The sequence below is a fragment of the Archocentrus centrarchus genome, chromosome 24 (assembly GCF_007364275.1).
Source record: "Archocentrus centrarchus isolate MPI-CPG fArcCen1 chromosome 24, fArcCen1, whole genome shotgun sequence".
NCBI lineage: Eukaryota > Metazoa > Chordata > Actinopteri > Cichliformes > Cichlidae > Archocentrus > Archocentrus centrarchus.
Window position 1 is genome coordinate 23082460 of NC_044369.1, and position 144179 is coordinate 23226638.

A 144179-nucleotide genomic window follows, 5' to 3' on the forward strand; every position below is an offset into this window, starting at 1 on the left:
GTTTACTAAACCTGGCTATAAAAGTGCGCTGTGTGTGAGTCCCCTGTCAGCCTATACAGACTCCCTGCGCTATGGTGGCCGAGCCAAGGCCAGCGACTGGTAGATCCACTGGGAGTGTAATAACAGATTAATGTGGCGTGCCAGGCCCCATGACCAGACGTGTTTGACGCTAATGCTCCACTGTATATTATCCAGCTTGCAGAAATGTTGAATGTGAGCGATGGGATCCAAGGACAGGGATGTTTAGGTACTAATTACCAAACAGCAAGGCACAAGTCTCGCTCCATATTTCCTTACTCCTGTGGAAACACTAGGCAGGCTCCATTTATTTTCTTTGACTGTTGTTTCTGGCAAGGCTGCGTCTCAGTAAACACCACTCGCCCACCATTGTAAATCCGACAGGCGCAGATCTTTCAAGTTAGACTCCTTTGAGGAAAAATGGAGACAGATCGGATGGCGGCGCTCGGGTTTTCCGTCTTAATGAGAGAGTGGAGAAGAGGGATGGCGTTTGATCCCTGGCATGGAAGCCTCTATTTAAGTCTGTCAACGGTCATCACTCTCTCTCCCCCCCCCTTCTTTCTTTCTCTGTTATGGATAGAGAAACAGACCTGCACCACTGGATTTGATCAACTCAGTACTGCACACTTAACCCTTTTCAGAACCAGGATCTAGTCTCCCTCCAGCACCTTCACTATCACCCAGAGAGACTGCTCAGCCTTCCCCTTCCTGACAACCTGCAAGTGTAGATGTTGATTGATCACCTTAGCTGGAAAAGAAAAGAAAAGGCAGAAGCAGATCTGTGAAAATATTATTTTATTTGTAGAGCTTTGCAATGAGAAAGCCTCTCAGTCATCATGCTCCAGTTTCATATCATGTGTTTGTCCAAACCGCACAAGAGCCTTATGGTTCTTCAAGGAAGTCGTGCTATAGTTGCAGACCGACACCAAGCCAAAGACGATAAGTCCCAAGACTAATTTTTGTCCTCTGCGTGGACAATGAAACTTTTGAACTTTAACTCCTAGGCTGCGGATGTTGACGGAGTCCTCGGAGAGGAGGAAATGTCTTTCTGATGAAGGGCTGGAGGGCAGGGCTCCTGACCATCGTGGACCTGGCCTGGAAGATGCTTTTCATCGCAGCACTAATGGCTCTAGCTAATCAGGCCTGATTGGAGCTGCTAAATAAATACTCTCTCCATTTATAATATCATGCGTAACTTAAGACAAAATCAATACTCTAGACTGAACACTAATAGCTCGAGGCAAAACAAACGTCCTAGCTCTGGCTGCAATACATTTTTCAGAATGAGTCCATCAGTGACATTGGCATGGATTTCTCATACTTCCAAATAAAGGCACATATCTGTGGAGTTTTCATCTTTCCAAAGGTTCTGAATTGGTTTCAAACATTTAACAGTTTAAAGCATTCATGCATGCAAGCAGTTCAGAAGCAAGCTTTGTTCTAAGCTTCTAATGCCCTTATTAGGTACATTTGTTCCTTTGATTGAGCATATATTTATTATTTAAAACTGCTTTTTTTTTTTGTCTTTACATCAAATTTTCAGAAGCAGGAGTGACGCTTATGCATTAGGAAGCAAAATAAAAAAGTAATGAACTGAAAATGAAACTGCAGATTGGAACAGTCATATTCAGCAAACAATTAACATCAGTCATCAATCATAGATGAATCAAGGTGTCTACCCAGGAGCCAGAGCTCGATAATAAACACTGGAGTCAGACTAGACTTATGTGGGCTCAGGAATAAATAAAGTGAATGACCTTGACATCAGCAGCTAGTAAAATGTTTGGCCATGTGGTAGAGTAGGTATGAAAGAGAGCTTTGTGTTATGAGGAATAAATACAGACAGACACAATCACATTTGAGCGAAAAGAGTTATGTCAGAAGTCTCACAGCAGCAACGTTGGAACCTGGCTTTGAAATGTGAATCAGGTTAAACGTGTTTGATTTATCTTCTGCTCCACTTCTGCTCTGCCGTGTCTGCTGAGGTGATTGAAATACCACATTCACTGTGTACCGAATAGCTAAAATCGGCCACATCTGGAGCGGAAACAAAGACATCGGACTTGTTTATTATGACAGACAAGGATCTCAGGAAGAAGACTTGAAAGGACAGCCATGTGCATGCTCATGAGGGATGTTTTCTTTATGATGCGTGTTGCTAGTTTATTTTGCTCGCGCTCAGGTGAGGTTACTTGGCCAGTCTCCTCGCCACGTCTTTGTAGGCGGTCTCGATCTCAGCGTCAGCAGCGCAGGTGTTGGTGAACTCATCACGTGCGGAGGCGCTGTTCAGATAGCGCCACACCCCCGTCATTTCCAACGGGATGTCGTAGTTACGGTATTTCTTAGCAACAACCTAGGACAGAAGGCAAGGTGATGACTGCATGACCTAACCCAACCCCACTCATTTAAACTTGAGCTGATGTCTGGTGTTTTCTGATGAGGTGTTCCAGTTTGGCATTTTGAAACCCGCAATCCCCCAACCTGTACCGTTTATACTTTTTCAGCTCATAAATTTAAGAATAAATGCCTTTCAACAACACCCCTGTGAATCTTCTGTGCTCCACATTCAACAGGTAAGTTATAAACACTCACACTGCAAAACTACTGAAGCTTTACATAAGTCAGCACTAGAGGAACAGAACAGCATGGCGGTACAGCATTTAGACATGCAGGTTAGATCCATTAGCTACTCCTTATTTCCTCCAGTGGTGAATGATTGTCTGCCTGCTACATTTACCCACTTTGTTTAGCACCTGCTCTTTTGACTAGTTACAGTTTTAATTAAAAAATAATTTTTTTTTGAGGGATGTTGTGTTGATTACATTTTGCAGATTTCTTCTCAGACTAAGAAATGTGATTTATCAGTTTAAACAACAACTTAGTTCCCAGTTAGTATTCATGAGGGAAAAATGAAGATGTATAACAATACAAATGCAACACTTTTGTGAAGGCAGATGACGCACGGTGATTTTCTAAAGTCAAACAAGCCATTTGACAACTTTTGTGAGGCTTAATGTAGATTGGAAAACATTTTTGGCCTGTGAAAATGTATGAAACTTTTTAATAAAATCCAATATGAGAGAAAACTCAATATGGAATCCAATATGGCAGAAACTGATCTCATATGGTGGTTTGCACTTGGATAAACTGGCACATGCTTTAAAGGTTTATTGCAAACACACACTTCTGACTTCAGTGGAACTGAATTTCTCAAGGCACTGATATGAAACTCAAGAGAAGAATCTCAGCTGAGAAGAATAAGGGGCCTGTAAAGAATGAGTGTTGATGGAGCAGCACAAATGTAGAAACGCTACCACCAGTTATTGCCCCCCAAAATTTTCCTCACATGCACTCCTTCTTTACCTTGACTATGTACAGTTTGGGCAGGAGGTTGCAGTCTGCTAGAGTGAGCTCATTCCCATCCAGGAAGCATCGGTTGGAGGCCTTCTCCTCCTCCATACTGTTTGCATCAATCTCATCTGGCAAGGGGCTGTTAAGGTAGTCATCCAGCTTCTTCAGAGCTCTGGTTAAACCTTTCTCTAGAGCTAAAAAAACAAAAAAACAAACAAACAAACAAACAAAAAAAGCACATACAGCACTGTTAAAAGGTGGCAAAACATGTGTGGCGGTAACCTCACTAGGTGGCAGCAAAGCAAAGTACATGACTTGAGCCCTAAATACTGGACTCTGCTACTACCTAGTGGAGGATGATATGAATCACTCTCATGTGTTTTAATCTTGTTCTGTTGTGCATGTACATGCATGAATTGCATGAATGTAAATGGTGAAATGAGCAGCCCACCCGCGTTGGTTTCTGGTTTGGTGTTCTTGATGTAGGCTGAGAACTTGGCAAAGATGTCATTTCCAGCTGTATTGGACTCTCTGTGCTTGGCAGCAAGTCTGGGATACCTGAGCGGACAGGGGGGAACGGGGCAGGAGACGCAGTCAGGGACCCAGTCGGACCAAACCATCTGGATAGCATTAACACCTGGGCTAAAACTCAGCTCAGACTCCAAACATGTTACACACTCACACCAAGCTGGCTACTCGCCCCTTAAGCTTCTCACACTAAGGTCCGTTTATAATGTAAAAAACTTTACAGGCAATAAAAGAAAGACTCAGTTAATCTGACATATTTCTCTGCAAATGCTCACATGCTGACGCTGGTCTTTTTACTGGGATAACAACAACGAGAAACCTCTTAAACTCTTTTACTAAAATGATACAAAAACTGCCGCTTTTGTTAATAAAGTTTTGGATTTAGAGTTTTAAAGTTTTTGTTTTTTAGGAATTAAATGTGCCAAAAAAAGATCTGGGGCACATATATTATATTGTATATCAATTCAAAATAGATTTGCAGAAGCCGTAAACAACAAACAGTAATCTCTGTTAACGTCAGCCTCCATCAAATCCAGCACTCTTTTACTGGACTAAAGCGTTTCCTGTTCTTTCAGCAGTGCTGCTCAAGTGAAATAAATCCAGCCAAACCAGGATGTGTGTAGTCGGTGGTATAATCTGATACCCTGTTGTAAAACTCTCTAGTTGACTTACTTTGGAGGACAGAGTGTCTCCTCAAGAAACTCTTCAATCTTGTTGATGTCTGTCTTGACCTCTCCGTCGAAGGTCAGGAAAGGAGGGTGCGTCCCTGGAGCCAGGTTGTGCAGATCTGCCGGCTTCCTGCAGGGGACACACAGAAAGCAGAACACCGTGAGGAACAAAGTTAGCACATTTTTGCGTTTGCAAGCTTGCCTCTCTGTACCCTCACCTCTTGAGGTCGACGGTCGTGACGTTGAACACGACTCCTTTGAGCCAAAGGATCATGAAGAGGCGCTGGGAGAAAGGACAGTTGCCGATGCTTTCTCCATCGCTGCCCGCCTGTACGCAAACAAAAGATATAAAAGCTTATGACTTGGAACATACTGTGAAAAAACCATAAGAAGCCACACACAAGCAGCAGTGGGTTTCTCAGCATTATAATTAACCTTTTTTACTAGTATGTTTGTAACGTTTACTGCAAAGCTGCGGGACCGCAGTAAAGTAAATGTCTTGCTCCACATGAGGGGTTTGACTAGAAGGACACACCTCCTACCTGTTACTAGATCTTGCTGCCAAACACTCAGTGGCTACTGCTTTGCAACCTTGCTACTAACAATATATATTAGGATAAGTCACCTGTTATCTGAAGCGATAAGTGTTAACTTGCAATTTACCTGATATGAGCATTCAAATAAGTGACATAGAATAGGTCATTGTGACAGATTGATAAGGTCAGAGTTAAACCAAGTCTACAGTCTGTCCACATAATCATAATCTGGTATGATGTGCATACTTACACTGAACGATGAAGGAAACATCCAGTTCTTTTTGTTTTATTATTGCATGACGGCTATCAGATATAAATGCAACCACTTAGCAGAAAAGTGACCAGTGCTAATTTTCAATAATTATGCAATGCATCATTGGCTCATTATTCCCAGTGCACTAAAGTTTAAATAACCTAATACTGTTGTAGCTGGCAGAGGATTTTTAGAGTTGTTCAGTAACATCTGTGTTTACAGACTGAGTGCTATAAGGATAGTATTTGCCTCCTAATGTACAAGCTGGATCTCTTCTCCTCTCTTTCTGTCCATGCATTTATTACAGGCCATTAACACCGTGTCTTGTCTCTATTGCAGTCTATGTTCTGTCTCCCTTCACATTTCTGCACATGCCTCAGGTTTCTGAACCTGCATTTTCCCGCTGAGTATTTCTCATTGGATTGTCTGTTGTGTTGTTGCTCTCTTTCTCTGTCTATGATTTTTTCTCATCCTAACTATTCATGGCAGGCGGTATGAAGTGCATACATATGCCTCAGGCCCTCCCTGAGTCTGGTTAAGTCAGAGGTTTCTTCCTCCCCACTGTCACCAGGTACTTCCTGACAGGGGATTGTTGGGTTTCTCTCACTAATATCTCTAATGATAGGGTCTTGAGATGACCATTGATGTGAAATGGTACTATATAAATAGATGAGAAATGAATTGGATTAATTAGATGGATGTAAAGTTTTTCTCAAATGATTTTGACAGTACAGTTGTGCTGTGATCAAAAAGCTCTGAGTTGGGTCCTTAAAAGTAAAAAGCCTTGCCTGATTTACTTTTGGCCATTCTCGTGTTCAAGGTCATTTTCTCAGCCATGTATGCTATTTGCTATTTTTAGTTTGCTTCCTGGAAATCCTCTTCTGACCACTTAAACTACGTGCTCTGCAATTTTGCCACGGGACTCAAATTAACTTCTGTTGCAAACTGCCGTAAATTTCAGATGGAGGATGAACTGCGGTGTGTGTCAGCATGCTATCTCGTGCCTGTTCAAAGTGCATTGCAAGTAGAGGAAGGTTTCTGTCCATGGCAACACAATTTTCTTTACTACCTGGATGACTCACCAGATTGGGCTCCCTATAGCTTTGTTCCCTTCCTGTAAATGAAAATCAAGTTGAACGATCAGGCCCTGCGACAGGCTGGCGACCTGTACAGGGTGTACCCTGCCTCTTGCCCTATGTCTGCTGGGATAGGCTCCAGCCCCTATTTTGACACACTAGAGGAGATGCAAGGGGACATAACAGGACTTCCACTGAAAGATCTAAAAATAGCGGGTCGTGTTGAAAATGGTCCAGGCCTAGGAGAAAATATGACCTTGAACGTGACCAGGCCAAACCTCTTCACTGAAACTTTTGATCAGTCTGAAGATTTTTGTTGTTGTTGTTGTTGCCAGGAGGAAATTAAAAATGTATGAAATGCAGATTAACAGATTAAAAAGTGGAGTATCTGCCTATTCGCTGTAGTAGATTAGAAATGTAAAGCAGAAGCTTATAACAGTAACAGTATAACTTCTTATGCTTTGTAGTGCCCATGCAGTTTTTGTTATATAACAGGAACAGCACAGTCTTGCTGTCAGATAAAGTAATTTTACCAAATGTCTTCTGATGACAAAGCTGCATAGAATCACTTCCTTCTTATCACACACTTACATACATGCAGTGATATTACGTGTCGGCATGCATGGATACGCAGAGGAGCACCAGCAGTGACATCTGATCCACTGAACTTTCTGAATTATACATGGTGATTCTAATCGGCTGGTTCATTGACCCCTCAGGCACAGAGTGCAGCATTAGACCTGCACTCACACAGAACACATGGGAAATATATGAGTACAATGACCTCCCGGTCATTAGGATGAGAAGTGACAAGTGGAGTCATTCACCATCTTAAGTCTATTAGAAGAGTAGATGAATTTCATTACATGCACAAAATCTTTAGATAGCCAGTGTAACAAATAATTAGATGCACCATCAATCACTTCAAAACAAAAGTTACTACAAATATGTGAAAAATATTTTGCCATTCACCACACAGTAAACAGCTTCCAGTAAAGACCAGAAAAAAAAGGGCCGTCAGGCTGAAAGTAGCTGAGCCAACTGTATGGACGCCAGCCATTGATGCTCTCATTGCTGTAATGTTGCCTGTATGCATGTGATGCTTCTGTCTGTGTATTGTTATGGCCAGGCTCAATCTCGTGGCAGTAACACAATACACAGGCCTCAGATAATAGCCAATCAACATCTAGAACACAGAGGACAAAAGCCGTCACACACAAGCTAGGCCAGTAGACCTGAGGAACGCGAGTGTATTGAGCTGCTGAGTGATCAGATGATGACGAGTGTGTGTGAGTGTGTGTGTGTGTGTGTGTGTGGGGGGGGGGGGGGGGGGGGGGGGGTTCACGTCATATGATCCATCGCATACTGTTATGCTATAACTGGGTGGGTTTTGGTGGCCTTAGTTTGTCTAAGCGTGCATTTTAACAAACAAAACTATAACTAATCATTTAATACTGATCAATTTAAACATTTACATCTCAGCTTGTCTTTGCAGTTTATTGGAATGCAAACCTTTGGCTTGATTTAAATAAATTATACATTATTGCATGTAAGTAACAGGGGCAATATATGCTGTTGAGGTTGAAAGACTTATATTAGAGAAAACTAATAACAATTTTAAAAAATCCTCTAAATCCTGAGATCCATAAATAGGGTTCTGATATATATACTGACACCATCTGTCACATTGCTACTACATTCATTCAGAACACAATGCTCTAATTTCTAGAGGAGACTGAAGATTAAAACTGCTAAGATTCAGTCCGCCCTGCTGTGCACGGAAGACTTCAAAAACTCCCAGATAGTCACACTTCATAGCCTAATTTTTTTGTATGCGGAGGGTAGAAGATGACAGTTCTCTGATATTTCTAGATGGCAGCATGAAGAATAAACTAATATTAGGATTGCAATCTCTCTCTATATATAGAGCTCCAAGAGGGAGCTTAATTTCATTAAGAATAACATTTGTTGAAAAAAAAAAGGGCAGCTTAGAAACTAAATCAAAGACCTTAAAATTAACTACCTGACCTCAGAGGTGCCTGTAGAAAGTCAGACTTCACACCAGCTAATTGGGACTGTGCATCCGGACTGCACATTCGCTTTTCCACCTACCTCAGGTATATTCATCTGCCTCTGTGATTCCTCAGGGGACCTGATGCAAACCTTTTTATAGAGAACAAAACACCTTTGCTGTGTCCACTGAAGCTGCTGCTTTCAACCTGTTCTTTTATTTCTTTATTTTTTTACATTCTCATTACCTGCTTCAAAATCAGTGTCCTTCATTTCCAAGATTATTTTCCCTACATGTGATCCAATATAAAAACACCTTTCTAGAAAGGTCCTTCAACAAGCAAGTCTCATCACTTGGTAGCGATTTTTATTTGCTTCCAGGCACCTGTCTGGGCAGTTATCTAACTGCTTTAAAGGTTACAGGTTATAGAAAGTTTTTACCCCCTGGGAGTTTTGCTTCTACCAACATCTTTGCTTTCGATTCAATTCAGGATTCTATGAGCACCGTGTCTTTTATGCAACGTCACTGATTCTACATCAGCAGCATTAGACAGATTCGTGTCGCTGATTGCATAATTCAGTCCTTACTGAAAAAGCGTGGACTGAAGTAACTACCACTGCATGGCCTGATGTGAGCTCACCCTCAACAAGCAGCTTCAGTATCACTGTCACAACCATCCTGGCTCAGTGTAGAGCACGCTGTGCCGGTGCTGCTGTAACTCTACCTCCGCTATTGGGTTACTCAAGTGCTCCATAACACACAGCAATGCTCATTTGAGAATTCAGGTGATACTTAGTCTCTAATTTTATCAAAACCTTACTGCAATTGTAGTTTTGTGTCCATCTTACCTTTACAAAAAGTTCAATATCAGGTTCTCTGTCTTCATCAGACATGATTCCTTTTCCTGGCTGTTAAATCTACTCTTTTATTTATTTATTTTTTTTTTTAAAAACTGCTGTCCTTTCTTGTCCTTGGAGCTCTACATCTTCAGGGGAAAAAAAGGAGGAGAAACTTTATCTTCTCTGAGATTATCCTCTTGGCACACCTGAGCAAATTCTGTTCCCTTCACCTTCACCACTGTTTGCAGCTGTAAAGGCAGTTTTATCCTTTGTTTGTGTCTTCCGGGTGAGGTTGACGGTCGGTCCAAGTGATAGTTAGAGCCCTGTGCTCTGATTTAGACACAGATGGAGAGCAGAGTTAGATCTCACTGACACAAAGTGGGAAACAGGTGTCAGTCTTTACCAGGGGGTGGAGTCCCATCTTTCTCTTCCCACCACTGCAACCAAACCAGCCATCAAAATCGCATCACTGCCAGCACATGCTCCCTTATCTGTCTGTCCCAAACCTCATGCATTTACTTTTCAATATTTTCCACAATTGCATGTTGTCTATTTCTTTTTTTTTTTTTTTTTGCCAAATTGATGAAACTGATGAGGCCTTTCCAGAACGCCCAAACCATCAATAATATATACTCCCATCTTACAGCATTGCCAAAAATGGGACACTATTTGTGTCACTTTGAGATTCTGCGGCTGTCGCTCCATCAGTTTCGGAGTAGTTGTGCAGCAGCATTTATATTTAATTCATGTTCACATGTGTTTGACTCTGGCAGGTTATATTTGATCACCAGCAGCAGACCGGAGAAGATTCCTCTCTAAATTATTGATGCATGGCTGTGGTTTTAAGGCAAAAATTAGCATTTGTTTACAGAAAGAGGGTACAAAAACAAATGAAGCAGGCACATTTGGCACACGGCGAGGAAACCGGGTGGTACTTTTTGTGGCTCATGAGCGATAGATCCAAGAAAGAAAGTTACAGTAGATGAAAACAGCAAAGGAGAGACAGATGGGTCGGCTGGAGGAAAACATTTTAACTGTTTCTATTTATAGAGCAGCTCCCTCTCCTGGCTGACATTGCAACATGCAACACAAACCTGCTTAATTAAGCAGAGCTGCAGAGGAAGAAGGTGTTCATTATCAGAGTTCAGGATGAAAAATCTTGAGCAGTTTCTTAAAGTGTTATTTTAGGGTTGCAAACTTACAGACTGAACGGCACCCAGATGAGGATAATAATGAGCTGAAGTAAACTGCATTTACTTTCATTGTTAAAAAAGATTCATATTGTAGCATAAAATAGCATAAAACACATTTAGTTTGACATATATATATATATATATATATATATATATATATATATATATATATATATATATATATATATAAACATTCTGGTACATAATTAGTTTTTTCCGTGGTTTTATAATTTATTTCTTTTGTTTCCACCACCTAGATCTTTATCCACCTGTAGCTTGTAATTCTTCCCATAAACTAGTTTAAAAACTGGATTAAGGAAGTAAAACCTGTTCATTAATAGACTTAAGAGGTGGATTTTGTTCAGACACAGAATCAGACTACCTGTTGTTTCCCAGCCTTACATTTAGTGTACAACCACAGAAACTGCATTTTTCTTTTCATCTAACTTTTGCTAAAACAGTGAGTAAATGTAGTCCCCAAAATGTCTTTTCTTGTCATGGATTTCTGAACCAACAATCTAAATCAATAGTAATGGAAACATTCGTGCTTTCTAAGATATGGCTTTGGCGTTTTGATCCTTGTGAGACAAAGGGAAGCTCAAATCACTGACTTGCCGGGCTAATCATTCACCACCAGCATCAAACTGTAACAGAAAATTGTGTCTTTCCAGAATTAAGGTGAAGGAGAGTGTTTGAACGTTGCTCGTGTGCTGGCACACACTGGCCAAATGTGTTTATCAAGCTGTTTGTTTTAGTTGTCTTACCTTCAGAGACTGCTGAAGAGTCTTGTACAGTTCGTGTTATCACTAAACAGAGCTCATCGCACAGTTTCAAAAACAGTGAGCTGGTAAAAATGTGCATTAGTGATAGCATTGATAGCCTGTAGCAGCCCACTTTAATTTTCATCACATGAAGCATGAGCTCATAACTCGCCTTCCTGCTTTTATGGCAGAGCTTGTGTTAAGTTTATGGCCATTGTTGATGATTAAACAGTTATGACACGAACCCACGGAAAGACAGATAAAGGAGGGTGGGGCGGTTTTTCTTTAAGGGCTGAGGGTGTTATCACTTCTGTGGTCTTCCATACTGAACTATGCTCCATGTTTATCATAATTGTGATATAATGACAAAAATATAGCATGTGGCTATGTGCAAAATGTGTAGCTTTGTACAGGTGAGCTTTCAGTGCTCTTCCAGCTCACTACGCAGACAAAAACTGCGCACCCTAAACTAGACAGGAAACTGCAATTGGTTGTTTTTTACTTAACTTTTTTTGTTTTTGTTTTTGTTTTTTTTTTGTTGAAGCTTACAACAAAGGAGATTTTGGGTTTATGGTGGAGTAAATAGTGAAAAGGCAGAAATATGTGGGGGAGGAAGATTATGATATGCTACACAGCTGGAAACTCAAACTCATCTCATCTGTTGATAGCAGGCTATTCACCATCTTACCCAACAATGGTTCATACTAGAACACATGGCAATTTTAAGATTAAATAAAAACAGCCGTCATTACCCTTTTCGTAGCTTTCATTGACTTAATGTCAGCAGCCTAATCAGCAAAGTGACCCCTGCAGTAGCTGATAGTACACTCAGCAAAGCAGCTCTCACAAAAAGTAAGAAAACACGCAGACAGATTTGCTCAGGCGTAGAGTTCACCCAAAGTGAACAAGTTAATTATTACATCAGAGCGCCTCTGGATTAAAGTCACACACAAAGGTCTAAATACAAAGAAATCACTGCCTAGGCATTGTTTTTTACACACATGCTTATTACTGCTTAGTAACTCTTATACTGAAATATAAATACCCCTATGATTATTTAGACTTAACCAGTAACCATACAGAGGCCTAAAGAGGTTGATTACATAGTTACACCCTTTATCATTATATTATATTTGTATGCACAAGAGCAAATGATGAGAGCCTGTTTTATTGCCATAGAACTCCTCCTTGCTGCCGACTGGTTGAGAGATGTTTCTTCAACAGGACGTGGCCCCAGAGACTTTTTTTCCCCTTCATCAACAAGTGAAATTCCACCCACCTGAAGGCTCATGCTGAACACTGAGTTTAAGGCGTATTTTCATGCATGACCCGTGTCAACCCTGCAGAGCCTTTTCTCGTTTTTCTCTGTTAGTATATTTCTTACCTTAATGTACAAGGCGACGTTAGGCTGGTTGGGATCAGCCGGCGCGGAGCTGGTTTCATCCAAAGTGACATTGTCCAGAGTTTTAAGAGTGTAGTCGACAGACTCCTGCGGCTCCGGGTCAATTTTAGGGTGGCTGTAAGCCATCAGCATCCCATCCTCGGCGTTATCCTCTTCGGCGGAGGATTCTGAGGAGGAGGATGAGCGCCTGGATCCGTTGTGCGCCTCGCCGCTCACCTCGAGCACCTGTGCCTCCACCACCACTTTTTTCTCTCTCGATTTACCTTCCTCATCGTCGCTGGATGAAGACGAGGAGTCGCTGTGTTTGCCCCCGTCCCTGATTTTCATGTAGTCGGGTGAGTTGCGCTCCTCACTTGAGTTCTCCGAGCTGTCAACTCGATCACGGCGTCCTGCATCTTTGTGATCTGCTGTTTCGTAGAGGTCGTCCATGCCTGCCGGGGTTTTGAACGTGAAGGAGCAGCGCTGGAGCGGTCAGTGTTGTCGCACTGTGCGCCTGCCTCTGACTCACTGAGCGAGCGCACCGGGAGCAAATTCCAGCGATAACTCATAAAAGACCTTTGATCCTGCAAGTTAACAAGTGAATAGCGTAAAAGCTGCCCTTTCAAGGACATTCCGGTGTTAAATATGATGCCTTGTAAACGCAGAAAGCAGCACATAAAACTGATAAGCTTTATTCTGAAAAATGTTCACAACTTGAAATCAGACTATTTTAACTTAATTTAAATTAAATCTTGAAAAATGTGGCCAGTCATTCATTTATTTTTTTCACTCTTTTTTGGTTGAACAAATTTTCCTGGAAAATTGCAGCAAAATACTTTCAATTGTTTGACTGTACTTTTTCAGTGTTCAATCATTTAATTGTTTTATTATTGTATTATACCGTAAGAAGCTACTATTTGAAAGAAAGAACACACACAAGATGATAACCCCTGACAATTACTGTCAGTGGCTCAGGTAATAAATACAACATTAAAACCAGCCTTGTATAAAACTCATTCAGTAACTTTGAATCTTCTAGGCCCGGTGGTGCCTTTTGCCAGGTTGATAAGCCGTAGAGCCCTTCTGCATTTTCTAGACTGTCTCAAGTATTATCTGTGCAGGTTTCCTCTACCCTTTGTCTGGCAGTAAGCTAGAAAAGAGGGGCATGGTGGGGATTGCATTGATTACAAGATGAAACAAACAAACCAAAAGTAGGCTATTACTGTTTGAACATAAGGTTCTCTATCTGCCTGTACCTTCTCCATGTACTGAAAAACACTAAGTTGTCTGAATTTTCTTGAGTTGTAACATAACTGTGTACATTTAAAAAAAAAAAAATCAATTCAGATTCCCCCTTACATGTTCTTATGTGCTGTTTAGATATTACATGTTGTCTATACCAACTGGAAGCCAAGCTCCACAACAAACATGCAGGTAACTGAAACAGCACTCACAATAATAGCAGGGACTTCACTGGCCCAAAGCCTGCCTTTGGGCATACTGAGGTGAACTGTTCAGGACATTTGGAACTTTTCTGTTGGTAAGTGCTGCAGTTTTTGCCACTGTTAGCCAGCGTTACTGAAACTGTCTTTGAAGGAGATGCGACTTTGTTGGACTCTGACACTTAGTGAATAAACTCTCGCGTAATGTGAGAATGCAATCCAAGTGTTTATCAGAGGGAAATAGTAAGTTTTAGGATACCGGAGCCTAACATTAGCTGGCATAATATTAGCTTATAACCAGCTGTTGTTCTTTAGCCAGTTCACTGTCAACTGTCCAGAGGGAGGCATGTCTAATCTGCTGACAATAAGTAATTGCAATAATAAATAAAATCAATAAGCATATTTAGGCACGTTCTTATGTGTTAGAGTCTGACTTCAGCTCAGGAGATGAGGACTGAGGTGAGGAGGAAGAGGATGACATGATATTAAGATGCTGGTCGCATTGTCTCTTTGCTTCATGCTTTTTGTTTCTTTCTATGACCATAGAATAGATATAATATAATATAATATAATATAATATAATATAATAAGATAGAGAGATAGATTTAGGCATTTAGGCATGAATTTAGATGTCACTCCACAGCAGGCTAATGCCTACATCTCCTCTTCCACCTTTGGCGTGCTACGTATGTGGCTGGTCTCAAGCCACGTACATAAAACGTGATTAGTTGGAAGGGAGATGTTCTTCCCGGCCACTGTATTCAAATTTAGTGGTGCAACATGGCGGCTTCCACAAACTGGCGTCCTACATATTAAAAATTATTACAATTACATAACTGTCCTTATCACATTTTATTTTTCAAAGAATTTACAAAGCAGGAGTGCTCACATTCACACTCAGACTCGAGTCTGACTTAACTGAAGAAGAAATACTAAGTTAAAAAGACTTTTCACATTTTACCAACTGTATAACTGTACCAACTGCTGCCTCTTTGTGGACTAGCAGAAAAGTTGTCTAAGGTGCCGTTTACACGAAGCCGTTTTCACTGGAAACGGTGTCGTTTTGATGCGTTTCAGCCTTTCGTTTACACGATGGCGTTTCAGAAACGATCCGCGTTTACACGAGGACATGTGAAACGATGAAAACGATGTAGTTCTCATGCCAGGCCACAAGTTGGCGTTGGTTTTCTCTTTGCAAAGTTTGTTTATGCAAGACGCGCATGCGTGGAGTGACACAGTAGGTAGTGCGGCAAATTGTTCATTACTTACAAAACGGCCAATGTGAGAGGTTTTGTGTGGACCGATGATGAGGTTGGATCGCTGCTGCACACAACGCTGAATTACAAAACGGTAAAAACACAGGAAAAGCATAAGAAGCACTCGTGAATCCGCGAGTACTGTTTATCAGTTTGCGCGTGCGCGAAAAACTGTGGCCGTCGCAACCATAGTGCGCATGTGCGAGTCGAGCGTTTTCAAATCATCCCGGTTTCAAGTGTTTACACGAAAACGCAAGCCGGTGCGTTTCTGAAACGCTCCACTCTGGACCCCGTTTCTGAAACACATCGTTTTCACTCTGTTGTCGTGTAAACAGAAGGGCGAAACGCATCAAAACGACACCGTTGTCGTGTAAACGCAAGGCCGAAACGCATCAAAACGACACCGTTTCAAAATGAAAACGGTCTCGTGTAAACGGCACCTAAGATCCTGGCCTGCTACACAAGGGTTAAAAAAACAGTCATTTTCACATTAGTCCCTTTATTTCCAGAAGACTCATTAATTGCATCAACATGGCAAAGATAGTTAATTTGTAAATTATATTAAACATTCGCATTTTAAATCCAAGGTATTCATTATTTTCTTAAAAACTTCAAATAAATCATTTTTGGAATATCGTACAGATATATTTCACTTCTCTGTCTACAAGTTAGGGGAAAATTATCAGACAACACTTTTCTGTCATAAAACAATACAATTCTCAGAAAATTAACAATTTCCATATAAATGCTCTTAATTTATGAATTTAAATTTTGTAAAAAGTACATATCACAGTGATGTCTGTCATTTGGGGGCACAGGTACAAGTCAATGCATCCAAAAGCAAAAGGAGAAAATTGAACCAATTCTTTCTTAAGAGATGCTGAAAAAAAATATTTGAGTAATTCATCTGCAGATTTGAATCCTACTCTTCTACCTCTCTCTACGATTATGCTACTTTAAAACGCTTTTAGGCAAGAGGCACCTATCTTCTTCTATCGTTTCAAACGGCAGCTACAAACCAGAAGTGCAAATAAAGCATGACCTAAAAAGCTTTCAGCTACTGCCCCTTCATTCAGTTTCATTTCAATCCTATAGTGCAAATTATGGGAACAGCTCTCGCAAGTCATGCTCGAAATAGTCTTCTCAACCAATCAAAACCCTTAAAATCCCTAACACAAATACTGACCAATAGCAATTGCACTTCACATTTCACCAACAAATGGCCATGGCAATGACAGTGGACATATGAAGGGAAGGGCACTACACAGTCATCTACTCAACAACAACAACAAAAAAGCCCTCCCAACACAAACGCTAAAAAAAAAAAAAAAGACACACACAAACAACTGCACACCTTTAGAGAGATGTTCTCTGTTAAGTTCAAAGGCAAATGGTAACTGACTACTGAAGAGCGAGGTCGTGACGTGATCAGCTCATGGAATGACCTACACGGATGAGCAGTAGCTTGGCATGAAGAGTGAGACTTTAGTGGTTCTGGTTAACATTCAAACTAAGAGAGTTTGGAATACTTTAGATTAATCACAGCATTTATAGCTCAAAGTAACATCTCATTCAGTGCTCAGACCACAAGCAGAACAAGTGGTGGAAAAACAATCTCACAAGATCCCTCCGTCTTCACTTTATGACATACAAATCTGCACAGATTTGAAAATGTCAACGTAAACTGACTCGGGACCACTCTTGCGGTCAGGATGGGGAGGTGTCCGTATGCTGCAAAGGAAGAGTTTTTCTAAAATTTGCCCTTCTCTCCTCACGACGCTGTTTTCCAACATACTATAATGAGTGCAACGCCATGAATGCGATTAGGTAAGATTGTCTGAAGGTATGCGCCGTTATCAACATTGCTTCTCTCTGTGGTTACAAGGTTTACGCCCCACCTTGGAATGTGATTGTAAAGAACAGCTTCAGCTTAGTTTGATTGGAGCATACTGACACCTCGGTATCATACAGGTCACAGGTTCAGCCACCAAAAGCTCCCCCTTTTAGAATCACAGGCTAAAACGTCACATTTATCTTTGCATCTTTACTTTATAAAGTGACAATGAAAATGTTAGATGCTATTAGGTAGAAGTCACAATCAAAGCAAAACCACTAAAAAGCTCATTATTTTGATTAAACCCAAACCAGAAGCACGCCCAAGACATTTCCCTTACACCTGATGTACCCCTACATATGAGTGGGAGGGTAAATTCCCTCGATCTTCAATGAATAAAAAGAGCAGCACAATTGCACTTAGTGGTGTAAGGGAGGCATTCGGGGGGTGCTTCTGGATGTGGGAATACCTTGGGGAGGAATACCTCCTCTTCTTTTATGTCTGCATTCCTTTCCATTTCTTGAGCTACAGGTGCAAGTCCTCTTGCAGTAAAGGTTGCGACATCTCCCAGCTCCTGTGTTTTCTCGAGGGCCGCTGTTTGAGCGTCACTAGTATGATGTAGACCACTAGGAAGCCCAGCACCAAAACCACACCGAGGAACGAACCCACGATGGGAGCATATGAGTACCCGGTGACCTTGGGAGCGATGGGACGGTGAGGCGGGATTGGTGTGGATGCAGTTGGCTGGATGGACAGGAGGTCCTGAACATTTGAGAGGGAGCCGTTGTTTGGCAGAGGGCGGATGGACAGGATATGGCACATGAGAGGGTAAAGGTCAACGGAGCGCATCGTGGATTTGACGTAATTCTCGCGAAAGGCTGGCCCACGAGCCACGAACACAGGCTGCATGTTACGCAAGGTGTTGTTGTAGCCATGGTTTCCCACTGGAGAGAAAAAGACAATAAAACATTTGAATAAAGAGGTGCAATGCTTTGATGTAAATTATTCCTGCAGTGCTAATAGACATATATATATATATCTGGTTTTCACATCCCGTAAATCACAGATGGCTCTTTTTGTTTCCAGATTTATGAGATCTGGCACTGCAGCTCTACCTGATGATTTACTGCCAAAACTGCTTGCCTCGGCGGACCGGATAAGGCTAAATCAATCACAGCGTAGCCCAAACAAAATCTAAAATTAAATCACAAGACACAAGTACAAAGACCTTACATGAAAGCTTAGGCAGGCTAACTGCTGCTCCTAAAATTTATCAGTGCTATTACATTCTGAAGAACTGACATGATTCTCTTAGCGTGCTGCGAGTAAAATCAATACACTCTATCAGCGCTGCCTGTGACGGCAACATCAGCGGGTTTAACAGCCATTCCAGCAGGTCCAGGATCTCCCATAAATCTTGCCTTAAAGATACCTGCAGAGTTTTCTGATCACCAATATTGCTAAGACATTTTTTTCTATACTTTTTTTTGTAAACACGCACAAGTATATACACACACACACAAACACAAGAACATTAGCGATTCTACCAGTGCTGTAATGCTATTCCGCTGATCGATGTTGCAAGGAATGAGCACAGAAGTGCGGCAATCAGCCAGCGGAGGCAGGGAAGAAGAATGCTTCTAGCAAGTAAATGTGGATGTATAAATGTCTCCCACTGCAGTATCTAATAAAGGCAAATGCCAAATAAATAGAGATAGACATATAATGAATACTAAGAAACGCAGAGCAGATTTTCTTTCAAATTATGTAAACCAAGAAGAATGAGTGGATTTGCGATAACTGGATCTACAGTATTATTTATATTGCATTACTCTGTAGCTCCCTGTAATGCACTGAGAAACAGAAGGTGCCACTGCTAGACAGTAAGAGCAGAGTTTTAATCATGAATGCATATTGCTCTTTCAAAAACCTATTTTAATAGCAGGATAGCATCATACTACCCGTGTGTAGCTAAGCGATCACATGTCACTTAGTCCTGAGACGACTGAGAGTCTGCTAGTTTTCCTTCCAGCTGCAGGCTCCACCTGATCGTTTTCCTCATTAACAAGCCTTCAACCAGAGAGGAGGAATTAAGCGGTGACATTAGCTGGTGTAGAAACACTGTGCCTCTGCGACACACGGGTCTGAAATCTCTAATTTGAAGAGGGGACGCTCAATCTGTATTGTATTAGGAAAGATAATTGCACTTAAGAGTCAAAGCAATAAAAACCTCCACACACTCACACACAAACACACTCTTTCTGTTTCTAAGGGAAAGCATATCTGGCCTTCTTTGTTAATTACAGCTATAACACGAGCGCTGTTTCGGTGACTGAAATAAACCTTCAGTGAAGCTATTATTAGAACAGAAGAAAGCTGCTGCTTAAACAGACTGATAAAACCTGTCTGATGTGCACAGTAACAATGCCGGAGTGTTGTTTAAGCAGAGCTTTATGATGTGTGAAAACGTACACATGAAGGGCCCGGTCCTGTTCTGCATGATGGTCCACCCTTCCTTGGCCTCTATGAGGATGGGCATGATCCTGATGTTGTGCTGATAATGGTAGTGCTCGGGAATCTCTTCTTTCTTGTACACCACCATGTTTGGGTTTGCATCCAGCAGCAGATTATACACCTCATCAAGCTTCCCTGAAGGATACATAACAGAAAATGCTTACAGATACTAAAACTTATATTTCAGGATAGTCAGCTCATGAGGAACAAACTGAGCATTTTAGAGATTCAGCTTTTAGATAAGGAAAATAAGGGAAAAGCATCAACTGTATAATATAAAAGATGGACATAGCCAACAGGCACAGACAATATAAAAAATGAATGTAGCTTCCAGATCAGGCAAAATGAAGCCAGTGGGGAAAAGTGTTAAACCTGTCTTCTTTCTGAAGGCCACCAGATGTCGATAGCTGTGATTGTGAAAAGACTTCCGGTCCTATAGAAGAAGGGAAAATGGCTTTCTGTGTTGACCTCTGTAAATACTTTCCTGCTGAGATTATGGGCTCAGTCACTCATTTTGGGTCATATTGAATAAAAAATTTTAAAAAACCTGTTTTGAAAATCTTTGTCATTTCAAAACAGAGGACTGTCTGTGGTATGAAACCTCACTTGGCAATCACAAGTCGTTAGCTGGTGAGCGTACGGTTTCACAGTCAAACCCGCCCTTACTCTTCACATCCAGGTTTTTGCAACCAAGATGAAGACTGTGGAAACGCTCATCTCAAGGCTTCGAAATAGAACTTCATAAACCATCTGGTGACATCACGATAGCTACGTCCATCTTTTGTAATGTCTACTCATACAGGTCTGCAAAGAAAAGCCAGTGCACGAGGAACTTAAATATGCTTTCTTTCTAGTGGCCAGCAGGGGGCGACTCCTCTGCTTGCACAAAGAAGTCAGATTGTGTATAGAAAATTTGTAGTTCTACATCTTATTTTGTAAATTAGGGCTGCATTAGTAATAGAGCTTATAAATGCCCATGTGATGTCATAGTGATTGCATCCATCTTTTATATACAGTCTACTGAAAGTCTCTGAAGCTCCACATTCCTAAAAAATTCCATCCATGAGCAGTCTGTGCTTACTTTATTCTTTCATTATCCGTATTAAACGTTAACCCTCTTAAATGCTCAATCAATATTTCAGTAATAACCCTGTTTGGCTGAGGTTTAGATCAAAAAATAATTACCACTGTGGCCCTGTGCACAAAACAACAACATAACCTACCTAGGAAATTACTGCATCTGACCACTTAAGTATAAAACCCCAAACGCTCATTATTACATTCTAGCTTTGGTCCAAAGCAAATTAAATACATTGTATAAACTGTAATAGTAAGCTACAGAATTGTTGGTAGGTGGAGTTTATAGAATTTTAGCCAACCCTACATATCTGTTTTCCCTTGTTTGTCAGCCTAAAGCAGCTCATTTCTAGCTGTAGCTTCATATTTGATGCACGAACACAACGATGTATCAGTCTTCTCGTCTCAGTCTTAGCAGGAAAGAAACTGAATGTATTTTCAAAAACATTATTGTTTATACCTTCTTTGGGCATAATCCCCACCACTGGACTCTTATCCACCCAGGTGTACAGGTCTCTGCTCACATACTCATCCAGCTCTATGATCTTCTCAGGAGAAAGCTGAGCCATCCCGTGGTCACTGGTCACTATGAGGTTCACTTTGTCATACAGCTCGGCCTTCTTTAGCTCGTTTATAAGGAAGCCGAGCTTCTCATCAATGTCTGCGATGACTACGTCCATTAAGGGACTCTGAGGTCCCAGGTTGTGCCCGCTTTCATCGGGCTCCTCCCAGTACAGAACTCCAAAATCCACTGCTTCATCTTTAGGTGCGGAGAACCACTCGATAATCCGTTCCACTCTGGTTTCAAAGGAGACTGAGGCGTTGTACTGGAGGTACTGAGTAGGATACATGTTGTGGATTTTTACATCAGACCCTGGCCACATTGCTGCCCCGCTCCGCCCTCCAGCTTTCTGGATGGTAACCCAGAGAGGCACAGCCTCCTCCCACCACCGTGAATCATAAATACTGTCCGTCTCCATGGAGAAGGACTGGTTCAGAACAGGGTCGTACATCTCATTAGCCACAATGCCATGCCTCTCAGCATACAGCCCTGTCACTAAGCTGTAATGATTAGGTAAGGTTTTGGTAATATAAGCATTCTCCACAAACTCCACTTTCACCCCCGTGTCAGTGATGCTGAGGAAGTTAGGTGTCGGAACGCGGTCAATGTAGTCCCAACGGAAACCATCGAAGGACACAAGCAGCAGCTTGGGCCGCTCCTTCACAGTGAGGTCCCCACGTCCACGGTGGCTCACATGATGGAGGGACACCAGAGGCAGGAACAGGCCCCACAGGCAGACCAGAGGACTCCAGCCTCTTCGCAGCAAGTAGCACAGCATAATGTGGAGTATGATGAAACAGCCTAGAAAAACCAACACATAAATGACTACAGCTAAGCATTTAATCATTAAAAAAATAAATCATGGCATCCAGCTAGGGCTGCAAGTCATTTCATCATTTATAGATCAATTTTTTACTGAAATAACAGATAATTAATTGATCTGTACAAAGTTAGAAAATTCCATAGTTTGCCTTGCAGAAAGAACATCTGACTTCACTGCTCACAATGCTGTCACTGTCTGCAGCACATGTAGCAGCGTCACAGCTCAGCAGCAGGTGGTGCAGAGCTGAGTGGTGTCTTCATGTTAAGCCAACAACCAGTTTGCGAAATACACTGTTGAAAAAGTTCCTAAACAATGATGGCATCATTGTATCTTCCTTAACTGTAACAGACTGGATATGTTATTTATTAACGCTAAGGCAACATTTACTAATTACTATTAATTACTTACATTTGAATATATAGTTAAGACATAGGTCATGCAAAATAAATGCACATTTGCACATGTGATGACTGGCTGTTTTAATTTTCTGTTTCACATAATTAAATATCTCTGGGTTTTAAATACAACAAAGAGCTTAAAATGCCGCTTTGGAACTTGCTTCGCTTAATTATTAATCATAAAACTAATGGCTTGATTAAATCCATCCATTCTCTTCCGCTTATCCTGTTGGCTTGATTAAATAAATGCTGAAAATACATATTACAACTAGGCTGAATATGAAAATAAGGCAGAACTTAGTTGAGAAAATTGATTTAAATAATCATAAAATAATTACAATTACAGGTCAGAACAGCAAATGTGTGATTGGAAATGTATCGAGCTGAGGACAACAGCAACACATAAGAGAGCCACTTACTTCCAACTGAATGAAAGTGAAGCTTCCGACAGTCCGCTACACTGTAACACACTCCGTGTTTTAGCCTTTGTGCTGCATTGATTGCTAACAGCTAAAAACGCGCAGTTCTGACAATGACCACGCACAGCAGCAAGTGCAATTCTTAAGAGTGCAGCAGCGGGTGAAGCGACAACAAGGCAGACTGCACGCGCAAATTCAGAAACGCAACATACCCTGCTGCTGTCAACGAGCTTACCTTGTTATCAGATCCTTGCACTGGCTCGATCCCTGCGCTGCACAGCCAGATAAACAGCCAGACTCGTTGAGTTATGCCAGGAGGAAGTCCCGCCTATCAATCTGCTGCTTTTTTTTTTTTTCTTGTTTTTTTTTTTCTGGTTTATTTCCAGACAATAAACCAAATCCGGATCATATGTAGACAAAAGGCAGTCTGACCGGTGTTTCCTGCAGGCGCATGCTTCGCTTCATGATGAGCTGCAGCTTTCGGATTTCCCTGTGTGCAGACAGACTGTACGGGTCCCAATGACGTAATGCAGGAATGGGAATGAGTGATGGGTGGGAGGGAGGGCGATCCAGCTTTATAAATAGATATGTGGGTGTCAGAGAGGTTACATTTGTCTTGTTTTAAGAAGAACAGAAGAGAGACGTCCACGAACGTCTAAATGCGCCACATAAATAATAAAACACTGTGCTGGAAATAGTTATATTAAAACACATTGCTGCTTTAAAGCCCTCGGCAGTTTCCCCTGAATAATATAATAATGCCGAAACTAGTAATAACGCGGGAATGTCAAACATAAGGCCTCGGGGCCAGAACTGGCTTGACAAAAGGGTCCAATCCGGCCCACTGGATGGCTTTGCAAAATGAGATGAGGCATGAATCTTGGACTTTTCACTTCACCTGTTTTTGTTAAGAAAAGGTGAATGAATCACCTCTTGAAATGTTACTCTTATTTGAGCCAGAGGTCTGAACTTTGATCAGTTTCACCACCTTTCAGCACTCACGGTCTGCCATACTGCCATACTATGCCAAAGAAAGAGACAAAGCATTCAATAAAGAAAGAAAAAAATAAGTGATTATAACTGTGTTGGCCCTGCGACAGGCTGGCGACCTGTACAGGGTGTACCCTGCCTCTCGCCCTGTGTCAGCTGGAATAGGGTCCAAGGCCCAAGGAGCCATACAGTTACTACAGTAGCATTTCTTGCCTCCACGTGGAAAATGTGATACATATCATGTATGACATCTTAGGATAGCTTATTAAGTGAGAATGTTTTCAGAATGTACTTAAATGTCCTTACACTAGAAGAAATTGACAAAAAAATTAGGAGGTGTTTCTGTTTTATTTTTATAAAGGTTATTAGGAAAAGGTTTTACTGGTCCAGTGTATTTAAGATCAAACTGGGCTGTATGTGGTACACAAATTAAACTGAGTTTCAATCAGTAACAGAGTATTCATCTACAATAATCATGACAAAGACTGTCCACAAGGTGTCAGTCAGGTCCCATCTACATGCAGGTCTATTTGGGGCAGAGTCTGGCTTTCTTCACATTCTCTAAAACAAAATATGGCATCTCACTAATGTCACTTTGTGGTGAGAGTGAGACTATTTCTGACTTGCTGATGGGTGCTTCTGTGTTTGCAGAGACAGCCTCAACCCTTTACTGATGCTTACTGTTTCAGGGAGTCATTCGATTTCCCTCCCCATTTGCAAATAATACAATGAATGTGGAAACCCAAATATTAATCACACATGGACACTGTAATTTTAATCTGTCAGAGGAAGCCTGGACACAAATTTAAGCCATATTGTGTTCATTTGATAAAATGTACTTTTATTTGTACAATATGAACACATCAACCCTCTAAATGAGAGCGCATCATTAACTAATCAACCTGAAGCACAGTCCAGAGTAATGGGTATTTAACTTGCCCTACAAAAGGTGGACAAACTGCTGGTTATGATCATGAGGTATGATTAAATGCTTCAACAGGGACATTAAGTTGAAGAAAAGTTTTTGTTCAGTGTAGTTCTCAGGGGCAGTATGGTGTTGAAGTGGTTAGTACTGCTGCCTCACAATAAGGCCTTTCTGTGTGGAGTTTGCATGTTCGCTCTTTGCCTGCATGGATTCACTTGACATAAAAAAGCTTTCTTTTGTGATCCTAATTCAATTAGGGCTTAAACAAGAAGAAAAACAGGTGATAAATTAGAGGGAAAATACCAGTGTTTCTATATGAGGTTCACTGGCTGTTTAAATATTTACGTTGATTTATCATTTAACTTGAAAACTGTTTTAAATTAGAGAGTTTGTCAGCGAGCACAGAGAAGGTGATTATGAACACGGTGATAAACAGTCTTATGATCTAGACCCATGGAGCCAAACTAACATCTCTCCATCCATTTTTTAAATGCTTATCCAGCTCAGTGTCCTTATCACAGCTGTCGTAGGCAGGAGTTGAGGTACATCCTGAACAGGTTGCCAGGCTATCAGAGGGCTAAGACAGAGAGACAGACAATCATTCACGCCCACATTCACAGCTACAGTCAGTTTGGACTGTGGGAGGAAGCCACAGTACCCAGAGAGAACCTTCACAGGCACAGGAAAAACATGCAAACTCCACACAGAAAGGCCCCAGCCTGCATTCAAGCCTTCTTGCTATGAGGAAACAATGTTAACCACTGTTCCACTGTGCCACCCCATAAAATAAATAAATCAAGCTGAAAATGTCCTCTATTATAATTTAATAAAGCTTAATAAGAATGAGTTTGGTTCTGGTTGATTTAAAAGTACAAGGTACAACTTGATGTATTCTTGTGAACTTAAAAATACATAGGAGCGAGCGCTGGTTTGTGGAAGCTGCCATGTTGCGCCATCATATTTGAATACAGTGGCCAGGAAGGACTTCTCCCTTCCAACATATGTGGCTAGAGACAGGCCACATACATAGTACACCAAAGTCAGAGGAGAAGAGAACTCCGAGAAGGGGCATTTAAATTTGTGCTTAAGACTTAAGATATGAAGTATAATACCTGTATTTTATTGTTGGAGAAGGGGGCACCAAAGAAATGAAAATGGGAAAGAATGAGACACCTTAGCTAGCATCTTAATAAAATGTTATCCTCTTCCTTCTCACCTCATCTCTTGAACTAAAGTCAGAGCTCTAACACATGAAAACATGCATAAACATGCTTATTTATTCCTGATATTGTTGCAGTTACTTGCTGTCAGCAAATTAGACACGCAGCCCTCCCATTGCCGGACAGTTGTGAACTAGCTAAATACCAACAAACACTAGTTATAAGCTAACATTTTGGAGCTAAGGTTAAACTCAAGTATCCTAAAAATCAAATTTCCCTCTGATGAACAGTTTGATTACATTCTCATGTTGTATGACAGTTTATTCACCAAGCATCTGAGTTCAATAATGTTAGCTCCACTTCAAAGAGAGTTTCACTGACACCAGCTAACAGCAGCTAACAGACACTAACAGCGGCAAAAACAGCAGCGCTTACTGACAGAAATGTTCAGCATATCCTTGCTGTCATTGAACAGAAGTGAGTTTCACTGGCTCATTGACGCATAGTCAATGAGTCAGAGTTTTACAGCCTCCTCTAAAGTAAGTAAAGGCAGATTCTTCTCACTTGCCGTTGACAGCTGAGGTAAACAACGGAATGACAACCTAATCAGATGGGGGGAACCTCTGGGGCAGATCTATGTTGAGTGTTAAGTTTAGATTTTTTTCAAATATGTTAAAATATAGTGTGTACAAGTTTTTAAAATTTTTTTTATTTTTTACGCAAACAGTAGTACAAACACTGGCCATTATGGGGTACAGTCTAAATTTAATGTTTTGATCACTCTTGGCTAACTAAGACATGTTTGTCTTTTCGCAGCCACCGTAGCTAGGATTATGCACTTGAATTGGGAGGGCTGAAAAACAGAATTCAGTTGACTACAACCTGCAATCTACTGACATCTAGTGGTGAAATTTTTACACACTGTAACTTTAAATTAGAGCAACAGTAATATGACTTGTGTTTAACTCGTATACTAAATGCCAAACTTGCTCTCAACTGAGTAAACTTTTGATTGTCCATTACGTCATCTAGGGCCATTTTTACTTTTTAATTAGTCCAGCACTTTGGTCTACAATACAATAGCTCTGCAACTGTTGGGTGTGTTGCCATGACAGTTCCTGATGGCTTTCTTTCAAGCTTAGCTAGTAGGTTGATATTTGTGAAATATCTCAACCACCACTGCATGGACAGTTACAAATTCTTTCAGGATCAGCTGATAAGTAAATTTGATTGTCCACAATCTTTCTATCTAGCACGTCAGTATGTGTCCAGTTTGTTTTATGCAATTTAGTAGGATTCTACTTTCCCCCAGCAGCTCCTTGTAACTATTGCTAATTAGACACATGAAAATAAAAGATGAATATAACTTCTGGGTCTGAAAAGTGAAGCCAGTGTGTAAGTGACTTAAACCAGAATTCTTTCTAATGGCCAGTAGAGGCAAGTCGCATGGTTCCTAAAAGAAGTTCAGTTTTACAGAAATCTGTTGGCAAATGACCCACTGCTCCCATGAGCCATGACCTCAGTAAACAATTTTGCAATGAGTTTATGGTTTCAGCCGCTAGCTTAAAATCTTATCAAACAAAACAATGATGTTCATTTTGTACATTATGGTCTCCATCAGTGTAAGAATGGATGACAAAGCAGGGCTTTAGGGCTTTTCTTGTGATTGGTATATTGTATATTTACATATGGTAAATGATAAATGGACTAGTTCTTATATAGCACTTTTCTACTCTGAGCGCTCAAAGTGCTTATACAACACATTTACATTTACCCATTCACACCCATTTATACAAACACTTCCATATGTATCTAAGCTAAGTGCTTTTATTGTCTAACATTCACACACGTTCGTACTCCAACGCTTGCGTCGGAGAGCAACTTGGGGTTCAGTATCTTGCCCAAGGATACTTTGACATGTGGCCTGGAGCAGCCAGGAATCGAACCACCAACCGCCAACCTTCCGATTGGTAGGTGACATGAGCATATGAATGTACCCTGTCCTCAGTTTGTCAGTGAGATCCATACCTCTCTCAAGATGTCTGATTTCACAAAGCTAGGATGGCAATGGTCAAAATGCTCAGCCTGAGATTTCCAAATTGGGACTTTCAAACTAATGGATGATGCCATGTTGGCAATTTCCATCTTTTATATACAGACTATGTGTACACATTATGCTTGCATCAGCATATGAGGATTTTTTTTTTTTGCATTATTTTGCCATATTAATTTCTTTGACCAATCTGATGTTTGCATGCTCTAAATTCTTAAGCTTTTTGAATACAGCCTATTCATCCATTTTCTTCCATTTGTCCAATTCAGGGTCACAGGGGTCTGGAACCTATCCCAGCTGTCATAAGGTGAAAGGCAGGGTACACCCTGGACAGATCACCAGTCTGTCTTTGTGAGAAAACTGGAGAGAACCTGCAAACTCCACATAAAAACGCCCCAGCTGGTCGTGGATTCAAACCCAAGACTTTCTTGCTGTGAAGCAACAGTGCTAATGACTGCGCCACTGTGCTGCCTTAAACATGGTACACATGGTGTGCGGCTTACACATGGTATATTAAATTTCACACACCCATATGTGATGTAAATGATTTGGTGTATATGATGCATTTTCAAAAATTGAGCATGTACAGATTCATTTTTTCAAACAGAGGTCAATTAAGTCACCAGGAAGTGGCTGAATGAGAAAGAAAAACAAAGTAATATTGCTTGCCTCAATGGCTGTACATTTAAGCAAAAGTAAAACACAGTACTTTGCACAGTAAACAGTGTCCTGACACTTTAAAAGCTAAACTAATATATATTGTGTGAAGTCAACCAAACTCTCCAGTATGTACAAATCTCATGATCCACTGTCTGCATAAGTTAAGATGCTCATAGATGCCTGCATTCTCTCTCTTTTTATTAATGTACACAAACCTTGATAAAAACCCAGAAAGAACTGCATTTGATTGATTGATTTAAAACAGTGTATCCATTTTGCATCTTTCATGTTCAGATGGGTGACAAATTATTGGAAACACAGTTGAAATGGTGACTGTGTAGGCCATAGTGTATTGATGATTTGCATAATTTTCACACTTGTCTCATCATTCGCCCCGAGTACCTTGTGGGTTCAGGTTTTTCCTTTAATTTTTTTATCTGTCTGTATACAAGCATGTAGGTGTATATAGGCACATATAAGCTTGTTGTGGTTTTCTTTTCTTCCGTTGAGCTGACTCTGTGAATCTATGCAGGAACAGTGCAGTCGCCATCAAGCTAGTTCTGGGTCTACAGCAGTTGTGCATTCACACCAATGCAGAAAAGTGGGGTTTTGTTTGTCTGGGGCAGGAAAGCTCCATCTATTGTAAAAACTGGTTTCTCTCTCTGTATCTCTGTGTGTTTCTCTGTCCATTGTAATGCTGAACAAGAATGTGGAGGTCGCCTCTGTCGATTTCTGTGCTCTGTTTTAATGGCCATTGTATGTTAAAATGGTGCGATATGTGCCTGTGAATATTGTAGAATATGGTGAAAACAGCTGTGTTGTAAGTTCTGGATGTTCATTGTTCATAAGTTCAAATTTACTATGTCTACTCGTGGGGACACTAAACATTTAAACAGCTGTTTTAAATGAAAAACACGCTCCTTGTGGCAGCAGTAATTTAGAACATTTCAAAATTTTACCCAGATTTGGAGTAGAAAGAGTACATTTATGAAAAGTAAACTAACTGGCATCTTCTCTTGAGAATTTATCTTTCCTTGACAGTAAACTGCTTTTTTTTTCTTTTTTCTTTTTTTTTTAATTTGAGCTGTTTGAAGATACTTTCTCATCATTTAAATTCTCTAAAATGAAATTTGTAGTTGCTCTTTGTTAAAAATCAAAATCCAATGCAAACCCATCGTCAACAGGCCAGAGGTACCAAGAGAATGTCATGCACGCAGGCAAAACAAGTTCATTCCAGGTGGCACCTGTGAGTTATAGTGGTTTGTTTTATCCATAGCAAGAAAGTAAAAAAAAAGAAAAAAAAAAAAAAAAAGTGCCATGGCTCCTGGTGGTAAAAAAAAAATTAAATAAAATCAGAAAATCATCACCCAGAAAATAGTCTGACTACAATAAGCACAATCTAATGTAATCAAAGGTTCAAACATTTTTTAAGTAAGCTATTTGTCAGCAAACTAATAAATAGTATCTACACAATTATGAATTTTTTTCTCTATGTTAAGAAAATCATTGACAGGTCATAAAAAGTTAAATAACAATCAGCTGCAGCCCTTTTTAAGGACTATGGACAAATCCGCGTATCGTAGGACATGGGTGGTTTTCATAAGGGCCATCCATCCATCCTGATTTAGCAAAGGTGTATTTTTGAATATTCCTCCACTGTCAGTAGAACCGTTAAACCTCGGCCATGTGGCGTGATTGAAGGAGTAATTGTTATAAGCACAGATAGCTACTTTTAGCTCATTTTGTCCTTCAGGTCATAACTGAGTGGGTCATTTGGTTTACCAGGAGGGCAGTTTTAGGTCATCTGAGTTTGCCTGGGGCAACCAAGGCCAACCAGATGGACAGCTTGGATTACTAGAGGGGCCTTTGCCTGACTATAGGCTTCCTAAAACTTACCAAAAGGTAGTCAATCTTAAAGGTCAGCTGTGACAGTCTACTTAAAACAAAGCAAAAGAAGTCATCAGATGACCTTGTTGGTAACAAGCTTTTTGCTTCTTCTGTGCTCTTCGTGTCGGTGGTGGGAATGCTTTTAAGCGTGGAACAATGAGAGTGAATTTTTATCCTAGACATACATTTATGTATGTCTAGGATAAACATAAATAAATGTTTATCCTAGACATACATAAATGTATGTCTAGGATACATTTATGTTTGTCTTCAAAGGAAAAAATATTTTACTGTACACATGAAATATGCATATTTTTTAGTACTCTATAAGTTCATTTGATTCTGGCTTTTATTTCTTGGATACAAATACAGAAAAAAAACGCATTTGTGCACAAAATCTGTAGCCCTGTGTGACACGCTGAAATCCTACACCTTGATAAAAGGAGGTGAGTTTTTACCCTTATATACTGTGTTGTTTTACACAGCGTCATGTTCCTGAAGGGACGGTGATTGCCTTGTTTTGCAGAAATGTTGTGCGTGATTTCTCTAGTTCGTTGTAGCAGGGAGACCCCTACAAGACACAATGCCTTCCAGCTTTTCTGGATCTCGTCTATGGCCGACATTGTGCCATTGTGCCCGTTTTTCTGGTCCTTTGTATTTTATTTACAACATTCTCTCCATCTCATCCTACATTACCCAGATCCACCGGGAGGGATCTGCGCACAAAGAGCGCGTAGCCAATCGTAAGAGGACTCTGATAAATTTCGGCCAATGTCCGCGACCCTCTTATTTACATAGAGACCAGACGATCCAATCGGGAGTCAGCACATGAGTGGATTTTGACTTCTCTACCCAATGGCTGTGGGAGGTGTAGAGTTTTGGGGAGTGCATATAATCAACATAATATTGAAGGTGCTTAGATATTGATCCTGTATTTCGAGGTAGTTCAAATTCACCTATCTTGGCCCTTCGGCTTTGACCTTAATTTTGCTCGGTGGAGAATTATTGACGCGTAAAATGCCGAAGAGAAAGGTGAGTGTCGTTCCAGCCTTGCAGCACACTTCAGTGTAGTTTTTACCAGCTCATGCATTCGAGGAAAATAGGAATAATATTTCTGTGGCGACGTCGAGGCAGGTGAGGTGATGCCAAAGTTTGAGGAAGCGTCTTTTCGACCGCAGCCTTTCGCATGTAGGTGTTAAACACCCACTTGTTATTAAATGATATTTTATAGGCATCCTTTTGGGGCTTTTTGCACTATAAATCCCCTCGTGTTCATCCCAATGGCCGTTCTTGTGGTCGGGTTTTTTTTTTTTTTTCTGCCACTTCCCTGTCCACAGTGCGCACCGGTGAATGTTAGAGCCGCTGGATGGATGGACGCGTAAATCCCGCAGGAGACGTACGCGGTGATAATCTTCTGAGCGCGTTTCACTTATATTTGAGATTTATAGATTTCTAATAACGCATGATGTAATATTTTTTTTTAAAACGAAACAAATAAAAGATCACCACCTCCCTGTCTAATTTTGGTTCTCCGAAGGGGGGGTGATGAATATGGCAGGCGCCACGCAGAATGAACAAACCCTTATCCCCACGAAGAGAAAGGAATAAAGAAAAAAAGGATCAGGGACAATCGCCGCTGTGTTAAAAGAGGCCGCGACTCTATCTAAACGGCATTGCAGGACAGGCTCCTGTGCATTGTATCAACGCATACATGGAAAGTGGCTTTTCTGCCACCTAAAAACGGCTATTGTCCTCGCAGATTCGCCTTTGAGGGCAGGAGAATGGGGGGCCTCTAGGGGCGGAGGTCGCCCACATGCAAATGATGCAAATGATGCGAATGTCGACCTGCAGGCTAAACCAACATTTTTTTAATCTTTTCTTTTCTTTTTTTTTTTTTTTTTTTTTTCATGGTGGGAGTGGGCGCTCTCGTGCGCCGTCCCTGCCTACCTGGAGCCGGAGTATGCAGCGTCCATTAGGATCAACAAATGACGGCCGTGTTATTAGTTAATAAGCGCCCCCGAGTGAATGCATGTTTATGGTCCATCATTCTTTGGGGAGCTAAGGTTTTGGCACGTACGCAAGATGCCTCCATTAAAATGGAAATCACCGGAGAGCTTCTGGCATCATCATACATCATCGTCAGATAATGTAATTTGCGTCTATAGGGGATTTGGGTCTCATATGATGAATATTTGTTTTGATTATGTGAAACGGTGAACAGTGTTTTTTTTTTTTTTTTTTTTTTTTGAGACGATGAGACGACTGATTTTTAGGTAAATTTATTAATTTTCTTTAAAGAAAATTACATTTAATTATGATTACGTGTAAGATTTTACTATTTTTTTTTAAATCGTTTTGGCATTCTGCCTAAAATCTTTAACATAAGAATGAGAAAGCCCCCCCCCCCCCCCCAAAAAAAACAAAAAACAAACAAACAAACAAATGATGTAAATTATATATAAGGATTTCTTTGTTGTTAATAATCAATAATTGGACACTTGTTTCAGCTGTTATTACAAATTTGTTATAGTGTGATTAGTAAGTGGGATTTCTGTTAAGTCACCCTGGATCTCTCTGTTACCTCACAGAAAAGATAAGCTATGCAGAGCTGAAGACAACACCATAACAGCTAAAATTTAGTGAGGGTGGTTGAAGAAAACATTGAGAAAATTTACATTTGAACGATGTTTTTTTTTTTAATATGCAAATTTTATTTCCCGTAGTCCCCAGAGGCTCCTGAGGGCAAGGAGGCCCCCAAAGTCACAAAACAGGTAGATGCTTTGTGTGTGTTTGTGTGCTGTGTGGGGGCGAGCAGCTGTGTTTCTGCGTGCTGTGTGGTGTTACTCAGAGAGGATGTGTGCGAGTGGAAGAATATTCACATATCGAGTTAGTGATCAGGACGTGTGTAGCAGTCACCGAGTAGATCACCTCGAGAGCAGCTCACAGAGGGACAACTTATATCTCTCTCTCTCTCTGTCACTCTGTCTCTCCCTCTCTCTCCCTCTCCCTCTCCCTCGCACTCTCATTGATCATTCGTTGCTCCGGCAGCCCACCAGAAGGTCAGAGAGATTGTCAGCGGTAAGTTTCACTCTCCCCCTCCCTGTCTTCACCTCTGTCACTGTCCACTCTTTCCTCTCAGTGTCTCCCCTCATCCCACCGGGATAAAACATGTCACATTACCCAGGCTCAGAGTCAAAGTCCTCACCCACTTTATGGATTTCATCAGGGCAATCGCCATTTAAAAGAGCTCCATAAATGTGCTCCTAGAGGACTTGGTCTTGGCTTGGTATGCATGTCTTTTCTCTGTTGTCTTGGTGTCGTTTGTTGTACAACTTGTTGATGTTCAGGGCTGCGTGATTACCATCAGCATGGATATAAATTGTATCATCACGTACGTTAAGAATACAGTATTTTTCTTAACTAAGTTATTCTTAATTTGTATTAATCTGTTTATTGTGAATGGCAACCAAAACAGCATTTTGTCAGCATATCATTTTTATGTGGTCATGCAGCCCTGCCGTGGAGTCCATGTGTTTCTATGTGTGTCGTACTTTGCATGTTAAACCAGTCTGTGTTGGGTCCTTTTCCTTGTCCATTTGCATGTGCTGTTGAAAGAAGGGGTATCAAACCGGCGACGAACAGCCTCTTTAATTCTTTAATTTTAACAATGTCTCTTTACCACATTTAGTCAGTCTTTGATTACACATACAACACAATTTACAGACCACAGTGGATCTGCAAAGCCACAAAATCCTAAGCAGCAATAGTATTTCACTTCTTTCAAACAACCTGCCAAGATCTGGAAATACTTTTCATATTTCAAACATTTCCACTGCACCAGGAAGAGCAGCTTTATCGGAAAAAACACAAAAATTGGAATTATTAATGAATTCTCTGGTGCTTTCACACTTTGCAAAGCCATTCAGTACCCTTTGGATGGCTGATTCCTCTCTGTATGTTTGACACCCCTGATTTAAAGGAGTAGTTCGGCATTTTGAGCTGACATAATCCCTTCTTGCGAAGGGTTTCATGAGAAAATCTGTATCATTTTCATCTCTCATTTCTGTATGCTAGATATCAAGTAACAAGCTAGCAGGCAGTTTGGCTTAGCTTAGCATAAAGACTAGAAACTAAAGGGGAAAAAAGCTAGCTGGGCTTGTTCAAACTGGTGCCTATAAAGTTCCCAAATTCCACGCTGATGCTATATTTTCAGTGTTCAGTATGGGAGGGTGTCTGGTGTAAATTTTGTCATTAGAGGGTGTGTGTGAGACCGTGCCTGAGCACCCACGTGCTTGGTGTGACTGCACTGCCAGCTGTGCATGTAACAATCAAGCAGACTCCAAGTGGACTGTAGTTTAGTTACAGTTACAATGCCTTTTATCCCCCTTATTTTCAGCACTCGCTCACCTTTGTAAACAATTTCTGAGTTTTACTTTTAACACTGTCCAAAATCTAAAGCCACCCCTCATTTCTTCATATTTTGCTTCCAAGGAGCCAGACTTTCTTGTACTTTTTTAAAGTGGTCTTGAGCAGTAGTTCTCCAGGCTTTCTGAAGTTTGTCTTTGGACATTGGCTGATTTTTCACCCATTTTCAGTCCAGTCTTGGTACCTGACCAGTTTTAGGAATATGATTATAAATCATTCAACAAAAAAAAGGCTTCTAACTCAAGTGAGGAACCAGAATTTTGTCTGCATATAACAGACAAGTTAGCAAAGTACCAATTTTAAATTGTATCTTCAGGCACTTTGTTACTAGCAGCAAAATATGAAGAAATGAGGCGGCAGGGGCTCAAGACTTGTGCACAGAACTGCTGATACTTTTGTCTAACTCTCTGCAGAGTAGCTTTTAATATTTCCCAAAAAATGTCCAAATGTTCTGCTTTTAATGTGGCACTTTTCTGGAAACCATAGCTTTAAAATACTTTCGGTCCTATTTTATGAACACTTTCAGCAGTCGCCCCCTCTTTAATACAATTTGTCTCAATTTATGCCTTTTTATTTTAAGTCTCATGCGCTGTGTCAGCCATTTCTAAAGCAAAACAAAGATATTGTGAGAATAAATCACATGCTTTCACTTCATCACAGCAGTGTTATTGTAGCTTGTGGCTTCAGGGTAACATGGTCCACACGCAGCAGCCTGGAAAATGTCTGCAGCAAACTTGCTGGCACTGCGTGGCCAGAATTTTTGCTCCCATCTGATATAATCATTGCACAGTGGTCTGAGGTCAGCTCACATCTAGATGGTGCGGATATTTAAAACGCATGGGAATATGATGAAAGCCTGTGGCTCATGAAATATGGTACAAGTACTTAATCATTATTAATATTTGAGCTACAGTAAGATCAAGTGCAGACCTTTCAGTCAGCGAGCTTTGGGTTCATCCCCGTGAATTTGCTAAGTAACTCTATGCAGCAAAGTAGCTGAAATTACTCTCAAAGCTTGCAGAGAAGGGAGAGCTATAGATAATATAGATCAAAATAATGTTTCTTCATAAACTATAAACTGTGAAGCAATTCTGACAGTTTTTTTTTTTTTTTTGTTATTTGCAGAGACCTGCTCCACCCAAGCCCGAGGCCAAGCCTAAGAAGGCCATCGTCAAGGTAAAATAGGTTTCACACGCACAATATAATTAAAACTATAAGTAGGCTTAACTGTGAAGAGTTTGCATCCAATAACCAAGGCTGTTTTTCCATGCAAAAAAATGCATCTGCTATTATTCATTTTAAATATTCATTTAGAAGAGCATTACAGAAGTATTATTTGTAGTTTTGCAAACTACCTTCATATAGTTGAAAATAAATAATAAATGAGAGTCACATTGACCTATGAATCGCTGAAGCATTAAAAAAAGGGACACAATAGACATAACTGACAACTTAACAAAGAACCCATTTTAAACTGTATTTTAAGGCACTTTGTTTTTACCAGGAAAATATAAAGTGATGAGGGACTTCTGCACAGTACTGTACCCTCAGTTTTTATGGGATCACATCACTCCTGCTTTAACCTTTTTGACACTAGCTACTGGTATATTTTAAAAGATTATATTGGTTGCTTTACAGCCTTGCTTCTTGCTGACATCTTAGTACGCACCTTGAGATCCTTGGATAAAAGTTTTTTGTGCATTCCAGGGGCCTGGCTATTACCTGAAGGAGACAAAGCATTGATAGTCTGGGCCCCAAATTTTTTGACATTTTTAATACAGTTTATTGACTGTTTGTGAAGCCTTTGTGACATAGATTTATAAAAGTGCTCTATAAATAAATATTATTATAATTATCTTTACATGCACTATATGTTCTTCTCCTTTGCTCTGCACAGAAGGTGGCAGATGATAAGGGGGCAAAGGCAAAGAAAGGTGGCGCCAAGGGGAAGAAGGAAGACGGTCCTGCCCAAAATGGAGAGACCAAGGCCAATGAGGTACGGGGAAGGGGAAATTATAAAATAAATAAATTATATATATATATATATATATAAAGACAACATTTATATTCAGTCAGGAGAATAATGATCTTTATTCCCTTATTCTGTCAATTTGTGTACAAACAAACATGTCTATTCATGCATGACATCCATATTCCCACACAACCCGCTGCTCAATCACATCTCATTATTACCACGAATATGTCACACATCTGTCTCTGCCCGCATGTATATATGCTGGCACTCATAAACACACACACACACATGCACAAACAGATCTATGTGTCTCGTCCATCTGTCAGTGTGTCTTCCATCAGAAGCACGGCTCCCTCCTTGATGTCAGTGAGAGGACAGTGTGAGACAGTCAGAGTTAAGGGTATGGTTGAGTGTCTCTAATTCGTCTTTGTATGTGTGTTTGGACACTAACATGCCGCTAATACTGGATTCTGTGTTAGCAGGGCAAACATTTACTCAGCGTGCTTTGCAGTGTTGTGTTTATTAGCGTGTTTGGGAAACAGAATGAGGACGTAAGGATGTCCTGCTTGCTCTCGATGTGCAGTGAAGTGGGTCTGACACAACTTTTTCCATTAGCAGGAAGGTTTGCTGCCACTCACGGAGCTGTGATGTGAAATGCACTCTGGTTCATCAACAACTGGCTCCACTATTGACCAAAAGGGTGTAGTGGGAAGCGAGCTGAATGGGTTACCGAACTATGTTGAGCTTTAAGTCAGTCTTTTTTACCTGGCTAGATCACTGTGGTAGCTTTTGCTGAACACATAACCTGATCTGAACCAGATGATGTTCAGATTTTCCGTATGCTTTAAGTGCTCTATAGATTATCTGCTGGAGAAATATGTTTTGTATGCAACCTATTGAACAATGTCTTACTAACAGCTCAGCTTCAGCAGCCCAAACTGTGGATCTCATTGGAGTTGGAATTTGCATGCATTCAGTTTGAGGATGCAGAAAATATATCAATGTTTTTTTTAGTGGCTCTAATCTGCTGCTGAATTGCTTTTACACTGCTACTAGAACACAGATGAGTAAACGGATCGCTTACATTTGTAGGTTATTCATCACCAGTAGCTGTCAACCAATAAAATAAATTTCACTTTGATCTGATGACAAACTCAAGTGATTTCCACATCTTTAAGCACACAGAGTAACCTGTAGTGTTTAAATGTATCCATTTAAAAATGTCAAAGCTCCTACGCTGTCACATTACAAATAAACTGCAGCACAGAGAGTGCAGCGGATAGATTTAATTTACTGCTCTATGCACTAACGATGATCGTGAATTCCCCAAATTATCAATATTCTCAGTATTGCTGTGGAAGAAGAGGGTAGGATTTGTCAAGCCAGCTAACACAAAGAAAGCCTGGCTATGTTTAACTTACTTTGTAGCGTACCTCTCAGGCAGAAGAGACCACGACAAACTTCTGTCAGTATTCCAGGAATGTTTGGCCTAGCTGACGATGGAAGTGCTGAGTCAGAATGCCAGAAAAGCGAAAAGTGTGATCATAGCCTTCACTGCAAGATTTTAGCTTGAAAACCATCAAGCAATGATTTGAACTAGCAGCTCAAAGCTAGACTAATCTGCAAATTAAGCCATGTTTTAACTCGAAATTCATGAGCACCCACTTCCCCAACTTTGTGCACATCTTATTAAAGGGTCGCAGTACTGCTAGTTCTGCTTTTATTTACTGGGGTTTGAAAGATCTATAAATAAAAATCAGCCGCTGCTGGCAGTAAGTGAGTAAATGTGGCGTTTTATTGTGGAAGTGAATTGAGCTATTAAAGAAATAGCCTGACATTTGGATAAATAGGCTGTTTTTACCTCGTGGGAAAAAAAGTGATAGCACATCGTCTCTGTGTGTCTGTACAGCACAAATGAAGCCAGGAAGCTTAGCTTAGCATTTTACTCATGAGCTATGAGGAGAATCAGGCTGGAATATTTTCCATAGGTCTTCGTTCTCACATGCAAATCACAGCAGGAAACCATCAGCTTCAGACGCATTTACACTACTGGAAATACTCAGTGTGGTTTAAGGTGATGGAGTTGCCTGGATAGAACATGCAGGCTACATATATGTTGTCTGCTTGCTAGTGGCAATTGTCCCGGCCTATTACTCGAGCTATTCACAATTTTTGCACATCAAACACAATGTCTACCTGAGAGCTATGAAGATTGTGTCAGACATTTGCTTTCTCATATGCACCTCTGTTCGGAGATGTCAAGGAGGTCATGCGTGAAAAGCCCTTTTAAAAACAAACGTGTAGAAATATCTTGCTGGTGTGTTCAGGTGAATCTTGCCAAATTTGGATGGAGCCAGGCTAGTTTTATTTTTGTGTGTGGCCTTTATGCTAAGCTAAGCTGTCTCCTCACTGTAGTCCATGCACAGCCAACCACCTGCTATTTCTGGCTTCATATTCAGCATATAGGCATAAAAGTGGTATCAAGCTCATAGCTGGACTAGGTTCAAGTGCTGGAACAGACTGTTCACTAATCGTGAGGTTGGCAGATTGATCCCTGTTTCCTCCTGCCTGTATGTCAAAGTGTCCTTGGGCAAAATACTGACTGAACCCTGAATACTGATATGTATATGAATTGATTTATTTCCCTTTTAGAGCTTTTGAACAGCATAGTCACTGATGGGCTACATTTAAAAAATGTGGTCTGAGAAAACTGACATGTGATTACATGGTGGAAAAGGAGCTGGTTAAAAAGCTTGACTCAACAACATCTCACGTAGAAAATATTTCTCTGTTTTATTATGAGACAACATTGTACAGCTCCTGAAGAGTTATGAGGTTAACTTTAGTACTACTGTTGCACTGTAGTGCTGCAGCTGCCGGCACCTTGTTTCTATAGATTCACGCCTCAAATTAGGAAGTGTGTCTTCAGTGACAGCAGCTCATTGGAAAGGAAGGATGGAAAATGCCCTTCATTGACTTATACTTATAAATGTTGCTTACTGCAGGCATCAATAAAAAGTTGTTCAGTATTTTTTTTATACATCATCGAAATATCACAGATTTTCTTGAAATGTAGTCATATAATTTCGAGGCTATATCGCCCACTCTTAATATGTAGTTATTTATTTACCTGTTTCTATTCTACCCTGGACTGACTGTCACACCCAAGATCACCGTAACATGCAGACTGGAGAAGCTGGGGACTGAACCAATGACTTTCTGATAGGTGGCTAACTCTACCTGTAGCTCTGCCTCCTGATGCCCCTGATTTGAAAATGTGGTGCTCCTTATATCAGCCAAACATATATTGGTATCAACCAGTAATGACCTATTGACAAACAAGATGATATTTATTGATCCCGGTGACCGATGTTTATCTTTGTGCGGGACTTAATGTTTGAAGACAGTATGATGAAATACTAAAAGACTAAAATAGTGACTAATTAGTTGCCTCCCTAGCAGAAAACAGGGAAATGATACAACAAAATGAGCTAAATCAAGTGCTGGTTTAGCTCTGTGATTGAGCAGGCAGCCACATGCTGAAAGGCCAAATACAGCAACCTGGGTTTGATTGTGACACGAGGCCTTTTGGCGCGTGTCCTCTCTGTCTCCTCTTCACTGAAAACTACCCAGTGACGCTGTGAGAAGCCATGAAGTAAATCAACATTAACTCAAGGCTAAATTGTCTTTTTAAGCATTGTAATCAGCCCAGAATTTTACAAACAGTGCATCCCTGGTGCTGGTGTAGCTGTTTAGCAAAATCATGCAGATAACTCTTTTAACAAGTCTTTGGCTCTACAAACAGATTCATCAAGATAAACCAAAACAGTAAGTGATCTTTATGTGTTCCCTAACACACAGTTGCCTACTGAGCCTCAGCAGACCCAGCAGAGTGAAATTTGCTGGTTTATGGAAACAGAATGGAGGTTTCTGGCACAATGTCACCTACTTCCAAGGTGCATGGAGAAGAACAGGGGTCTAAAGAGGCTGAAACTCCAGCAAAACTTGTGGTATGAAGTACAGCTTTAGTACTTGATCAACGCATTTGGGCCTGAGGCCTTGTGGATGACCTTGATGAAGGCCACAGCCTTGGTCAAGTAATAAAGCTGTTCTACATACCCTGAGTGTTGCTGGAGCTTTAACCTTTTGAAATTTGCTGGTTGGAACTTCTAGGCTAGTTAATTCCCCTCTTAAATCTGCTGGGGTGAATAATTATACCACCTGCATCTGTGTTTTTCACCTCTTCTTCCCTCCAGGTAACTGAAGCAGCAGAAGAGGCGACCGAGGAGAAGGCATAAAGGCACGGGCGCGTTCACCGACTCGTCCCCTCTGACTCCATGGCAGCAAAGCATCTTTTTTTACTGACGATTTTGTACCATGCTGAATTTTTTTTAGACTTGTGATAGTAGAGATGGACAACCAGCAGCCCCGCCTCCCATATCTTCATACCCCCCCCTTTGTTTTTTGTTGCTCCATTCTCCTCCTCCCTCCATTCTGTATTTCTATACTGTATGCCTCTTAGAAGCAGAAAGGCAGAATGAAGTGGTTTCATCCGACAGCTGCAGATGTTCTTTGTTTTGCCTGACAGGCGGCCGTAAACGTGACTATTTTTGATCTTTAAGCCAGCTCTGCCTTTGTAGTTACTCTTCTCTATAAAACATCACTACTGGCACTCTGCTTGTAATGTACCATAATGTAACCCCTGATGGCTAAGGTGAGTGTTTGTGGATGCGTACCAACAGTTTGGATGCAGAGCTGCAAGAAGCCAGTTCCACAGTCACCGTGGAGAACATCTGCAGCTTTTTAAAACATCTTAGTTTTTAGTCGCCACCACTGTGTTTCACATAGCTCCTTTTGTATGTGTAAACTGGAGTGAATGTGTTTGTGAGTCTCTGTGCTTGATTTTGTTTCCTCCCCTTTCCTTTCCTTTCTTTCCTCTTTTTTTTTTTTCTCTCCCCTGAATGCCTTGTCCAGCAGCAGAGTGACATAGCAATAATGAGTGGTGCTTCTGTTCTAGACGGCTCTATTGGCTTTGGATCCTCTGGGCTTCTCTGAGTTTCATCCTGTTGGGAGAATATTTTGAAATAAAAGTAAAAGTTGATGTCTCGTGGGACTTTCTCTGGTTTTTGGTGTCTCTTCACTCATTGGTAAATAAAAAATGTGTGAAATATATTCTCAATTTGAACAGCAATACCATGTTTTTTGGGTTTTTTTTTTTGTTTATTTCCCAGAAACTAATGGGCTGCATTTAATTTGTATGCTTGTACGTGCAGTTTGTTTTTTTTACCCAACTCTCTGACACTGCACATGTGTGCATGCAGTATGTGTCCTGCTTGTGTTCAGGTTTACCAGTACTTTTTTTTTTTTTAAACCAACACAAAGCTGCCACTCTGTGTCTGCGTACACTTTTGTGTGCATGCGTGTGCGTGTGTGAGGTCACCAGGGGCACGTGGCTGTGTTAAATACAACTGCTGTGTCAGGAAGTGAAAGGTCAGCATTTGCCAGAGTGGTGGGACCAGTGAAAGCGTAGGGTCTCTTCATTGCAGGACAAGCTGTCACTCACACTTGTGGGCCAATACCAAGTTCCTTTTCTCTTTAGCATGCCGAGGTGGTAATGATGTCTGTGTGGGTACTGCCAGATACTGAGGAGACACATTAAAATGTACTGAGAGGAACAACATGATGCTTTTTAATATCATTCAGCAGTAGTGGTGCTGAAAAACATACATTTTGCTTTTATTCGTTTGTTTTAAGTGGTAAATCCTCCCCTAGGATCACTTGACCTTTTAACCCGGTGTCACCCCTATAGGTACTTTGGTGTACTGCAGTGGGTACTCCAGGTTTTTCTAAAGGTAAATTATAAAAAATATAAGTAATGCATAATATCTAATACAATTAGTTCAGTTAGGAAACACAAGTTCAGTGAAGCTCATCTTCATTGTCTTTTCAGTGCAGCAACTACTGCTGTAACCTGTTAACAGCAGGAAAAGAAGTGAAAGACACTTGCTGCAAGCAGGAGGACAGTTTCTGATATTTGTATGTTTCTTACAGACAAAATGTGGATTTAGGGTTGAAATGTAGCATCAAAGCAGACGAAAGACAGAAAGAAGCGATCCACGTGTTTGCGTGGGGCTCCCTTTTCTGTAATGATTCTGATGAAAACAAAGCAATGGAAAAAAAAAAAAAAAAAAAGACAGCCCAGAAAGAGTTTGATCGCCGCACTCACCTTCCTGCCCACAAAGAAATAATGAGCCGAGTGTATCAGGAAGTTCCAGTTCTGTACAATTATGTCCTCCTAACATCATCGCATGACAAAAAAATTGGTTTTGAATGCCGCATTTCGGTTACAAATTTGTTTAATAAATTGTTAAACAATTATATCCATTTTCTTAACCAGTGTCACGGGGCGTAAAGGCAGGGTCCTTCCAGGAGAGGTCTGCGGTCCATTGAAGGGCTGAGAGACAGACAACCATTCATTCTCACATTCACGACAGATATGCCCCCACCTGGCTGGCAGATTGGAACCACTGCACCACCATGGCACCCTTAGGGATGTTATAGTTTTGTATTTTCTAATTAAGGTTTCATTTTTATTTGATTTTTGTTTTTAATCCGTGTTTCAGTTAGCTTTCCGAGTGGGCGTGCGCTTCCAGTTTTAGTTTAGTTTTCACTTGTTTCAATGTTAGCTTCTGTCTCTTATTCAAATATGGGGGGAATTTGTCAGGGACACAATTTAAGAAACTCAGAATGGGAAGTGCAATAGAAACACTCTGTGAAGGCAGCTGAGTCACAGTCTTGTAGGCATAAGAGGTCTCAACAAAAGAAGTGACAATTTTTTTTTTTTTAACCAAACTGACAAAGACTTTTATTTCAGTTAACTCTGACAACCTTGATCATGAGTGTTGAAAAATGAGCCACAGCAGACCACTAAACCTGGAGTAGAGCTGCATGGCTATGAGGATACTGACGATTAAAATCCCACGGGAACTTCAGCAGCTACAGAAACCCAAAGATATAAATGTTTGCAGGATCTGGGAAAAGGCTACGTGGCTGCAAAAGCACTTTACTGTGAGCTGTAACTTCTATCTCAACAAGTGAAGACATCAGAGTCTTGATGGTCTTAACTGTGGCTTTCCTGAATTATTAGCACACAGAGAAGGAGTGTTGAATCCAAGTAATTCTCCACACCTTTGAGCCATGTGGCAAAGTTTGGTAAAGGGTGTGGATTTATTTGGTCAAAGATCTTTGCAGTACACTATAAACAAGAATCACATGGTCAACTGTTGTCAATAAAACCTCAAAGCCTTTCAGTAGATGTTTGTTTTTTGTTTTTTTACTGTGATCGGTGCTTTTCAGTGACCTCCAATTTATAGCAAATGAAACTGTCTTTTCATAACCTTTGACTCCTCTTTGGCCCACAGCTTAGTGACGCAGGGTGAGGTTGCCTCCTTGTGGCGATGTCAGCCCACACAATAACACTTACACTTGAGGGTTCAGGACAACTCGTAAAACAGACATTAATGAATAGGTGGAAAAACTCATACCCGATAATCTAAATATTATAAGCACTGCCTTCTTTTTCTGTGTTGTAAAAAACGAAAAGGAGCTTGCTGGTCAAATTACACCACCATCATTCACGCCCAAGGATGGACGAGATTAATCCAGCCCGATGTGATGCGCAACATTTGGAAGAAAAGATCTAAAACTGCATCAGTGGTGGGTCAGAATACTAAAGTGGATTTTGAAAAGCTCAAATATTGCTTGTTCCTCTCAGAGTAATCGTCCACCCACCTATCTGCCAGAACGCTTTTGACATGGAATAATGGTAGGTGGTGTAGCCACTGGTGATGAGAACACTCTCTGTTGAGTTCCTGTCCATCTGCCAGGCTATAAATTTTGTATTATTTGTGTTTAACATTGACAAAATGAATGCACAATTGCTAAACAGTGCAAAGCAAACAATGCATTTGTGGAAAGTGTCTATACTTCCCTTGCAAAACAGATGCAGACAGAATGTGTGTATATTGCATTTGATTTTATTTGATGAGTTACACCTTGTTAGTTTTACAAATAAAAGTGTTGCTCTGTTTAGTATTATGTATGCCTCTTCTAATAGGCACACATACGAGGCACAAACTTGTTTAGTGATGCCTCTTCTTGAGATTTTAAATGGACATAAAGAAGACGATACAGATGTTAGTGTTTTCGACACTAGTGTTTAGAACGTAAAATAATGCAGTTAGACTGAATTATACACAACTGCGGGCTATAGTTATGAGTGAAAAGAAAACAGAAATATGTGACGAAGATATTATAATAAAGGAAAGTGTCAAACTGTTTTAAAACAGATGTGATGCTTAGTGTTCGGATATTTACTTTACACTTTCATTTGTGTCTTAGATTAAATTAAATAAACCAGTAAACATTTAATGTGGGGGGGGGGGTAAGATTAGACCAGGGGGTTGTTAATTGGTTAACTGGCTTTTAATAATAATGTACCTCCCCTACACAAATATTATTAGAATATATATTTACTTAAAAAAGCAACACCAAAGAGTTGCTGCTGCTTTTCTTTTTTAATTCGCAGCTGTCACTGAGGTAGCATCCTGTCATGTATTTCCTTGATAATCCCCCTTGATAGTGTGTCTTGCCTCAGTGTCCCCGTTGCCATTAAATTGCTGTAACTCACGGGGGTTTCATTCATTAAGCTGCATTCCCCTTCTTCTCCAACCCTTCCCCCATTTTATTGCCTGGCAGTATTTGGAAGAGAAATGGACGACTTCCCCACCAAACGGCTCCCTGAGAGAGTGGGTGTGTTAGCTAGACATCTTATTACACAATAGCAACAGAGTTACAACAAGCGAGAGCAGCAGCAAGAACACGGAGAGCTGACAGAGAGCAGGCTAGCTGTTTTCTTTTAATGAAAACTAAGCTGAAACGTTTGCTCGCCCGTAAATCCCTCTCAAACACGGGGAGCCATGTTCTAAATCCGCAGCTACAAATATAGAAAAAATATGGCAAGAATTACACGGTGGTGATCCGCAACAGACTTTAAATTGTAGATGAATGGACTCTAATTAATAAAATGTGATAAATGCCATTTAGTTACAAAGTAACAGCCATTCTGCAGCAATGTGTCCTCTCCTTTAGCAGGCTGCCATTTCTACTTCCCCTCGACGGTGGCGTGCGCGAGACTCAGAGCTTGTATTCTTCCGCAGAGGGCTTGCGCTTTTTTTCCTTTGAGGGGGAGGGGGATTAAAACAAACATACCTCCACAGCAAACCAGTCGTAACTGAAATTCGTCCCAGCTTCCACTCAATACAGTAACGATTGAGCCGTTCGGTCTTTGTTAGAGGAAGACGGTGTTTGGCGGGGGTGAAACGTTCACTGCGCTCTAATTGTCGTTTCGCGGAGGAATACTCGACGCAGCCGGGACTTTGTGTGAGCGAAGCTGAATGGAGGCAGCCTCTTCCTGGTGGATAAACAGTGACAGCTACAGGGCAGCCACCTAGACCCACCACACAGGCTCTGGCGCTGCCCTGGCAAACAACACCAAAATGGCTTCAGACAGTACACACATCGCGCAGTTGACTTCTGGTGAGTAAAGGAGATCGGAAAATATGTCATGGTTGTTGTAATATCCCCCCAATTTCCTCGGTGCCCTCTTCTAACGCAGCTCCCGTCCTCTTCTCCCCCTTCAACCATACCAGAACTGTACTTCCTAATAGCCCGATTTCTAGAAGCTGGACCGTGTCAAAAAGCAGCCGAGGTTGGTGTTTTTGCATTTTAGGATAATTTATAATATGTCCGCAATTGTCACGAGGTGTAATTCTGTATTTTTATGCTATTTTCAGACCCTGATAAGGGAGGTGGAGGAGAAGGAGGTAAGCAGTCAGCAGTACGAGAGAGATGCTTCTCTCTGCACTGTACTTTGTGATGTTGCTTTGACTCTGATTTACCATTTACTGTTTTAAAACATCACTTGATGCATTTATAAACCGGATGATCACGCTCGACACTATTTTTCCATCTCAGCTGCTGCCCAAAAGGCTGGACTGGACGGGGCAGGAACACCCCGGGACGTACGAAAATTTGGTAAGGGAGCTGTATAACTGAGGAAAAAGTTTTTAGAGAGCAAAATAAAAATTGAATTTCCCGCAATTTTTAAATCAGGTGGTGAAGCACAAACTGAAAACGACTTTGCAGGGCGAGTCGGCTGCAGGCTGGGGCTGTTTTTGGAGCACCGAGGGCTCCGGTCCCAACCTTCTAGCGCACCACGGCGTGCGAGTTTAGTGCCATGCATGTCCAAAAGGTTGTAAGAGTTGTTGGTTAAAAATGTGTGTGAAATGTTGATACGTCATGAGTGTTGTGGTGTAGGAGCGCCAGGATCCGGAGGAGGGACTCCCTGCGCCACGAGCCAGAGAGAGATGGAGGCGCTCTTGTCCTGCAAGAACCATAATTTGTGTGCATGGGTTGAAAACACACAGGGGGGGCAAGAGTTAGAAAACAGGACTTTTTTTTTTTCCCCTTTTCTTTCCTTTTTTTTTTTTGAGGAGAATATAAAGAGTATAGTCAGTAAAGCTGGAGTAACTGCTCCCTTTTGAGGCAGCCCGTGGTTGTTGTGGAGCCGAATTGGAGAGCGGTCTCTTTGGGCAGCTCGGAGGTACGAGCTCGGACGGAAAAGGAGATGGGGGGATCAGTTGGTGTGAAGATGCGAGGTAACGTTTAGCTGATATCTTATAATCGCAGTATTAATTGGAGCGCTAATTGTCATGTAAACAAACGGGGCTTCGCCTGAAAGCGACGTTACGCATGGGGCGTGGAGTGAATTCATCATCGCTTACATATTTGTTTCTGAGCCAGACTGCTGAAAGCGCGCACTCCCAATTTTTTCCCCCCTTTCTTTCCGCCCCATATTTTAGAAGTTTTATTTTAACACTAATTTAGAAACAGCGACCTGTGCCCCGTTTGATCTACAAACACCTCCACGCTTTATTTGGGATTTCCGGCTTCATATCCAAAGCAAAAACGGAAGAACACCCGAGACTAGATGGCGTTTAGTGTAGCTTGAACGGCATGTAAATGTATAGGTTTAAGAAATTATTGACAGCGTCTTTCTGCCCGCTTGTGTTTTTTTTTCTCTCTCTTCCTGCTTGGCTCGCTGGGCTCTCCGTACCTCCTCCTCCCTTCCCCAGTCTTTCAGCCTGCCTCCTGTCTATTGTGCATAATTTCCCGTATTAAAAAAAAAAAATACTGCGGAGAGGTTTTAATTGTTAGACCAAGTGGAAGCAGGGAGGTTAGAGGCAGAAGCGCAGGATCTCGGTTGGATTTATTTATTATATATTTATTTATATATTTTTCTGTGGGCGTTTGTAGTTAGATGTCTGGGGCTGCTACAGAAGGGGGTTGGGCATCAATGAAGAATCAACAATGATACTGTAATAATTAACAGTATTAATTGCGGCTAATTAATGAAGGCGGATTAATTAGATGCGTGATTATTTTCATGTTGCATTTCAAACTGATCAGGAGCACGAAGCACAATGAATTATGGACGTGTTTTTGATTGGAAATAGAAGCCCGAATCATTATAAGCACAAATATATTTAGACTCATTATTTAATTTTAAATTTTTTTTTAAAATTGTCAGCATTAATGCAGTGCATGGAGGTGCATTTGAATGAATGCAAATCTATGTCAGAGGCAGTAATGCATCAGGTGAAAGATGTTTGTAGGGTTTTGAATGGAGAGCAGGGTAGTGGATAATAATAATCATTATATAGAGGGTAACTTGCAGTGGTGCGTAGGGCCATGTGCTTTGTGGTGCTGCAGCCCTGGCTGGGGGAGTGTTATCCATTACCCTTCAGAAGGAGGAAAATGGAGCAAATTGTTATTGCACATCACTCAGTTTAGCGTGTTGTGTTGTGTGCGCGCGTGTGTGTGTGTCGGTAGTGGAGCTGCTGTGACCTGAGAGAGGCTGATATGTGCTTAGAACACTGATCACGTCTGTGAACCAGAAAGGAATGTTGAAACGCAATTAAGGGGTCATTAATTGTGTGTGCCGATTCAGTGTGTGTGCGGGTGTGTGTGTGTGTTGTGGAATAATTGTTTAATTTCAGGCTTATGTGTCCTGAAACAAAGCTGATGACTGCAACGTCTAATGTTGAATGAATACATTTAAAACGATCTGGCTTGCTTCAGGTAAGCACCATGCTGCATGCTCTGCATTATTCCCCTCCGTCTCTCTTTCATCCTGCCTGTGCTGTATCGCCTGTTCTTCCAGTCACTCAGGCGTGTGTGTTTCTTTAGAAGTAGGCACGCAGGAGGGTCCCCATGTGTCAGTGGAATCAGAGAAGCACTGTGTTTATAACAGGTAGGTTTCATTCTGCTTCATCCTTATGTTGCCCCACCCCCCCCCCCCCCCCCCCCCCCCCCCCCCCCCCCCCCCCCCCCCGCCTCCCCCCCCCCCCCCCCCCCCCCCCCCCCCCCCCCCCCCCCCCCCCCCCCCCCCCCCCCCCCCCCCCCCCCCCACACACACACACACACACACAGACACACACACACACACACGCCACGCCCCCACCCCCCCAGCTGCTGGGAGCTGTATCATTTACAAGCTTGCAGCTTTTTCATTTTGTTGTTTAGATACAGCACAATCAATGTTTTTGTCAGTGGTTATTAGGTGTTTAAAATCATTTGAGGTTTGTAAAAAAAAAAAAAAAAAGTGGAAGTGACCTTGATTTTTCTGCTTTTGCTGAAAATACTTTTTAAGAGTTTGAAACTAAAGGGTTTTGAGACCGATTTCTTTTTACTTTGCAACCACGTTTTGCTTTCAAAATGTTTTCACCCCCCTAAAGGACCTGATAGATTTGTAGATGATTATTATTTATTTTTGGTGAAAATTGGTGTAGTAATTGTGGAACCATTTGTAACCTCACAGAGACATTTCTTTTTCACACCGCTTTTGTCAGGGTCGCTGCAGCCAGGCAGCAGAAAACTGTAGAGCTGGGGAGGGGGTTTGATGTCTTGACGCCAGCAGCTTTTGGCAGCAAAGCTCTTTGAGCACATTTCTGTCAGCCCCCCCCCCCCCTTTTTTTTTTTTAACTCTACTGACCTCCCCCCACTAGCAGTAGGTGTTTTGTGGCCATTTACCAGCCTGAATGCAGATTTAATCTGAGCGCATGCTTGTGTTCAGGTGAAGCTCTACAGGCACATCACTCCAGACCACTGCTGCAGGTCTGCACCAGAGTTTGTCCGCTGCTGGAGAGGGAGGTTCCCTGCCAGTGGTGCCCGGGCTCACCAGCCTTCTAGGAGCTGGCAGGCAGAATCTTCTCCGCACCGCCAAGAGTGAGTTTGTGTGCAGTGCATGAGTATACCTAAATATACACACGTGCAAAAAAACACCCACTCAGTCAGCTCCTGTGCCTTCTGCATGTATGTGTTGACTAACCAGGGGATACAGTCATTTTGGTCCTTATGCAAATGTAAGTGCATAAAGAATCTCACATTTAATGATAGCTTTATATATGTTTATGCATCTGTGTTGTGTTTGTGTAATTTCAGGTTGCAAACATGTTGTGTGGAAAGGCTCAGCACTGGCTGCGCTGCACTGTGGACGACCACCGGAGCCACCTATTATCTATGGGAGCCCGCCAAAATATTGGTAAGGAACATGCCAGTTTTAGCAAATTAAGCCCTTTTTTTAATATTAATATTTAGTCTATGAGTCATATATTGCATTTTGAAAGTAATGTTACCTAAAAGAAGGGCGCATGTTTGCATACAGACTTCCTTTTTTCTTTTGAAGGGGTACTACTATGCTTCACCTTACCCATATTAAACATGGCCAAAGTTTCAAATAATCAGAGGACATATCTACATGTAATCCAAAAGTTCAGGCTTCAGACTGCTCTAAATGCTCTGTTTGGACAGTTTTTTTTTAACTCATGGTTCTGATGTCAGTATCAGTGAGAGTGGATATCCTCAATATGGTCATCTCGGTCCAGGATTATCCTTGCTTGCGGAGATGCGCATGGACAGCTGCGGACACCAGGGATGTGTAGTCCTTCCTTCCTCTTTTTTTTTTTTTTTCCCATGTCCTCTTGGAGTCCGCCTGAAGTATGGATGTGAATTTGGTGCACTGGCTGCAAAAAACTGGAGGGCACACAGACATCTGTATGGAGCCTCACATTCCCCCACTGATTATGAAATGTGATGGGCCCGAGGATCCTAGTGGATGCCAAAACTGCAACACCAGCATCAGATACACAGCTCCCTGACTGTGACCCACCTGCAGTTCAAACCTTCTGTCTGTTAGGGGCAGCCAGTCAGAAGAAGGGGAGCCAGGATGCTTCTGAGGGGCTGCACTAAGGATAAATAAGGATTATTTTGAATCGTGAATAATGCAAAACCCATCCAGAGGAGTCCAAGAATAAAAATATGCAGGTTGACCTATTTTAATAGGTCACTTTAAAATATTTCAGCATGTCAAATCCTTCCTGTATCTGTTGTTGTTTTCTCTGCATTCTGTTTAATGATGTCCTTCCTTACTGGTGTGTATGTTTTTTCTTGACATCCAGTGGAGACGAGCTTCTGCCGTCGACTGAATGGCTCCTACCGTCTCCGTCAGCTGGTGCCCACGGCCGTGTACCAGCACATGAAGATGCACAAGAGGATCCTGGGACACTTGTCGTCCGTGTACTGCGTGACCTTCGACAGGACGGGGCGACGCATCTTCACTGTAAGGCTGAAGTCTTCGCACACGCTCGCGCTTTGTTTGATGGCGCGTTGACATTAGCGGGGATGCGTCTCACTGCTTGTGGACCGGAGCGTCTTTAGTTTGATCTCAACGAGGCTGCTGCGCAATTGTGACGGCTCTGTGTTTGTTTAGAGTCACCTCTTGTGTTCCGCGTGAGATTGTTACAAGGTGCCGCTTGCTCACCAAGATGCACAAGCATCTGCGTTTCATGCTGTAACAGTTCTGCTCGGAGGTAATTACTGTTTACCTGACTGTGGTAGGACGCTTTTACTCAGTGACTCACAGCTAGAACCTGTTGGGTTATATTGGTGGGAAAATTCACACAGCTGTGTGGTCATAATCACGGTTAATGAAGTGAAAGCGTTTATCTCAAAAGAAGTAAGCTGACCTTTGCCCTGTGGATTCCTGGTGTTTACATTTGCTGCGCGTCTTTTCCACGTAGTTGTGATCAAGGTACAGCTTCTGGTAATGTGCTAAATATTGAACGCACAATGAGACAGTGTTGATTTAATGTTGCCGTCCTTCTGTTTGGAATCTTGAGTCAAACACTGCCTGCTGTTATACACCATTTTCAGCTTTCACTTCTTAAATCTCTAAAAATGGCTGGCTGCTGAGAGGGAGGGGGGGGGGGGGGTTAGATTGAGTCCCTCTGTGTCTTTTTTTTTCCTGTTATCTCTCTTTCTCTCTCTTTTTCTCTCCCCCTGTCCTCATGCTATGCTGCCCCTCCTTTGTTCCTTTCTCTCCCTCCCCCTCTCCTCCACCCCCCCCCCCCCTCACTTCGTCTTGCTATTTCTCATCATAACTGGAGAAAATGTTTCCTCTGAGGCGCTGGCTAAGTGCCAGAATTAAAATTCATTTTTGCTCACTCTCTCTCTCTCTCTATCTTTTCTTTTTTTCCCTCCTTCTCTCCACTACTTCTTTTTTTTCCTCCTTTCATCACATGATCATTTTTATTTATATATTTTCTTATTTTTGGATCTCTTCAGTCTTTTTACTCGGGCTCTTCTGCAGTTGCAGGCAGATTAATTGATCAGTGATCATGCGGCCTAAAGATTCACCGGGATCCTAGAGCTCAATGAACAAGTGCACGTAGGTTTGGTCAAACAATTTTATTGCCAGTCAGTTATATTGACTTGTGTGATATGGCTTTTAAAAAAAAAAAGAAAAAAAAAGGCAAATTCTTGCGGCCACTTGAAAAGACAAAGCAAGAGCAGTTGTATGGGCTGGTCGTCCTTGTGACTGTGGTTAAAATCTAATCTGTAGCTGTGAGAAAACGGGGAGGATTGCACTTTGCTCTTAAATCTATGCTGGTGCAGATGGTGTGGCATGGCTTCTAAAATGCTTTGTAGTTATAAAAGGTCTGGACTTTTGGGGCAAGCAACACATCCCCCTGATACTCTCTATATGTACTGTATATGACAACATGTTGGTTATTTTATAAAGGGGAAAAAGATTAATTGTTTATTAACTTTACTTCATGCACCACCACCTTCTGCTGAGAGCATTGTAAACTGTGGAGTCAGAGCCATTCTGCTGGACAAACGTAATGATTTCTAAACTACTCCACCCCTTTTCTGTGTTACGTTTTCTTTAAAAAAAAAGTTTTCAGATTGGTTCATGTTAAAGGACATAAAGTCTGTGATTATTATTTGAATTTTAAAACAAGCGGACTTGATCGAGTCGCGTTGTGTTTTTCGTCTCTTCATCATGGTTACCTGTTACTTCAGTTATTTTGAGCTCCTAACTGAAACACAGATGGATCTGGCAACATGTTGAATCGCCAGCATTTTAACCCTCAACAGGCTGGATCACAGCCAGGAATTCTCCCCAAAGGCAGTTTCCATGATTGAGGTCTCGATCGTGCACTTCGACTGCAGATTAATGAGTGTTTAAGGAGCTGCATCTGAGCTACCAAATTTTCTTTATATGCTTCACTTACTAAGCTATTATTTAAAAATAAATTATAAATATTATACATAAATATGATTTGCATTTCTTTTGTTCTTTTGCTACAGAGTTACTACCTGATACACCTTTTTTTCTCCATTCTGCCAGTCGCGCTCTTATGTGCATGAAACCGGCTCTGGGTCATTACATCCATTCTGCTTACTGAGTCAAATGTAATCAGCCTAAGATATTCTGCAACCACAGTAACAGTCTGCCTGTTAATTTGGCAGTGTTTACTGTTGTTTTTGCCTTGATAACATTAGCCAGTGAATGTGTTTGCATGCCAGCTGCGGTCTTTTTCTCTTTACCGGTAATAATAAACTGATTACAGGACATGTAAATGCAGTGACGGTGCCTTGAAACATTTATTGTCGCTTTTTGTCAAAAAGCAAATTAATCATGAATCTATTTTTACATCTGAACACTCTCCTTCCCTCCTCTGTTTGTCTTCCAAATTTGCCAATCTGCTGAGAGTCCAGAGCTGTAGCATGCCCAGATATGTTTTAGAAGTCTTTCTCAACTTATGTGTCTTACTGGAATTGTTGCCCAGAAGCAGACTCGCTGATCTCCAATACGAATCTTCACTCGTGTCTGCTGGTGTTTTCTTTCTGTCCCAGGGCTCAGATGACTGTCTTGTGAAGATCTGGGGAACAGATGACGGGCGTCTGCTGGCAACCCTGCGCGGCCACGCTGCCGAGATATCCGACATGGCCGTCAGCTATGAGAACACCATGATTGCCGCTGGCTCCTGTGACAAGACCATCAGAGTGTGGTGCTTACAAACCTGCGCTCCTCTGGCTGTCCTGGAGGGACATGCAGCCTCCATCACCTCACTGCAGGTATGAGATTTGTACAGTAGGTTTGTGTGTGATTGTTTTAAGCCTGTTTATACTTTGTGTTCTTTGCCACTGTATTCTTTACAGACTGGGAGAAACCACCTAAATACTTAGATCACGACCAACTGCAACTGTAATTTGCTGTGGGTTTTACATGTAAGCAGATGAGGTCAAGAAGAATTCTCTAATAAAGGTTAAAGAGATGACGAGCGGAGATGACTATAAAAATAATGTGCCAATTTCCATAATGGAGTTGTATGATAATTTCTGTCATTTCTGTGGAGATTGAAGCGACAGAGCAAGAAGCTGTAATAGGTTTTTATTTAACAGGCAGCAGAATTCGTTCATTGGTGTTGGACTTTTTATGGGATCTGTTGGCAATAGAAACAACACAGAACACTGACAGTTATTTAACTTTAATTACCCAGTGTTTTCTTTTTTGTGTTAACTGTTTAAAGTGTGTTTTTAGGTTTTATCTGTGCACCTGCTTTTTACTGTAAACCTACACTCACTGGACACTATTTAGTCCTTGCTGGTACCTTGTTGGACCTGTTGGAACTACCCTGATTCTTCGCTGTATAGTTCAACAAGGTGATGGAAACATTCCTCAGAGATTTTGGTCCATATTGACATGATGGCATCATTCAGATGGTGTAGATTTGTCGGCAGCACATCCATGTTGGGAATCGCAGCATCCCAAAAAGTGCTCTATTGGATTGAGATCTTGTGACTGTGGAGGCCATTTGAGTACAGTGAACTCAAGAAACTGGTCTGAGATGATTTGAGCTTTGTGACATGGTGTGCTATCCTGCTGGAAGCAGCCATCAGAAGATGGGGTACACTGTGATTGTAAATGGATCGACGTAGTCAGCAATAACATTCAGGTAGGCTGTGGAGTTTAAATGATGCTTAGCTGGTACTGAGGGGCCCAAAGTGTACCAGGAAAATGTTGGTCAAATTGCCAAATTCTGACCCTACCATCTGAATGTTACAGCAGAAATTGAGACTCATTCAGTCACTGTTTTGCCAGTCTTCTGTTGTCCAGTTTAGGCGAGCCTGTGTGAATTGTAGCTTCAGTTTCCTGTTCTTAGCTGACAGGAGTGGGACTTGGTGTGATCTTCTGTTGCTGTAGCCCATCAACACCAAGATTCAAGGAGGCATTTTCGCCCAGAGAACTGGATGTTTTCTCTTTTTTGGACTATTCTAATCTCTCATCATGTCTACATGATGCCTAAATGCATTGAGTTGCTGCCATGTGATTGGCTGTTTCCGTATTTGTGTTAACAAGCAGACGAACAGGTGTACTTAACAAAGCGGCCAGAGATAGTGTGTGTGTCTTTTTTGTCCTCTGTTTTAAAAAAAAAATAATTTTTTTTTTACACTAAACTGTAATCTCTAATTGGTTGTGTTTGCAGTTTTCTCCTCTCTGTAGCGGCTCCAAGCGCTACCTGTCCTCCACCGGAGCTGATGGCACCATCTGCTTCTGGCAGTGGGATGCACGCACACTCAAGTTTGGGTGAGAAAAACACACGGTCTCACCTACACAAACACTTTTCACACGTTTTGTCAACATGTCATTGCAGCCCCTTTTCAGACATGGGGTACGTAACATGGTCGTCCTCATCGATCTGTTGAAGTGATGGCATTCTGTTGTTCAGACAAAGGTCGGGTTTAAGCTGATGCTCCTCACGGCTTCATTCAGACAATTGTGTGACACAGACAGAAAGTCACGGTTTGGATGCAGTATTTGGCATGAAATGATACACAGTGGTCTCAGTGGAGTAAAAAGACTCCTTCCTCTATGAATGATCTGAGTCTTCCTTATTGTTACCTGCATTTGCCCGTTCCTGCCTCTCATTTTTCCTGTCTGTAAACCTTGTCGCCACATTGTCTCTGCTCCTGGATGCAGAGAGCCTGTGTTTCATTAACGTCTCTGTATACTGTATGTTGGCCAGAAGCTTGTGCAGGCCCTTGGAAGTCAGTGTGGTGTAATCCTGTTATGTTAATTTAACTACTTGCAGTTTAGACACTGAAAAAATTACTAGGTCCTACCTAGTAACATTATCATGGCAAGTTTCTCAGAAAGAGGCATAAAGCGGATACATTTAAATGCCATCAGATGAATTGGAGGGAGTGCATGTGTGAAAGGGGCTTATTTTTGCTCATATTTGTGTTTGTTAGGTAGTTGGTGAAAATCATGAGAATGCTTTGTGTTACAATGTTGTATACAAGTTTGATCACACACTAAAGATTCTGTAAAATTGTATTGATCCAAGTACACATGGGTTTGTCACTTTATTTAATGGCCAGCTGGCCAGTTTCAGAAAACTGCCAGTCGCAATAGCTTAAAGGAAGCTAAACTCAGCAAACATGAAAAACCTTCTTTTTAAAAACACAAAGTGGCAGTTCTGTGTGTTACATTGTGTTGTAAAGGATTCTATTCTCGTGTGTGTGTGTGTGTGTGTGTGTGTGTGTGTGTGTGTGTGTGTGTGTGTGTGTGTGTGTGTGTGTGTGTGTGTGTGTGTGTGTGTGTCCAGTCAGAGGCCCAGTAAATTCACAGAGCGCTCCAGACCCGGCGTCCAGATGATCTGCTCCTCCTTCAGTGCAGGTGAACACTGCTCACTTTATTTTTTTATGCACGCTTCCAGAACACCGAAAGAGAAACAGAAAATGATGTGCACAGTTAACCCAGATTAACTGCAGAGCTAGCACAGCACACAGTGTGTGTGTGTGTGTGTGTGTGTGTGTGTTGCCACTTGTGTGGCTGCTGCTGCTTATCAGTAAATGTGGAATCATTGTGGTCTGTTTTTTGTGGGTATTTCTAGTTTGAGGATTTTAAAGATTACTAGTTTCCAAACGCTTGTACATTTGCAAATAGTTAATTGATAGCATTGTTTCCAAGGCAAATCAATGAATGTGACACACATATCAATTATTAATCTTTTATTTTTTATTATGTGCGCACAGGTGGTATGTTCCTCGCCACAGGAAGCACGGATCACATCATTAGGGTGTACTACTTTGGGTCAGGCCAACCAGAAAAGATTTCTGAGCTTGAGTCACATACGGTGAGTCAGCATAGATGCTTTTTGATTTTTACAAGAACTGCTTTGTTCCAAGTGCACTGTGTTGGCTTATTAATGAGACCAGCAAACAGACCTATTATCCTCTTCCTTATTTTCTGTCCTTTATATACTGTTATGATAACAGGTGTTTCAAATAATAAGACCGTTTGTGCAGATAATGCTCATTTTGAGGCTGTTTTTTTTTTTTTTTCTACTCTTGACTCTGTATGATCTCAGTGAGAGCACATATGGTCATCTCAGACACACCGCTCTGATTGTGAGCATCCAGCTGTTGTTTAAACCTTCTGTTTGTGAAGAGCAGCCAATCAGAAGGAAGTTAAAGATAAATAACATCCACGTTGAAATGTATAAAATGCAAAGCTACTTTAATAGATTCAACAAATATGGAGCTGGAAACAATCGTAGTAGGTCCACTTTAAAGCTGGATTTAAAACAGATTGTCAGGAATATTGTTGTTGTACATGAAATGTGGAATTGTAATTGAAAATCTGTGACATAAACAATAAGACAATAAGATGTTTTTTATTTGCTGAAAATTCAATTTATTGGTAACAAATAAATAAATAATAGGCTCGCGCTGACGTTTCTCGCTCATATTTTCCCACTTAGGACAAAGTTGACAGCATCCAATTTTCGCATTGCAGTGACAGGTGAGTTAACACAGATTGCTTTTGTGTATACAGTGTGTGTGTGTGTGTGTGTGTGAGACATACATAGTTAACGTGCACAGGAACCTCAGGGTGCTGTGATATGACTTGATGATGTCAGCAGAAGCACCAGCTTTACTTAATGTCTAGCACACATTTTCTCTCTCTCACACAAACACACATTCAGACACACTCTTATGCTTGCACATGGCATATTAAACTGTGTGCGTGTAGATGGGGTGTGCAGAAAAACAAGCTCAGCTGTAATTCCCCTGGGTTGCTGTAATCTAAGCAGAGAGGAGGGTAGACGGTGTATGCAAAGAGTCAGGGTGGTAGAGGTAAGGTGGAAATGCAGGAGTACATGTAATTACTGTTGATGTGTGGAAATGGAGGGAACCATTTTACTGCAGGAAGCTGATCTTGAAGTAAGTGTTATATTTTCAGTCACATAAGTGTGTGTGTCTGTGTATGTGTTGTAGGTTTGTGAGCGGCAGCAGGGATGGTACAGCTCGAATCTGGCAGCTTCACCCTCAGGGCTGGAAGAGCATTCTGCTGGACATGCAGACCAAATTACCCGGGTATGTGTCTCTGCACTGCTGTCAAAGCCTGGCCTTCCCATTAGCGCTTTTGTGCTTAGAATGAAGACCCTGCGAGCTGTGATCATCCTGGAGGTGATGATGTCAGTTTAAATTTTAAAGTAGTCAATCATCTGTACTGAAGTCTTAGAGCGACGAATCCTTCTTATCAACAGTGCAGGTTTTTGAAGTGAAAACACAGATTTAGGGATGCGTAATTAGTTTGTGCCAGCAGCACATTTTTTTGGGGGGGAATATTTACACGTGCTTTTGCTTATTTAAAGTACAATGATCTCCTGCATAATATAGAGCAGGTACATAGTTGAGTTGAAGAAAAACCACTTTCTCACCTGTGGGATAAAGTGGGGCATGGTGTTTGATTATCTGACTGCTCCTAAAGTTTATTCACACTATGTCTTTGTTGCCTGAATAAACACAACAAACCTAACGCAGCAACGAGATCAACTAAAATGCCTTCAGCTCAGATAATAGAAGAAGTTATTGGAATGTATTTAATGGACTTAAATGTATAACCAGCCTTAAAACTATTTTTAAGGCTTCTACCTTAACATTGTTCCTACAGTCGGTCTGGAAAATAAAGAAAGTCTGGGTCAGGGACGTGCAGCAAAAATTGGATGTGTTGGTTTTAACATTTTTCTTATGTAAACAGGAACAGCTGGGGTTGTGAATAATTATCTCAAGCTGCAGAAAGATAAGGTCTAACTGTCAGATTGGTCTGACTCCTCATTAATGGCGCAAAAAGGGACTGAGGAAAATAGAATACATTCCTCCCTCAGCATGAAAGGGCAGTTGATTGTTTCTTTTTTTTTTTCTATCTCTTATAACTAATGTGATTAGAAAGAAGATGTGTTTACTTTTTCATTGGATTAGCTTTTCTTATAGTATGGTTATATGGTCGAGGCCAAAGGTTTTGGCAGTGGCACAAAGTTTGTTTTTCATTTCCTGTGTCACTTCAGTGTTTACTTAGATTATTATTATTTTCTTTTTACATGTTTCTATGATACAGTGAAGAACAATCCCAAGAATTTGATACATTTCAAGAACTTTTATTGGCAAATCAATAAAAGCTGAATTTTGGTGTGATGCCACTGCTAAAACGTTTGGCTCTGACTGTATGTCTGTTTTTCAGAAAGATCGTAGTTGGGTTTAAATTTTAGTCCTAAAAATTGCGTCACTATTTTCCCGTCAGGAAATACAACCCTCCACCGCTGGAAGACAAGGTGACCAAGCTTAAGGTTACCATGGTGGCATGGGATCGCCATGACAGCGCAGTGATAACGGCGGCCAACAATCTGACGTTGAAAGTGTGGAACTCCATCACCGGAAATCTGGTCCATGTCCTCATGGTATGTGGGGACGTGACACTCAGTCACAAACGAAAATACACATCATAATACCATCATACAGTGTTACGTGTTATCCTCTAACAGCTCAGATCACTGCTGATTCGACCAGAATGCACTGCCAATAAACTTTGTATAGACATTCGTGGCCCTCAGAGGATAAACCCTGTTATTCGTAGTTATCCACAGATTGTGCTCTGGCTTAAAAAAAAGAACCCTGCTTGTTTTCATTGAGTGTGAACTACCGTATTTTTCGGACTATACGTCGCTCCGGAGTATAGGTCGCACCAGCCAAAAAATGCATAATAAAGAAGAAAAAAACATATATAGGTCGCACTGGACTATAAGTCGCACTTTTTTGGGGGGGAGGGGGGTTGATAGAATCCGAGACTCAGAGCAGAAATTCCATCTTGAACGGCAATTTAAAATAATAATGGATTAAAGAACAGGACGAACACGGTTACGCCTACGTTATGCTAACGTAGCACATTCAGCTACATGACGCACAACGAACACGTGTTCGGTATGTTAACGTAACATTAAGTTATTCAGATAACCATAGCATAAAGAACATACTAACTGGTTAACCAAACCATCAATCCATTGAATTCTTCATCCTCGGTGTCACTTCTAAACAATTCCGTACACTCCGTAGACGAAGCGCCGCTTCCTCTTCTGTGTCGCGTTAGTCAGACTCGTCGTCAGCTGCAGTTCCAATTATTCCAGCCTTTCTGAATCCCAACAGGATGGTTTGTCACTGAAGCCCATGTTTTCTTGATCCATCCAATGACTTCCAGGAAAGTTGGGTGGCGCATTCTCCCAGTTGCCGTTAAGCTGTGCTCTCCATCCATCATCCACTGCGCCCACAGGTTACGCAAGACTGCCTTAAAGCTGCAGTTCACGGAGATGTCAAGTGGCTGGAGTATTTTGGTTCATGTGTTATAAATGTCACATATACGTCGCTCCGGAGTATAGGTCGCACCCCCAGCCAAACTATGAAAAAAAGTGCGACTTATACTCCGGAAAATACGGTAATTGTCATGTTCAAGAAACCAGTTTGAGTATGGCTGTAAGCGGGGCCCGAAGTGTGCTAAGAAAATTGTTACGAGGCAAGATGGCGTTTATGTTGTTTATGTTTACACGAGAACATTTTCAGGGGAAATGTCTCATTTCCTTTTACACGGAAACGCAAGATGTTGAAAATGCTGCAGTTCCCATTGCCAGGCCACAAGTAGGCGGTGTGAATATAGGAGCTGCAACTGTAGTATGCATGTGCCACTGTCCCCGTTTTCAAGACGTAGCGTTTTCTCCCGTTTACACGGAAAAGGAGACCGGAGCGTTTTCGAAAATGCTCCACTGTGGACACCGATTTTCAAAATTGTTTTCACACCATTCTCGTGTAAACGGGAGGCCGAAACGCATCAAAACTTTACTGTTTTCATCTGAAAATGTTCTCGTTTAAACAGGGCGTCAGTGTGGTCTTCTGTTATAGCCTGTCTGTTTCACGGGTTCAGCGTGTTGTGCGTTCACAGATGCTCTTCTGTGTGCCCAGGTTGTAACGAGTGGTGATTTGAGCCTTCCTATCAGCTTGAAGCAGTCTGGTCGTTCCCCTCTCACCTCTGGCAGTGAACTGCCGCTCATTCGATATTTTCTTCTTTTTGGACCATTTTCTGTAAATCCTAAACATGGTTGTGCGGGAAAATCCCAGTAGATCAGCAGCTTCTGAAGTATACTGGCACCAGCAACCATGCCACATTCAAAGTCACTTAAATCGCCTTTCCTTCCTCATTCTGATGCTCATTTGTTTAACTTCAGCAGGTCTTCTTGACCATGTACACGAGCCTAAATGCACTGAGTTACTGCCATGTGAATAGTAAGATGTTCAAATAGTTGAACAGATATACTTAATGAAGTGGCAGATAAGCGCTTCTATAGAAGTGACTATCCAGCTCATGCGCAGTCTGATTTTTCTGTTAATTAATTTTCAATTCTTCTAGATGTTTGCAAAAGCATGCAACGCACAAATAAAGCACAAATAATGGAAAACATTCTACTCGATTAACACTTCTGTGTTACTGTTGTTGACGGGACATCTTAGTTCTTGGTGTCGTTTTGCTGCTTAGTCTCATATTGCTTTTAGCCTTGTTTTCATCATTTACTTTATCTTTGGATTAGAAATCTAGCTTCTAGCACACTGTCAGAGTCTCATTGATGTTGCGTCGACAAATCTGGGGCATTTGATAGTTGCCTGGAAAACAGTGTATATAAAACCATACAAAAAAGAACATCTAAATGTATGAACAGATGCGTCTTTGTTACTACGTCAGTTAAAAAAATGTGGGTTTGTGTACTTGTGAGGAATGTAGGTGGAAAGTCAGGTTTGGTTGTTGTTGGTTCTGTTTTCTTATTTCTTAATCTAAACTTAGATGTTCATGCTGTTTGTCGACAGGGTCACGAAGATGAAGTGTTTGTTCTGGAGCCACATCCCTTTGATCCAAGAATCCTCTTCTCAGCGGGGCATGATGGGAACTGTATTGTGTGGGATCTGGCCAGAGGAGTCAAGATCCGCTCCTATTTCAACATGGTGAGACTCTCGTCCGTTGAACCGTCTCCTTGTCTCCGTGCATCATTGCCTTTCACTCACTTCTATTACATTCACAAGGAAGCACAAAGTGTCCAGAGCCTGACCCCCACCCTCCCCGGACTATGTGGTTTCATTAGAAATATCTCTGCTTCCCTAACACACATTCCTTTCCCGTTCCTCTCCTAGTATCACCCTTTATCTCACGTTCTTTCTCTTTCACCCACTGTTGACTTTCTCCTGCTTCTGTGCTTTCACTTTCTCTCTCTCTGCTTTCTCACTGTTCTCATCTCCCTTTGTGTATTCTCTCTCATCAAAATGAATTGCATATGCCACTCCAACAATTCATCTAGTGTCTTAATTATTGTAGTATTTCCTGCTTCTATGGTAACCGTTAATCACATTCCCAGAACATGTGAGTCACTTAGTGAGCTGGTCATTTGGCCAAATCTTGGTGTTGGTTATAGACATTGAATAGTGTTGTTTAACAACACAAAGTGTGTGTGCGTGTGAAAAGGCCCAAGTTTCAGGCTGAAACTTACTGTGAGACTTTTCTTCAATAGCGTCCTCCTGTTGGGGTTTTTCCGAGCTCTGAATGGGCCTTTTGGGTGGAGGGATGAATATGCACAATAATAGGGATGCAGATCCACAGCCAGTGAAGGAATAAGTCAAAAATGTCTAACTGTAACTTTAAAAACGGACTCCAAAAGTAATTTTACTACAGTACTGTAAGGAGGGAGCCGATTTTGAAAAACCCTCCCAGTGGATAGAAAAAAATAGATGACAATTGCAAAGTAAAGGTGAATGTAGAGTAAGATTAGCACAAGTAGAAAGGACATACAGGATGGGAACTGCATAATCCTTAATTATCTTACCCTGGGCCTTAGTGCACCCCCTCACTTTATCCTCTGCCTGAAACAAGGCTTTTTAACTCCTGCCTCCCTCTCCTTCTAAGACATCTTGCTATTGATTGGCTGCCCCTCTTAAGCACAAAGTTTGAACAGCAGGTGGGCGGGGCTTATCGGCTCACAGCCAGAGCTGAGTGCCTGAGATGAGCTTATTAGAAAGATCAGCTCTAATTGACATCTTACAGAACCATCGACAGGAGAAACATCTTTTAGAGCAGCCTGAAGAAAGGCCCAACCTCTGGAAAGTATGTTAATTTATGAGCTCACTACTTGGTTGGGGCTCCTTTTCACCACAAATTACTCAGTGCAGTGTGGCATGGAGGTGGTCAGCTTGTGGGAATGCTGAGGTGTTGAAGCTCAGGTTGCTTTTGGTAATAATACCACATAGGGTTCAGATCAGGCGTGTTGGCTGGCCAATCTGGCACAGTAATAACACTGTAATAAAATGTCAGCAAATCAGTCATGCTGGAAAAGGAAATCTGCATCTTCATAAAGGATTCAGTGCATCTCTACTCCTCCTCCAGACTCTAGGACCTTGATTTTCAAATGAAATGCACAATGTACTTTCATCTGAAAAGAGGACTTTGTACCACTGAGCAACTGCCCCAGTTCGTCTTCACTTCTGACATTGTCTCCAGTTCAGGAGTGGTTTGACATCAGGAATGTAACAGTTATCTCTTTTCTTGAAGATGCCATTTCTCGACAGTCCTCTCAAGGCTGCGATCATCCCTGTTGCTTGTATACCTTTGAAATAGTTCACTTGTGTGTACTGCACAGACTCTGTGACTTATGTCACTAGTGCTGGGTGGCAGAGCCTATTTACAGGATGCCTTGGTTTGAATCAGTATTACTACTGTAGCAACATTATGATGCTAACATTCAACAACTCTGCCATCCAGTTGGGCAAAAACACATGCAAGATGAATAAACCTGAGCTTCAGGTTCCCTGGGGTAGGCTGTGTGCTGAGTTTAGCGCTTTTGCATGAATACGAGGCAAAGTGTGAAGCTATAAAGGCATTTTTCCATCTTGTGGTTCAATGAAGTCTTTGTGAGTATTAAGAAAGATCCTCAGATCAAACCAAAAGCAACAGCTGGCTGACGGTCACAGCAGTCAGGGGTTTTTCTCTGATTTCCTGTTGACGAAGTTTTGCTTTCTGCAGGTGGCCTCCTGTTGGGCAATAGTTGATGTCATTTTGCATAAATAGGCTACTGTTGTGCTGTAAGCTTTTTGATGTTTGTGCTTTGTGAGATCCTTGTAGGTTATTTCTTCTGTGTGCCATTCTACTGGCATATTGAGAGAGACATTTAGAGTAGATGCAATGCAACTGCCACAGTGTAAGATTAATATTTATTTCCCTATCTCTCTTTGTATCACTCTGAATAGATTGAGGGCCAAGGGCATGGAGCACTGTTTGACTGCAAATGTAGTCCAGATGGGCAGCACTTTGCAGCCACTGATTCCCATGGTCACCTGCTCATCTTTGGCTTTGGCTCCAGCAGCAAGTATGACAAGGTAAACCAAGTCTGAATATTTATGCATATAAACAGCAACTCATCAGATGTTATTAGTAATAACAGATGCCCTGTACCCTGGCATCCTTAAACCTGTTTCAGATAGCAGATCAGATGTTTTTCCATACGGACTACCGGCCACTGATCCGGGATGCCAATAACTACGTGCTGGATGAACAAACTCAGCAGGCGCCACACCTAATGCCCCCTCCCTTCCTGGTGGATGTGGATGGGAATCCACATCCCCCAAGATACCAGCGGCTGGTGCCTGGCAGGGAGGGCTGCAGGGATGAGCAGCTGATTCCTCAGATGGGGGTCACTTCATCAGGTACACAGGCTGAAATCAGACCCTTAAAAGAGTTTGTCTTCTTCATGACCAGAGGCGCAAACTCATTTGAAGTTCTGCCTGTGCTCTTCAGATATTTGCCTGGAGTTGATGCTGTCTTCTGTCTTATCAGAGCCCATCTGCCAGTTAATCAAAGACATTTTTGTCAGGCTTAACACGTAGCCTGACAATAATCTTATCTGTCTTTAAATGAGCTCAATGTGAGGCTTTTATTGAAACTACAGTAGCATCGGCAATTAAGATTAGAGTTCATAAGGCTGTTGGCTGGGATATAAACAGAAGCAATCAGTAGTTAATGAAATGTGTTAGTAAGGCACTGTGGAGATAGTTAAGATATGAGCCATTAGTTATATTCTTCATGACCGGTTGGATTTAAGCTTATTTCTTTCAGTCTCACTTTCATTTTTTAAGTCTGTGTCTCACCTTTGCTCTATTCCTGTCAGGCCTGAACCAAGTGGTGAGTGAACAGGCAGTGGATGGTCTCAGTCCTCTTGATACCATGATTCAGAGGCTGCAGCAGGAACAGGACCAAAGACTGGGAGCCAATGATGTCTCTGCCGCTGCAGCAAACACTAGGGCCAGGAGAGGTAGGTGCAAACATGATCCCTGCTGTTCAATGCAGTTCATCCACCATGCATATTTATTTTGTTTTCATCTTCCTGGGGTTAAGTCATTATTCACAGCAATTCAGAGTAAATACTTCTATCTAGCTTTAGTGGCACTAATATGTTGCAGCAGCCACTTAAATTTAAAGCACGTGTTTTCTGTGTTTGATTAATTCATAGAATTAACAGTGTATATGTTATAGTCACTATTTTTTTTCCCCCTCAAACCTTTAGGTTGACGACATGTTTTGCAGGTTGTAAAAAGAAGACTTTTTATTCAATGAAGTCTGCAACATGCACAGTTTGCAACAACTGCAATTATGCAAATAAGCATCTCTCAGTGGGGTTTAAACAGGAAATGTAATAAACCTCCCCTGACTCAAAGAGTTCGTGAATACGGGGAACCTATTTTCACAGAACACACTGGGAGGGGGTAATATGTGTTTGTGGGGTTTGATTTTTTTTTTTGGTCAATTAATTCACTAAGTGATGAGTACAGAAGATCAGAACTGTTTGTGTCCTCAGCTCTGGTGCTCCACGGTAGCGCATGAAAATAGTGTGTGAGCAACAAGTTTAATTTAAAAGAAAGCACAAATAAAGTGTGTGTGTGTGTGCTCGTGTGTTTTTTAATATGTTATCAATTCCATTAGTCGCTTACTTAATCACTGATCGCTAAACAGATATCTACATATGAAAATTAACAAGATTTTTTTTTTTTTGGTACTGGAAGCGTTCTGGTGTCCATTTGTGGTGTTAAGTTTTATTGAGCAATGACATCAGGCTTTGGGTGCATGCTGGTAAACGGTCCATGTGGAGAGGGTGGGGGGATATTTGCCAAACTCCAGTCTCCAAACAAGACAATTAAGCTTTTTACTGGCTTTATTAAATTTATTTGCATTCTTAACCAATGACTGGTGGATGGAACAGGAAGCCTGGATATCCACTGGCTACACCTGAGCCCATAAATATTGCCCCCAGAGTCAGCAGATTAGAAGATGGGTTCCCAAAATACTTGATAACTGACGCTTTAATATTTTAAATTGTTTTTTTTTTCTCTACTCTTGTTTTATATCTCTTACCTATGAAAACTGATTGTTTTGAATCCTTGCTGATTAATTGATTAATCACTGGACATAAAATAAATTAAAGTCACTTTTTTTTTTTAAATTAATAAAAGAATAACTATAACTCCGGATCAAAACGATTGCACAAGCAAGCAAACTGGAGATAAAACTCTTTAATCACTGTGATTTTAATTTATTTTTTAAAAATTAGTGCTTATTTAAAATAATCTCCACATTATTGATAATTCATATCATTTCTAGTTACAGCCTTCTTCCAATGTATTTTTCATCACATTTTTCTACTATGGCACACTGAAGTGTTAGCATATGTCTCATCTTTTCTTGTTTGTTTTTTTTATACCCCTCAGGATCGGTGGGTTCCCCCACGGAGGTGCAGTCCCCGCCCAACGTGGGTCTTCGACGCAGTGGGCAGATTGAGGGAGTCCGTCAGATGCACAGCAATGCCCCTCGAAGCCAAATGGCCACAGAGGGAGATCTGGTGGCCTGGAGCCGCAGGGTTCTTGTCCCTGAGCTTGAAGAAGCCTCTGTCAGGTAACTCCTGCACACATACGTACACTAACACATTCTCACATACTCTGGGGCACACAGTCTTATATATCTGAACTTTATGATCTGTGTGTTCGTCGTGTAGGAAACAAGTGAACTGGCGTGAAGCTAAAGGAGAGGAAGAGATCAATATTTATCAATCAGAGAGGAGAAGACGTACTCTCCACTCTCTCCCCAAGGAGAGCAGGGTGAGCTCGTTAGCATGGCTATTCAATAGGAATATAGCTATTTTTTAAAATTTTTTAATTTTTTACTTAGAAATGTGCATGTCTTAAACACAGGAGTTTGGTTACACTCACGTCCCCTTTCTTTGCTTTCCCAGGTTCATCCGACATCAGAGTGCGTGGTAGACGAAGGGAGGAGGAGTCAGGGTAACCATGGCTATCACACCCGTGCTGCCATGGAGGAGACAAGCCGGCAGAGTGCTGAGGCTGCTGATGAGGATGATAGCACCTCAGAGGTACTCTCATACTGCGTTGTTTTGAATTTAATTTGATTCTTTATGGGTGAGCTGCGAATAATTTTAAATGTTGACGTTTTGAGGCTTTGGATTTTTTATTAATTATTTTTGTTGTCTTGGGGTTTTTTTTCTGCCCATTTTTTTTTTATGGCCTAGCATAAATTTTTATGTGTTTTCAGGGAGAGGTGGAGGTACGGCAAATCAACGGGCACTCCTCAGAGGAGGAGAAGGATGAAGAAGAGAAGGAGCCCTGGCCAGATGACCACAGTAGTTCAAGGTGAGATGCATACAGCATATCTCCAATTTATCATGTCACTTATCTCCTGAAGATGCCTTCACATACTAAATGCAAATCAAAACGTAACACGAGCAGATACTGCACATCTGCGTGTTTAATCTGGGTCCTGTGACATATTTTCAGTGATTACTCCAGCGATTATTCGGACTGGACAGCAGATGCTGGGATCAACCTTGAGCCGCCCAAGAAGAGCGTTAAAGTGAAAAAGAAAAGCAGCGGCTCAGAGGAGGATGGGGAGAAGAAGAGGGAGGGGAAGAAAGAAAGGAAGAAAGACAAACCAGACAAAGATGGTGCATTACCAAAGAAGAAGAAGCCAAAGGAGAAGAGGAAGGTTTGTCATCAGTAATGAGTTATATTTCCCTTCCTGAAGTTATGTGAAGCTGATGAGTGAACTAATTCAGTCAAGTCTTGCTTTAATATGTGTTTAAACTTGCAATTATTTAAAATGGGTTTAATGTGAGAAAATATAAATACTGCATGTGTAATAATTATTCTGCTGTGTGTCTTTCAGAGGACACAATTCCAAGAGCAAGGGCTAACTCTGGAGGAATGGCTTCCCTCTGCCTGGATCACGGACACGGTCCCCCGGAGGTGTCCTTACATACCCCAGATGGGAGATGAGGTACACACCCACCGCCTGTTACAGCATCTAAACCACATGTGCACCACATGTCTACTCATACCAAAACACAGGGTCATGGTTTACGAGGAGTCAAGTCTACATCACAAGTCGGCGACCTCAAGAGGCACTAATGGTCATTACACCCATGAAAACAAAGGGCACATCTCGAGCAGTTACACTGTACTGCCAAAAGTATTCTCTCATCTGCCTTCACACACATACGAACTTGAGTCAGATCCCATTCTTAATCCATAAGGTTTGATATGATGTCGGCCCACCCTTTGCAGCTAGAACAGCTTCAACTTTTCTTGGAAGTCTTTCCACAAGGTTTAGGAGTGTTTATGGGAATTTTTGATCATTCTTCCTGAAGTGCATTTGTGAGGTCAGACACTGATGTTGGATGAGAAAGCCTAATTCACTTCACTCTAATTCATCCCAAAGGTGTTCTCAGGTTGAGGTCAGGACTCTGTGCAGGCCAGTCAAGTTCTTCCACACCAAACTCACTCATCCATGTCTTTATGGACCTGCTTTGTGCACTGGTGTGCAGTCATGTTGGAACAAGAAGGGATCGTCCCCAAACTGTTCCCACAAAGTTGGGAGCATGAAATTGTCCAAAATGTCTTGGTATGCTGAAGCATTAAGAGTTCCTTTCACTGGAACTAAGGGGCCGAGCCCAACGCCTGAAAAACAACCCCACACCATAATCCCCCCTCTACCAAACTTTACACTTGGCACAATGCAGTCAGACATGTACCGTTCTCCTGGCAACTGCCAAACACAGACTCATCCATCAGATTGCCAGATGGAGAAGTGTGATTCATCACTCCAGAGAACACGTCTCCACTGCTCTCGAGTCCAGTGGTGGTGTGCTTTACACCACTGCATCCAACACTTTGAATTGTGCTTGGTGATGTAAGGCTTGAATGCAGCTGCTCAGCCATAGAAACCCATTCCATGAAGCTCTCTACACACTGTTCTTGAGCTAACCTGAAGGCCACATGAAGTTTGGAGGTCTGTAGTGATTAACTCTGCAGAAAGTTGGCGACCTCTGCGCACTATGCACCTCAGCATCCTCTGACCCCACTCTGTTATTTTACGTGGCATACCACTTTGTGGCTGAGTTGCTGTTGTTCCCAATCACTTCCACTTTGTTATAATACCACTAACAGTTGACTGTGGAATATTTAGTAGTGAGGAAATTTTACAATTGCGCTTGTTGCACAGGTGGCATCCTATCACGGTACCACACTGGAGTTCACTGAACTCCTGAGAGTGACCCATTCTTTCACAAATGTTTGTAGAAGCAGTCTGCATGCCTAGGTGCTTGGTTTATACACCTGTGGCTGTGGAAGTGATTGGAACACCTGAATTCAATGATTTGGATGGGTGACTGAATACTTTTGACATTGTAGTGTATATAGTGTCATGTAGTATAAGTATTTTCCAAACATGTACCAAAATTATTCATAAGTACAATTAAAGCCATGATTTTATTTTTTTTTCCTTCATATTTGTGTGTGGGCATGCAGGTGTACTACTTCAGACAGGGCCACGAAGCTTATGTGGAGATGGCCAAACAGAAAAAAATTTTCAGCATCAATCCTAAGAAGCAGCCCTGGCACAAGATGGAGCTCCGGGTAAGGAACATTTTGACAAGGATGAATTTTAAAACTCATTCTTTAGAGTGTGTCTGGAGTTTTATTTTGACTCTTTGTGTGCACGGAGCTAATGAGAAGTCCCTACAAAGAAATCAATCGATTTTAAGAAACATTTTGGAGTGTTATTTATTAAGCATGTAAAAAAAATCAGTGAAAAAAAAAAAAAAAGCAATTTCTCTGAAAAACTCTCCCCCTCTGTTAAATATGCAGTGAGCGTCAGCTATAACTCATATTCTGTCTTCACTGGCATTTTGGAGGTGTCAAATTTTCAGTGACATTTCTCTTTTAAGAACGCAGACTTTCAAAGATAAAAAAAGGCGAGGCCAGCAGGAATGGGAAAAAAAAATGACACAATCCTCCTTGGAATACATAGCAATTCTAGGGATCCCCGCACAGCTACAGGGAACGTTAGTGTAGTCGTTCAGCGTTGTTTTGTTGTGATCAACAATTCGACAGCATTTTTCCTGCAAACCGTTCACCGGTATGGCTTCTTTATCACCGGCACTTATCTGGTTTCACGCTCCTAGTTAATTTTTTTTTTTTTTTTTTCTTATGAAACTCTGTGGAAGAATGAAAAGAAAGCCACCGCTGTCAGACACTTCAGCACTTGAAGGCAACAGTGTATAGGATTGCATTTTATATTTGGTATATATTTCATTTTTTCCTTCCGTGTGAGGAAGCTGAAATAGCAATTTCTGTGCAGACAGCAGAACATAATGCATTGCGGGAACAGTGTGCTTCCTTGTGAATGTGCTGCTTATAGTGTATGAAATGCAGCATTTTCTTCTAGCACAGCTTTTTTTTTTCCTCTCGGTATTTTGAACAGCCAGATTACTATGTTAAGTTTCACTTTTTCTCAGCTGGAAAAACCTACTAAAGCTTTCTCATCCTACACACACACACACACACACACACACACACACACACACACACACACACACACACACACACACAAAGCCACTTGACTCGGGGCTTCCCTTTAGGACAGAAGAAAAGAACAAGAAATTATGAGAGAAGGAAAATATAATAGAAAGCAAAGCACTGAACTGTGTTTAAAATATTAGGCATCCTGGTGTTCTGATGATTTGTTTTCCTGAGAAGAATTCAGATGTGCTCATTATGTCTTATTTGTGGCATTTAGGAGCAGGAGTTGATGAAGATAGTTGGCATCAAGTATGAGGTGGGTTTGCCCACACTGTGCTGCCTGAAGTTGGCGTTTTTGGACCCCGACACTGGAAAATTAACCGGGGGATCCTTTTCTATGAAGTAAGTGTCTTTCTTTGACTCTGCGTAAGAATACAGGGTTTTTCCTGACTCAGAACTGGCCTTTGAGGGACGACTGCAAGTCAGAATGCAAGCCTGTTACCTTATTTAACATATCTGAACAGTAGGGTTGCGTACCATTCACATTTAAAACAATACTGTTACCACCACTTCTGCCTGGAATCTGGTACTGGTACCCAACCATACTTTTTGTACATATTGAGCTTTCGGACACACTGGCTCACATATTTGTTTATCGTAAATGGCAGCTAGTGTAAAAATGCTGTTAAAATCTCAGCCAACACAATGGGAGAAAAAGAAAAAAAAAAAGCTCAACAGCTTATCCAACTACCTAAGTAATTACCTGAAGAAGATGGAGGTGAAGCTGTCAACATCACTAAAAGTTTCGCCATTGTCTTTCATGGATTTGGCTTCTTTTGTGTTAGCGACACACCAGCAGGTCCTTTGGTGAATTTGGCTTTCAGGATGTCAAACACTTTCCAGCTTTTAGATGTAGTCCTGAGTTTGACACGGTGTTTCCTCAGATTAGAGCCAGCTTTGTATTGCTTGCTTTGAGTTTTGAAAAGTGGAGCCACACCCAAGACCGCTTTTGGCACGCCACTGCCGCCGTCACCCTGTGTGTTTGTTGCTCTTCAACACGTCACAGGAGTAACATGACATGCTCTTTCTCTCTCTGTTTGTCCTCCTCTCATCCAGATGTGTTCGGGTCCCTCAATTTGGCACCAGTTGATTTAATGTAAATCAATACTCAGTAGTGCCAATTTGGTCAGTACCTTAAAAGTACAAAGCTCAGTGCTTAACCCCACTATTTCTGAGTTAATAAACAAAAAACTTCAGTAAATGAAACCCTGACTTTTTTTTCCCGTTGCAGTGCTGGTAGTTTTTCTAAAACCACATCATCTATGGAGGAAAACCCCTGGAATAACTGCTGTAAAAAGACTATAAGATATAACAGACATTTCTCAGCTTTTAAGATAAGGCGATGTCACTAGTATTTCTAACACGCTACACTATGTGACTCTTGTGTGTTTTATGGTCCCTATTTGACTTTCCAGTGTGACAACTGAATTTTTCTTTGAAGTAATCTATAAAACTCACACTTCAGTGAGCTTTACGGGTAAATTGATGTCTTTACACAAGACTGGAGGTTATTCATAAAACACTGAGACCCGTAATATTTTTTTTACAGCAAAAAGCACATAATTAATGCATAAAGAAGTGAACTGCTTGTACAAATTTCTTTTGACTGCTTGCAGATACCACGACATGCCTGATGTAATCGACTTCCTGGTGTTGCGGCAGCAGTTTGACAATGCCAGAAAAAGGCAGTGGCGTATAGGTCAGTTTTGCCTTTGCAGTGTGACTTGACTCAAATATAATCTCTCTCATATATGACCTACCTTTTTCTTCTTTGCAAAGTACTCAGGTGTTACGCGATGTCTCCATAGGTGACAGGTTTCGGTCAGTGATCGATGATGCCTGGTGGTTTGGGACAATTGAGAGCCAGGAGCCCTACCAGCCCCAGTATCCTGACAGCTTGTTCCAGTGCTACAATGTCTGGTATGACCGCAGCTTGAATTTACTCTGTTCTCAGTAGGGTTTCATTTCTAATTGCATAATGGCAAATCTGTTGCATTTGCATGAGGAAGAGCAGTGTTAGCTTCAAAGCCACACACTGACAAGACTGCATTAGTCCATATATAAGGGAAAAAAATGTGCAGAGGCAGAAGGGGCAGAAATGCATATAGAAACAAAGAAATCAGATCAAAAGAATGACGCAAACAAGACCAAAATGAATCGCATTCAAAAGAAGTTGCTGGTGATGGTGAGGAAAAGGAAGTAAAGAAGAGCAAAGTGTTATCAGATTCAGAGGTGATGATGACAGTCACTACATACTTGCAGTGTTCTGTCACTGAATGTCAGAAATATATATATATTTTTTAAACTCTTTATTTAGTAATTTTTAATAAGATACAATAGCAATAGAAACGATTAAAGTTTTACAAAGATTAAGAGAACATAAAAAGGAAACAAAAAACAACAAACAGCAAAAAAAAAAAAAAAAACGACCAAGACGAGGGGTTAAACTGTCAAGCTGTCAAACCAAAATACTTAATAGAAGATCTTTATGCTTGTTTTAATTTGTAGGCTAACCATTTTGCCCAGCGTTTGTTGTGCAAATGACCTCTTAACCGCAGGGTGTGTGTCAACTTTTCCATATCATGAATCCCCTCCACAGTTTCTTGCCACTGTTCTATCCGAGGTGGTTCAGACTTTCGCCAAGCCTTTGTGATGGCCTTTTTGCATGCAACAGTCAAAATTTTAAAAAGATAAAGGTCATCTTTTGGGATTGCCACACCAGATAAATGGCCCAACAAGAAAATCTTAGGATCCCTATGGATCCTATACCCCATAATATACTTGATCCTTTGAGAAATAATACCCCTAAAAGGCTGTAATTTTATGCAAGACCAAAATATGTGAGCATGATTGGCGTTCAAATGCCCACACTGCCTCCAACATTGTTGTTGTGTCCCCCTTTGTCCACTTATAATGTGGGGTGTAATGAAGAATCTAATTAGGAACTTCCAACCAAATTCCCTCCACCTTTTAGAACTAGTTGTAGTCTGCTGAGTCTTGCACATTGAAAGCCAATCATCCCCAGACACCTCAATATTCAGTTCCTTTTTCCATTTTGATTTAATATACAATGTATTGTTTCCATTTTGTCTCTGCAGCCCTCTATACAATTTTGACACAGATTTAACAGGATGCTGTTTATAGGCATCTGTAAATACTCTAATAAAATAATACTTTCAGATGGAATGCATTGTCTAATTTCTGTGTTATAAAAGAGCCTGACTTGGAAATACCTGAACAGGAATGTCAGAAATATATTTAAGACTCTGTAACAACACATTAGAAAGCAACGTGACCAAAGTATAGATAAAATACTCACCACTGGACAGTCCCTGTTACTCTACCTGACTGCATATGCTCCACGTATAGTCATATATAACAATGTACCTGCATATGAGGCACACTTGATAGCAATAGCGTCACCTCTTACGCAGCTTTTCCACTAGTACCTACTCGGCTCAGCTCGACTTGGTTTTTAGGGTTTTTCCATTACGTGGTAGTACCTGGTACCGGGTACTTTTTTTTTTTTTACTACCTACTCAGCCTGGCCTTCAAGCCAGCTGAGTCGAGCTGAAAATGTGACCTTAGCAGACTGCATGCCACCAATTGGCCCGGGAGTGACATCACTATGAGATGAGTCATGAGCACAACTCCTTCACAAGGATCAAACCTGCCGTTTTTGAAACCTGGCAACGAGGGAAATGGCTACACACTAACCAACACAGAGGTTTTTGTGCTCGGTGGCTGACGTCAGAATCTAGAGGGAGCTAGACGGAGCGACTGTTTGTGTTTGTGTCGCATACAAATGATGTCAAAGGACTTTCGGGCCGCCTTGCTGTAACGGCCCCACCCACAGCCAAGTAGGTGCTAGTGGAAAAGAGGCTTTAGTGACACTATGAAACTTAGGACTTAGGATGCAAACCCAAATTTGCATCCTAAGTCAAAGGAAGTTTAGGCAGGATTTGATTTTTTTTTTTTTTTTGTTTGCTCTGATGTTGGCTGTTGCAAAATGTGAAACCCTTGAATCAGTACTGTTCAGTTGGTCTCCTGGTACAAAGGCTAATAGTGAATACTGTTATTTAATGATTTTTGAGTTCTTACATCCTGAAACAAAACACCAGCAGAATGAAAGATCACTTTTATTAAAATGTTCCCATGAACATGTTACAGGAATTTATATGCTTGGACAAATTCAGACAAATAGCTTCTTGTGATTATGCTGCTGGTATCTCACAGACCCTCATTAATTACATAAAACACCTCGTGGCTTGAAAAGAATACTTTCGCTGGCAAATAATGCTACCAGTTGTTATATGTTGCTGCGACTGCTGTTTGAAGGATTGATAAATATATGGTCTGTTTACTGAGTGCTTCATGGTCACACATTATTTTAAACCTTGTTAGAGAACGACACGCACTTTAGTCTGTACTTGCAATACTGCAGGTCACCTTTGTAAAACACAAAAAAAAACTAACAAGTACAAAGAATACATGTGTGATGGTGATGATGTTAATAATTCAACCCTGTTTTCCATCCAGCTGGGATAATGGAGACACTGAGAAGATGAGTCCTTGGGATATGGAACCCATCCCTGATGATGGTAGGAATCTGAAACACTGTGCTCATCTGAAGGAGAAAAAAAAAATCAAGCATAACCGCTTTTAACAGCTTACAGTTGTGACAGATTTGTCTTTCTGTCTCTGCTCCTTGCGTCTCTGCAGCCACGTTCCCGGATGAGCTGGGCCAGAGTGTTCCGTTGATTGAAGAGGAGCAGAAGGAGCTGCTGTATGTCCCTCTGGACGGAGAATGGGGGTGCCGCACACGTGCCGAGGAGTGCGAACGTATCATCAAAGCCATCGACCAGCTCTGCACGCTCGGTATGATGTCACAACGCCCCTGTGAACAGCCCATTTATGCCACGTATGAACTTAAGCCATGAGGGCATATTTCTTGTAAGGTAGAAGCAGCATGACTCTTCCCAGTGTGAGTCAGTACTCTGAGCCCATGAGTCAGATGAGCCAGGGGCAAGGATCATACGCTCAAAGGAATAAGCTGCTAACACAGTGAACTAAATGTTAAGGTGCTTACTTGAATTCCCGTTAAGTGATGTAATGACACATTAGGAACAGACTGCAAGCCTGCAAGTGGAATAAATCTGGTCCGATGGCTCCCTCTAGTGACAGTTTGGAGCTTAGACACACACACACACACACACACACACACACACACACACACACACACACAAGCACAAGCACAAGCTTCCACTGCCCAACACACTTGCGCTCAGATTTACTAAGCATGGCTAATTGGAGTGATGCTGCAGTTGCAAATAGTGGCTAGTTAGGTGGCTGATCTACTAACAGTGTTCTAATTTATGAACACAGTCAGCCGGCTCATTTCAGTAACGACCAATGCAGTCTACCCAGAGCAGCGTAAATTAGCATGTCAAAAATAATTGATAGGGTTTATATATGAGGGGAAAGTATTCTGTTAGAAATGAATGGAGATTGTGGGGTCTTGAAAGTTTGAGGCAGCCATTCTCTGAATAAAGCAGAGAGCTTGGGTTGAGTGCAGGATTCATCCAGAGGAGGACTGCTTTATGAAAAATTATTCCACCATATTGATCTGTACAATACGAATGCAAAAAAATCTTACAAATACATGTGCAATAAAGTTAGCTGCAAAAATAACCACGTCCACGCCTTTCAGTAGCAAAACTTGGCACTCTGCCTATTTAGTAAATCCTTACAGTTCCCTTTTTTATCGCCCAAGGAGGGTTTTGTGCTGGCACAGATGGTTAGTAAATCTGTCCCATGATTCACTATCAGGAATATTCTTTAGTTATGCTAAAGGCTCTCCTTGTTTGCACCTCTTCCTTGCCTCTTAGCTCCATCCAGCGAGAAGGTCAGACAGACACACGAGGAAGAGGTGCAAGGGTGGAGGAGGCGAAGCTGCCAAAAGCGAAATATTTCATTCCATAACAGTCTTAAGTGGTGCTGACATTTGGTATTTATACATAACAATTAATAAAAGGTTTCCAGGTATGATATGTTTCCCAAACCTGCTCTCTCCTCATCTTCAATATGCAGGCATGTAAGTGCTCATAATGAAGCCCCATTGGAAACATCTAAATTAAGACAGAAATATTCAGAATAGCTGCAAAAAGCAAAAGTGATAAAGGTGTGTTTGTACTGCTGTTGCAGTGCTTCTTCTATTGGAAAGGAGACCAAATCCTTTGCTAAATGTCCTCACCTCCCTTAAGTTACCTGCAGCTAAGTAAACAGACACTCAGACCATCCTGTCACTAATAAAAATGAAAAAGATGAGCCAGTGTTTTTCCTATTTATCTTTAAACTGGTTTAATTCCTCATACTGTAGTATCAAATGTGGTTCCTTTAGGCTGATGTGAACCACTAATAACCGTTCTTGTGAATTTCTCTTATCATTTATCTCTTTCAACAAACTCAGATGTGGCAGCGCCGTTTGCCTTTCCAGTGGACCTGCAAGCTTACCCCACGTATTGCACAGTAGTGGCCTACATCACTGACCTCAGCACTATACGCCAAAGGCTGGTGAACCGCTTCTACAGGTGCCTCCCCTCAAGTTATCAGATACAGTGTGTGTGTGTGTGTGTGTGTGTGTGTGTGTGTGTGTGTGTGTGTGTGTGTGTGAGAAACAGATAGATTATAACAGCTGCATTTTCCTTTCAGACGGCTTTCCTCTCTGATGTGGGAAGTTCGCTACATAGAACACAACGCCCAGACGTTCAACGAGCCGGGGTCATTCATCGTCACCACCGCCAAGTTTGTCTCTGACCTCATGCTGCAGTTCATTAAGTGAGTATGTTTAATGTAGAGTGTTAATAATTCACAGTCTTGCATGTGATTTTTAAGGGCATGTACTGTTAAAATAATCATCTGAAATGTACCATTACCACCTTCCTTTTTTCCTCTTTTTAATGAAAGCATTCATCGATGACTTACAGCATTCTTAACAACTGCAACAGTGAATTTTTGGAGTTTAACAGTTTAATGTGAACTTTTTTTTTTTTTTTAGATCATTGTCCCTGTCTCATAACATGAAGTAATTCCTGATTCCTCCTCATTTCTTCCACAGGGACCAAAGTCTGACAGACATCATGCCGCTCTATAAAACTATGAAGAAGGCAACCTTCTCTGACTCTGAAGATGAGGTGTGTTTGCTTGTCCGTATGCGTGTTTGCACTGCAGTTATTCACACAATTACATTATAACATTAACATGAACAATAGGAGGCATATCAGAAAAAAATGTTGAACAAGGTGTACTTTTAAATTCTTTATTAAGAGTAAATAAATGTTATGCATAAAGCTTTGAAAACACACAGTTCTCTTTTTGTAAATCTTTGTAAACAGTATTTACGCAGTAAAGCAAAAGTTGGTGGAGAAATCTGTCATTATTTTTCCTTTTTCCTGTGCAGGATGATGAGGAAGAGGATGAAGATACTAATACTCCTGGAACATCCACACGAAATCATAAGGTAACATATGTAACAGATTCACATAAGTGGATACAAAGTAAAACCCTTATGAGGTGTCATTTGTCAGCGATGAAGTTGTTCGCTGTCGCACACAAATGGCTGTTTACGTTTTTTTTTTTTTCCTCCATTTGTACAGGGCCGTCGACCCATGCAGCGTCAACTGCGAACTCGGCCTCATTCATATGACCCTCACGCATGGAAGGGACGCTGTAAAGGGCTGCTGGATCTCATCTTTCAGTGTGAAGACTCAGAGCCCTTCAGAGAACCTGTAGACCTACAAGAGTACCCGGTAACTATGCAACAAACCTCTCCCTTTTTGTATTAGGTGTGGTGCATACCTGTGAGCTCAGACTCTGAACTCTCTGGAGTTGATCTGAGTTTACCTTATTGCAGGTTTCCATTACAGTGACACTGATTTGTGTTTACACTTACCCTATTTGGTCCTCGCCTCATTCTGTACAGTCATATTGGGGTGTAAGTGGCTACAATTCAGTTACAAAGAGTGCTATGTGAGGCAAAAGCCTCTTCATTCAGGTTGTGAAGGAGACGTGTGTGAACAGACTCACGGCTTCAGTGGCCTTGAGTTTTCTTAAAAAGAAGAAGGAGGGTGGAATTCTTTGCAGCTCATTCACAGGAAAACCTTCAGACGTCCCTATTCTCTCTCTCTTCTTTACCATTGCTTATGCTTTTTTGTCTTCTTTTGAAAACATTTAAATGAAGGATGAAATATCCCAACTTTCCCTCTGCTTCTTCAAGGATTACCTGCAAATAGTTGATTCACCAATGGACTTTGGCACTGTTCTCAACACACTGACAGAAGGAAAGTACCAGACTCCCATCGAGCTCTGCAAGGATGTCAGGCTCATTTTTAGCAATTCCAAAGCCTACACGCCCAGTAAGAAGTCTCGGGTGAGGGTCACAAACACGCAGTTACAGAACTCATATTGCCTATATTATAAATTTTATGGGTCCATAAAATGAAATCCTCAAATTAACTAAGATTTTTTTTTTTACTTCTTCAGATATATAGTATGAGCCTGAGGCTTTCTGCACTATTTGAGGAGCATATCAGTCCCATCCTGGCCGACTACAAAGCCATCCACGGCCTGACAGATAAACTGACCAAACAAAGCACCGACAGACAGACACGACACGTAATGAAGAGGAGGAGGAGGAGAAGCGACTCTCCTGCGAGCAGCACTGCATCCAGGTAGATGAAATTCCCCTCACTGGGGCTTACTTTCTCAGCAGCTTTAAACGTCGTTTTTAACCTGATGTAAATACTTCTGATTCTGTGTCTAGCCCAGAGAGGAAGAGACGCGTATCATCCAGAGTGAATGCAAAGAAGGAGCCATCGCCCGTCCCTTCACGGCCCGCCTCTCTGAGACAGAGCGCCCCTCTCAAACAGCCGCCTCAGCTGGTCAACGGCAAGGCAGAAACGCCAACTCCAGGGCGCACGCGCAGTGCTGCACGCAATTCTACACACTCGCTACCCTCATCATCCTCCTCGCATAACATCACAAACAACACGCCGAGCATAACAGGTATCACTAATATATTAAATAAATACTATCATACTCCAGGAAGTCACTGCACCACAGCATGTTGTTATTACATTTGGGTTTTTGTGAGTTAGGCACTGTTAGTGACATTTTGTTACCTTAGGACAGCGCTAGGTTAGCTACACTATTTACCAGTTTTTCAGCCTTTATGCTAAGCTATGCTAACCAGGTGCTTGCTTTTATTCAAGGTACAAATGGGAGAATGATGTTGATTTTATCTAACCCTGAAAAAAAGCTATATTTACTTGCCTATTACCTTGCCTCGCTCTAATGCTTTGTTTTTTCTTTATTCTATCTCTTTGTCATTATCAGAGTCGACTCGCTCGTTGCGGGCTCATAACTCTGTGCCAGCTTCATCATCACCAGCTCCTGAGAAGGTTACACCCTCCCAACCCACAGAGAGTAGCGGTGGAAGCACTCGACGGAAACTCAGGACACCTGTGCGACACCCACCCGGTAAGAGAGAGTGTCATAAATAAATGACCACGTAAAGCTTAGATGAATCCATACTTCCTAATCATAAACCTATCTATTCTTTTCCTTTTCCCTCTCAGGTTCTCCTGTCAGCCCTTCATCTCATAGCACAGTCCACCTGAATGGCCACAGTAGTCATGTGACCCTGGGTGTGGGGAGAAGGGGGCGGAAATCCAGAATGGAGCCACCAGTGAGTCCTCCAGAAGTCTCAACCCCAGCTAGCCCTTCAAGACCGCGAGGTCGCCCGCCTGGCAAGAAGAGAGGCAGGAAGAGCAAGCAGGAGCTGGAGGACATAAGGCAGAGCGGCAACCGCAGGAGCTCCACCCCTGACGACGAGCTCGACCAGTCCACAGGCGACGAAGGCGGCATGTCTTCTGCACAGGAAGTGTTGTCGGACTCTGGCTTGGCATCGACGCCTAGACGGCGCGGCCGGCCCCGAGCGGTAAGAACTGAGGAACCCGCTCCTCCTGCTGAGTCACCCGAGCCCTCGCCGCTGAGGAGGAGCACCAGGAGAGCAAACGAAGAGGGCACGCCTCCGCTCCAGACCCAACAATCCAGCCGAAAAGAATCTCCAAAGGAGGAGGAGTCAGGGGACGGGGCAGGAGGATCCATGCGCACACGCAACCAAGGCCGACGGTCAGCCTGGTACATGGAGGAGGACTCTGAGGAGGAGCAGAGGCAGCTGCTGTTTGAGGACTCATCAATAACCTTTGGCACCTCCTCGAAAGGGCGTGTCCGCAAACTGACAGAAAAAGCCAAAGCCAACCTGATAGGCTGGTAACAGAACAGACACACGGGCTGAGATATGTTCGCTTATGCGCTGGAGGAATAGGGGGGGCGGAGTGGAGGACGTCACGCTTAGCGGTGTATGCATTTGTGTGTGCGTATGTGTGTGTACATTCATGGAGTCGCTGGTCCAGCTGCTGCTATTTGAAGCTGTGGAGAGCAAAGAGTTACCAGCCCCACTCCTCGTCGCTGACCCCACCTTCCTCTCCGCCCAGTAAGCACATCTGTACGACAAGTGATGGCATGTACACGTGTTCCAGCTCCTCCTACATTATTGATCCATGTTGGATCCCGCAGGAGCGGAATCACAGAATCTGTATGTCAGCGGTGTTGTGACTCACTCCTCTCGTGAACCACTCTAGGTCTCTCTCTGACCTTAAACACAGTTTGGTGTCAGATTTGGACAAAATGGTAGTTGAAGAGACTTTTAGTACTTGAAAAAGGAAAAAAAAAAATCACGAGGAGACCAGATGTATCTTATCTCACTCTTACTATTTTTGAGGACTTTTCAAGCGTCTCCGCTGGGCAGATCGAAGCCCACGGAACTCAAAGTGGTAATGGACGACGGGACCGCTGGCCTAACAACGTCCTTTGCCCTCCCCTCTTCCCTTCTTCATTGTTCCCAGTCTTTTTTTATACAACCTGCTCTCTGCTTTTTCTAAGATTTGTACGTGATCACTGCTCTCTGTTTCGGAAGTCTTACATGTTGGCTGACCTGTCTGTCTGCGCTAAAATACCAAATGGTGTACCTTTTTGGAGGTACTGTAGATCTGTAGGTTTTGTTTACTATTGATGTGCGTGGGTGATTTCCTTTTTCTTTTTGCATGTTATTTAGAAAGAGGAAGCAACTTCTTTTTTTTTTCTTTTCTTCTGAAGCTGTTTTTACTGTGAGGTGAGGAGGATGCATGGGTGAAAGGGGTCATTTATGTCTCTATAGATCATGTTTCAAAGCGTCCTCAACATTAGCAATACCTTGTGCCTTTATGTCTTCGGTGTGGGTGCGTGCGTGCATGTAGGTGTACGCGTGCTTGGCTTCTGCCCTGCAGAGTACATGTGCCTGTTTGTGTACGAACTTAACGTTGTGACTATGCGGGTATAATTGAAGGAATGTGTGTATTTTTTTTTTTTAAATAACACAACTGAGCGTGTCATTTCAGCGTGCAAACAGTGGCATACAGTTTGATCGTTGTGAAAAACTCTCAAAGAAATGTATTTATAGCAGCTGAAAAGAATTTACTGTTATAAGCATACCATTACTCATGTCAATATATTATCCTATAACCAACCTATTGTCAGTTTATACCTAAGGTACAGAGGGTGGAGCTTTGGGCGACTAGCTTTGAGATGCACTTACCAGAGATCGGTTATCAATGCAGTCTTAGGGAGTAACAGTGTGTATTTTGAAATCTTTAACATATAAACTTTTAAAATGTTGATATGTTTTTATGGTGACTCCACACATGTCCGCGCACACGTACAAACACACACACACACACACACGCAAATGTGTCTCGCATGTTCTAGCACTTTCTCATGCCTGCAGCAAACAGGAAGGAGACGGATCAAACTGGATCAGGCTGAATTTGGACGGAAAGCAAACCGGAGAAAGAGACAAGTCTTACCTTCATCTTTCTGATTGTGTGCCTTTGCTACTCTGGCATATTGAATCCTTCGTTTCTCCTCTTTGGGGCCTTTATTTTTTTAGCGTTTGTTATTTTTCGGATCTCCTGGTCCTGCTCGGCGCTGGGCTCAGAGCACTGGGCTTTAGGGACTGGACTAGACCTGACGGGCTTGTGAGAAAAAGACTAAAACATTTTGACAGGGGACAAACATATTATGTCACTCTTTGTACACATGGGCGAGAGTTTTTAAAGATGGCTGCCTCCATTTTTGACATTTTTCTGCTTTTTTTGTTTTTGTTTTTCCTGCAGCACAGAGTGAGTGAATGCCAGAATCTGTGAGTTTCCCCTTGTGTTGTGGGACTGACTGGACAGAACTGGATGGTAGCATCTATACACACCTGGTTCATTTCATAGGTCTTTCTCGTCACATATTACTAAACATATATCTCATCTGTTCATCGTTATTGTCGTCCTTTCTGTTATGGATTTGTCAATGCCAAATTCTGTCTTTGGGCACTGAAGTTGTAGAACATGGCTTTTGAATGTGTTTATTTTCTAAAGAGATTTTATTGTCTCCATCGTGAGTGTGTTGAGCTCTTTTACATATGATGTGTCGGCTGTTTTTGTGTCCCTGCCATAAAGGATGGATATATCAGTCGCTGCTTATGTGGAGATGGGTGTTATATGCGCTGCTGCACCTACTTCAAATATTATGTTAGTTCATAAATGCTTTGTTTATACTGTGTATGTGAAGAGTTTCATTCCAAATTGCATAAAACACTGACACTTATCTTCCACAAATGACATCAAAGTAAATTTTATTATTGAGGTTGCAAGGTTATATTTGCCCATAATATTTATGTTGTGGAGCAACTTTGTTGTAATAATTTGTGGCTCTAATTAAAAAAACTCTATGAACTCTTCATAAACACATAAATGTTTAAAGGTTTTTATGATGAGTCGAGGGTGGCAGCTTGCTGACCCAGGCTTCTCAAACTTGAAGTATGAGTTCATTTTTAAAGAGGACCTATTACTCTAACATCCAGGTCCATATTTTCTTTTCTCTTGGACTCCACTGGAGTGGTTTCCCATGATTCGGAGTTCAAAATGATCCTTATTTACTTACTACCGGACCTTGGTGTAGTCCTCAGTTCATCCACTGTCTCCCTCTCTTCCTTTATGCTAGCTTTCATCCTATTGGCTGGCTCTGAGAAACAAAACATTTGAACAGCAGGTGGACGGAGCTTCCATACTCAAATGACCATATTGGGCTGTCAGCTCTCGCTGACATCACATAGAGACAAGAGCTAAAAAAAAAAAAAAGTGTTTAGAGCAAGCCTGAATTTGTGGCTCACCTTAACATATCCTGACATCATTAATTGAAACTTTGGCCTTCTTTAATAGGACCATCTATCATTTTAACTATATGAATGACAGAAAATAAGAAAGTTTAATAGATCCCCTTTTAACATGTTTACATGAGCTAGGTAAAATATAACAGTACTCCAGAATTACAAGGGATTGCAAGATTTCGGTTATGCAGCCATAATTAAATGAGGAACTACTGGCATGTTATTTTGGTGTGGTTCATTGTAGCGTTTTAATCCCCACTTAATAAGGTGCTGGGCAAGGATACTGTACATGTTTTTTCTTTGGTGAAATACAAAGTGGGAATGCAGTGGGCATCGAACGTGGTTATTCTGTCACACCCTCTTCGTTAGGTCACCGCACTACTTGTATTCATCACGTGCCAACGTAGAAGTGCTGATATAGTATAGCCAGTCATATTACCTTAACCATGGAAGTAACAATGTACATCATTTTAAAGGGGCCTTAAAAGTCACTGGTGTATTAGCAAGACTTTGGGTATTAAACCATTCCCACTGTAAACACACATCAGCATCTGTCTCCAGCTCTTTATATGTGGGATCTTGTTATTGGTTACGCTGCATTTTGGCGCTCATGTAAACATTCACACTGGCCTGGCAGTGTTTGGTCTGAGGTTAAAGGTCACCATGTGTGTGTGAGTGTGAGAGCGAGTGTGAGTGAAGTGGCTGCATGTGAGCGACCAGGAAGAATTTTTGGTATGTTTTAACAACAGAAGGGGAAGGGACGGGGGAGGGATAGGGTCTGTTTTATGTGAACTAATGAGGTTGTCTTTGTTAGTTTGGATACTTTTTTATATATATATATATATAAATATATATATAAAGGAATTAATGCAAAAAAAAGCATAAGGCTAGAATGTAAGTGTAGGGGAGTACTGCTGTCCTGTTAGTTCATACCAATATTTTAAGTGAATAAAAAGTTGTGTTTCCATATTCACTTTTAATGCTTGTTGCTTCTTTGTTGTATTACGATAAAAAAACAACGACAACAAAACACTTCACTCTATTAAGAGCCAAACTGTAGGTGGGAAGTAACGTGCAGAAAGTGAACAGCACTCCCATCTAGCGTTGGAAAACGGTAAGCGCATGAAACCACTTCCCCGTCCGGGAGCCCACACCTCCGCTTTTCCTGACGTGGCGAGCCGCTAAAGGTTGGTCGGTTATACCGTGGGCTGCGGCGATTGGGTAGAATACCTGTTTGGCAATTTTTTACAAAAAAAAATGTAAATACACAGGTGGCGGCGACATGGGTTGTAGTGTGGTTTATGTAAATAAAACAGAAGTGAAACCGCGCCGTTGTGTTCTGGTCTCCATGCGCGGCCGACTCGCGCAATGTTTGACACTCAGGTGGAGGAAAGACTTTAGAGTTTAACAAGAGGTAAGGGTCAGAATTACTAACAGTAAGGAGCTTTCACGGGTACCTGGTTTGATTTAAGATATGTTGGCTAAATTTGTTTTGACTGTCACACTGATAACACCTACCTTTGATCCGGCAGCAGGTGACAGCTGTGCGGTCATGCCTCAGCTCAGGGCCTCGGCGGTGCTGCAGATCGCGCTGCTGCTCTCCGCTGTTCCCGCGCAGTACTTCATCTCCCGGTGGAGCAGCTCCTCGGCGGCGCAGCGCTATCACGCGACCACACGGTAGGATCAGTGTGTCAAAAGGTCCTTTCTTTACTGTATCAAACTTTGTGCGAGGAGGAGGAGGAGGAGGGTCTCTTTTAGTCGGGTGAACGTGTTTGAAAATGAATGAATGACCCGCAACAACCCTTGAAGTACAATTAAACATATAGTGAGTGATATAAGATTAAGAAAACCTGTAAGAATCTTTTTTTTTTTCCTGACTGGATTTTTGAAATATTTATTCATTTGTTCCAGATTGCTTCGAATATGGAAAGAGTGGAGAAAATCATACATCAATGTAACAGCATGGACAGACTGGACAAGCCAGCAGATGTCCAAAGCCATGTGAGTGTAAGATGCCTGGCATTCAAATAAGGGCGGAGATTAACACTCAGAATTTCTGAGGCTAAATTTATTTGCATAATCCTGTTTCATATTCAAATCCCATGCACCTCGAAAGTGATTTCTGGTGTGTGTATGTTTTTGTTTTTTTTTAATGGGAGAACTTGAGAAAAGGAGATAAACCTGACATAAGGCAGGTGTATTTAGAGACTGATGATGTGTTTGTTTCCTGAAGGTCTCTGGTTGGATTGGGACAGGAAGATCAAGCAACACCAGAGTTACCTCCCACAGACACCATGCTTTTTGACAATGACCAGGGATTCTTTGGTGGTTTGTATCTTCGGATGTAGTTGTACTGTACTGGAAATTTTTAAATCATCCACACAGGCTACAGTCTATCCATGTCCACATTCTTACAGTTAATGTGACCTTCCACATCGAGTGTAATTTTTTTTTTTTTAACTTTACTCACGTCTGCCTGAGTTATTTTTTACTGTGTAAATGTTACAGATATGCTCAGTAATTTCTTGCCTTTCTCACATCAGCATCCAAGACAGTGCGCAGCCCTCGTCCCCCATACGTGTTTCTGCGGGTCGGAGAGGTGGTGATGGAGACAAAGGGACACATGGTTGGAGTCGTGGTGAGCTGGGACCCTGAAATGCGAGCTCCTCCAGATTGGGTCGACACAACGTACTTTGGCCTTTCGGTCAGCAGCCACAGACTCTACCCCCAATTCTCTTGATTGATACTTTATTGGTAATATAACATTTAAGTGCTGGTAACGTAAAAATCAACCAGCCAACTGATGTTTGTTTTTGCTCATATAGGGCACCAGAGCAGAAAATACACCTCATTACAAGGTGATCTTCAGCGGACCTGTACCCTCCTCCATCGTAGTTGCGTACTTGCCTCAGACGCAATTGGAGCGCATCACTGGGATGCGGGTAAGTCCTGGAAATCACAGCACACAAAAATCACATACGCTAAAATACATCTCAGACTTACTGTTGGATGTTTGCAGCCAGATATTCCCATCTTGGACAACTACTTCACGCACTTTAATGGGAAACGGTTTGTCATGCAGCCCTGGCTCAGAGAGCTCTTCCCAGAAGACGAGGATGAGGACGACTGACTCTGGAGTATGAAAGCCCTAACCAAGAGACACTTTTATCCTTTGGCTTCTGTGGTGTTCTTCAGCTGTTTCTGTTCTTTTGGTCTACTGGAGTCTGATGATGAGTGGGTACAAAATGCCACTGCCATCTTCATAAACAGTAGTCGATCCAGTGAGCTCAAATAAGAGTTGAGGATAATCATCAAATCCCTCCTTTCTGGAACTCACTGTTAGGGTGCCTTTAAGGGAGTTGGTGTGCATTATGAAAGATGAAGAAATGTGATTCAGCTTCTGCGTTATCATTTATTTCTCTCAAGTTTACAAATACAAAATAATTTAATGGGTCTAAAAATGTTAAAACAAACAAAAAATTAATTTAATTCTGTTTAAAATAGAACTGAATTGTTTGCCTAATTTTTAGAAGACAGACTGAAGGAGATTCTTTAAATTGCTTTTAAAGTCAAAATAAATGTATTATTTTTTTATTGCTGTAAAGTGTTGGCTAAATTAAAAATACTTTGAAAAAGCTGCACTTTTTTTTTTTTTTTTTTTAAAGCATTACATCTGTCCAAGTCCAATCTCTGGGTTCATGAATCTTCAGAGTTTTTTCCTGCTTCTGTCTCTGAGGCTGAAGGAGACGGACACCTGCGAGGAAGCAGTGACTGTAGGTATGCTGGGAAAGTGAGATGGAGGTGCAGGGCCCTGCCCTCCACCTCCATCCTCCTCGTCGTTCCTCCACTCTTTGGTTTCCTCTTCTCTAACCAGCAGAGGGGGTCCCAGACTTTGTCCCAGGAGCTGACTGACTTTGCTGGCCTTCAGATGAGCATTCTCGACTGCAGACACGCACGCACGCAGCCTACAGTACAGACAGACGTGCTAGTTGGGATCGCTGCATTTAATAAAAATAAAACAAATACAGAGCCATGAATGGGTCTTTGATACCTCATTTGACTCAGGCACTCATCACTGTGGTAGAACTGCGGTGTCCCCACACAAACGCTCTTGTCCAGCTTTTCCAGCAGGATGCTACAAACTCGCTCCATCTTCTCGAAGTCTGAGAAAGTCACCAAGATCTAGAAGATATATCGCAACACAGTGACACGCTGCTCAACACCCCTTAGCTGTAAGCTCTTCGGTGTTTGTCCAAATACTCGACCTCCGCATCCATGCGATACAGGTCTGCATCTCGCTGGAGAAACCTCCTCACTACGGTGTCGTCCTCCCTGATGTCATGTTGTCTAAACAGAATGGATCAAAATTTATTAGCATGTATTCGCTACAGTCAGTGTACTTTAAAAAATTAGCTACTGTACCTGAAAATCTCAACAAAGCAAAACCGTATCAAATTAAAGGCCGTTTAACAGACACCCATTGCCGGTGGTAAAAACAAAACAGGCTGGTGTGCAGGTTTCATAAATGGGATGGTAATTTTGTGTACACACTTGTTTTTCTGCGCAGGGTAAGAACGTTTCCACGCACATATTAGTAAATGAGGGCCAATGAGTTCACTGTACTCAAATGACCTCTGCACTCACCAGATCTCAATCCAGTAGAGCACATTTGGGATGTGGTGGAGTGGGAGATTTGCATGACGGATGTGCAGCTGACAAATCAGCAGCAACTGTGTGATGCTGTCATGGCAATATGAACCAAACTCTGAGGAATGGTTACAGCACCTTATTGAATCTATGCAGTTAACATTTAAGGCAGTTCTGCAGACAAAAGGGTTTCAACCCAGTACTAACAAAATGTACCTAATAAAGTGTTAATGTATATACATACACTAAGCTTTTTATGTAACAAATAGTTGAACACAGAGAATTTAGTATAGCCACTAAATTTGTTACTTTTTAAAAAAAAAAAAATGCTATTTACAAATGTAGTCCCCAAAGGTCAGAATTAAACAATCATTTAAATATGATGCTCCCATTTCCTGGAATCGTGTGCAGAAGCAGCTGAGCTGGTTTGACCTTGAGATTTGATTGCATATGATCTGGATATTGTGGTTACTTGTCTGCAGCGTGCATCACTGTTTATAACTATTCCGATGCCTGCTGCTCTTTTGGCTGCATCACACTTTAAAAAGACATTTTTAACTCACTGAGATGTTTACATGGATAAAATCAATCTAAGAATCATGTAAGATAGTTGCTGTTCAAAGGTGTCTGTGTGGGAACAGCCGTAGCCTAAATTAACTGCTATAAAATACAACAGTTACTGGATGAAACTGCTAAGTCTGTTTTTCCAACAGGCTTCACCACTGGATGTGTGAGGCGATCAGAGAGGTGGCAGCACTTTAGTCTGCTGTGCTCACCCTTGGGATCAGTCCCTCTAACAGGAGTAGGCTCAATTAATACATAAATAAGATTACTTTTAATATAATATACTTCAGGGCTTTAAAAAAAGAGAAATGTACCCCCCTTGCCTAGTTTACATTTTTTTTCAAATTGATCATTTTAAAGGTTTCGCTGCTTCTTCCATTGTTGGTAATCCAATTGTTGTCCAGTGGAACCAAAAAGTTGTATGTTTGTGGCACATTTTGTGCGTCTGTGGTTGCGCCCCCCTTTAACTGGATATAGCATATTGCTAACAGCAGCTAGCTAAAGTTACAGTTTGTTTCTGTTCTCACCTGAGAGCCTGTAAAATGTACCCAAGTCGCCGTGAAACGCTGTGGGTTGCTTCGTCGACGGACTCCTTGCTGTTGCCCACGCTGACCCTCACCGACGCTCGGTCTGCCGTGCAGCGAGCCTCCGCTGTCCCTGTGACCTGGACCTCCCGTACACAGCTACCGGAACTTTGTCGCCTAACTGTTCTAACTTCCAATCCTTGCTCTTTTTCGTTACCGTAAAGTTCCCGTCCGGCCGGTACTATCGCGGCGAAGACACGACTCGGACTATCCATGATGGAGATGAGCACAAACCGGCTTCCCGCTGCTATAGCAATAGACGCAATGCTCTTCGGGATTTGTAGGCTACATGCTCCAATACGGCGAGAGGGCTGAATCCAGCTCATTTGTATACAGAGGGGTGGGAGTTGTTAACAGATTAAAGAGATAATATTGTCTTAGCATAATGACTAAGATGAACATGTCAGGTAGACTTGTTATTATGGACACACACACACACACACACACACACACACACACACACACACACACACACACACACACACACACACACACACACACACAGTTAAATGTAAGAGCATATTTACATGCATCTCACGCATTGTAATAAGATAATCTCATATGTTCACGTGTGGTTGTTCTTTTAAGTATGCTCGTTATCATTCAAAGAAAAGGACCATCTGCTTCATGTATATTTGACAGGCATTTTCCTCATAAAATCCTGTATATATTATATATTATTCCAGTGAACTCCGTGGGGAGCAAAGGGCCGCAACAGCACTCCCTTCAGATGAGCCCATGTCATTCCGGCAGCCTTTGCTTCACCCTCCACCGATCTTCTCCATGTTTGCTGTGGCCTCCCAACTTTCCTCTTCCCTTGCGGGTTCCATTCAAGGGCCTGTCTGGCAATGGTATCCATTGGTCTGTGCTGGGTGTGTCCTATCCAGCCCCACTTTTGCTTCCTGATGTCTTTGCTGACAGGTGCTTGCTTGGTTCTCCCCCAGAGGCTGGAATTGGAGATTTTCTCGGGCCATCTGATGTTTAAGATATGTCGCAAGCATCTGTTGGTGAAGTTCTGGAGTTTGTTGGTGTTGGTATTTGTCACTCTCCAGGTGTCTGAGCCGTACAGGAGAACTGCCTTCACATTGGTGTTAAAGATACGGCTCTTAGTGTGGAGGGACAGTGCTCTGGACCTCCAGATGGGGCGCAAGGTGTTAAATGCATATCTGGCCTTGTCAGGGGCACAGCTATATACTTTCTGAGGTGTATGCGGACACATTTTTAGGCGCCCCCCCCAACACACACACACACAGGCTTTTTAATTTATTTTATTTTATTTTTCTTGTTATGATCTGTTATATTGTAACTACAGCACACAGTGGCAGAACAGTGACCTGTTATTTTAGTACTAGTAACTTTAGCTAACCTGAGTATTTAAAAGCAGTGGTGGGGGAGGGGGGTGCTATAGCTCCCCCCTGGAAAAGTCATAGCACCCCCCAAAAATAGCTTGCGTCTGTGAACTGAAATAACAAATGATCCTTCATAGCACCCTCAGTAAAATGCTTAGCCCCCCCTTAGGACCTGGAGCCGCCACTGTTTGATACACTGGCATAATATACCGACTGTCTTTAAACCACTTTGAAAAGCTTTTTTTCATCCCAACAACTTTTTTATCCTTCTCCTTCTCCCTCTTCCATTTTCTGTTTTGTGCCCTTTCTTTATTGCCTCTCTATCTCTAGCTACCCATCTACCTGTTGAATCATCTCTAGGTAGCTAGAAATGATTCAAATAAAATAGTCATGATCGAGCGCGTTCTCGAAAGCGCGTTCTCGAAAGCGCGTGCTGCAGCACCTGGAGCGTGTGTGTGTGTGTGTGTGTGTGTGTGTGGTGGTGGGGAGGGGACGGTGACATGAGGAGGGGAGGTGAAGGAGCACAGCAGGGCCTAATCTGTGCCTCTGTCAGCGGTTAAATACAGAAAATACTGACTAGAGAAATAATTTGCCCGCATCGCCCCCTTGTGTGGCGCCCCTATGCATTGCGTATAGTGCATACCCACTTTTTGCGCCTTGTTAATGCAGCTTTTTATGTCGTCGTCTGTTCCCCCATCCCTGCTGGTTATGCTTCCCAGATAGACAAAGCGGTCGGTCTCTGTGATGTTCTCTTTCTACAACTGAATTGGTAGTTCTTGCTTGTTGATTCTAACCACCTCAGTTTTTTTTGTTGATCCTTAGGCCAGTCTTTTCAGCTTCCTCTGACAGCTTCCTCAGTTTGGACTGTGCATGCTGTTGTTGGTGGGACAGCAAATTCCAAGATCCTCTAGCTGTTTAGTGAAGGTCCACTGGATGCCGGTGCTATTGCCTGAGGTTGACTCCCACACGAGCCAGTCGATGACCAACAGGAAGATTGTGGGCGACAGCAAGCATCCTTGTCTCACTCTGGTCTTCACTGTGAAGGGGGAGGTCAGCTTTCCATTGTGGATTACTTGGCAGGTGGAGTATAGATGTTGATTGATACTGATGAACTTTGGGGGGGATTCCATAATGTTTCATCAGCTTCCAGGTGACATCCCTGTCCACGCTGTCAATGGCATTCTCAGAGTCTACAAATGTTATGTAGAGGGAGGATTGCCATTCAATGGACTGCTCTACTATGATGCGAAGGGTGACAAAATGTTTGACACACGACCTATTCTGTCGAAATCCTGCCTGTTCTGGTCATAGTTGCTAGTCTAGGTCTTCCTTCAGTCTCTCAAGAATGACTCTTGTAAGGACTTTACTGGGGATAGACAGGAGCACAATCCCTCACCAACTGCTGCATTGGGAGAGGTTCTCTTTTTTTTGGAAGCTTTACCAAGTAACCTAACTTCCAGTTTGTGGTTGATTTCCCAGTATTGCACTCTGAATTCTTCCTTCTCCTGTTTGTCCTGGCACTGGGTGATTCTCCATTTTAGTTTTTTCCTTGCCTCTATTTTTTCCCGGGTCTCTAGTGTCATCCACATTTTGTGTGCTTTTTCTCTCTTCTCCAGGACTTCTGTGCAAGCTGTCTTCCAAACCTTCTGGAGTCCAGACCAGTGGCCTTCCACAGTTTCTTCTACCAGTCCTGAGAGGGCTTTGAACCTGTTTCTGACTTCACAGTTGAATGATTCTCTTTTTTCTCCACTCTTCAGGTAATGGATGTTGAACTTGTGGTGAGGTCTGCTTGCTGGGTCGCTGAAAGATCTTAGTTTGATCTTGAAAGTTGCCATCAGGAGCTGCTGATCTGAGGCAGCATCTGCGTCGCATCTTGCTTGCAAATCCTGGAGACTTCTTCTCTACTTAAGAGATACTGTGATGTGGTCAGTCTGGTTGTCTGTTTTACCATCGGGTGAAGTCCAGGTTGTCTTGTGGATAGTTTTGTGTGGGAATAGGGTGCCACCTATGACAAGTTCACTGAAGGCACAGAACTCCACAAAGAGATCCCCATTTTTGTTGCAGGTGTCGACACCATATCTTCCCATGATGAGCTCCTTGTTGGTGTTGTCTTCTCCCACCTTGGCATTTAGGTCTCCAATGATGATCATCAGGTCACTTCTGGGTGACCAGTCAAGGAAAGCTTGTAAGGACTGAAGAATTCTTCCTTTTCTTCTTCATCCACTGTGTTTGTTGGTGCACAACACTGAATGAATCTCGTTTTTCTGCCCTTGGAGTTGAATCTTGCTGACATAAGACGTGGTGAGACTGGCTCACATGCCATCAGTGCCCTTGTTGCTTCTGGTGGCATCAGCATTGCCATGATGGTCTCCCCTGATGAGTCAGGTTTGGCTGCTTCCATTCCATCTTGTCTCACATAGACCAAGGACCCTGATGTTATATCTCCTCATTTCACTCGCCACTTGAGCTAGCTTGCAACTCTCATATAGGGTTCTGTTCTAGGTCCCTAGTCTAGTTCTTGACTTGGTTGTCAGAAGATTTGTCAGCGGGTTAGCTTCCCAAAGGCTTTCACCAGCACGTGTCATGAACTCTTTTGTAGAGAAATCTTCCTGACCGGGCTCCTGCTGTTTTTGTGTTATTGCAGTTTCTGTAGCAGTGGGGTTTTACAGGGGGTTTTACATAAAATCCTGTACTTGGCCCAATTTTTAAAATCAAAATTCATTAGTCAATAAAATATAAACCCACTAAGTTAAAAGTGGAAATGTTAAACAGATGAGATGGGAAATCATGGGATGTTATATAGGTTCTTCTTTTAGGTGTATTATCAACTAACAGCTTTCTTACTTCATGGCTCCTTTTGATGATATCTGTTGAGCTGTTCTACATTTTTTTTAACTGAATGTGTCAGTGGTGGAAAAATAACTCATAACAGTTTCTCTTGCAAATGTAGCACTACTGTTTATTCTTATGTCACTTTTTATCTACTCGTCACTTTGGACATCTGTTTACTTATACATCCACTAGTAGTGGATGTAGTGTACAGGTGCTGGTCATAAAATTATAATATATGAAAAAGTTGATTTATTTCAGTAATTCCATTCAAAAAGTGAAACTTGTATATTATATTCATTCATTACACACAGACTGATATATTTCAAATGTTTATTTCTTTTCAGTTTGAAGATTATAACTGACAACTAATGAAAACCCCAAATTCAGTATCTCGGAAAATTAGAATATTGTGAAAAGGTTTCATATTGAAGACCCCTGGTGCCACACTCTACTCAGCTAATTAACTCAAAACACCTGCAAAGGGTTTTAAATGGTCTCTCAGTCTAGTTCTGTAGGCTACACAATCATGGGGAAGACTGCTGACTTGACAGTTGTCCAAAAGACGACCTTGCACAAGGAGAGCAAAAGGTCATTGCTAAAGAGGCTGCTGTTCACAGAGCTCTGTGTCCAAGCACATTAACAGAGAGGCGAAGGGAAGGAAAAGATGTGATGGAAAAAAGTGTACAAGCAATAGGGATAACCGCACCCTGGAGAGGATTGTGAAACAAAACCCATTCAAAAATGTGGGGGGGATTCACAAAGAGTGGACTGGAGTCAGTGCTTCAAGAACCACCACGCACAGACGTATGCAGACGTGGGTTTCAGCTGTTGCAGTCCTCGTGTCAAGCCACTCTTGAACAAGAGACAGTGTCAGAAGCGTTTCGCCTGGACTAAAGACAAAAAGGACTGGACTGCTGCTGAGTGCTCCAAAGTTATGTTCTCTGATCAAAGTCAATTTTGCATTTCCTTTGGAAATCAAGGTCCCAGAGTCTGGAGGAAGAGAGGAGAGGCACAGAATCCACGTTGGCTGAGGCAGTGTAAAGTTTCCACAGTCAGTGATGGTTTGGGGTGCCATGTCATCTGCTGCTGTTGGTCCACTGTGTTTTCTGAGGTCCAAGATCAAGGACGTTTTAGAGCACTTCATGCTTCCTGCTGCTGACCAGCTTTATGGAGATGCAGATTTCATTTTCCAACAGGACCTGGCACCTGCACACAGTGCCAAAGCTACCAGTACCTGCTTTAAGGACCATGGTATCCCTGCTCTTAATTGGCCAGCAAACTCGCCTGACCTTAACCCCATAAAAAATCTGTGGGCTATTGTGAAGAGGAAGATGCGATACGCCAGACCCAACAATTCAGAAGAGCTGAAGGCCACTATCAGAGCAACCTGGGCTCTCATAACACCTGAGCAGTGCCACAGACTGATCGACTCCATGCCACGCCGCATTGCTGCAGTAATCCAGGCAAAAGGAGCCCCAACTAAGTATTGAGTGTTGAACATGCTCATACTTTTCATGTTCACACTTTTCAGTTGGGCAACATTTCTAAAAATCCTTTTTTTGTTTTGGTCCTAATATTCTAATATTCTGATATACTGAATTTGGGGTTTTCATTAGTTGTCAGTTATAATCATCAAAATTAAAATAAAAAAACATTTGAAATATATCAGTCTGTGTGTAATGAATGAATATAATATGCAAGTTTCACTTTTTGAATGGAAATACTGAAATAAATCAACCTTTTCATGATATTCTAATTATATGACCATCACCTGTACACTTGTTCTTTGAGAACAGTTATTTATTACCTTTACTTTTTTATACATCCATCCATCCATTCTCTTCCGCTTCTCCTGAACAGGGTCATTGGGGGGGGGGGGGGGGGGGGGGGGTACACCTTTTACAGGTCGCCAGCCTATCGCAGGGCTAACACATAGAGACAAACAACCATTCACACACACATTCTCACCTCCGGGCAATTTAGAATCACCAGTTAACCTAACCCTAGTCACTGCATGTCTTTGGACTGTGGGAGGAAACTGGAGTATCCAGAGGAAACCCATGCAAATACAGGGAGAGCATAGTTTTCATTTTCTATACAATTGCATCTTAATTTGTTTATCCTGTCCCATACTAGAGCTGCTGTGACACCTGAATCTCCCTGGGAATCAATAAAGGAATATCTTGTCTTAAATGGAGCACATACAGTAGCTTGGAAGTAGTCTGTTCTGTGTGGTCAGCAGAGGGCAGCAAAGTAGCAGTAATCAGAAAAAAAGTAACTTGCCATACACAGTTTTCAATCTAACAGTCTACATTTTTGAATTTTTTTAAAAGAAGAAGCATTCTACTGTTTTTTTTTTTCATAAAAACTGTAATTCAAAACATGAACTGAATTGCTTCTATTAGATGAATTAGGAGGCTAATATAAGCATTATTTGCAATCGTATTCTGGCTGTATTTTATATATATATATATATATATATATATATATATATATATATATATATAGAGAGAGAGAGAGAGAAATGGACTTTACTAAAAAGATTAGCAGTATAGTAGGTTTATCTGTTGTTTATATATTGGGTGTCTTTATTTTCTTCAGAGTGGCATGAAGAAAATAAAAACTTTCATGACTTTTCTAAAAGAGAACTTGTTGTGTGTCAGTGTATGTTATTTAAATCTGTCATTGAACTTTATAGTTTCAGTACTAAGTATATGTACTGTATGCACATTTTTTTTTTTGTATGTCCAGGACATTTGGGAGCAGTAGAGATTTGATCCAATACTGGATGCTGGTTTCTTTATACAACCATGTTTGTTTGACTTCCCTGGCGTATTAAACTGTGAAATGAGCTTTATAATCACAACCTAAAAATACAAGGCCGTATTTGTTGTTATTGTCTCCAGTTTCACCGTCCCCCGGTATGCTTTCTGAAACCCTACATCTTTTGCAGCGCTCCAGCCAAGAAAGATGCAACACCACATAATAGCCTATTTTGAGAGAAGAAGAAAAAGAAAAAGATTCTTACTGCTAAATCTCCATGGAAGTCTAGAGCATTTTCTTTCAGAGGCCTGCAGACTTTTGGGCTGTTTTCACCCATTGCCCGGTTATCTTTTGCTCTAATGGCTTTAAAAATGCACGTCTTCTCGTCTCCTTTTCATCTCTGCTCCTCTCAGACCAGAAAGATGGCTCCCTCAAAGTGATTTTAAATGCTTAGAGCAGCAGAGTCAGGCGCTACGATGTTGTGGGAAATGAAAATGGTGGTAAATTATTTGTTAAGTTGGCAATCACTATAAGGTTACCAACCACTTACATAAACAGCAGCCCATTTTACTATTTAAAACATTAATTCTTCTTTCCCCACAGTGTTTATATAGCTACCATCAGTTTGAGACTTGATGATGCCTGCCATGAAGTTAAGCTGTAAAGGTTCATGTAAATAGAGAGCTGGGTAAACTCAGTTGAGAAGGTTTTGTCCTCTGCTGTGCCCCTTCTTTTTGGGTGAAAAGGGGTTGGGGTCCTCAGATGGAGACTGTGGCCACTTTGGGTAAAGGATTTGACTGTAATGGTCTCTGAATCTGTTGATGTGTGCCTCCCTCTCTCTTGCGCTCTCTTAGATGAAGTAATAAAGTTAGCTGTGCTGGAGTCCCTCCATGTCTCTCCATAGACCACAATCAAGGCCCGTGCAGTTTTATTGCAGTTTTATTTTCATATTGTCCAAGAAATCTCCAGACTCCCTTCTGTGCCCGCTGCCATAAATCGTATATTTTGACTGTATTTCTTCCACTCTGCGTTTTTTATTTATGGGTGAAGGCGATAAAACATGCAGCTTGCACTCTGTGTGTCCACAGCTGTCATCTGTCTAGGACTTTATTGTGAAAGAGGGGGGAAAAAAAGTAAAGTTTCACTTTTTATTTCCCTTCACAAATCTCTCTCCCTGTTAAAAAACAGATGCTGCTAGAATGAGAAAACACAATAAATGGAGAAATTTTTTTTTTTCTCACTGTTTACGTTTCCAGACTCTTCCGATGAACACTTTTATTGCTTTTAAAAGCAGCGGTATTCAGTTCTGTTTAACAATAGGTTCAGGTGGTGATCATTGTTTTAGCAGCAGGGGGTATTCTGTACCTGCAGGCTCATAGTTTTAACTCCCAACTATTCAAAAGTGTCCAAAATGAGATGGACTGTTTCTGCGTTTGACTGTCATTATAATTAGGAATGTTAATATTTATTAAAACGGGGTATTAAACTGAAAAAGGGTCAGAACATTTCTAAATCACGATCTCTGCGTTGTTGTGTGACAGGAAGGGCAGATAGCAAACCAGGTGGCAAAAAAGACGGTGAAGTCTTAGCTACATGTGCTTATTCTTTGCTTGTCTAAAAGAAAAGAGTGATTAAGTAAACTTTTCCATGTGCTGCGGAACATTTTAATTTTCAGAAAACAAAGTGATCTCTTATATTTTTACTATGCAACTATGAGACTTATACATGACCATAAAGGTCTAGAAGATTTAAATGTAATTAGTTTCTGTAGTACTTGTGTAACGAACAGGATATTAACTTATAAAACGCTCAATATGTCACTGTTTTCAAGCTGTAAAATGCAAGCTAATTGTTTTTATGGTGCTATTCAGTGGCAACAATATTCTGCAAATCCTTGTGTCAGACCTGAAAAAGAGTAGGCGGTTCTTTAGTTATCTAAACATCTCCCTGAGGCCTAGAGAACAAGGAACAAACTACTGGCAACTGTGGCAATCAGCAGAGAGGTTTCCACTGCAGCACCATATACCTCTTTGTGACTCATTTTATGCTAGTGACTGCCAGGAATCTCCAGCAGCCACCCGCCAATTGGTCATGGAATACAAAGTTTTCCCTAGTGACACTGTCCACTCTCTAGGCCTGGGACTTTAGCAGTTGACATCCAGCACCTCCAGCAATCACTTGCCAGCCAGTTGGGGAGTGCACGTTTTTCTCCAGTGATCAGCGGTTGCCAGATGGTCACTGACCAATCTCTAGGCCTGTGTGACTGAGGCCTTAAATTGGTAATATTAGATATTGTTAGATAGGACTTAGGCCTTTTCTCACCAGATATTTTGACCTGTGACACTTTCAAAAAAAGGAATTGATAACTGTTAGAGAGACATGGTGAATATTATCAAACACTTGGCCTTTTGCTGCTGTGGAGCGTCAAGATATCTGCTGTGAAAAAAAAAAAAAAAAAACTGTACAGGCTGCATCATGGTATTTTAAGAGTTAACAGAACATGGAACATAATTATAAACATTTTTCCGATTAGCTATGGAGCGATGCCCATAGGTCCTGAGAGACGAGCAAGGAGTCAGGTTCACTGCTGAGTTCTCTGCATGTCAGTATATTATCAGAGGTATTTTCTCATGCTGTCACTCAGCCCCACAGCGTCCATCTTTGTAAACAGCTCATAGTCAAATAAACAGTTCTGCTCACAAGCCTTCTCCACTCTCATCGCTGAGAGGGCCTTCCTATCAGCAGAGATTTGGAGACGTGATAGCAGGGAAAGCACACGCATAATTCACTGTTTAATAATCATAATGCAATCTGCATGCTCACTCACTGCAAAGACCTGCTGATGCAGTTAAATGCAACGAGGAATATTGGTTGTATTTTTTAGTGACGCGTGCTGTTTTTGCTCTGACAAATCAGCATATGAAACAATTATTAGAGGTGGCATTTGTGTAATTAACGCATGCTAACGTAGACGGGGATCAGAGGTTTTTCTGAGATTGGTTTGAAGTGCTCGTGTTTTAACAGCATTGCTGAAGTGATTGAATTTCTCTTAACATTTACATTTCCTGCTCATTTTCATTTGTGGTCTGTCTTTTTTTTTGGCTCACTGATGAGAGGTTTCCATGTTAGGCCCATTTAAGCTCGCTCTCTCTCCCACACACACACACACACACACACACACACACACACACACACACACACACACACACACACACACACACACACACACGCTGAACCTGTTGTAAAGACCTCATAAAGATCCAACATCTGTTTATTGCAATGCATGCCAGGAGATTGTGCAGCACAAACACCCACCCTGATAAATACCCACTCACTTAAAGATACACACACACACACACACACACACACACACACACACACACACACACACACACACACACACACACACACACAGGTTGGTGATTTAATTAGTGCATCCAGGGACAGGTACAGGTGCTGCACTAAGCACTGGCCCTAAAGATGATAATGATGTGTGTAAATGAGAATTTTAAGATACTTGATATACCAGCATGAGCACTTCAGAAAGCTACAATCTATGTCTATCAGCAGGTGAACAGGTGTGTGTTTATATAACATGTTGTCCTTCATTAGTTAGCTAATTAACAGCTGCTTTGTTAACACAGACCAAACCATACCATTTGTGCCTGACCAGTGTTACGGGTCTATCATCTGAATCTTGCTGCAGGTTTTTACCTCACCTTTTTACTTCATACATCACTTACATTTTATTTGAGTTTAGTTATTGTCACCATTTTCGGCCCCTTTCTCTCCATTTTGTCTTCTGCTGCAAATCTGTGTGTTTTTAAGGCCTAGTTGGGTTTCAGGGCTCTATTAAAAGTTCAAAGGCAGCGTTTACTACTGTAACTGGAGCTAGTCTGCGCTAAGGCTTTTCGCTAATGAGTACACAGCGTACACACAAATGCACACAGAGCAGCAACACATGTTCCCCTCATGGAGGCTGCAGCAATATTGGCCATTGTTGGTCCGTCATTATTAGAGTAATTATGTCTTTGGAGAGCCAAAAGATCTATCTGACTTAACAGCCCTTTCAGCACTACGGTTCCTCTGTTGCTCTCCTCTCTTCCAAACAATAGATCAGGCTCCTTTTTTTTTGACAGATAAAAGTGGAAAGCCTGATCTCAGAATTCTTGCTAAATGATGCACTCAGTCAAATAACCAGAGCTCCGCTTCTCAAGCTTTTTTCTAATTATCAACTTTTTGTTTCTAGAGCTCAGTGAATTTGTCATTAATATTTGCATTCAAGCAGGGTTTTGACTCATGCATTTCTACTGAGCAGCATAAATCTAAAGGGGAAAAAAAAAAGTTATGATCAATTAAATAATCTTAGCTCATGAGTTCTGAAGAAATGTTTTTTTGTCAGGGTCCACTCAAACTTTTGCACCCTGTGGTGCCTTTAAGCCTTCGGTTCCTCAGTTACTGCTGAGATTCATGTTCATCTTCTGATGGCACATTTCTTTACATGATACACTGTGTGCTTGAGATCCAACACAACGTGCAAACCTGCCCGATTTAACCATCAAATGTGTGTACTTTAGATTTAACGGGGGCATGCTCCCACAGTGCATAAACCAGTGAAATCGTTAATAGTTTTACTACGCCACTTTCCGCAAACCTTTTATAACAAATGAGAATTTAATAATGTTTGTTGAGCCTTTGGAGGTTTGCGGTTTTGACCTTCCTCTCTGCTGTGTCCTCGGATGTCTGACATTCCTGAGTAAACACTAAAACAAACAACCAATCCCAGCAAAGCCTGGGATGAGACAGGCAGCACTAACATATTCCTCAAATGCCGGCACTTTTGTGTGTGTGTCGGGACGGTTGTGGGTTATTTGATTTTTATATTTGATTTTTAATATTTATCACTCACTGGGTTTGTTACATTAACTCTTAAAAAAATGGGGGTTTTATTATTTAAAAAAATCATACACAACTTATTTGATTGATTGATCTAATTTCACTTGAAGTTTTAGTGGCTCTAAGTGATTCTAAATGATCTCAAATGACAGATTTTCAGTATTTTTGAAGTGAGCTTTGCAACATGGCGCTAACAGTTTTGGCTCTTTCTGCGAGAGTTCAAAGTCCTAAGTTTACAACATATTTGCCCAATGACTTAACCCCCCCCCCCCCCCCCCCCCCCCCCAAAAAAAAAACAAACCGAAAGCTAATTATAAATTTGCAGTTTATGTGTTTTAAAGTTTGAGCTCACAATAAGTTTTTGAATTTGTTTGATTGGTGAAGGAGCCCACAGACTCACACGCTGGAGTGGCGGGGCGGTGGGGTTTTCGAAACTCAAAACGCCAAACGTTTGTCATTACCCCGTTTGTAGCGGACTTGCCTTCAGGGGAGACTCTGCAGCAGTCACCCTTGACCCCAGCTCTCAGCTCCTGCCACGCTTCACCTCCTTCCTTCGTCCTCCCGTCTCGCATTTGCGGCCCGAAATGTTGAAAGGAGAATAAAAGAATACAACGGAACAATATCTGAGGTCATCGGAGCTGAGGCGGCCATTCCGGGAACAGTGGAGGCTTCTGAGGCAATATTCTTTTATTCTTTTATTATGGCAGAGAATGAGAGACGAGTGAAAAACATACTTCACAGCTTTTTTCATCCAAGAACAGATCCAGGGTGATAAAAGTGGACGCTCGTCCAAAGTTTTACAGCTTACCACTCTATCCTTGACTTTCATTTATCCTGCACCCCCACCCCTTTTCCTTTCCCCTCTGTCGTTCCTCTCGACGCTTGGGAACGGCAGGAATCTGCTACCCGTTGGCACCGCGGATAATAAACACCCCTCCACGCCGCCTTCCTGAACCTTGGGGCAGGAAACTCCACACATACGCACCTGCGTGGGCTGCCATGACAACAAGGACCATCTGTCCATCAGAACAGCGTCTGAAGGAACCTGTTCTAAGGGGACAAACGCACATACAGACAAAAAGTGGACCTGGGTCAAAGGTTAAAGAACCCCCTTTCCTGTCCAGACAGACGAGGCCTCCTCTCAAACCCACTCAGTTTCTTTTTTCCTCGGTTTCTCCTTCTACCCTTTCTTTTATGCCTACTTTCTCTGAATGCCTAGAGTAATATTTTTTTCATTTTGAATGCGATTGATGATGTGTTTGTGACGGCTGCCTCGACTTAGCTGCCTCAGCAGCTCATCCCAGTGATTATTAACCAACCACTTTTTCTTACAGGTGCCCTTTACTGCAGACCAAAGGCTGATTTATTAATGAGCAATGTAAGGTAATCTCTCAGAGTTACCATGCTTTTTTTTTTTTTTTCTTCAAACTACTCTCAAGAGCTTTATTAAAAGGGCATGATCTTATGTTACACAGATTTGAAAAGGCTCTGGCGAAAGATTCTTGTTAGTGGCTATTGAAACCAGCTCCTCAAAAATAATTTTGGGCTGTGTATTAAATCAGCATTTACATTAAAAAAAAACAAAAAAACAAAACACCACTCTTAAAGTCTTTTTGAGGCCTTTTCACAGCAGACAGGGCCAAATATATCTAGATATGGTTTCATGCATTTTAACTACTTGAAGTATACGTAATTCATCCTCTGCTGTTTAAGCAGCCTCAGAACTGGACACATCCCTTTGCGAAACGAGACAAACCGAGCACGCCTTAGTGTGTTTTTCAAGTATCCAGAATATATTTGACTACTATTTCGCCTGCGTCTGCTTCGGAGCGAGCCTCTGTGGTGCAGGGCTGGTCTGGTAATAGCCTCTGTGCTCTGCTGTGCTGAGATTAATGTGAAGACTTATTGATGTAATGATGGAGCCATGAAAGAGCACTCTGGGCCGTGGTTTGGGCCCAACACATGAGCCTAATGGACTCTGTGTGTATGTTTGTGTGTGTGTGTGTGTGTTACATCTGTGTGTGTGCGGTTTGGACAGAAACAGATGAGATTAATTGGAAGGTTGTGCATTCATAAGAAGCAATCTCAGAAATAGTAAAGTCTGTATTTCTGCGTGATTGCGCTGCTCATGGAGAATACCTGATATTAATGTGTCTTATGTGTTTGTGTGTATTTCAAGCTGTTTGACCTTCCTGTTCCTCATTGTGCATACACGCCTCTGTGTGCCTCCGTGTCATTTCTCTATGTATGTGCTTTGCAGCATGGTTCTCAGCAGAGTAGCCCCCGCTGACACTGTAGGTCAGCATGGTTGGAGGCAACATAGAGGGAGGTTGAGTCAATATGACCAATATTAAAGTGGTACCTTCACAACTAGTGCTCTATGATAGGTGTGTGTGTGTATCTCTGCACATTTTCCGGTGAGGCGCAGCAGGTGCTGACAGGACCTCCTTCATACGTCTGCTCCCCCTCCGTACTCCATCTTTTTTTTTCTTCTTTTTTTTTGTACTGGTGCATATATGTGTTTGTGTGCCAGCAGGCTCGATCTGCTCAGTGTGGGTCTGATGTCGAAGTGATTGACAGGCAAACAGTCACAGGGGTGATTGGGAGCAGTTGTGGGAAGAGAAGGACCTTACAGCCTCGCAGCTTTCTGCCCTGAGGGGAAGCGCGAGAGCCAACGATAGGGAGAGAGAAAGGGAAGAGACAGTCTAAACAGATTAATCTGATACACAGAGATGGAGACTCCATGACTAAATGAGCATGAAACGGTTGCAAAATAAATGATGTCCTGCATGGTTGGCTCTCAACCTGTCGGGTGGCTAAACAAAAAACAAGGACAAGATAAAATTGAACTTACTACTGATGAATGGCAGGCTTGATTCTTCGTAATCACCCTGCCTGCTCCCCTGATCTCATGGGTGGGAAAACCTGGGGGCCACGGAGGTTTATGGGAAATGGCTCATACTGAGCGAGTGATGTCATACGTAGGAGACAGACCAAATTCTCTCTGGCTGATACGGCGAAGGGAGGGCAAATGTGAGTTGCAGGATCTGAAACACTAAAGGCTTCTTAATTAAGCCGGACTGGCTTTTAGGCCCTTTATTCCCCCGAGTATCAGTGTTAGGTCACGCTCAAAGAGCAACTGCCACATTTCAAAAACATGTCATAGATGAATAAAATCGTTTGGCTCGATGCATTTGGTTCAGTAAGCCGGGTTTCATGTCATCCATTTCCAGTTTCTTCCAGTTACCCGGGGCTCTGCAGCGTCTCCACCATCTTACTGTGCAGTATAATATCTAATAAAATAGAAAATCCACTGAAATAATCATTTAAAAATAAATTATTCATTCATTTAAATTTGTTTTGCATGACTGCCACATGACCTCTTTATGTGCCACAGGCAGCCAGAGCTGAATTTCCAAGGAGGCTGAAGTAAACCAGGTGTGGACTCACAGGCTGCTATGCATCACTTCAGTCCTCGGAGGACGTATTCACGCAGGTAAGTGAATCAAATCGTTTTTTCCATTTTTGCTGTGTTTATGTATGCGAAGAGCAGAGACAACCACAGTGTCCCTGCCAGCACGGCACAGGCGAGAGCAGGCCTGTGGCCATCTGGGTTTAGTGGCGTCTTTAAATGCAGAGGTGTAAATCTACTGCCCATGTGCCGGAGGGGACGTCCGTTACTCTCTGGCCCACAGACCCTCTCACAGATCAATAAAGTTAACTCAAAACATTCACACTCTGCCATCTGAAATCAACCATTTAATGAGTTGCTGTTCCTGTAAAAGTGGAAGAGGCCCCTTCAGATTTATTAGAATAGAGAGAGAGAGAGTAGAATTCCAGAAAGGAGGAATAGAAATAAGAAGAGGATGAAACCGGGCAGGGCTGCAGCGTGTTTGTTTGGAGTCATTTCCGTGCATTTAAGAGCTACAGACTTTATCTCTATGGAGCTTACAAATAAACAATAAAAACGGCTTCTTAATCCACCTTTTATGAGGGTGCGTACTTAAATAGAGGTGATTGGATGCTTTTTACAGCGGTAACCATGGAAAGTCTCCAGACAATGTCAGTAATGTAATTTCACTTAGAATACTGACTGAAACCCAAAATGTGGGTCTGCTTTCAGAAAAAAAATAAATAAATTTGCCAGCAGAAAAAGGGCTCTTCAGCATGTTTCAGCAAATGACCATAAACGTTTTACAAACAAAACCAAATGCTGAGTAAAAGAGCGAGGCTGCTGCATGAGTTACCTCTGTTTCCACAGGCCTCCAGAATAACTCATACTCCTGATGATGTGTGAAAGAAGTTCTGGCAAACTGTTAATACATTTACAAAGACCCTGAGACATGGTCCTTCCTGCTTGTATCAGTTGAATAAGAGGGAAGTATGGAAGACATTCTTGATGAACTTTCTATTATGTTTGTGGGATTCATTTCAAGTCAGTGTTATTGAGCCAGACTTTATGGATGAGATAAGATTGTTTGAAATGTGCTGAGGGAGCTTCAGCCGAATTGCTGCTTGATTTAATACATAAACAATCTTTACAGTGTTTGAATCTTGGCTACCTTTTACCAGAAGCTCTGCTCGCTCCTTGGGTTTTCCAATACTCCTGCTGTATCCGTACCCTGGAGGTGTCCCATAAATGCATGCAAACACTGGCGTCTACCTGAAAATCATCTGCTGATTGGTTTATGCTGATGGAGTGCATATAAGTGTTCCATTTACTCTCTACTTTCCCCCCAGTCTCTCACCCTCAACTACTAGCCAGCCATCCCCTCGGGGCCACACAGGAAGAAGAAGAGGGACAAATGAAATTGTCCTTTTTATGTCGGTGTCTTACTTTGGGGGCTTACGTTACCACATCATGAGGTAAATCCCTTTAGCAGCTGGCAGACAGAGCAAAGTTTCATGAGATTGTGTTACCTGCACACTGCTTTATGGTGGCTGCAAAGAAAATCCTACATGTTAACAAGTGCACATGGAAAGAATTAGACTGCGGACTCCACGCTGGGTGCCGCGTCTCATCAGGTGTGACAACATGGGACTAAACCTGAAATGCTCGAGGATGCACAGAACGACAAGCGCTGACAGTTAAGAGGCGCAGGTCAAGAATGCATACTGTGTGGGGCAGCGTGTGACACACACAGAGCAGTTTACCTGCGTGCAAAGACTGTGTGTAGTTTGGTGTGAAAGATTATTTGACGCGCCCGTGACACACTCTGAGAAGGAAAGGGTAGTTAAACATGTGTGAGGCACAAGCATGTTTGTGTTGGTAATGGGTTGTTTGTGTGAGTGTGTGTGAGCCTGTATGTTTATGCTGCTAATGGGGGTTTAATTTGATAAGCGGTTGGCGGATTTGTGAGCGCTCAGCTGGGATGGAGGGAATTGGGTTTTGTATATTTTTGTAAACATGAAGAAATTCACTCCAGGTTTTCTCTTTTTTTTTCTTGCTGCCAGTGTATATATCCTATTAGTCTGATAAGACAAAGATGTCACTGTGTATCTAAAAGCTTTTTTTTTCTTTTAAAAAAATAGTTTCGAAATTTTGGGGATTTCCCCAATTCACTTTCTTTCTAAGAGAGCAGAAAATGACGTCAGCTTCATCAATGAAAGCAGTTTCTCCAGCTTCATTCCAACATGTTCTCCAGTCTCAACGACAATATCAGTCATTTGTTCCAAAACAACCCACATGAGCGCCCCTACCTGTAGCTTCGTGCGTCATGTTGGTCAGGCTCAGGAAGTAGAGCAAGTCACCTACCGACTGGAAGGTCGTTGGTTCAATGTAGTCTGCATGCTTAAGTATCCTTGGGTAAAACACTGAAGTGCTTGTATGAATGGGTTTAATGAAGCATGTTGTATTAAGTGCTCAGGTGCAGTTAAAAGGTGCGATATAAGAACTAGTCTACTTATTTATTGTTTCAGCTTTTTCTCTGGCATCTAATGGCATTTAGCCCACACTGACTTTTCAGAAATACGAGAAAATCCATATTTACATATTTCTTCAGAACTTGCCGGAGAAAACGGTACACGTTATTCACACGCCCTTTCGTGTGCAACCGCTAGAGGTCGCTTAATTTTAGTTTTAAAACGTAGGTAGTGGTCGTAAAACGTGCCTGCAAAAACGGCCTGAAGTTGTTTTTTAATGGAGGACAGGCTCTTTTCTAAGCATACAAATAAGAAATATATGTAAATGACAAAAGGAAGCGCAACATTTTAACGATGTGTTCAGCAGCTTTTTGCAAGGTTTAGTAGTTAATTGTTAGGTTAATTAGTGATCCTAGATTGGCTGTAGGTGTGGACGTGAGCATGAATGGGTGTCTTTCTTTGTGATAAACTGGTAACCTATCCAGGCTCTTCCTCACCTCTCATTTTAAGCTGGGATAATCCCTTTGTACTATTCACCTACCTACAGTAGGATAGTGAATGATGGGCTCAAACAACAATGAAAGGAAAAATTGCCACTTGAACATAATTTATATTTAGTAGAAGCCAGCGACAGAGGAAGGCAAGCAGCTGAACTCGTCCCTTCTCATTCCCAGAGTTCAAATTCTGCTGTGTTCAAAGCAGCTAGCATCTCAAAGGTAGGTATAAGATACCTTTTGGCATCTCTTCTGTGATGTACTGTCATTTGTACATAACAATAGTGAGAAGAGTTTCACTCCCAACTTGTCACATATTTTAATTGTTCAGGAACTTCTTGATGTCCCTTTAAAGCACACTGGGTTTTTCCTCTTCTCCTCTGGTTGCTCAGTCTTAGATGGGAGTTGGAGCAGGTGAAATCTACTGTACTGAGTAAAACTTGGCCAGAAAAAAAGCAGAAAAGACATCCTGGTCGTGAAAACACGTTATTCAGTTAGCATCCTTACCTCCTCCAGTCATCTCATCGTCCATGATCTAGGTTCTAATCAACCTTAGAAACACAAACTTAACAACACACTGTTCTTGGAAGACCATACCGCTCATCCAGGCTAACAAGTGCCAGAATCAGCATTGGAAATACGCTAAAAGATTCTATTTGCAGTACTGTGAGTTAGTGTGCTTTCCGAAAGAAACACAAGGAATGACAGGAGCTGTTCATTTAAGGTGAAATAGTTACATATCACTGCGGTAAGCAGGGTTTAGTGTACAAGGGAGTGATTTCAGATATAAAGTCACTGCACCTCACTGTTAACCCATAAATATTTTCCAAAACATTGAACTATTTCCTCAAAACAAGCATGTGAATTCATAAAACTGGTGCTAGGAAAATACAGAATATATTAAGCAGTGTTTAGCAAATCAGTGGAATTACTTTCACACACTATAATATAATCTGGATAGTCATAATATTTCTCATGTGTGTTCTGAAATCTTTATTGCCACCTTAATTGTATTTGATTAAAAGCTAGAAAGGGGGCTGCTGAAAAGGGTGTAACCGTGTTGACACGGGCTGCTGTTGGGTTTAATATGGCAGACATATGGAGTTGGGGGAGGCAGCGGAGGAGTTGTAATGTAGTCACAACAGAGGGTTCAGCGCCAAAGGAAGCAGGGGTCTCTCTCTTTCCTAAACAGGATGAGAGCACGAGACCACACGCATGGCGCACTGTACACTGTATATGTATCTCCATATAGATCAAACAGCCCCTTGCTGCATTAATATCTTTGATTTTTGTAGCTTTTCTATTATTTTTGTCCCTTTTATGCCCTCTCTTTCACTCAGTTCCTCCCTGTCCAAAGCTACACATTCCCTAAAGCTCTATGAATGGCTCCACTGTTTTTTTCCCCCCTCTTATCTTTTTATTCCTCCAGTTCCTCTTCCTCCTCCTCCTGACCAGGATGAGCTTTATCTTCATAGATTTGTGTCTGTACTCACTCTCCTGCCTGCATACCACAAACAACCAGAGAGTGGACATTCAGATGCAGCTAAGCACTTTTCTTCGTCATGCCAAAGATCCTTCTTCCACACGAGATAAAACGTTCACACTATCTTGCCGTTTCTCGCCTTCCCTCTCTCTTTCTCTCTCTCTCTCTTTGCTCCATTTGTTCCACTGTGTCCTCCAGCTCAGACTTGCCCTGTGGGGCCTTGTGTCTGCCATTTGGCAGAGAAAGAAGTCATGTTAAGGAGCAAGTGAAACAAAGGTCAAATGAATCATGTAAGCTCATGAAATTTTCCGTGACAGTGATGTTGCTGATGTGGTATATTGGTCAAAAATATGCAGTTCAAACCCACAGCTGCAGTAGACTGAGAGCTTAATGGCTTAATGAGGAGAACCTCGGCTGAAATGTCATTAACAGAGAAACGAGGAAGCGGCGTAATTTCTGTTTCTTTTGTTTGCATAATGGTACCACAGTCATGTCTAACACAACAGTGCTGTTGTGTGATTTCTGTTTCATGGTTATCTTGGCACAGCAACAGTAGAGTGGCTTTGGCTTCCTTGTGTGTGTGTGTGTGTGTGTGTGCCAGTGCCTGTATCTGTATTTGAGGTGTTATTCCAGGTGCTTTGTCAAAGATGGTGTGTGTAAATCAGCAGGAGACCGGAGAAAGGAGGGTTACCGTCCTTCATCACCATGCATGGTGTGTGCATGTGTGAGAGAGAAAGAGAAAGTGAGATAGAGAGAGAGAGAGAGAGCCTGAGAGAGAGATAAAGAGAGAATGTCAGCTCAGGAAGTGAGGGCGGATTTTCTGAGATTCATAGACGCAGAGAGATGCTTTGATAATATTATATGAAGAAACAGAAAGCGACAGGAGCCAGACCAAGTACCCTCACAATGCCACAGTGAACAACAAGAAATCTTTTGTGTGTGTATGTGTGGCTGTCATCATCTCACATCACCATAGTGTCCTCCCCCTGGGACTGGGTGGCTGTAGTATGATGATAATTGCAATAAGAACTTGAAATTAAATTGAACTTCTGTGTTTTGTTGAACCATTTAAATGTGGTTTAATCCATCCATGTGGACAGGGATGTTAAAGAGGGATGGAATGTGGGTCATTATCCATTTACACTCTAAAGTGCTAGCTGATCAGTTTTGCAGCATTTGGCTGAATCTGAGCAGAGAGTATAGCCATGTACACCTCACAATTCATCCTGCTGCTTCTATCAGCAGTCACATCATTCATAAACACTAGTGATTTGGTTCCACTGGCAGCCATTCATGCCCATGCCATAACATTATCTCCACCATGTTAATGGTATGCTTTGGATCATGAGCTATTCCTCGTCTTCTCTCTGGTGCAAGTTAATCTTGGTTTCATCTGTCCAAATCTTTTTTTCAGTAACTGTCCAGGCTCTGTTAGATGTTTCTGGCAAACTCTAATCTGGCCTTCCTGTTCATGAGTGTAACCAGTGGTTTGCATCTTGCTGTGAACCATCTGTAATTCCACTCATGAAGGCGTCTCTTGATTTTAGACTTTAACAGTGGTACTCCTGCCTCCTAGAGAGGGTTCTTGACTTGGTTAGATGTTGTGAAAGGGTTCTTCATGGACAAAAAAACTTCTGGTCTGGTGATCTGGCCAGTGCATTCATTTTTTTTAAAGCATGAATAGGGCATCACTGAGCTCCTGGACAGTCTGAGTTGCAACCTGGCGGTATCAGATGGACCGAAAGATAATGTCCCAGAGGTGTTCTATTGGATTTAGGTCAGGCAACAATTGGGGGCCAGTCAATGGTATCAATCCCTTCATCCTCCAAGAACTGCCTGCACTCTCTCACCACATGAGGCTGGGCATTGTCGTGCACCAGGAGGAACCCAGGACCCACTGCACCAGTGTAGGGTCTGACAATAGGTCCAAGGATTTCATCCTGAAACCTAATCACAGTGAGGGTGCCGTTGCCTAGCCTGTAGATGTCTATGCATCCCTCCATGAATATGCCTCCCCAGACCATCACTGACCCACCACCAATGCTGAACAATGTTACAGGCAGCATAAAGTTCTCCATGGCTTCTTCAGACCCTTTCACGTCTGTCATGTATGTCACAATTCTGGTATTCTATGACAAATGCCATTCAGGGTCTACGGTGTTGGACAGTGAGCACAGGGCACACCAGAGGACACTGGGCCCTCACTCCGCCCTCATGAAGTCTATTTCTGATTATTTAGGTCAGCGACATTCACACCAGTGGCCTGCTGGAGGTCATTTTGTAGCTCTGGCAGTGCTCATCCTGTTCCTCCTTGCACAAAGCAGCAGATACCGGTCCTGCTGATGGGTAAAGTGATGGGTGAGTGGCCTCTACCTGTAAAACATTCCTGTTTTGGGGGTTGTCTCATTGTTGCCCCTCTAGTGTATCTGTTAATTTCATTAACATCAAAGGATCTGAAACTGTATAACAACCCCCTCTGCTACTTTACTGACCAGATCAATATCCCAGAGGTTTTACTTGGTGCGATACTCTGATTAAAAAGTGTTCCTTTAATTTTTTTGAGCAGACTGGTATTTGTGGTTACTGACAGCAAAGAATTTTCATCCCAATATTAAAACAATCCTTACATTTAAAATTGTTAGTTTGCCCAATTAGTTTTGAGCCTCTGAAAATGGAGAAATGTGTAAAACAAAGTCTGAAATTCCTAAATAGTTATTGCAATACTTTTGTTAAAACCCTTGAATTAAAGCTGAACATCTACACTTCAATCACATTGTGGTTGCTTGATTTAAAATCCACCGTGTACAGAGGCAAAACTTTATCCAAGTATTTATGGTCCAAACTGGATGTTTTCTTTTAAGTGCCAGTGCAGTGTGCTGTAGGTATGTTGCTGCTGTCCAGTCCAAGAGTCCTGCGCATTTTCGCTTTTGACCTCTAACCTGCTGTTAAGGTAAGTGAGACCATTTGCTACTTGTCCTTTAGCTTCTGTTGACCCTTGGGGACCTCAGCCACCACCCCACATGGAGGCTGTGTGATCTTTTAAGCATGTCTAGTCTTGTACATTACAGCAACACATGTACAGTAAAGCAAAGTAAAAAAAAAACCTCCTTTCCATTCACTCCTAGATCTGCAGAGCCACCTTAAAAGCAGCGCTATATGGTCTAATCCAACAGTTCAAACTGTGAGGTGCTATACATATAGCTCAAGAGATCACACGTAGATAGCTCACCTCAACAATGTACACTTTAAGTCTTTGCACCAAAACGCACAAAAACACACACACTGGCAGCAGGCAGTAGTTTTGCAGAGGATATAGAGTGCTGTATCTCGGTGTGACTCCAGGAAACCTGGCACTCACTTCCACCTTCGGATGAAAGGAGTTCAGGGAGCTAGAGTTCCACTCCCCACAGTGTATAAATGTGTGTGTCTTTGAGTGACCGTGTGGGAGTATAACACCGCTTTGGAGCCCCTATCGCCCGTCTTTGCGGTTCCAGTATAAGCACATTACAAATTCACACATGCCCCTACCAACACCCCCATACTTCAAACCTTTATCGCTCCGCATCTGATACAATCACAACATGGCTACAAAGAGGCTGCCAGACAGGGGGTACCAGTGTCTGTGTGTGTACGTTTTTGTGTGATTCTCCAGCTCTATTCATGGGGCAGGATACAGATTTTTGGCACTTGCTGCAAAATGGTGAGAATTTCCCTCAACCTCAAAGCCTCTTTGCACATATACACAGACACACACATCAGTGGCCTTCCTTCATCTTTTAGGCTATTTTAAACACAGAAACCCTAAACCCCCAAGCAGGTGAATAGGGCTTTTGATTAATGTTGTCTTCTTCTCTTCCAGCCCCCTTCCTCTTATTCAAGTCAAAAAAGTGTCTACTCAGACCACAATAATGTATTATATTTGTAATTAACATAACTGGCAATTCAAAAAAAGAAACTTGAATCAGAATTATATTTCTGTATATATGTCCAGTCTACTTGTAAGCTACAATCTTTTTCCTCCCCAGGCTCTGGGCCTCAGCACATGTATTTTTTTTGGGGAAAAAGATATTAAATTCAGTTTTTTTTTTTAACATAGAAAATAATTGCGATTGCTTTGAAAAAATAACGGGCCACTTGGACACTAAGCTGTGTGTCATTTCACCACCAATTCATGCTTAAAAAGGCTCACATATCGAGATTGACCTCAAAAATTATTTCCGTTATGATGAAAAATCTTTCCTCCATTGTTACTAAAGGGTTGATTTGCAACAAGACCTCAGAAGATTTCTTAGTGGCAAAAAAGGAAGATAATTTTTACAGGTGTGACAAGTGGCACAAAAAAGGCTTTCTGTTGATTTTTAAAAAAAATTCTTGTCAAATTTTTAAATTTTGTATTCAATTCTTTGCTCATTGAGGCATGACTGCCATGTAGGAGTACACCGTGGGACTAATTTATTACATTATGATATATATATGTTTTTAGGTAAACCTAATTTCATTAAAAACACTGGAAGGGATGCTAAAGTTACTCTTTTTTAATTGTTGGCAAATATCATAAGATTATATAAATGAATGGTTTTACCTTGAAAATGTATCCTTTAGGGAACAAAGGCCAAAGGCTGAATAAATGTTACCACAAAAAAGTTCTGAAAAAAAAAAGAAAAATTGTTACTAGATGTAACCTCGTTCTATGAGTATGATGCCACAGTCACACTAGAGAAAACAGCTGGAGACAGGTGCACAACCAAAAGTGTTGCATGTGCAATGAACTTGTTGCCTTTGAAATGGCTTCTTCGAGGACAGGTCCCAGGTCTGCGGTCAGTCACAGTCACTGTCTTTAAAGCAACTTTGGTGGGTCGAGACTGTGAGAAGTCGGCAATAAGACAGAGTCGGTGTGCAACTGAATGGGGTCAAGTTGGTAAGTGGATTGGTTCTTAAATAGCACTTTTCTACTCTACCTGAGCACTCAAAGCACTTTATTGCCTAATGATTGAAAGTAGTTACCCAGAGGGCATTGCATGCTAAACCCTTACTTGCATTTGGTCGCCAAATACAAAAAAAACAAAAAACAAAAATCAGTACAATGACCAGGCAACCACCATTTTTTTTCTAGGTTTCCATCCTATTTTTACACTAATGTGACTGAGCTATTATTTGAATGGCTCACAAGATGAAAATATTGGGTGAATAAGTTCAACTGCTGATGAAACAAATATTTTTCAGATGAACGGGTTATATCCAGACAGACCCTGAGAGTGCTGCAGTGAACGGGTAGGAGAGCATCAGTGAGGAAGAAGGAAGTGCAGAGCAGCCACTGATGTCTGTCACTTGAAGTGGGTTTATTGAATTTTTATTGTGCAGTATCAGCCTGTACATTTTTTTTTTCAGTCTGTTTTTAGAAGCTGTTTAACTGAAAATACAGATTTTGAGTTTGCTTTACCTTAAAATATAAATGACCTGTTGCTTTTGCTTGCCAGGTATACTAATGGACATAAAATGTGCACATACCCAGAGAGGCCTGACTGACACAGTTCATGTATAAACTCAAAAACAGACGTGTGTTGCACACCCATCCTTTCACACCCACCTACAGGTCCACAAACCCACCCACTCTCACCTATAAGCTGTGTGAGATTGACACACAGTAAAGTTTTACAGGTGCGCTGAAGCGGATAATTTGCCTGTTAGCTGCGACTAATGAAATCTCCACTGCTGTGCCCTCAACTGCTGCAGGGGCAGAGGCCACTTTCCTGTTTGGATAGGCAGTGCTTTAAAGCAGAGCAGAGGAGAGTCTGCTTCATGTGAGTGTGTACTGTGTGTGTGACAAAGAGAGAGAGAGCTGGGACTGTGTGTGTGTGTGTGTGTGTGTGTGTGTGTGTGTGTGTGTGTGTGTGTGTGTGTGTGTGTGTGTGTGTGTGTGTGTGTGTGTGTGTGTGTGAATTTGGCCAAACACAGGATGGAAGCAGGGAAAGTGAACGAGATTCAATTTAGTGAGGTTCAGGTTTCTAAAAAGGCTTTTAACTAGAAAGATATACTTGATTTAAAATTATATTGATTTAAAATTATATTTATTATGTATTTATAGTTATCTTTACTTTCACTTGAACAGATAGGGAACAAGTGAATTAATTTATCCTGTAAAAGCTACATCTACATTTGCTGTTGAGCTTGACTTGATGGCCTGGCCTACAGTGTAGGTATCACTATATTAAACAAACAAGAGAATATAATTTTAAAGCTGGTGTGTCTGTATAGGTATTTCATTGAAACTGTACGCCACTGTATTTCTCTCTTTTTAAAATGCATTCACCGGCCAATTCATTAGGTATATCTGTTCAACTGCTCCTTGATGCAAATCTCTAATCAGCCAATCACATGGCATCAACTCAAAGTCAATATTTGGTGTGACCACCTTTATTCTTCAGCACAGTCTGAGCTCTGTGAGGCAGCTTTCTTGTAGTTTCTTTCAGTACTCTTCAGGAAAGGTTCTCCAGGCTTCTTGAAGAACATTCAAAGCTCTTCTTTGGATGTTGCTGACTTTTGTTCCGTTCTCTCAGGATGATCCCACACTGCTTCGATAATGCTGAGGTCCGGGCTCTGGGGAGGCCAATCCATGACTGATGGTGTTCATTGTGTGTTTTTCTATCCATGTTTTAACTGCATTTGCAGTGTGTTTGAGCTCATATTCTTTCTGAAAAATGAGGCTGTTGCAAATCAGATGCTTTCCAGATGACATTGCAAAAGCAGCTCCAAACCATGACAGAGCCTCGGCCATGTTTTACAGATTGCTGTAGACATTCGCTGTTGTACCTCTCTCCTCACCTTCTTCAGACATATTGATGACGATTTCAACTAAAAAATGTCAAATTTGGATTAATGACTCCATCAGACCTGTTGCCACTGATTTTTAGTCCAGTTCTTGTGTAATGTGGCATCCCTCATGGCATACCTGACAGCCTTTTCTTCCTGTTTCTTGACTCATTTCTTGACAGCCACCCTTCCACTGAGACCATTTCTGATGCGGCTTCAGTGAACAGTAGATGGATCAACTGAAGGACCAGATGCATCTCTCAGGTCCTGCATCAGGTCTTTGCTGGATTTTTTATTATTTCTTAAGGCCATGACTCTCAGATACTGTTCATCTGCTATAGATAGGTCTTTTTAGGCCTTCCACTTGTTCTTTTGTCCTCTACGTGTCGGGTTCCTCAAATATTTTAAAGACACACTGCACACCATTTTAAAATATGCCAAGTTTAGGAATTAGCTTGTTAATGCAAAATACTATTTTATGCCTTTCAAACTGTGCTATCTTTGGGATTTTTCATAGATTCAATCAACAAAATGGGAACAAATTATGCATTTTTGTGACAGGTTGTTGGACACAAAGTGCCAAAAGATAGTTTTCTGTCATGTATAGACACAACACTGGTTCATCACCTGAATTACATACCTTTTTTAATGCTTGAATGATTCATAGGACAGTGTTAAGTGGCTTAACAAACAAAAAAACATTCCTGTGGAAGTGGTCAGGCACAGGAACTAAACTGAAAACAAGTGAAAAAGCAGCCAATGTCTGGAGAAAAGTCTGGAGAACTATTTCTCTAAACCACTTAAAAAATTACAAGAAAGTCTGGCTCCTTGGAAGCAGACTTGGTGGCTCAAGACTTTTGCAAACTACTGTGAGTTTCTTATGTTGCAGTAAAAAAGTAGTTCCTAATATTACTGAAATGTTCACAGAGGTTTGCAGTGAAAACGATTGTTGCAACCCACAGTTTCTAAATCCGAATTACGTAGAAAGAAATCTTTACAAATGTTTTGACTTAAGTTTTAGTGGCCACAGAACCAAATCTGAAGTATAAAAATCACTCCTGCATCTAAAAGTAAAATTGTTTATCTTTTACTCCATAATACAGCGCTGACTGCTGCTGGATTCTTTGCATGCTTCCAGTGTTTCATCATTACACTCGTGTCACTTAAATAGAGTGAGCGGTCAACACGCGTGCATCCTCATGTGTGTCTGTTAGCCACCCCCACGAGAGCTGATGAGGGGGGCTACATACAGCTCACCCCTGACCCTCACACCACGCCAGGGCCTGGAATGTGCATACGCACGTACACGCAGGCACACATATACACACACTAAGCTCTTTTTCTTGGCCTTCAGCTAACTGCTGACAGAGCTTGCTCATTGCTGCAGTTATGTGATCTGATAATGGAAGCTGATTGATGGTTGGCTGAAGGAGGAGCAGTCAGCAGAATGTCAGTGGAGACCTGTGACCTCTGACCAGTGACCCAGGACAGTAGTGAGCCACAGTACAACCATCTTGTGTTGCATCATCTTATTTTAGTCGGAGGCAATAAATAATTCAAACTGCTGTATTTAGATGTTACTTGTGCAAAGGCAGAAGATTTTTCTCAGGTAATGCTTTTGGTTCGCTGCTCATTTGGTAAGAGTGAGATGATGCTGCAGTGTGGGGGGGCTGCGCAGCTCTCTAGGTGGTGTGCGGTGTTAAAGGCCACTGTCCAAGTGAATGTAATGAGCTGGCAAGATGTTGCCTCCGAGGTGCCTTATTTCACGCGTGTGTGTCCTTCACCAACTGACATGACTTCTGCTTTAGTCATCACCGCTGTCACCTCTGTGTCACTGTGTTGCGTGCCGAACAACCGCATGCAAGACTTCCAGTGAGGCCCCAGCACCCTCGAGAAGAGTGTGTCTTAATGTGTATGTTTTCATACACCACTGCCAACACTCATAGATTATAATCTTCTTTTAATGAGCTTTGCATTCTCAGGAGTAAAACTTTTACCCTCTTTGTTCTTGGACGGAGCGCTTGGCGGATAAACTAGCCGCTGAGACCTGCTGACATGCGCAAATCTGCTGAAAACCTTCTGTTGTCACGAAGCTGTATTTGCAGTAGTTCTCTCAACAGTTTTCCTTCTGAAACTGAAAGTAAACACAACTTTTTTTTTTCCTGTTTAATAAATATTGCAAGAGAATAGTGTGTGACCTATGGATGAAGGAATGGAGAGCAAGGCAGAAGAACAAAGGAGGAAACCAAGGAGAGGCTGCAGTGATGATGATGGGGCTTTACGATGTAAAAGTTCTGATGGGAATTTCAGCTGCTGGACTTTAAGGAACAAAGCAGATGTATGTGCGTGTGCGTGCGTATGCCTGCGATGTGTGTTTGTATGAGAGAGAGCGAGACTTAGAGAGAGCATTTATGTCCCTTTTTGCTGTTCTCCCTCTGAGGAACAGTAATTGTGATCCATGCTCTGTTAAAATCTACAGCCCACTGGGACTTGCATTAAGACATCACACACACACACACACTGGACCAATGAAGACATCACACACGTACAAGCGCTGTCACTTTACCTGCCCTTGCACCCTCTCTATTCTCCTCCTCCACATCTGGATCACTTCTTCTCTCGTCCCTCGAGGGAAAAGCCGAGTAGCACCGCGGATGGCCTCAGGAGGGAGCTCTTTCTCATGTTAAACAGATGGGAGCTGAAGCAGCTGCACATGCTTGACCTTATTTATGTGTAACATGTAGCCTAGAGTAAGAGGACTGAGGATGTTATGAGATTCGTAAAAACAAATCTTTGATGTATCCTGTGGTGCACACATCCACAAAACTGATTCAGATTTTTGGGTCAAAGAAACTATTCAAAACCTGTTTAATAACTTGTCCATCACAGGCCGTAATGGCCTTACTGGTGTACTGACACTGGAACTGCAAAGGCACTGTGCGTGTGCACATGTGCTCGCACCGTTCTCTAAGAATCATTTCATTTGAGCAATCTCATTTTATATACTTTTATCATTTCCATATTTACCTTTATAATGCTGTTGAAAGCTGTGCAGAGTATCTTGGGTGCAAATGCCTGCAGTCGAGTCCCAAATATGTCCCGCTATGTTTATAAAGATTTCTCCCATTTTAGCCTAATTTTGTACTTAAGTAAACTGGTGCGGTGATCCGTAGACTTAATGACTGCTAAATGTGGTTTTATGTTTTAGTTTTTAAAAGCACAGTAAAAAGCCAAGCTATTTAAGACCAATCTCGATTCTGTCTGTTAATTAAATTCAACAGAGAGTCGACTTCCTTTGAAGGAAGGCCGTTAAAATGTTTGGGATATTTTTCTCTGCATTTGCTTTCAAAAATAACCAAAGCCCGAGACCACAGTCAACATAAAGTTTCAGCCTTGAGAAACATGAAAACTTTTTGAAGAGACGTAGAAGGAAACAATCAAGATAAATCTGAAGCCCAACGGGGTAAAAGAACACACATACACAGTCATTACTTGGCAGGGTTCTGAGGCCTGTGCCAGGAGTTGCATTTCATGTTTTATGTTCATGTATACAGGGTAACCATGAGGAGAGAAAATAAACCAAATGCTATTTTGATTGTCAGCACATTTCATCATGTCCCAGCAAGTGAGGAAACGATTAACAGACTCAACATATTATGGATTTTAAGAGGGCAGGAGAATGACTTAATAGTTATTGTTTCATGTGGTTCAGCCAATGTGATGATTTCCACTTTGTAGTTGTGTCAACTTCAAATCTGTTTATTTTGCGGACTTTGTTTCCCAGGAATTACACAGAATGTCTGCGTGCATTCCTCTGCATGCATCAACACCTTGAACACAGCTGAATGCATTCTTCTGGGTCAGTAATGGGAAAGGAATCGGTCAGCATTTTGACAAATATACTTATTCAGTTTTTTTTTTTTGGAGTTAGACAAGAAGATTAATGCCACTTTAAGCTCTATGCTATAAATACATAGCGATAGAGTTCAGATGTGGTCAGCATTAAGATCAGATGCAGGGAGAAACAGGCTATAGTTCGAACTGAAGTTCTTTGAGGACAGATTTTGGCATTCGTTTCTGCAGATGGACAACGGTGCCAAACATGCCAGCTGAGACAAGAAGACTGCGATGCTGGGTACAATGCCCAACAGTCTGCCTGTTGTCTTTCAAGAAATAGCTCCAGCGTGCAACTCCACCTAAAACCACAAATGGAAGTTTTCCATTTCTCTTTTGGTATCTGTTAAAGCTGATATAATGTGTTAATTAGAGAGCTTTTGAAAGGCATTTATTTCACATTGGACTTGGGTGCTATTCCTGCCTGGTTTCAGCCTTTATGCGAAATTAGACTCCCGCTCTGTGCTAAATGAGTATTCGCATGTTACTTTGGTAAAAAGGCAAAGTAAGTGCAGTTTTAATGTTGAACTGCTTATATATTTCAGTTAATAACAGTTAATAACTGTGTTTGCAATTAAGGGATGGAAAACGTTGAGGTAAGAGGCCCATAAAAATCAAAAAACCCTCACCTGTTTTAGATTTAACCAGTCTCCCTTTCAGGATCATCTTCTTACACACCTGCAGACCTTCATCATAGCTACTAGGGATCCCCCACCCCCAAAGTCCTGTTTGCACTTGTGCCTCTGGGATGCACACCGGATCTCCTCCAGTGTCAAAACACACTCTTTTTTTTTTTGTTTTTTTTTTTTTTTTGCCACCTTAAAGACTTAAAATTTGTGGATTCTTCATCTGAAAGCTGCTCTGAGACCCAGCTCTCATCATCAGCAATGATCCTCCACATAAGCATCACATTTGAAAGAGAAATTGATAATTGCCACAAACCACAGTGGCCAGGATGAGCCTTCCAGGAAGCAATCTATCAAGAGCCGCCACCTGAAGTTGCTCCAGGGACGCACAGGAAGAAAATCTTGAAGGAGAAATCAGCCACACTTCAATCAGATAAGGGTTTGGATGTTAAGGGTCTGGTTCCCTTAACATTTTGACCAAAGTAGTGAATGACAAGACTTTATCCTCTTTATTTCTCTAAAAGGAAATGTAAATAATAAGCAAATTATCAATGCTGGCATAAACAACTGGCCAAAGTTTTTTTTAATTGTATTTTTTTTTTTTATTACTGAACCCATTTTGCAAACTAAATTGTTCTCTGTCTTAAAAAAAAGGATCTAGAGGGAGTCTCTGACCAAAAAAAACAAAAACAAAAAATCATCTGTTTATCTTTCATGTCACCTAATATTACATTTTTAAGAAAAAAGAACATTTAAATGCTGTTTTAAAAACAGCTGTTTCAGCAATAACATACGTTATACTTTTAAGTGGGTTATACTGTATTTCCTTTGAAACTTGAGTCTTGCAGAAAGTGAAAAATGCTTTGAGACTGGAGCTGTGTGAGAGAGCGGTTATATTTGCGGTAGCTTTGATTGATATAACTGTAATACTAGAAGACTAATATTAACAATAATAATAATAATAATAACAATGGTTGTAGGTTTGCAGGGACAAGTCCAGCCTTGTGTCTTCTTAGATCTTGCTAACTTTGTCCTTTTGTGGAGGTGCTTTTGTGTGTTTTAATGCTTAAAGACTGGCGTGTAGAGGTCTGTGAGAGGCTTGTGGTTTGTGTGTGTGAGGAAACAAGAGAAAGTGTGTGCCATATTTTGTGAGCCATTTCTGATCAGCTTCATAATAGAAAGAACAGCACCAGCTTAGGAGGTAGGAAAATTTGAATTTTCACTTTCAGTTTTATGGCATTCACTGTGCTCTGATTCCAGTAAAATTGATATGGCTATACCTGTGTATCTTCATAGCACTTCATAGTACTTTTACTCAAATGTGGTGTTATGCCCAGCTCCTTTAACAAAGAAGGGAGATTCACACGGCAGCACCCCACCGTCCCAACTAAGCACTAACCTATAATCAACACATGGCTTAACTTAGAAATAACTACAACACAGACAAACCAAAGACACCTGAGTTGCGTGCCTGCCCAGCACCAACCATGAGGGGAGCATCACTATCTTGGGAGGAAACCAGCTTATATAGGCTCCCAAACAGGTGATGTCACTTCCTGATTAGATGGGAGGAGCTTTTAATTGGGAACTGAAGAGAAAGAAGCAAAACAGGCCCAACCAAAACTGATAAGGCCAGGGCGTCACTACACACACTGACACACAGCCAGCACGTGTAGTTCATATTTTATAGTCATGCAAGAACACTTAAGCCTTAGTTTAGAAGTTCATGACATCTCTTAACAGACTCTAATGGAAAGAATGTAAAAGAGCTCTCCATATACTACTACATATACTACTGCATACTGATGTAGATACAACTGGTAGCAGAGAACGTTATTGGTAATTATAATTTCTCATCTTCAGTCCTTTCCCTTATTTTATTACTATTTCCTCTCTTGTTTCTTTCATTGCTTCCTTCTAGAAAAAGCAGAAAGTTAGAAATTTACATTTTATTTATGGATCTTATTTACGCTTAACTTATTTTATTTTTATTCAATGATTTTTGACACTTAACTTGCCCAACTTAAAGCTGGGCTGGTCAATATCATTTTTAACCATCACTGGACAAAACAACAACAAAACCAACAACCAGCAAACCTGTCGGCTCGGGCCTCCTCTGAACTCCATTTTCAGGGTTTAGAAAATCTGACGCACAATAAGAGACTTTGGCCAATTACCAGTGTTTTCAGACCACATCAGGTGAATAGTATAAAGTATCACAAGTAGTGAAAAAGCCTCTGAGGCAGTAAGGTGTGGTGGAACAAAGAGTCGGGCAGAGACTTCTGCCTGGGAGAGCGGGGCTTGAAATCCATATAAAGCCAAGACTCAGCATTGCATGATGAAGCACATCCTCATCTTCTAGGACAGGGATCCTCAAATCCAGGCCTCAAGTTCTGGTGTCCTACAGGTTTTAGATGTGTCCCTGATCCAACACACCTGAATCGAATGGCTGAATTACCTCCTCAGTATGCAGTCAAGTTCTCCAGAGTCCTGCTAACGACTTCTATATTTGACTCAGGTGTTTTGGATCAGGGACACGTCTAAAACCTGCAGGACACCGGACCTTGAGGCCTGGATTTGAGGATCCCTGTTCTAGGAGGTGCTTTGAACGGAAAGAGTTGCAGGAGGACGGCCGCCTCTTATCAATAGTGATGTACAGGGAGTGCACAGGCGTTCACTAGTTTGCTGTCTTACTTGAGGAGTAATATTTAGCCTGTGAACTTGTATTAATTCTGACCGTCTAAGCAAAAAGACACTAGCAGCTAACAGGATTAACTGAGAGTCTAAATATGAAGATATTCTGCACAGAAACTCAGTCAGCCTTTTTCTATGATCGCTCAAGCATAGTCTGTTAGCACGGTGGTCAAATCGTATAAGGCAAAATATTTGAGAAAAAAAAATGTAAAATGAAATCAAAAGTGCTGTCATGGAAATTGGCATTATTTAAAAAAAAAAAAAATATATATATATATATATATAATTAGTTTTTAACCAGCCTTACCCTACCCAAGTTGTGAAATGGCCTTCAACAGGATTTAATGATAATGCTCAGTTATCTAGCTACTTAACAGTCCTGCCTCTTAAAAATATGCTTCTGCTGTCTTTCAACTGACTGACATTCTTGACCTTTGCAACGCTGGGGCTTAAAAACACTTTGACTCCCACAGGTGCATTTTCAATCTGCCTGGTACATATTTCTGTAGCAGAGGAAGCCGTTTACTCAGTTGCTTTTTTCCTGTCTGCAGATATAAAACTGTGGAAATTCTTCTATAATTCATCCTTCAGGCCCCCCCCATCAACATCAAACCTCGTTGCAGCAAACCTGCAGCACCAGGGTGAATGTGGGGTCCATCGTGATATTGATGATGTGAAATGATGACGATAACGGCGATAGCTGTTGGTGAGCTGTGATTGTTGATAGGTTGTTTAGGGTTAGGGTTGTGATATCGCCACAGTCAGTGAAGCATTTTAAGCATTCTGATGATAAAACCAGTCATGCATTCACACACACACACACACACACACACACACACACACACACACACACACACACACACACACACACACACACACACACACACACCTCAAATTTGCTGATGACACACAGACAAATGAGAGACCGCAACACCCCACATACCTCCCACAGTCTCGGGGGGGCCCTGGCCTTTTGGGGCTAATTTGTTGGGATTTTAGAAGAAGGCTTTCTTTCTTTTTATTTGTCATTTATCTATACTCCAGCAGTTGTGATGCTGGTTTGGACATAAAGGTGGAGGATAAACAATAAAGACGTCCAATCATGTGTCACTTTTTTTCTGCTTTTGAACTGATATGACATGGACAGACAGACATACACTAGCATGGAAAAGTTTGTCTGATTCATAACACTTGTCCGTTTTTTGCTTTCTTGCTCTTGCAATTCTTTTGACTGAAACTGTAACAAAATCCTTTGAATTTATAATTTATGTCAACAGAAGTAGCTTATTAAAGCGTTTGACCCTGCATCAGAAGTTCTGCACTCTAAAACGGTTGGATGCAACTTCAACCTATGACTATTTTCCTGGCCTTAACCCCACAATCTGTTTGCAATGGGGCAGTGAAAATTGAGCCACTAAAACAGTTGGAAATAGACTTATTGAATGCCGTCAATGACAGTGGTTACTTAAGCTATGGCTCAGCACCCAAAATAAGTCACAGGCCCTTTTTTGCTGGTAGGTCTCCATGTGACGATTGCAGCCAAGGTCTCATTTAATTCCTGAGTAGAAACCCCGAAACGAAATCTTTATATCATCTGAATGTCATTAAATACAGCCAGTGAGTATTAGTGGTAGGATTTTTAGGTAGGACTGAAGGAATGTCACATCATGAGAGGCCTTATAACTCTGGACATAAAGAATGAAATTGTGAACTTAATATAATTAGAATATCAATATTCAGGAGTGCCAAACAAACGTGGTTGTGACATATGATTTGTCAGTGATGCAGTGGTTTATTTAGATATTTCTCTTGGTTTAAGTCTTAAAAACTTCAATTAGTGGAGTACTGTAAGAGATAACTAAATTTCTTGCAGCGTGTGGAACATGCCGAGTGTCAAGTGGGCAATAGTTGTATTTTCTTTGCCAGACAACCTGCTGATTTACAGATTGGTTTGATCGACTGAAACAAAGCTGTGATGGCCGTGACTTGATAGGACCGTCTTCCTGGATTCAGAACATTCTGTGAAAAGAACAACATCGACATTACCGGCTAAAAAAACCATAATTGAGTCATGATTTTTTTTTAAAAGAGAGAGATTAGCAGATGGGCGGCTCTCACTGGTTTTCCATGCAATGACCCAAAAGAAAAAAAAAAAAAACTCCACTAAAAATAAGGAAGAGTGGCTGAGGAGGGATTTTCATGGGAGGGTTCAAAGATCCGTTTGTTTTGATTCACTTTTCTTAGTTCAGTTAAAAGTTCCCCCATCCCACTCCCACAAATGTCACAGAAATACACAACAGATGCCCTTTGCCGATAGGGCCTTGACGCACTCTCTGTGGTACAGTAGCACTGAATGAAGGTACATGATGTTTTTCTTTTAAAGAACTGCTCAGTCCACATTAGGAGGTGGGAGGTGTGACAGTGGAGTAAGTTGCACACTTGTCACACTCAGGAGGGTCACATTCTGTTCGGGTACTGTTTGCACTGTTTGGCTTTAGCTTCATTTACTGATTAGTTTGACTTTTTCTTTTGCTCTCTGGTTTGATTTGTTGCTGAAAACTACTCTGAGAAGTTCAGTAAAAGATGACAGTTTGGGTTCACAACATTAATCCTGCTGGTTGAAAAATGCCGCCTACCCAGTACGTTTAAATGTGATGCCAGCGATCCTTTACAAGTGTGATGAGGTGGGAGTGACAGACCTGTCTCACTTCTGCCATAATCCAGCGCTTCATGGCAAAGGACTTCTCGTGTGTGTCTGTGAGATACCAGTGGCTTTGACAACATGGCAGCGTTTGATGCCCCGGGAATGAGAATGTGCTGCCTGCGTATCAAAGCTCTGCTGACAAACAGGGACTCTAGTGAGCAGCTCCATTAAGCTACCGATTGACAGTGAAGACACTGACCCTTCCTGATTTCTTAGGTTTTTGCATATTTGTCCCACCTAAATGTTTCAGATCATCAAAGACAAAGATAACTCGAGTAAACACAAAATGCAGTTTTTAAATGATTATTTCATTGATTAAGGGAAAAAAAGGCTATCCAAATCTACCTGCCACTGTGTGAAAAAGTAATTTCCCCCTCTTAAATCACAAATTAACTGTTATTAATCACAATTTTTGGAAAGTTCAGTTTCACTAGTCAGATCCAGGCCTGATTACACACCTTCTTACAAAAAACAGAACCAGTCTGACAAAGTGAGGTAAGCTAAAAGCTCCCAAAAAAGCAACACATCATGCCACCATCAAAAGAAAGAGCTGAGTGACAAAGTCATCGATATCGGTCAGTCTGGAAAGGGTTACAAAGCCATTTCTGAGGCTTTGGGAGTCCAGAGAACCATGGTGAGAGCCATTATCCACAAATGGAGAAAGCCTGGAACAGTGGTGAACCTTCTCAGTAGCGCATCAACAGGAGGTCACAAAAGAACCCAGAACAACGTCTAAAGAACTGCAGGCCTCACTTGCCTCAGTTAAGGTCAGAGTTCATGATTCAACAATAAGATAGAAACTGGGCAAAAATGGCATCCATGGGAGAGTTCCAAGGAGAAAACCACTGCTGACCAAAAAGAACACAAAGGCTCGTTTAACATTTGCCAAAAACATCTTGATGATCCCCAAGACTTCTGGGAAAATATTCTGTGGGCTGACGAGACAAAAGTTGAACTTTCTGGAAGATTTGAGTCCCGTTACAACACAACTTTTCATAAAAAGAACATCAGACCCACTGTCAAACATGGTGGTGGTGGTGTAATGGTCTGGGGCTGCTTTGCAGCTTCAGGACCAGGACTTCCATAACTGATGGAACCATGAATTCTGCTCTCTACCAGAAAATCCTGAAGCAGAATGTCCGGCCATCAGTTTGTGCCCTGAAGCTCAGATGCACTCCGGTTATGCAGCAGAACAGTGTTCTCAAACACACCAGCAAGTTCACCACTGAATGGCTAAAACCCCCCCAAAATGTCAGTCTTGGAGTTGTCTATTCAAAGTCTCAACTTAAATCCTATTGAGGTGCTTTGGCATGACCTTAAACAGGTCGTTCATGCTGGAAAACCCTCCAATGTAGCTGAATTTAAACAATTCTGCAACGAGGAGTGGGCCAAAGATCCTCCACAGTGATGGGAAAGACTCATTGCCAGTCATCGCAAATGCTTGATTGCAGTTCTTGCTGCCGATGGTGGCACAACCAGTTCTTAGTTTTAGGGGAGCAATTCCTTTTTCACACAGGGCCAGGCAGGTTTGGATAGTTTAATAAATGAAATAATTATTCAAAAACTGCATTTATGCAGGTTATCTTTGTATAATATTAAAATCTGCTTGATGATCTGAAACACTGACACAAAGTGTGACAAATATGCAAAAAATAAGAAACCAGGAAGAAGCCAAACACGTCTTCACAGCACAGTAGTTCTACTATTTTAAGTAGAAAAGTTGTTTTGAGGTAAATTAGATGTATAAGCAGTGAAAACCAATGTAAACAGTGATTCTTTGCGGGGTGGACAAGTAGCACAGACTTTGTGTTTTACGATTCCACAAAAATATTAAAAAAATACTTGGCCATCATGAAAACCATTTAATAGGGCAGTTGATGTTACTTTCATTAACCAGCGCAATCCACTAAATACTTCAAGGAACTCTTGTTTTTTTTCATCAACATTTGAGGTGCAGTGATCTTTGTCCAGGCCTGCCAGAGGTTTACCAACTTCTGGCCTGAACACTAAAAGAATATGAATCAGAGTTTCTGTTTCTAGATTATGCCATGGGGAGAAAATTAGAAGGCACCGAGCATATTGTATTTGGTAAAAATCATAAATCATGTGGTGCGTCTTATTTTGGTGAGTTTTAACCAAGAATCTAAGAAAATACTTCACTACATCACATTGTCCCCGTGCACGTGAAGAAACTGTAGAATAAAAAGTCTTAATAAACTCCCTAGTTATAAGGCTCAGTACACAACAGCAGTAAGCAGTAAGTTACAGCATTCATATGCTCATGATGATGATTGTGTTTACGTGTGTGTCATAAATAGACAGTTATTATGGCACACTTCATTTCTGCCCCAAAATGCACGCTGTATTAACAGAGTGACATTTCACAGCATCCCCACAGTTTCTCTGCAGCTATTCAAGTACTTGGAGTTCATGTAAAGTATCTGTTCCCTGTAGCAGTAATTAACACATTTAAGCACACACTCACAGGGCCACGCCATGTCGAAGGCATGTCTCCTCCTGGTGCTGCTGAGAATAACCAGATTATTTTATCTGGAGATACTGACTCCTGGAGCGACCTCCCCACTCCTCTGTCTCCATCTGTCTGTCTCGCTCTTCCTATCTTTCTCTGTTCCCCTCTCGCTTCCAATAAAAATTATTACGAGACATCATAAAGTAAGTCAAACCTGTGCACGCGTGTTGAGAGCGTGTAGTTATAGAGGCGTGTCTTTGTTTCCATTAATGGACAAACGGTATGTAAACGCGATCTCGCGGTGTCATTATCTGAGGTCTCATGTGGTGCCTGTCAAAATTTTTATGGCCGATCTTTTTGGATGACGTGAGGCTCGTAGGGCGAAAGGCTGAGGGGTCTTTGTTTGGATGGGCTGTATTTGATGGGAACCAAGAGACTGCAGGTAGAAACTATAGCAGTGCAGAAGGTATTAACACACTGGACTGGACATTGAAACCAAAGGAGGTTTTTGTTTTACTCAATCCATCTCTTGCTTATAGATGGTTACATTTATGTTTATGTGTAAGTGGGAAAATATGAATCCATGGGATCTGCAAGGAATTCTAATCTCTTGCACATCTGTAATGGCAAAGCCTTTTCTGCAAAATAACTCATCAAATAACATCAATTTGGTGACTTCAGATCCTTCCAGTGTTGATGGTACCTTGCAAACGCATGTCAATAGAGTAGTGCCACCCTGGTGAGTGTGGGCTCTGTAGTGCAGGCAGTGGTTCCTTCAGCTGAAGAGAAAACATGGTTTTGGGTGCTATGATTCATTTTGCAAGAGATATGTGGAGTTTTGACAACGCGGTTAACTCTTTTCAGTCTGCGTTTAGAGTCTTGAGAAGGAGAGGCACAGTTTCTGGAAATGTTTTTAAACATTTGGGGAAAAACTGCAAATATGTATTAATTTCAGCATTATTGACTGCATATAAAATATGGACTTGACCAGCAGGGGCCTCCTCCTCCTGAATGCAAAAAGACGTCAGATTGTATAGAAGTCAGGCGGCCCTTCATCACGCTTGATCTGTGACCTCAGTGAACACTTTCCTGATGAGCTCTCTAAGCAGTTTGAAGCCAAAATGCTCAAGTCAAGGCTTCAAGATGGGACTTTATGGTGATATTATGGCGGCCACATCCATCCTTTATACAGTCAATAGTCAGCATGCTAGCATGTTCCGAGTGACCTCTGATATGGTGACCTCTCTTTCTTACCCCAGCTGCCATCTATCATAGTCTCATGTCTCTCCAACGGTTTTCTGTATGTGTAATCGTTTCGCTCTCTGAAGAGATGAGGCCCTTTTATACATAAGGAAGATAAGGGTGAGGACAGGGGAAACACATACATCCCTACAGAAGCAAGTACACATAGACATGCACTGGAAGATGGGAGGTGCTAGTTTCACATTAGTGAAGATGCTCACTGTCAAATTTATGATGGCTGGAGTCACCAAGCCCCATCATTCTGCTGCTATGAGCCAAGTAGTGAAAGAAATGCTGACAGAAAGATTAAGGAGCAGAAGAGGGATGACGGGAGGATGAGCAGAAGATGAAGGCAAAGAGGGACCTCTGTGATAAAGACGTTATTAATGGTTTCTTCTTTTTCTCTTTCTTTGTTTTTCTCCTTTCTCTCCCTCTCACCCACAAACACACACCCAGCCAACTGGCCTTTCCTCTGTGTGTTTTCTTAAGACACTGATACTCCCCACTTCAAAGGATAGAAATGAACTTTTGCCATGTAAATACAGCCAGCTTGTATTCTCACACACACACACACACACAGATTTTTTTTTCTCTGCTGCATCCTGCTTCAGAGGAGCAGAGGAACTGATTCTAAAATAACCCCATCATACTTATTATATTCACACACACACAGATCTGGACACACACACACACACACACTGCAACAAAGTCCAAACACACACGAGCACACACTGACTCACATAAAAACGCTTTTTCTGTCGTATCCATAGCCGAGGTCAAGAAAACAGCTTAAGAAATCACTCTGGTTCCTTTGGATTCTGTGTGTGCTCGACAGGAGCATCCAGCCCACAACCGCCACTGCCTGGGAGGAAGGAAAAGGCTACTGCATATGGATGATAGTGAAAGTGCTCCACAGGATCTGCTTAGTGGCCTCATACATATAACATCACAGTTGAAAATTGATGTCAGAATTTGAGGTCTTGGTACAGGGATTTGTGCCTGTTTGATCTTTCCATCCGATGCCAGTAAAACTGCAAAGCCTGCTCCAATCTTCTGAAATACTTCAATAAACACATTTTGCAGAGAAAATCTATGTTGCGAGACAGTTTGATAACATTATAGGGTAATCAGTGGCATTTATTGTTGAATCTTTTTTTTCCTGCTTATATTTCTGGGCAGTGTGAGCTGGGCACATACTGCACTAAACTACTTCAGTGACCCTACGAAAGTACTGAATGTTTGTGAGATGCCAGTGAATATGTGCACGTATAAGTTAAATATGCAGCTGTAACTGGGGTATCTGTTTGTCACGTGACACTTACGCATGCAGTAAGTGACAAGTGATGCTCTTGACTGCTATCAGACCACATCCTGAACACAGAGACTGTGATAGAGACACACGACAGAGTGACAGAGCCCATGTTTGTCTTTTCTCACCCACTCCAACACTTAGAGTCCTGATAAGAGGGCGCAGGCCTACCGCTCAGAAACATGAGATACAGTATAACAAGCACTTATTTAACACTTGCACTGACTAAGGCGGGTGAGATGGGCTTCATCAGGTATGACAGTGACCAGCACATTACCACAAACTATTTATGTATCTGGAAATAAGGAGAAATACACGGTCAGGAAGAGTCCTGACAGAAGAAATGCCCAAAGCAGGATTAAAAATGGGTAGCCTTCACACTTGGGATGTTCAGTGCTTTACATTTTACTGTGTTTGTTTCTGTCATTTGGTGGTGGAGGAAGTATTTAGATCTTCTACTAACATAAAACGCTACATTTTCATATGAAGATTTTATTGTTGCGGTAAAGTTAAGGTTTTCTTAAGGTTTAAGAAATGTGTTTAAGGTAGTGTCTTGAGGAAATGACTGTTTGACGACTGTGTGTGTCTTTTTGTTTTAAAATATTCTCCATTCCCAGTTTAAAATGTAAAATCTCCGACCATCGGCTCCACTTGAGCTGCATTTTCTTTTTGACTCTTAATGATTTCTAAATGTATTTTGAAAGAAGCTGTTTTTCTAAAATCTGACCTGCAGTTGATGATGTCTGCACTAAAAAATCGTCCACAAAGCAGCACCGTTCCTAGGTGCTTGATAGACTGTGGTTCACAGAGATCAAATTCTCCTCTCTGCAGGTTCTCTGACTCACTAATGCATCAAGAGTAATGCCCACCTGGAGGGCAAAATAAGGGCTTGTTCTGACTCTGTTATTTTTACCATATTTGTCTACACACACACACACACACACACACACACACACACACACACACACACACACACACACACACACACACACACACACACACACACACACACACACACACACAATATGTGTAAAAAAACAAAAACAAAAACAAAAACAAAAAACACACAAAAAAGATATTGGCCACTAACACCAACAGCAACAAACATATACATCCGCTTGTTAAAATATTGCCTGATAATTTCTTTAAAGTATCAACCCAAGAATATTTCAACACATCATTGGCATATTTACCGAGCATTTTACAAAGCAGTTTCGCATCACCGTCCTCTATGCACCCTATTAAATCCAGAAAAGAATTTAAAATTCTTTTCCTCACATACAAGGTCTTGAATAATCAGCCCCCATCTTATCTCAAAGACCTCATAGTACCATATCACCCCAACAGAGCACTTCGCTCTCAGACTGCTGGCTTACTTGTGGTTCCTCGGATACTTAAGAGTAGAATGGGAGGCAGAGCCTTCAGCTTTCAGGCCCCTCTTCTGTGGAACCAGCTCCCAGTTTGGATTCAGGAGACAGACACCCTCTCTATTTTTAAGATTAGGCTTAAAACTTTCCTTTATGATCAAGCTTATAGTTAGGGCTGGATCAGGTGATCCTGAATCATCCTTTAGTTATGCTGCTATAGGCCTAGGCTGCTGGGGGGCTCCCATGATGCACTCTTTTCACTCTCTCTGTGTTTATATGCCACTCTGCATTTAATCATTAGTTATTAATCTCTGTCTCTCTTCCACAGCATGTCTTTCGTCCTGTCTCCCTCCCTCACCCCCCCAACCGGTGGTGACAGATGACTGCCCCTGCCTGAGCCTGGTTCTGCTGGAGGTATCTTCCTCTTAAAAGGGAGTTTTTCCTTCCTACTGTCACCAAGTGCTTGCCCATTGTTGGGTTTTCGCTGTATTATTGTAGGGTTTTTACCTTACAACATAAAGCACTTTGAGGTGACTGTTTGTAGTGATTCGGCGCTTCAAATTGAATTGAACAGAACTGAATTGAATCTCCAGCTCGGCGCAGACCAAACGCAATCCCAGCGTTAAACAGACGTGGCACGAGCCATAGTTTAAGATGCACTTGACAAAATCTTGAATGGGTAATCACTGTTCTTTGTGATACTGCCACCTTGTGACAGAATTTTGCAACATTATGTGAGCCTCTGTCAGTTCATTTGCAATGTACCTTACATCCACAAATTAACAACAAATTTCACATTCAAAAGAAACTGACAAAGACCATGTTTACTGGCACCCCAGCATCCCAAGAGAAAAACTTATTTAACCCAGATTTATTTAGCCCATTCTAATATTAAGTTATAGGCTTTAGCGAGCAATGATGGAACATCATCTGGACTTTCTGGATTTAGGATACCTCTCCTGTAAGATGTCTACTTATGTCACATTTTCACGACAGTAAGAACATCATGTGTGTTTTGTGCTTGTCTCTCTATGCTTCTATTTTTTTCTTCTCTTTTCCCTCTCCTCCGAACCTGGGCATGGCTGCCCCTCCCTCTCTTCCTGTTAAAAGGGAGTTCTTCCATCCCTCTGATGCCAAGCGGTTGCTCATAGTGGGATCAACTGATTTTTAGGATTTCCTCTCTAATATTTCCAGATCTTAACCTTACAATATAAAGTGCTTTGAGGTGACTCTCATTGTGAATTGTAAAATAGAGCTGAAGGCTTTGCAGTGTTTATGTTAATGTTTATGTAATGGTGTAAGATAAATATTATATCACCAGAGGTGGCAAAAGTACTGACATTCTGTACTTAAGTAGAAGTACAAGTACTTATGTTAAAAAATACTTTAGTAAAAGTCGAAGTACTGGTTCAACTTCTCTACTTAAGTAAAAGTAAAAAAGTACAGGCTCTGAAATGTACTTAAAGTAAGAAAGTAAAAGTAGTTCTTTGGAGGATGTTTCTACCTGCTATTTTTGTGTAAAACAAACCGAACCTCATTATATATTATTGTAATAATATAAAATAGTACATGAGAATACAAATGTTATTCCAATCTAAATTTTAATTCTAATGAATGCACTCAGCTTGAATCTGTTATGTAGGACACAAACTGTGAAAGGGAATTTAAACACAGCTCTGTTCTCTGTGTCCTCCATAGTAGAGGGTGACTGTGCCTCCACCTAAACACCAACATGAGGATACTCAGGGGTTACAGTGGGATTCAGAAGGTGGAGGAACCCTAAGATCAGCTGTAGTGGCTCTGCATGGGGAGAAGAATCACAGCTTTCTATTGTGAGCTGCAGTAAATGATGTTGGTGTGCAGGCTGTGATCAGCTGACCTGCTGCTGCTGCTCTGAGGTTTACTGCTCTGTGTGGATGAAGTGAACTCACAAAGATGTAACCCAGTATTTCACAGCTCTCTGAGCTGATCTCCATCCCCTACACTGACAGCATACAGGCTGTAGAAATGTTGGATTCAGTGAATGAATCTCAGCATCAGCAGCTTTGATTCAAACTCATCTCTGCTGCACTGATGTAACCTGTAACTCTGACCATGAACACAAACACTGTGCTCCAGTCCAACACAGAGCTTTACTGTAAATACAGTACAACAAGCTAACCTATTTATTACACACTAAACTGCAGTATTTTCATACAGTCTTTGAATTACACAAAGTCAGCATACTTCAGTTTATTTTCCAGTCCTTACCTTTAACTCTAACCTCTCTTCTTCCTCTCCTGTCCTCTTTCTCCATCTCTGAGTGAACTTCTCTCTCTTTGCTCTCCCTGAAATACAGCAGCTCTTCTTTTAGCTAGCAGACACACTGTGTGACAAACTGCACACACTTTGTGTGTTTGCTGATATTTGTTGAGCATTTAGAAACGTTGCATTTACCTGCCACACGTTACTCCCTTCATGCTCGCTCCTCTTCAGTAGCGCTAGCTAAGCTCTTTATGTGCCGCAGCGCAACTTACGGACTCGGTCCGGCCCGATTATAGCGCTATAAATGATACATTAATTATATGGGTTTGCGTATTTAATCCCTTTGTACGAGATAAGCCGGTGATGGAGGATACGCAGTACGATTGTCTCTTATATGTTATTATTCCTCCATTTAGGCTCAGATCGTTTTATGTTTGAAGGCGCACTGACCGGAAATGCAAACTTCTCTCTGACGTGTTAAAAAGTAACGAGTCTGTTTGAAAATATAAGAAGTAGAAAGTACCGATACTTGCGTAAAAATGTAGGGAGTAAAAGTAAAAAGTAGTCAGAAAAATAAATATTTAAGTAAAGTACAGATACCTGAAAAATCTACTTAAGTACAGTAACGAAGTATTTGTACTTCGTTACTTCCCACCTCTGTATATCACAGATATGATATCACCATACCACCTGTGCTTTCACTAACTGCTTGCATAAATGCTAACTGATGTAGCTAAACTGTCTATAATCAGTCTGGTTTGTTTACATGTTACTTCTGCTAGTATGCTAATTTTGCTAACACAGCTTCTATGATGATTATAAAGTCTATTGAATGTGACAGCTTTCCAGTTACTGTGGCTAAGAAACTGCACGATAGCTGCCTCATTTTGATTTCATTCATTCAAATCTGCCTGTTTCATGGCTTTCAAAGTGAAGGCTATCTTTTTTTGCATTTCTATTCTGGCTTCTTGCTTATTCTCAGGGATATTACCTGTTTTCTTTTGCTTGTTTCCACTGTTTTTCTGCCACCTGGATTGTCAAGAAACTGATCAAATCATAATGTTCCTACCAAATTAGAATATTGACCCATTCACATTAAAATACATATAACTATCTACAATTTTGCGCACTTTCATCATTAGATTATCTACAAGAGAAAAAAAATACTGCAGTGGCTGGAGCCACTCAAATATCTTTTTCTTTTTTTCTTGTGAGGTAATCTAATTATTGCATGCTTGAATTGACAGGCCTGTGCTGCAGTTCTGTGGAGTGTCTTTTAATGGTGTTTGCCCTTCAAGTCTCTGCTTAAGTCACGTGACTGAAAACTGTGAAGAACCTGATCCCTCACTGGCTTCCTGCCACTAGTCGTGTCAGCATGAGCCTTCTCATAGCACCAGTGCTGGGTATTAAAACCAGGGCTTTGTTGTGCTCCACTAAATTTAAAAGGGATGCAATTAAAATGATGATACCGTTTAAAGATCGGCATTTAACACGGACGGCGAATGTTGCTGGCAGATGCCACATATATTTCTGTCTTTCTTAGTACAACTGAAAGAAAGCAACATAATTATAAAAATCTGACAATGAAATATTTGAACTTTATTAGTTTAAAGATGACGTAAAAAAATCCATCCATTAAAATGTTATGAGAAAGTTGAACTCCATTAATAAAAACTGCTGTAGAAAGTGGAAGGTCACTCTGGTCCATGTTTTGAACCCAGTGGGAAATTGCCATGTTTCCGCTGTACCTTTATGTGCATGTGCTTGAGCTCCCATGCATGGACCATGTACTGCTCTGGGTGTTATCTGATGAACAGCTGATGGTACTTATAGCAGAGTTTCCCCCCATGAGAGTCTTTCCTGCGCACTGTAAATCTCACTAATAAGGCCCGGGTGCCTGGCAAGCCCCCCCCACCCCCATTTTACCTTTGGGTGATAAATAACGGCGGCCTCACTGAACAGACAGCAGCCGGACAGAGCCAGCTACAAAGAACAATCCCCAAAGTTGGGGCTAATAACTGTGGATATCAAGGACTCAGGATACGCTTTGCGATATCAGAGAGAGGAAATCCATGAAAAAAAATAAATGAGTGTATCTGTCTCTGTGATTGTGTGTAATTAAAAGGTCAGAAATGGGACAAATGTTGGAAAAGGGAGGGTGGCAGCTTGTCTGCCTCTGTCAAAGATTGCAGTAAAAATCGGGTTCTTTTCTGTGTTTCTAAGGCAATAACTGATTGCACATGGAGACAGCCGTCTGACATGATGTCCTCACCCCCACGAGCTCATTAATAACACACAGAAACACACACGCGGGAGTGCACACTTATCAGTTATCTCCTCTGCATATGAAGGTTGAAGTTATTCACACAGCTCTTGTAGGATTGGGGAGGAGAGATGGGTGATAGGGAGGTGGAGGGGACGAGATAGAAGGAGGTTAGGGACGGGAGGGAGCAGCGCGAAGAGGAGGAGTGGAGTCTGTGAGGGGGAACTGTTGAGTTGCTGTTATAAATGACTCAGGGTTAGAGGAAGTGGCAGGGGCGTCAGTATTATAACCTATGATCCCAGCTTGTTGAGTCCACTGATATCTATCAGTTTGATCATTAATACAATGATCAATTAAGTGTGCTTCCTCTGCTGAGGGCTCCCTCCTTTAACACAAACTATTGGGGCACATTTTGACAGGTTTGCTAACTGGTTAACCCTGCATGCAACACTGAAAGTGCATGTGGGGAGGCCACAGATCTCAGTCGGGTGATGATGAGGTCTGCACTCACAGAGGGAGTTACATGGAGGAAAGGGAGATAGTTTTCTCCAGTTTCCTGGTCTACTTGGTAAACATACAGAACTGCTGTGCCCCATAAAGAATGCATTAGCCCGTCTTGTGTGCCCCCTACCTCCCTGTCCCCAAATGCAGCGAAGGCGAGGTTTTATTAAATTATGTATGATTCCTGTGTTTTTGTTTTTATGCACCATAAAGCTGAGGGTAAATGGTGAAAGACTGCATGGAAAGTTATGCATGTTTGAAATGGACGGTGTGAACAGAGCATTGAATGCAACTGAACCTTGCTCATATTATTTGGAAACTTAAACACATCCGTCTGGGACTCATCTGGGAAACCCCGCTCATTCACAAAGGTGAGAGCATGTCTGCTGTCACGTGTTTGAGAAGTTTGTTTGTATTTCTGTTGTATTTATTGTGAAAGATCATCTACTTCCCTTCAGTATGGTTTTTGGCCGCTAATGGGACTGCTTTGACACGTCAGCCCGACCTAATCTGCAACATCTCAGCTCACTTCCTAAAACACCATCACCAATTCTTTTGTTTAAACCTAATTTCACGTCCATATCAAACATAAATCTTTCGGGTTTCTTGCTACAATAATCACGTTAAAAGAATGTGAAAACAACGATTTTAAAACTTTGTAAAAGAATAATGGCCCCGGGTTCCCTCCCTCCTTTCTCAACCTCATAACCTTACCTGTAAAATGCACACAAATGCACATGCATGCACGCATGCACACATGCACGCACACATAATGATGTATGTGTGAATAATAAGGTGTTAATTCTGAAGGTGTTGCCAATGTGCTGTCACCCCCACAACACACTCACGTAGCGCTCTTGTTAGACCCGTCTACTCATTTCCGCTCTTTTTCTCCCTTGAAGTCTTTAAAATATGTAAGTGATTTGGCCTTTCCTGCCCCAACCTCTGATGGTTTTATACAAGGCATTTGTAGCCTGGCTGTACATTTACTCATGTACAACATGCACACACTCCCTAAAAAAGTATCTGTAATTCTTGATGCTGGACAGTGTGCTTGCATATGTTTGTATAATTATATCAGTAATCCAGATTGTATGGTGTCACCTCTACGCCTCACTGGCTGCTGCTGCAACACACCCATGGCATCTGCCCCAACTTGCGATTACCTGTAGTGTTTTTTTTGAGCCCCAATGTGTTTGGTGGTTACGGGGTGTTAATTTTCCTCTTGTGTCAATGTGCATTTCCTGTTCTTTCAGATACAGATGTGTAGGATTTGGGGCTTTCTCCTTTCAACACCTTCTTTCTCTAGCTGATGACCACAGATACTGGCTTTTCCCTCTTTTTCATCCCCCTCCTCCTTCGTTCTCACTCTTTGCGATATGTCGATGTTTACCTTTAGATGACTTTATTTTGACTGCTTATGTGCCAGTGGTGCTGGAGTGCATGTGTGTGTGTGTGTGTGTACACGGGATGTTGCTGACAGACATGAACAACAGGGCAACAGGAGCACAAAAAGGGCTGATCCGGGGGTAAGAGGTACTTGAAGGTGTGTGTGTGTGTGTGGGGTTGTTTATGGTGGTAATAGGCTGCTCAGTCTAGACCTCTTTTGATCCTTCCACGCCATCTTGGTTAGCACCTCTGTATGGTAGGAACTCTCTGAACTTGATAATGAGACACCTTAGAACTTCAGCCAGAGTGAATTTTTTTAGCTGGAGCTGTTACACAGACATAAATAGAAATGGCCACATTTTTCCGCTCATGCTTGTATTTCAGGCATCCTGTTTATGTTTATGATCATCTTTTAGAAGTTTCTTTTCAAGGAAAACTTTACAGGAAACACATATAGCAACATCTACGCTACCCGCACATCATCAGCTCCATGTGTGCGCCTTTCGGGTGGATGTGGATGCGCTCCACATCAATGCACATTTATGTACTCGCTTGGCAACGAAACCTTTCACATTTTATTAGTTTCTGTCTTTGCATCTGTTAGATGTTTGCCGTGTTATATTTAGCATTTACATCCCTGTGTCTGAAATTAGCCCCCGCCACGTTGGAGCTAATTCTGGGAAATATATGCTAAACTAAGGTCCACATAAAACACATTCTCTGGTTTCCGTTCGCCTGGCTGTCTCTGATCACCCTGCTGTAACCTGCTAATCAAAAGCAGCATGGCAGAATGCTGGTCACAGCCCACTATGTTTAGTGTTTACAAGGCTTAAACATGGCCCCATTTAGACTCATATAGGCAGAGACAACAGATGCAAACGTGCACACACACACATGGATGTACATCATTTTTTTTTGACGCATGCTATATGTATCCATCCGTGCAGCCCACATACACGCAAGACACACTAACGGCCTGTCTCCGTTGTTCTAATTGGATTTGAGGTGAGACGGTACATATCCAGAGGCTGCAACACGAGGAGGCTGACACAGACGTTTGCGGCCAGCTGCTCATTGTTTGTAATAAGACGGAATGTAATTTTATATTTTTGACCATGTAACTTAAAAACCATCATTCTCCACAAATTTGGATAATGTGTGTCATTGCAATCTTAAGAGTATAATTGGATCTGGACAAGCTACCGTTTACTCTTTGTTCCTTCTTCTCCTCAGTTTTTCATGTTAGGAGACAACAAAACATGAATAAAGGTTTAAAAATATGTGTAGAAAGAGAAATCTAGGGTTTCATAGCAGGGTTTCATAACATAGCTTTTACCTGCTGAAAAAGGTCACCGTAGACTTGCTAGCCTCAAACCTCAACAAATGTCTCCATGTTCTCCTGCTCGTTCTTCCGTGGGCCCCTGTGGCGTTACAGAGCATGACGCCTACAGCAGTCAGGAGAGCTGTAGCCGTGCTCCTAAATTAAATCCAACTCTCAAAGGGGAGAACCTTTCTGGCCACACACACAAAGACACCATATACTGTTATTATACATATACTTTACATACAGAATATATTGAAGGCAAATAAGTACAGATATGAGGAAGGGATGTTCAAGCAGAAACATTCGCATATGAGCGCAAACATAAACTGTTGGCGTGTGTGTGTGTGTGTGCTTCTCTTGTTTGTGTTGGTGAAAGTCCTCTGGATTTATCTGTTAGCGCTCAGAGGCCAGTGTGTGTGGGATCCAAACACAGTGGAATTATGGGCCATGGGGTCAAAGATCAAGGCCGGCAACGCAACACAGTGTGTGTTGCGCGTAAGTGTCTGTGTGTATGGGAGCAACGATGAAACAGTCTCGTCAGGGAGGGCGCTCTGCACGGATCATCAGCCGTGTGATGGAAGGTGTTCATGAGGAATTTAGATTAGCACCGAGAGAAAGCAAATGAGAGGAAGAGGGACATCGAGTGTGTGTGTGTGTGTGTGTGTGTGTGTGTGTGTGTGTGTCTGTGCGTGGGGGGGATTTTAGGCAACCCGGGAACATCATTTCTGTCTCTGAAACATTTCGACAAGGTGTCGCCCTTTTTCTGAAGCTGAGCAGTGGATGACTTGCATTTGTGGGCTAGACACTGAGGGAGCTAAGCTAACCGTAGCTACTCTTTTAGTTCTGTGTCTCCCTGTGCTGCTCAGCATGCTGTTTTTTAACGACTCCTCACATGTAAGCCGTACAGTTTGATTGTATTGGGCCATTTAATAAAAACATGCTTTAAATCTTAACCTGCTCATCCCAAATGTAGCTAGTAGCTCTCAGCCATATCACGGTGTATCTCCACAATGAGATATGTCCATTTCTGGTGAGAGAGGATTGGCGTGGCATGTGTTTACATTCTACAGTCAACTTACATAACATTAACTCAGTTCAGCGGCCTTTCTCCTGGCATATTTATTATTTTAAAGCCCCGCGATGTTGTCACACTGCACCATTATAATTCAGCACACTAACGCTAAAAAGTTAAAAAGGGGAAACGTTTGGGTTCACAAGAAGTCCAGCAACAATCCGCACACAGAGAGGTATTTTCTTTAGATGTTAAACATATATTGCTGACAAGTGAATTCATGTATGAAAAGATGGTGGGAATGTGGGAGAAAAAGGGAGAGTGAGAGAGAGAGAGAGACCATATTTCTTTTGGGTGAGCAGAGTTTATGGCATATCACCGGAACCACCAAGTCATAACCTCTGCCCACACTGTTTTATTTCAATTACAGACACAGAGCCCTGTATCTGTACATGTAGGTGTGTGTGTGTGTGTGTGTGTGTGTGAGTGTGTGGACTTAGACGGAGTGTGAATGCTGTTTATTTGGTCATGGGTCTAAACCGGATGGAGAGGTGTGGGGAATAGCAGCAGTGGGAAATGATATCATGAATATGCACACACATACACACTCACGCCTGTGTGACCGTCTGTATGTTCCTTATTGCGAGAAGGGCTCATGCTACATTGGTATCCGAATGCCGTGTCCTTTCCAGCAGCGTCTCCTGCAGCGGCTTGGTCGTGGGAACGAAGCGCACTAACATGAGGCAGTGACAGGAGACTTAGTAAGTAATTCCTGATGGGTGCACTTCCTCGACCTGATTCTTCATTTCTTTTCTTTCATTTTTATGCCCTTTCATATCGACTTTTATTGGCCAGTAGAAAAAGGATAAATGGGATTATTACACACAAACATTACATTATAATTTGAAAATCCATGTACATTTTGCAGATTTGGAAAGTTCATAACTTCAGTGGCTGCAGTAGGACGGTAAGCTGGAAACGACACCATAGTCGCTGTATTCAAGAAATACAGCATTTCATTGTGAACCTAGCATGACATACTAGCATGGTTTTCTCACGAGCTTGCCTTGTTTTATTTTATTCTGACTGATAACAAGATAATATTGAACAACCCTTGCACACAAACATCCCACTCTGACTGGTTTTTGCAACCCGAGGATTAGCCTCCCGCTGGCCATTAGAAAGAAAGCTGGTTTTAGCCACTGGCTCATTGGCTTAACTTTATTTAGCATTTATAATTATAGCAAATATTTCAATTTTGACCTTTTTTTTTTTTTACTGTCATGGTGTAATTGAACAAAGGTGTTATCCTGAACTGAGGGTAACCTCTGCTTCACAGATATAACCCGCATATTCTAATAATCACACAGACAACCACAACTTGTAAATAAACATGTGCGCACGCACACACACACACACACACACACACACACACACACACACACACACACACACACACACACACACACACACACACACACACACAGGCCGCGTACGTGTCTAAACAAAACACAGCCAGAAACCAACAGTGACCATCACACAGCAACAGGTTACAGATGAAACAGATGGAGCTTCTTCTCTCAGCCAGTCTCATCTATTCCCCTGCCTCCGTAAAGATCCCAGCTCGGATAGTCTCGCCTCGCTGCAGGTGTAAGTGTAAGCTCGGGTGTGACTGAAGGGAATCCAGAGAGACCCGGAGAGTTAAAGAGATGAAGGCAGAGAAAGAGAGACAGATGTGTGAGCAGATTAGGCTCGTCCTTGGCGCCTG

At 41.7% G+C, this 144179-nt stretch overlaps 6 protein-coding genes and 2 pseudogenes across 9 annotated transcripts; 4 read left to right on the forward strand and 4 right to left on the reverse strand.

Moving 5' to 3' along the window:
- Positions 1-824: 824 nt before the first annotated feature.
- clic5b (chloride intracellular channel 5b) lies at positions 825-13136 on the reverse strand. Of its 2 annotated transcripts, none has more exons than XM_030721386.1 (6): positions 12619-13136; positions 4784-4893; positions 4570-4695; positions 3821-3927; positions 3382-3563; positions 825-2371 (listed from the first exon to the last, which is right to left on the reverse strand). In XM_030721386.1, the coding sequence occupies exons 1-6, from the start codon at positions 13063-13065 to the stop codon at positions 2207-2209; spliced, it is 1137 nt and encodes a 378-aa protein (XP_030577246.1). In that variant the 5' UTR covers positions 13066-13136; the 3' UTR covers positions 825-2206. The 2 variants fall into 2 exon arrangements, with proteins under 2 accessions (XP_030577246.1, XP_030577247.1); XM_030721387.1 differs by lacking the exon at positions 12619-13136 and adding an exon at positions 6437-6442.
- A 2531-nt stretch (positions 13137-15667) lies between these two features.
- Positions 15668-23320, reverse strand: enpp5 (ectonucleotide pyrophosphatase/phosphodiesterase 5). 2 transcript variants are annotated; one of them, XM_030721886.1, is made up of 4 exons: positions 23176-23320; positions 21199-22101; positions 19620-19796; positions 15668-18091 (listed from the first exon to the last, which is right to left on the reverse strand). In XM_030721886.1, the coding sequence occupies exons 2-4, from the start codon at positions 22076-22078 to the stop codon at positions 17673-17675; spliced, it is 1476 nt and encodes a 491-aa protein (XP_030577746.1). In that variant the 5' UTR covers positions 22079-22101; positions 23176-23320; the 3' UTR covers positions 15668-17672. The 2 variants fall into 2 exon arrangements, with proteins under 2 accessions (XP_030577746.1, XP_030577747.1); XM_030721887.1 differs by lacking the exon at positions 23176-23320 and adding an exon at positions 22941-23097.
- Positions 23321-31489: 8169 nt separating this feature from the next.
- hmgn3 (high mobility group nucleosomal binding domain 3) lies at positions 31490-42120 on the forward strand. Its single transcript, XM_030721405.1, has 6 exons — positions 31490-31647; positions 33339-33386; positions 33664-33693; positions 36166-36216; positions 36938-37036; positions 41272-42120. The coding sequence occupies exons 1-6, from the start codon at positions 31633-31635 to the stop codon at positions 41311-41313; spliced, it is 285 nt and encodes a 94-aa protein (XP_030577265.1). The 5' UTR covers positions 31490-31632; the 3' UTR covers positions 41314-42120.
- Positions 42121-46473: 4353 nt separating this feature from the next.
- On the forward strand, positions 46474-54473 carry LOC115774096 (PH-interacting protein-like; annotated as a pseudogene).
- LOC115774649 (PHIP subunit of CUL4-Ring ligase complex) lies at positions 54428-82109 on the forward strand. The gene is made up of 30 exons (XM_030722007.1): positions 54428-54559; positions 55972-56072; positions 58769-58867; positions 60075-60231; positions 62678-62812; positions 65102-65230; positions 65332-65557; positions 66019-66162; positions 67613-67796; positions 67897-67999; positions 68134-68271; positions 68451-68548; positions 68693-68900; positions 69081-69191; positions 70721-70828; positions 71991-72115; positions 73390-73472; positions 73582-73693; positions 76313-76374; positions 76496-76651; positions 78243-78363; positions 78485-78610; positions 78891-78966; positions 79233-79292; positions 79429-79581; positions 80049-80201; positions 80315-80502; positions 80595-80836; positions 81167-81310; positions 81409-82109. Exons 1-30 carry the CDS (start codon positions 54428-54430, stop codon positions 82107-82109), a joined length of 4575 nt encoding a protein of 1524 aa, XP_030577867.1.
- Positions 82110-86283: 4174 nt separating this feature from the next.
- LOC115774517 (uncharacterized) lies at positions 86284-88695 on the forward strand. 2 transcript variants are annotated; one of them, XM_030721853.1, is made up of 7 exons: positions 86284-86502; positions 86624-86765; positions 87000-87089; positions 87322-87416; positions 87632-87792; positions 87914-88030; positions 88108-88695. In XM_030721853.1, exons 2-7 carry the CDS (start codon positions 86641-86643, stop codon positions 88216-88218), a joined length of 699 nt encoding a protein of 232 aa, XP_030577713.1. In that variant the 5' UTR covers positions 86284-86502; positions 86624-86640; the 3' UTR covers positions 88219-88695. The 2 variants fall into 2 exon arrangements, with proteins under 2 accessions (XP_030577713.1, XP_030577712.1); XM_030721852.1 differs by having other exon boundaries at positions 86285-86502; positions 86621-86765.
- Positions 88696-88700: 5 nt separating this feature from the next.
- On the reverse strand, positions 88701-91153 carry irak1bp1 (interleukin-1 receptor-associated kinase 1 binding protein 1). Its single transcript, XM_030721850.1, has 4 exons — positions 90827-91153; positions 89354-89435; positions 89140-89270; positions 88701-89053 (listed from the first exon to the last, which is right to left on the reverse strand). The coding sequence occupies exons 1-4, from the start codon at positions 91096-91098 to the stop codon at positions 88795-88797; spliced, it is 744 nt and encodes a 247-aa protein (XP_030577710.1). The 5' UTR covers positions 91099-91153; the 3' UTR covers positions 88701-88794.
- Positions 91154-91553: 400 nt separating this feature from the next.
- LOC115774651 (uncharacterized) lies at positions 91554-94633 on the reverse strand (annotated as a pseudogene).
- Positions 94634-144179: the final 49546 nt, after the last annotated feature.

Coding starts and splice junctions, on each gene's coding strand:
- LOC115774517 (XM_030721853.1), top strand. CDS start 86,641: ATGCCTCAGCTCAGGGCCTCGGCGGTGCTGCAGATCGCGCTGCTGCTC. Junction 87,793..87,913: donor CAACGTACTTTGGCCTTTCG/GTCAGCAGCCAC, acceptor TTGCTCATATAG/GGCACCAGAGCAGAAAATAC. Junction 88,031..88,107: donor AGCGCATCACTGGGATGCGG/GTAAGTCCTGGA, acceptor GGATGTTTGCAG/CCAGATATTCCCATCTTGGA.
- LOC115774649 (XM_030722007.1), top strand. CDS start 54,428: ATGGCCGTCAGCTATGAGAACACCATGATTGCCGCTGGCTCCTGTGAC. Junction 56,073..58,768: donor GCACGCACACTCAAGTTTGG/GTGAGAAAAACA, acceptor TATGTGTTGTAG/GTTTGTGAGCGGCAGCAGGG. Junction 80,837..81,166: donor CAACACGCCGAGCATAACAG/GTATCACTAATA, acceptor TGTCATTATCAG/AGTCGACTCGCTCGTTGCGG.
- enpp5 (XM_030721886.1), bottom strand. CDS start 22,078: ATGCTGTGCTACTTGCTGCGAAGAGGCTGGAGTCCTCTGGTCTGCCTG. Junction 19,797..21,198: donor GGGGATTATGCCCAAAGAAG/GTATAAACAATA, acceptor TGTATCCTTCAG/GGAAGCTTGATGAGGTGTAT. Junction 18,092..19,619: donor CAGGACCGGGCCCTTCATGT/GTACGTTTTCAC, acceptor TTTTCTCTCCAG/TGGGAAACCATGGCTACAAC.
- hmgn3 (XM_030721405.1), top strand. Junction 33,694..36,165: donor GGTCAGAGAGATTGTCAGCG/GTAAGTTTCACT, acceptor TGTTATTTGCAG/AGACCTGCTCCACCCAAGCC. Junction 37,037..41,271: donor GAGAGACCAAGGCCAATGAG/GTACGGGGAAGG, acceptor TCTTCCCTCCAG/GTAACTGAAGCAGCAGAAGA.
- irak1bp1 (XM_030721850.1), bottom strand. CDS start 91,098: ATGGATAGTCCGAGTCGTGTCTTCGCCGCGATAGTACCGGCCGGACGG. Junction 89,271..89,353: donor TGTATCGCATGGATGCGGAG/GTCGAGTATTTG, acceptor TATATCTTCTAG/ATCTTGGTGACTTTCTCAGA. Junction 89,054..89,139: donor GAGTGCCTGAGTCAAATGAG/GTATCAAAGACC, acceptor TCTGTACTGTAG/GCTGCGTGCGTGCGTGTCTG.
- clic5b (XM_030721386.1), bottom strand. CDS start 13,065: ATGGACGACCTCTACGAAACAGCAGATCACAAAGATGCAGGACGCCGT. Junction 3,564..3,820: donor CAAACCAGAAACCAACGCGG/GTGGGCTGCTCA, acceptor TTGTTTTTTTAG/CTCTAGAGAAAGGTTTAACC. Junction 2,372..3,381: donor CCAAACTGTACATAGTCAAG/GTAAAGAAGGAG, acceptor CTTCTGTCCTAG/GTTGTTGCTAAGAAATACCG.